General features: G+C 33.8%; 1 protein-coding gene and 1 non-coding gene across 13 annotated transcripts; both read right to left on the bottom strand.

Annotated features, from left to right (window-relative positions):
* Positions 1-47154: 47154 nt before the first annotated feature.
* Positions 47155-125273, bottom strand: Rbm26 (RNA binding motif protein 26). 12 transcript variants are annotated; one of them, XM_076872670.2, is made up of 24 exons: positions 124742-125273; positions 102883-103001; positions 101190-101326; positions 97810-97898; positions 96971-97188; positions 94870-95130; positions 93857-94096; positions 93276-93446; positions 92767-92922; positions 88346-88457; positions 87130-87289; positions 84215-84379; positions 83600-83731; positions 82469-82540; positions 76045-76170; positions 75524-75598; positions 74042-74209; positions 72535-72639; positions 69166-69366; positions 66328-66414; positions 57806-57919; positions 54896-56094; positions 54201-54259; positions 47155-50301 (listed from the first exon to the last, which is right to left on the bottom strand). In XM_076872670.2, exons 1-22 carry the CDS (start codon positions 124810-124812, stop codon positions 56005-56007), a joined length of 3069 nt encoding a protein of 1022 aa, XP_076728785.1. In that variant the 5' UTR covers positions 124813-125273; the 3' UTR covers positions 47155-50301; positions 54201-54259; positions 54896-56004. The 12 variants fall into 12 exon arrangements, with proteins under 12 accessions (XP_076728785.1, XP_076728787.1, XP_076728786.1 ...); XM_076872672.2 differs by having other exon boundaries at positions 47155-50298; XM_076872671.2 differs by having other exon boundaries at positions 54201-54256.
* Positions 49375-49477, bottom strand: LOC143411892 (U6 spliceosomal RNA). The gene has a single exon (XR_013092905.1). It is a non-coding gene; the product is annotated as a U6 spliceosomal RNA (small nuclear RNA).
* Positions 125274-144179: the final 18906 nt, after the last annotated feature.

The following is a 144179-nucleotide window of genomic DNA, read 5'->3' as shown; positions in this document are numbered from 1 at the left end:
TCTGAAAATGAGCCCTCTTTGGGGACCTCAGAAGCACCAAACCTTAGGAAACTCTGCAGAGAGAAGCAAGACAGACTGAAGAAGCTAGCCAATATTTCACTCCATTCCTATGAGGAAGGCTGCAAAGGAAACATGTTTACACATAAGTCAATACATCCAGAACATTCTTCAGCCTTCTAGGTAGGCTTCATGTGGGGTTACAAGACGAAAGAATGCATTGCAGCAGTCTAATTATTTACCAAATAAAACAGCAGTCAGCCAGAAAGTGAACGTACGGTTCCAGTGGTGTTGCATAGTCTCTCTGGCAGCTGCATTGTGCAATATCAATCACATTCCTTTATAATTTTAATTTTTAAATGGGGCAATAAATTAACATGGTATAAAAATATCATCATGTTTAACATTTTCTATTTGTTCTGACATTTTTATTATTCCAAACATAAAGCAGTTTATATGTAAATTGCCGTATGTTCTTAAGTTAAACCAATAGACTTCGGTCTGTGAAAAAGTCATCGTTTTGTTGTAAATGTGTATAACAACCCATTGCACAAACAGTTCCAAGAAAAAGAGGGGAAAGTGACACATGAAAGTAACAAGCAAACATTGTCCCCAGTGCAATTGGGTCATGAATTATATTTTGTGATTGCCTTTGATTATGTTCTCATAATGAACATGTTCTCCATTTTAAATGAAGGACATTAGGTAGTGAAACATTATTCTTTATTAGAAAATTTAGAGATTAAACACAGGCCATGTGTTAGTCAGCTTTCCATTACTGTAAAAGTATCTGAAATAATCAGCTTAGAAGGAGAAAAAGTTTTATATTTGGTTCAGAGTTTTGGGGGTTTCAATCCTTGATTGGCTGGTACGATTACTTTTAGATCCATGATAAGGCAGCACTTGGTGGTGGCAGCACCTGACAAATCCATTCACCTCACAGCTGGAATGTGACAGAGAAAAGGAAGGGGCTTGTTATGATTTAAATACGAGGTGTCTCCCCAGTCCACTGATATGGATTAACTGGGTGATAACTGTAGTTAGGGAGGGTGTGGATAGAAGAAGTAGGTTACTGGGAGCATGTCTTTGGGGTGTATATTGTCTCTAACAAGCAAAATTCTCTCTCTCTCTCTCTCTCTTTCCTCCCATCCCCACTCTCTCCCTCTGCTTCCATGTGCCATGTCCTGAGCTGGTTTCCTCTGCCACATCATGCCACCATGATGTTCTTCCTCACCTTGGGCCCAGAGCTATGGAGTCAGCCATCTATGGACTGAGACTTCTGAATCCATGAACCAAAATAAACTGTTCCTCCTTTAAGATGTTCTTGTTGGGTCTTTCGGTCACAGTGATGAAAAGCTGACTAAAAGAGGAATGGAGTTCCAATATCTCCTTCAATGGCATACCCCATCCTATGATGAGAAGACCTCCCACTAGGTTCCACTCTTAAAGGATCCATCACTTCCCAATGGACCACAGACTGGGAACCAAGTCTTTTAACATGTGAGCTCTTTAGAGACCCTTACGCAAACCATACCAGGTCACGCGGGTCCTGGTGGCAGAGAATATGTCTTTCATTATGTGACTCAGCTCCAAAATACACTTATGCCTACACACACACACACACACACACACACACACACACACGTACAGTACAAGCAAGTACCTATGTATTTCCCATAGTTCATGTTCAAAGAAATTTTCTGAAAGATGAAATCAACTCAAATTTATTTTCCTCAGCAAAGCTGTGATGATAGTTTTGTTCCTAAACAAATTAAGTCATTTAATTGTCTACTTATTATATACTTTATTCCATGACTCAGCATTCTAAACTATATTTAAACAAATTGAATAGAGCAATAGAACAAATTGCATAACATTAAATTTTTATGTATTTAAGAGATCTGTGGGAAAGTTCCTATAAGCAAGAAGACAGAGAAAGCAGTGGAAATAAAGAAACAATTGTATGATCCCAGGAGGAGGCCACTTTTGAGATCATTCATTCATCTATTCATTCATTCATTCATTCAATACTTTCATCTCCTATATCAGACGCCTCTCCTTGACATTGGTGATATGAAGGTGAACAAGACCAACAATATCCCTGCTATCATAGAACTTACATTCTATGTTTACAGTGAAGAAAGTAAATTTATCAAATAGTGGTATAATGTCCATGAAAGGCTAGGAAGAAAAGAGCAAAGCAATGTGAGGCAGGGTATGGAATAATCTGGTTTACACTCTTACAATATCAAGCTGCTGTGTGGAAAATAAATGACGGGAAAGGACCTATGGAAGCAGGATTAGTTAGGATGCAATTGTCTCACACAAGAGGAGAAATAAAGACAGATTGAGTTAGAGTGTTGCTCATCAAAGTGATAAGAAGGGGTTATGTGTGGAATCTGTTTTGAAGGTAAAGGAATCAACATTTGCTAATGAATTGGATGTGGAGTGTGAGAGAAAGAAAGATGTCAAGGATGGGGACTGAAAAATTTTGGATGGAATTGGAAACATTTACAGAAGAAGGGGTTATGTGTGGAATCTGTTTTGAAGGTAAAGGAATCAACATTTGCTAATGAATTGGATGTGGAGTGTGAGAGAAAGAAAGATGTCAAGGTTTGGGGACTGAAAAATTTTGGATAGAATTGGAATCATTTACAGAACTGAGGAACACTGAGGGCGAAACAGGTATGGGGGATGGACTCCATAGTTTCACTGAGCATGTGGAATTTCAGAAGTCTGTTAAACAACTGAGTGAAGATATGAAGGAGGTAGTTGAATATGCAAAGTAGAAATTAAGAGGAAATTTCAAGCTGAGGAAACAAATGCTGGTGTCATGAGCACATCAGTTGTATTAAAGCATCAGGAATGGATGTATCAACTAAGAAATCAATGTCCAAAATAAGGAAAAATATAGAAATAGAACTCTTAAACATTTTATTATGTAGCATTCAGGAAAAAGGGGAAGATCTGGGAAAGGAGTCTGAAATGGATGACCTTGAAAGGCAAATCTCTAGCAAGGCACAGCTGAATGCAGTTGGTGTTTCCAGAAGAAGAGGGTGGGGGACACAACAGGGCCGAACTCCACTGGTAAATGAGTAAGTGAGCACTCAGACTTGGTGGACTTGGCAGTGGGGAAATCCTTGCTGTTCTTGACAAAAATAGTTTCAGTGCAGGCTAAGTGTAAAACCCCAATGTGAGAAGATTTGAGAACTAATGAGAGAAGAAAAGTGAAAAAAGCAAACATAGGCAACCCCAGGAACTTTTCTTTAAAAGAAAGGTGAGAGATGGAAAGATGGTTATAAGGGGTATCAAGATTCAAGGCAGGGGCTACAGGTGTAGCTCCGTTGGTAGAATGCTTGTCTAGCATGCATAAGGCCCTGGGTTCAATCCCCAGAACCACCAAAATAAATAAAAAAGATTCAAGGCAGCCATTTTTAAAATGGAAGATATTATACTACAATATATATTTATAGAAATACTCCAACAATTGGAGGGTGGAAATGATGACATTGTAGTCCTCAGGTAGGCAAAAATTTCTTTGATTTAGGGCCCTAGGTGGAGTTGGTTTAAGTTAAAAAAAGGGATAATTCACCCAGTGCAACAAGAGAGAATACAGGGTACTTGGTTTGCATACAAGTTGGTAGATTTGGTCAAAGGAGAAAACAGAAATTCCTTTCTTATAGTTTTGACTTGTCCTGAGATAAAAGAAATGAGGTTGTTAGTTGAGCATGAGTAGGAAAAAGAGTGTTAGTGTTAAAGGAAAATAGAATGAGTGCAAAATAATCATCTAGAAAAATGAAATCTGTGAATAAGAATGGTATCCAGGAAGAGAAGTGATAGAGATTGGGAATGAAACAGACTGTGACACCAAAAAGAGAGCCCCATAGAGAAGATGAGTGAGGCATAGGGAAGCTACCTGAAAACCAGATCAAGAAGCAGGGAAAACCAGATCAATGCTCAAATCCATTAAGTAGCTGCCTAAGGAGAGAAATTTAACTCTGCTTCCTTGAAAAGTACTTAAAATATCACTGTTGAATCCTGCAGATGTGCTAAGATGAAGACTCAACAGAATGTCTTTCAACAGAAGACGTATCCATCTAGGAGGTCCCACAAATGAACAATGAAGTTGTGAATGGAGATAATAAAGAAACATTAGCAAAGAAATAATGAAAGGATACTTCTCAGAATGAAAAACAAGTCTTCAGATGGAAAGGGCCAACAAGAATCCAGCACAGTAAATGAAAAGGACCCATGTTCTAAGGAATAAATAATTTCAAATTCAAATTTTATGCCCAGCCAAATTTTCAATTGACTTTGAGGTTGAAACAAAAATACTTTCAGCCATACAACTTCCTAAATCATTTATTTCCCATGCACTCTTTCTTATAAATTATTGATATATATATAGATACCTCAACTTATGGTAGAGTCACAACCCAATAAACACATAATAAGTTGAAAATATTATGCCAAAAATGCATTTAACTGAGCATTTTACTGATGTACCTAATGGACTATCCTAACATTAGCAATGTAGTAAATTGCAGTGAATTGGTTGTTTACTCCTGTGATCCTGTGGCCAACTGGGAACTGTAGTATCATAACACATTGCTAGTTCAGGAAAAAAAATCAAAATTCAAAATAGTTTTTCCTGAATGTATTACACTTTTACACCATCATAAAGTTTAAAATTAGAAAGCTCTACCATTTTATTTTTTTCTTTTTGTGTGTATGTGTATATAATTTTATTTTTTTTTAATTTTTTAACTACACAATAGCAGTGGAAAGCATTACAATTCTTATTACATATATAGGGCACAATTTTTCATATCTCTGTATATAAAATATGTTCACGCCAATTTATGCCATTATACATTTCCTTATTTTTTTTTTTTTGCATTACAATTCTTTTTTTTTTTCTAAACTGAGAAAAAGTAAATCAAGAAAGAGGAAGTCATGGGATCCAGGACTCAGGAGATCAAACACAGAAGAACAAAAAAGAATTACAGGGTGATAATGAAGGGAGGATGCCAGATAATAGCATTAACCAGTGTAGAGTGATCCACAGAGTGGAGTAGGTAGATGAAAGACACCAAGAAGAATGTCAAGGGTGAAGCAAGAAGGTGAAGACCCACCAGATGATCAGATAGATACATTTGATCACTTGAAAAATTGCAATGAGGTATTGTTCACGAGATTAGGAAAAATTTATGAAAACAACAGAAAGCTTAACCAAAAGAAAAACATTGGAATTTTTTAATACCAAGAAAATAACTTCTATTGGAAAGGACATTTAATTGTAGTACCCTGTTTTGGTTATCAATTTAAAAAATATTTTACATTGTCTGAATAACGGAAACACAAAAAGAGTCTCAATAAAAGTTATGACATCAAAAGGCCTTTCTGGAAACTCCTATAGCATAGATCTTGGTGGTTCCAATAAAGCATGAGCTTTTGTAAATAAGGCTCCTAAAGATCTTGAGTCTGGATGTCTGTCAAACCTTCCACACCAGCCTTTACTCTCTTTCTCTCAAAGTACTGTATCCTTTGCCTTTAAATAAAAGCCTTATGTGACTTGGGGAGACTGGTGATTTGAAACATGGTCTGACATTCCACTGGGAACTTCCTGTGCAAAAGTACAGGTCAAGATGGCCCAGCTGCTATGGTGACACTGGTGGAAGAAACTCTATGCAAAGGCTCAGAAGCCTTGAGTTCAGATACCAACTCTCAGGAACAGAGAATTCTGAGCAAAACAAGATGACACTGTTTCACCAGTTCTGCATCCTTCATATTGCTTCTTTGCTGAAACTTTCCCACAAATAACCTTTTGATAAAACCTATATAATAAACATGCTGAGCTAACTCTGTGTCATTAACCCCTCATCAGGGGATGATGAACCACCTGGCCCCACTTTTTTCTCCATGTGTGTCTATTTGTCTTCATTCCCCATCTCCCCTCAACTGGTATCTAAATATCAGATGTGCAAGTCATGGCATGACTGGAAAAAAAATTAGGGCATAACTATATTGAAGCATAATGACAAAACTATTGATCTGGGAAAAGAGAGGATTTAAGAGAACTACATCCTTATCTACCATGATGGCAATTCAGTAGGTATTTCCCATATTGACAAATAAATTGCAAGTTGATTAAATAAAGTTAAACAAATAGCCATAGAAGCATCTTATCTAGAAATACAGAGGTGAATACCACAAGAACCAACTGAAAAACTAGAAGATAAATGTCTCTGGGTACCAGGACAGAAGTGTAGGGAAGAACAGGGAAGAGATTAGTCATTCATTGTATAGCTTTACAAAATGCTTGATGTTTTAAATTATGTGTGTTATTTTGATATAAGTAGAAAATCACTTTTAGGAATTAATTTTCTTTTCCAACCATCCCACTCCTTCCTCCTTTCCTTAAATGCTAAATACCCACAAACATCAGACAGGAAGGCAATGATCAAAGTGGTTATTTCTATAGCAATCTCCCACTATTTGTTGAGTTAGAAGGAGATTACCAGCACTTTTTAGATTTGTGTCACTTATGAGATTCTGAAATTTATCTCTTTTCTTTCATAAGATGGAATTTGGGACATAAAATTTCTGTATTCCCAGTAAGTTGCCTACATCACCAGGCTCTAAAATATAATAACAACTTCTATGACATTAAATCAATCTGTTAAAGAAAAAACTGAGATTTTAACAAAAGCAATATTGTAATATAACCAAAAAATTCATTAAACACCAACTTACAGAATTCCAAAGGAATTTCCTTTTATGAATCAGTATCACCTAAAAGAGAAGCCTTTTCTTCATGGGTGGGGGTCCGACAATATTATGAAATAAGGTAAAGAATAAAGCAATAGATACTTCATCCAGAATATCCTTTTCTTAAATCTAAAAACATAAAATGCCTTTTGTGTCTTAGAATTAATCAAAGCAACCTACATTTAGATGCTGGAAAACACTTGACAGTTCTTCTCATAAAGATAAAGATCCACCCTTATACTTGAAACTTATGGGGGCGTTGTTTTGCTTTTTTGTTCAGGATGCTAAACAGCACTGAAAATTGATAACAAATCAAGTCAGCTTAATTTACAGTCTCAAAGTTAACTGACATTACATTAAACAGATGATCAACCATCAAAATTACTACAGCAGTGTTTATTTTCCAGATCATATTTTGTAGTCTTTGAAATGTCAAATACGCACTCCCACTGAGAGGCAAATGTGGATCTACAGATGCAAGGTTGTCATTAACATGGAGAAGACTGAAAGCAAATTTTACAAGGATTCATTACAAATTTAATCCTTCCTAAAATTCTGATTAAACAGGGGACTGACAGTTTGCTTGATTCTGGGGGATTTGGGTTATTGATTATTGACATAAGAACTGCAGCTTCTGAATGTTTGAGCAAATGAAATTTGGGGTTTAAAAGTTTGTGGCTTCCAAATACAGAAATTCATTTCTCATGTGCTTTATTCAAATCAGTGTTGTTTACTCACTTTGGACCCAATACAGGCTGGGAACTGTCACCTAAAACACTGTATTCCTTTTTATTAAAGAGCAAAAAGCCACAATCATTATTAATGAGTCTAACTGCCCCTTGAAAATATAGACGTTTTGCAATAATGATGGAAAAATGTTATCACAGACGTGATGCCAGTTACTTATCCAAAACACTTAAATTTGCCTTTGCTTTCTTGTGTAGCCACCCCCAATCTCTTCCCAGACTGCCTCAGCCATGCCCAGAGTGTATGTTCAGCCATGACACACAACAAACAACTGTGGCAAATACCCCTCAATCCCCCTTATCCTGCTCCCCATCACAAAACATTGAGAAATTATTGTGATCAGTGGCTCTCATTCCTTCACAGTCCTTACACTATGTGTGGGGACAACAGCACAGATTTCTCTCTTCGAGGGGCTCTTAGTTCACATATGGAAACAGCAGCCAAGCAGGTAACACATGAGGACAGCAAGAGAAATACACCCAAGGGAGCTGCAGAGAGAAGGAAGGTGCTCAGGCTGTTCCACCTGAGGCAGCATTTGAGCAAAGCCTTGAAGACTGGGGAGCAAGAGTCAGCAGAGGCCAAGGGCAACTTTCCAGTCCAATGTCTAGAAGGGCAGTGCTTTTGAGAACCTATAAATATGTTTTATGTCACTGAGGCGGGAATGCATTAGCAGGGAATGTAAGGATACAAAGACAAATCTGGGGGCTATATTATTAAGGGTCTCATATGCCACACTGAGGAACTTGGGGTTTTATCTGTGTGTAACAGAAAACCATGAAGAGTGTTTTGAGGGTTGGGGAAGCTTGGAATTGAACCCGGGTCTTGTGTACACTATGCACGTGCTCTGCCACTAAGGGACACCCCTAGCTCCTCAGAATTTTTAAGTAAAAGAATATAGTATTAGAAGTTTTGAACTTAATCTATTTCTTGATGTTTTACCACATACTCACCTCAAACTCTGGAAAAGCTCTTTATTGTATTTTAGAGTTTATGGGGGTATTCACCAACCAACACAAATTCCTCTCTTGGCCTTAGATCAAAGGCCCATAAAAGGAGAGAATACCTTTATTCTATGTGTTTTATACCCCCTCTAATTCCTCCTAGCCCTAAGCAAGGGGCCTTAAGTGCATACTAAATCTATTTCTAGAATTTCCTAAAGTAATCTGTAGCTTTCAGTTCTCAACAAATAATGTTAACCAAAGAAAATGTTCAGAAGCCCCTCTGCTTTCTTCTACATATTGCTTCCTTTTTTAGGGCAGATGTCTCCTAATGAAAATTTTCAATATGTTTGGATCTTTAGTCCTTTCACTATCTGATCAGCAGTTACACAGAGTGAGGCAATGCCTCCTCTCCTTTGCATTCATGTTGCAGACACTTGACCTTGGGCACATCATAAGCTTGTAAAGATAATTTTCTTGCATCTCTATGAAAAGAGATCTTTTAAAGAAACATAGTAAGAGCTCAAAAAATATTTCCTGACTGCCTGTGAACACCTCCTGATATTCCTAAACAGACCAGGGGAGCAACAGCTTCAAAGAGGGCCACCTTCTGGTACCCACCTGAGCCACAGCACAAGAAATCAATGAGCATTAAAATCAGCCTTAGCTACACTATAGTTGGAGATGGTGCTTTGAAGAGCCTGGTCCTACAGTGTCAAGCCAACAGATGTACTTTATTCAGAAATCTCGGTAGAGAGCCCCAGGTTAAATGTTGCTACTGAGTCTCAGAAGAGGCCAGAAAGCCACTGGCCTGAGGGCAGGGCACACCACAGTGACAGCTTGGGTTTCTCATATTGTAGAAAAGCAGTAGAATGAGAAGCCCACACCTACCCTTGCAACCCCTCCGTCAGCCAACCCATGTTAACAACAACCCAGGGAGGGTATCATGTTGATGGAGGTGCCATGGTTAACATCAACACCTACCGCAAGGCCACACAGTTACTCAGCAGGGATTGCTTCTTAAATTTCCCTTTGCAATTTTTAACACTTTTCAGTTAGTTTCTATTTTAATGAAGGCTAGATAAGGAATGTAACAACTTTCTAAAGTATTATAATGTTTGTCTTATCCCATCCCATCTTCACGTAGTCTTTACAATGAATCATATTTTCACCACTCTGGAGATGAGGATAAGAGATTCTGAGACGGTAAGGAACTTGCTCATCTCATAGCTTTTAAGCCACAAAACCAGAGCCAATCCTAGATGTCTCCTGTTCCCTTGGCCAAAGCTCTTTCCTCTGTGCTGAGACAAGACAGTGGAGCTGGTGAGAACTCAGGGATGACTGGAGATTTCCTTCTGGAGACTGCTCCAGGTATATGAGGATGGGGGAAGACAGACAAAGAGAAAGAGAACAAGGGAATGAGAGGGAGAGAGAAGGGGAAAGGAGCAAAGGGAAGAGGAAGGAAGGAGAATTTAGCTTCCTAGTTTCCACCTCTCCAAGCAAATCTTATGATTTATCTGCACAAAATTCTGAGCTTATTTTATAAGTAGAATGTCTGGATTCATTCAAAGGAGCTATAGTTTACAAATGTGTTGGAGATTCATCTTGTGATTTTAGAGTGACTTTGGCCAAACTAAGTGTTTCATGTATTGATTTCCCTCCTCCTCTGCCTTGAACATTGCCCCTTCTGATCTGGCGTCCATCAGTTCAGAGGCACTTAGGAAACTACATGCCAGCCGAGTTATTAAGGCCTAGTGTGTTGTGCCCCGGTGCCCTTGTAGAAGTGATAAGGGGCAGGAGGTGGGGTAGGATAGCAAAGAAAAGAAGCATTCAATCCACCTTTTGATCTATTTCCTACATAACTCTCAGTTTGTTCTCCTAAATCCTTGGGTATAGAAAAAAATCCACTATTCTTTTGTTATTTTCTCAGAACCCACACTGTGTCCAGAAATATTGTTTTAGGGACCATTTGACTAAGGACATACTTTGTGAAATACAGAGACTCAGACGAGCCTAACTGCTCCTTCCATAGGGAGCTTCGGAGGTCCCATCTTAGAAACATCAAAAGATAAATTGTCAACCTTTTGATTACTGAAGTATAATAATTAGATTATATAGAAATTTTCTTAACCGTGGGGATGAACAGAGCAAAATAGCTGGTAATTGGTTTCAGCCAGAGTAAATAATGTCCTTCTTTTTATTTACATTTGGTTTTCCTATAAACTGCCTACTGGGTTGTGTGGAACTCAGAGGCTAGCAAAAAACTGAATCCCCATCCATCAGTATTAATCTCACACTTTACCTTGGCTCCATCCATTTATCTTTCCGACACAAATTAGAAATTCAAGAGTTTTAACAAATGAGCCTGCAAATGTAAACTTATTAGGCCATATATTTTTACTACACACTGTGCAGTGCCCTCCACAAAGCTGTCCCTTCAGAGAGCATTTTCCTATTTTGTGTTATTGATGGCAGCTAACTAATCACATTTTTAATGTTGTCTTTGGGGAGGGCTGTTTGAGTGAATGTGCAAGCTAAACTACCCAGAATAAATCTACCTTATTAAATGCTTGAAATTATGTGTCTTTTACGATAAAGAAACTCCCGAGCATTGTTACATTTGCTAACCTTCTTTTCGCAGGAATCAAAAGACTGGGATTAATTAAAATAATACATCAAAACTGGGGTGTTGTACAGAATGTGTCTATGTGTGAGGAAAGGCCAAGAAAAATTGGTTAATTGGTCTCTTCATCCCTATTCACTCCCCTCCATCTAAATAGCTTTAAGTGTTGTTTTCGGAAACAAAACTACAATAATAACATGGGCTGGGGAGGAAGATTCACAGGCCTGTTTGCTAGACAATGGCTCCCCCTCACCCCCAGGATATTCCTTCTGGTTTACATAGAGCCTCTCTGATTAATAAAGAACTCAAAAAAAAATTGGCTCTTAGATGTAAATCTCTAAAACACAGAAAGTATAAACATATAAAGTATATTGTGATCCCAGCTTTATTTTTCATCTGAACAAAGATGTATGATTCAGATGCCTCTGAAAAATGTCATTTTTCACAAGTATCAAAAGAAAACATCTGGCAGGTAAATGTTCCCTCCGAGCCCAGGTCCTCCTTTCCTTTAGCTGGAGTGGGCCTCCCTCAATACTGTGTGCAATCATTTCATTATTCTGATGTGGTTTAATTACTGGCAGGTCCTTTATTACTGAGCTAAAGTGCTAATCTGAGCCCTGAGTGCATCTGCTTTCTACTTCTTTGTAAGTTTTGCACTCTCAGAAGCAAATGTAAACATGGCCACAATTCTGGCTTGTCACATAAATTTCAAGGATGAGGAATGATGCCTAAGCTTGAATAGAGGGAATGTGGATCATTTGGGAGCCAGTACTCCCAATGGCACAAGTAATGCAGAATTTGGAATCTGCATCAATCTGTACCCTTAAGGATACAAGTGGATATGATAGAAATTTGTCTTTAAAAAAATGCATAGAAAGTGGGAAGATATAGGAAGAATCTAATTTTTTGCAAATTATTTTCTTACTCAATTGTCCTGGTTGGGATGTCTGGCTTTTATAAAAATGGGCATTTAAATACAATAAGCACATGCTTTTTATAGAAATTAAAGTCTGAAGCATTTCAAGATCATTTAATAGATGATTTTTGCCACCAGAGTTCTTCTCTTCTACTTACCATGGAAGAGAAGCAAAACTTGATTAGTACCTAACTAAAGTGTAATGGCTGATAAATTGTTCTTAATGTTTCAAAACTAGACAACTATGATAAGGTTGCCTAGAATTTATTTCTTTACTGCACAAATATACTCATTTTTCTCACTGAGTCACAGGAATCAACAATTTAAGAATGTACTGGCTCTCTTTAAGTGTATTTCTTATTTATGTAGGATTAACTGTTAGATCTAGCAAACATTCAACAAAAGAGGAGAGATGAATTAAGAAAGTCCTGGGTGATAGAGGCAGAATTCACCTTTTGCATCGGAATTTGGTATGAAAACTGAAAGAATGTGTTTATTTAGTCACTCGGCAAACATTGATTGAGCATCTACTAAAAGCCAGGCCCCGTGTCAAATTCTACAAACACAAAGATAACAAGCCTCGCCCTCTAGGAGTTACAGGAGAAAACATTTTGACAAGCAGGTAATAAAACATGGTAAGCACTGATGTGGAAACAAACCAATAATTTGGGAGCTTAAATAATCACTGTAAGAAGTGTTCTTCTCTCTCAAAATTTTACCTATTAACAATGCTTTAAATATAATTATATTTGCTTTCATTGCATTCTTTGGGAAAAAAGAAAATCCATCTGCTGTTAATGTTAATGAGATCAATATTCACATTTTAAATAGACTCTTACATTCAATTTAAAACAAGCAAAATTCAAAATCATAGAGCACTTTCGAAAAAGTTCAGTAAAAACAGAATTAAATAAATATTAATTTCAAATAGCCCATCCTAGGAGATATTTACTCTTAAGGAGAATACTACATTTAATCCTTTATTTAAATAAAGAAACTTGTAGTCAATACAATATCCATATTTACTTATAGCGTATTCCTGGATTTTCATATATTAGATTTGAATAGCAAAACCTTAGTGATAGGTCCCTAAGCAAAATGAATTGTCTTTGTAGGCCCTGATTGCATGTGCTAGCATGATTAGAACAAAAGCCATTAAAAGCACTAATCCCTCTTGCCCTTGGGATCTGGTGCAACCTTTCATGGATCTGATCCCTGCTTAATCTGTCATCCTGGCTCCTGAGTAACTTCATGGAACAGAAACACTGAGCACAAACAGCCCCCTCTAGTTGTGTGGAACATATAATGTGAGCCTATAAATCAATAATTTTCTTATGTCCCTAGATTTGGGCTTCTTGTTACAGCAGCATAGCTTAACCTTCCATCAGCCACAGTACAATGTTGTCTAGAGCAATATTTCCTTGCTCTAGACACACTTGAGCATTCAAATATCATCTTCACAATCTAATTTTAATTCATTTAATTTATTTAAAATAAGTGTATTGATTTTTGAATGAAACCACACAACACATTTCCAATAAGTAGAAAATAACTGCAAAGCTATAACTCTTAGCACAAGGTGTTTCTTTATATACACATTATTTATTATACCACCAGTATTGATCTAATGCAATTTTAGAAATACAAGCACAAAAAAGAAAGGCCTGGGTTTTGAAGTCCAATAAAATTCAGTTTGAGTTTCAGCTGTATCACCTAATTTATGTCCTCATGTAAGTTACCTAAACTCTTTGAACTTCAAATATCTGTTTTATATAATGGAAAACTATTACATAAAAAGAATTTGATTATTAAATGATAAATGGATATGAAATGCCTGGCACATATTTTTAAGTGCATAATTCTGTGGATTTTAGTATCCTGACACACTTTTAATGTTCAGAGATATTAGATGTTGTTATTATTGATGCCAAAGTATCACTAGATTGTGAGCTCCCTAAGGTATTTTGTGTATTCATCTGTGAATACCTGTATCTTCCAGTGTGGTCCTTTGTACAACAGAAGTGAAGTAAATGCTCATTTAAATATTCTGCATTATCAAAAGTTTCTCATCTTATCTGTAGAGTTTATTTCCACCCCAGTTGCATATAATCAACCAGTTTGTTGGTTGTCGTGGTTCTGCTATAAATCCACTGTGACTAGACTTTGGTCTGCTTCCAACTCATAGCCTAATCTTTACAAACTGCTGTCTTTTTCTTCAAAACAAAAGGATTACATATCTTTTCTTTTAGCTTGAAAATTTACTAATAATTAGCTGAATCTCAAATTTGAAGGTTTGATGAATGTAATTAGAAGAAAACTCCAGGTTTTGTTCTCAGAAACCACAAGATCATACAGTGTGAATTATAGCTCACTTTTTGTGAATACATTAGGAAACTATTTTGAGGTGTTTAAGCACTGAAAAATCTAAAATCAAGCCAACATGGTTTCAACCTTGAATCCACAATGGACAAGTTACTAAACCTCTTTAGTCCTTTGTTTGCTCATCTGTAACATGACCTTGTTAATGGCAGTCTCTACTTAGGGTTGTCACAAGGCTAAATGAGAGAATAAACAGAGCTTAGGTGGGTTTAGAAGAGGCCCTGGCATACAAGAAGAACTTAATATAATAAGTAGAAATGTTAGCTATTATTTCTATTTTGTACATCTAATAATTGTGATTATAAACATGTACATTCTAAGTATAAAGATTCATATTTTGAATTACTATAAACATTCAAAAAACTAAAGAGAAATCTTTAGGCATTCTATAAGTACCTCTTTTTACATTTTATTATTTCAATTCAATTTTTTGACTACCCAGGATAAGCAAAATTTTGCTGTGGTTAAAAAAAAAGAAAAAAAAGAAAGTCCAACAAAAGTTTTGTATTAGGACTTACATGCTGCTTTTGTTAAAAACACTGACCTTTCACTTGATCCTGCAGACATCCAATGGGTAACTAAAAGCAGGTGGAAAAACTCTCTACCTCTGCCTTTATTTTATATCTGTCACTTTTTTACTTTAAACTTTGGGGCAGATTCCTGCTCAACTCTGTACATAGACATCTAAAGCTGATAATTTTTTCCCTTCAAGCTAAAGGCATGAACACAAGAGTAATTAAGATGTTTTCATGATTGACAGGGACATCTTAATCAACAGATTGTCAACAACCAGCACTTACATGTCCTGTCACAGACCACAGGAACCTAGAAGTCTCCCATCATTTCCCTAAACTTAAAGAAACTTGAACTTAGATTTCCATTTTTCCTCTTCTTCTGAGTCTTTCTCCCCTGCAGTTAATTGAGGTTCTAGGGACAGTGAGCCTTGCTGGCAGATTGTTCCATGATGAAACTGCCACCCAACCCAAAATAGGACCAGTTTGCACTACAACAGTAAATGAGGTTGCTCTGCAGATGAAGAACAATCATCTCATGATGGGGAATCAAATTGCCCCTCAAGCAATAGCAACTTTCCCAGAGCCAGCAGAAGTGACAAGAACCAGATATGAGATAATGATCAACCAGACCAGAGCCTGACCAAGATGCCCACCTTGCAAGCTATTCAGAGTCCCAGGCATCCTGGCCTTTGTTCCCCTTTCTATAAAACACCAAAGTTCTTGTCAAACCCTAGAAGAGAGATCTTAGGTCACTATACCTCTCTAATTTTTGTGGTAGACCTTTTCCTACTTTGGCCACTCTTCATACCTTCCATTGGCTGTTGGGGCAAGTAGTCATAGTTGGTCCATTGGGACCCCCAGACCCAGGGCTTTTGCCCTAACTTTAGTAACAATTTCTCACTCTCCCAGGTCTGTTGTGGGTTCAGATAACAGACAGCAGGGCAGTTGATCTCCACATGCTGGCTCCTCCCTCACTTGCTTCAGTTTCAGGGAACCTCCAGGTGACGTGTCCATAGTCAATCACCATGGGAAGAAGAAGATAGAGTATTGAATCATCACTACTATGTAGTATTTCACTCAGTCACCATGGCCAAAGCATATTGCAAAGCATGCCCCTCTTAGGGCCCACAAGTGGGGAAAGCAGCCCACTCATCTGCTAGAAGAGGAGGGAACTAGACACTGAGGAGAAAAAGCAATGATTGACCCAATAGTAAATTATCGTAATAATCACTCATGCAGGGACTGGGTCTTTCAAGTTATAATTTTTCAAAACTCTTAATAAGAAGCTTTCATCAGGGAACTAGAAATGTAGCTCAATGGTGAAGTATTTGCCTTAGCATGCAAGAGGCCTTGGATTTGATCCTCAGAACCGCAAAAAAAAAAAAAAAAAAATGCAAAAAAAGCTGTCATTGCATTGCAAATCAATAGAACACACATACAAAAAACCTTAGTAGGTGCTAAATTTCTTAAGAGAAGAATCCTACAAATATATATATATATATATATATATATTTTTTTTTTAATTTAGTCGTACAAGATCATGGCATTTGCAGGGAAATGGATGGCATTAGAGCAGATTATGCTAAGTGAAGTTAGCCAATCCCTAAAATACAAATGCCGAATGTCTTCTCTGATAAAAAGGGGGTGACTCAAAATAGAGTAGGGAGGAAGAGCATGAGAGGAAGATTACCACTAAATAGGGAAGAGAGGTGGGAGGGAATGGGAGAGAGAAGGGGAATTGCACGGAAGATAGAAGGAGATCGTTATACAAAATACATGTATGATGATGTGAGGTGGAGAAAAAAAAAGAGAAATATGTCACATTAGATTGGGTAGACAGAGGTGATGGGAGGGGAGGGGAGGAGAAGGGGGGATAGGAAAGGCAGTAGAATAAAATAGACACTAGTATTGCTGTATGTATATACATGGCTGTATAACCAATGTGATCCTGCAACCTGTACATTTGGAAAAATTAGAAATTATACCCCATTTGATTCAAATGTATGATATGTCAAGATCATTGTATTGTCATGAGCAAATAATAATTTAAAAAAGATGAATGTAGAAACAAAAAAAAATTAGTTGTAGATGGACAGAATGCCTTTATTTTATTTGCTTATTTATATGTGGTGCTAAGAATCAAACCCAGTGCTTCACACATGCTAGGCAAGTGCTCTGTCACTTGTCTAAAGCCCCAGACTCAAAAACATTTTTAATTTACCCACAATTTCAGGGATTTATAGTGGCTTCTTCCCCTCATCTCTACAGCTCTCTTCCTTCCATCCTACATCTCTGTTCCCAGAAAATTTTTTTAAAAAGAAACTAATCAATGTGGGATTTAAACTCTAATTGATACGATCATATGGCTTATTTTAGGCAGTGGAACAACCCAATAGGAAATCGCCTTCCCCACAGGAAATAGGTGTCTCTATTTTACTGATTCCTTCCAACTTTCCTCCCTTTTCTTGAAAAATAAAAACTCTCCTTAATTTTCCTACTGCTTAAGCTACTTTATAGCTTGTTTCTTCTTTTGCCTTCAAACTATTGGAATGAATTCCAACCCCTGAGTCTTTTGGATCATTTTCTCCTCCTTCCATGTGACTTTCATATCTCATCTCTAAATCTGTACCTCCCATCTCACTGACCCCCGCTACAGACACACTGAATTATTTGAATTTCTTACTTCACATATCAAAACTGCATATTATTATTCACATATTATAATCCCCCCAAGCCAATTATGTTCCATAGCTTAGTTAATATTTTGCCCGCATTTAAAACACCAATGAATTTTGAAATCTTCTTTTCTCCTAGGCCCAAATTTTATCTGACTTCAAGTTCTTTTAATTATTTTTATGAAATGTTCCTTTTGTGTGTTCTTTTTTTCAAATTTTCATCACTATCATGTTTGGTGTTATGTTTAGAACCTCACACCTGGACCATTGACACTATCTTCTAACTGGACTCCCTTTCTCTAGGTTTTTCTGCATCTTACAGTTTCAGCATGCCACCTGTATAATCATCCTAAAATACAACTTTTATTGTGTTAGTCTGTTACAGCTTGCCACTAGGACCATACAGCATCAACACAAATTCCTTTTACTCATTAGAACTTTTATCTTTTGCATGAACTTCCTCCTAGATAAAACCAGGTTTTAGTCATTGATTTTAAGAAAGATCATCTGCTTTCTCTTTCTCTTTTTCCCCATCCATTGCCTCTACCTGGTACATGGCCTCTGGTCTTATTTTAGATAAATCCCATCTGCCATTTGCAGCCTCTTATCAGTACCTCCAAAATCCTCAGAGCCATGCCTGGCTCTGTAAATACAATAATATTTGTGTGTAAGTACTCACAAAACAGGGTTCCACAAAAATGACATTCCTGTTTGGGTTATTTTTTATGGTTGTTTTGTTTGGATGCTTGTTGTTGTTTTTGTGGTACTAGGGATTGAACCCTGGGGTACCCTACTACTGAACTACATTCCCAGATCTTTTATTATTTTGAAATTGGGTCTTGCTAAGTTACTGATGCTGGCCTTAATCTTGCAATCCTCCTGTCTCAGCCTCCCAAGTCATTGGGAGACAGGAATGTGGCACTGAACCTGGCCCAGATGTATTTTTACAGAACTGTTGAAACTAAATTTCAGAGCTTTTAGGGGCCACATGTACTCTTTACTTCCTTTAGCACTTGAGCTTGAAAACCCCACTCTGTGACATAGCTTGCTGATAACATAGTTTGTCTCATAATCGTTACCTATATTTTTTTTAACAAATATGTTTTGTTTATTTTTTCAACTAACTTGTAAATTTCCTAAGGTCAGCAAAATGTTACATACAATTAAAAATTTAAATAGGGAAGGAAGAGTGGAAAACACTTTGTAAGTATAATTAGCCACAGAATTTTGAAAGTCATGTGTCTTTTCCCCCAAGTCCTGCCAGCACCAAGAGCAGGAAGATATCTTCAAGCAACTCAGGTACAGAAATGATTTTATTCACTGGAGAAAATTTATAAACATTTTTTGTCCTCTTTTTCCCCACTTCCACCAAATGGACAGCTTTTATTTTCATATTAATTGATGGGATTCCTTCAGTTTTTTACCTCAACTTAATTTGAATAGTCAAACAAAAAAACTCTATATGCAAAAGCATGCATTTGAAAGATCTTCAAGTCCTAAATAAAAGAAGTAGTTGAAATAGGTAGGTTCAATAGAGAAAAATGAGGAATGATGGTTTCAAAGAAAAAAATACCAAACTCAGTAGAGGACACAAAAAAGAATTTCAGTTGTTTATAATGGTTTGGAGATGGGAGAGGAAAAATGCCAGTATATTTTGAGAAAAGAGAAGGAATAGGAACATAGAAGTGATTGATTGAATGAATAAATGAAATACTATTATTGGGTGTTGACTGCCAGCCAAAATTTTATGCACCTTACATCACAGGAACTATGTGAGGCTGGTACAGTTGTTCTTATCTGAAAGACAGGAATCAAAGTTCATGGAATGTACCTGAGGTTACACAGCTTGTAAACAATAGCATCAGGATTCAAACTCCAATCTGAGTGTAAAATCTGTATCCTTGGAACTAGCCTAACTAAGCTTAACAGAATACAATAAAAATAGAATTCTTGGTAGATGAAAATTGGTATCATGCTTTTTTTTTTTTTTTGTAACTTTATTCAATGAGAAATAGAACAATTCTAACAATGTCACGAGACAGAGTGGAATTATTCTAATGTGAAATGAACAAGAGGGATGAGTGTCAGGCTGAGAACTGCAAGACCGTGGTAGAATTTTCAATCTGAGTCCTGACTTGAGATGATACCACAAAGGCAGGAAATGCTAGCTAGGAAAATGCTAGCTAGCATGAGCAACACTGGAGAGGGCCGTGGCCAAAGTTGATGTTGTAGGGCAGCTCAGTCTTTTGGGATGATGATTCTACAATATAATTTAAAATCCATACAGTGTCTAGGCCATGTAACACAGGAACCTCGCCTCCAAAACCTAACTCAGAGGACTACGAAGGGTAGGGGTAGCTAGGAAGGAAGCTTGAATGAACAAAATAAAGACAAGTGCATTTACTTATAAAAGAATAAAAGGAAGGACTGGGAAATGTTGCTCAGTGGTAGAGCTTTTGCCTAGCATCCATAAGCACTGCTTAAGGGGAGGAAAACTTTGGAAAAGAATCAAAAACTAGTAATAATATAAATGGTTGGGGAAATACTAGGTAAACTATGGAACAGTATATAATACCATTAAAATATAAATATGATTGCTTAGAAAAGGATTTAAAAATTGGTCAAATGCAAAAGTAATACATTATATGATAATTGTTTGAAGGGATAGCTATGCTTAACCTGATTTGAACATTACACTATGCATACATGGATCAAAACATCATATAGTACACTATAAATAAGCACAATTTTATGTATTAATTAAAATTAAGAAAATCTTTAAAATTTTCAAAGTAATACATTAATCCTGAAAACACAATAGTAATACTACTAGTTTTGAGCAAATTCTGATCTAAAAAACGTGTGCTAACTAATTTAGAGCTACTCTGTGAGGTATCCTTATCATCATCTTTATGTAGAAGAGAAATTTGATGGAGCTCACAGCACAGATGCCCAAGGTCACACAGCTACTACTACAGACATTAGGCAGGACTTGAACCCATAGACTCCTGCTCAAAACCCCAAATTATTAGCTTCAGTGGTGATGCTACAGCCATGATTATAAAATCCATACATAACCAATACAACAATGAAATGTATGTGAATAAGAATAAGAAATCTTCCCGAAGAGGAATTACCACAATTTGTAAGTGTAATGAAAGTAGTCTAGAATATTAATTAATTTTGTTCTTACTCTATATAAGGCTCTGTACTAAGAGTTTTATTAAGTAATTCTCTGATAATGGTTTCATTCAATCCTTGGAGTGGGTTGTGAGGTTTTTTTCTAGATTTTTGGTTAGAGACACAAAGATAATTAATATTTACCCAACCACTATTATTCATATGTAAAAATTGAAATTTGTACTATAGGCTCATAGAGACCATCATTCACAAACTAAGAACTTTAAATGACATAAAAGTAGTGAAGCATAAACACCATATAGTGGTAGTAAAATTATTCCCCTGGATGTTGAAAAACAAAAAATATTCAACTCTTAAATTCATCACATATGTTTTAAAGTAGTAAGAAATTCATTCCATAATCTAACCTCTGTGGACTAAAATGGGATGAAACATTTTAAGAGACTTGTGGACACTCAAATTTTCAAGTTAGATTTAGTTCCTCAGCATCTTAGTGGGTTGTAACAAAAAGATACATTGTTTTCTTTAGGATATGCACTTAGAAAATGAAACTTAAGTATATACTTGCTACATATTTGCGTGTATACACATTCACATATTTTCCCATTAATCCACTTCATATGACCTACTAAAAACAAATCCCAAAGGAATAAGGCAATAAATGATGCCACTTCCAACTTTTGCAAACCACAGACTGTCACTGTAATGTCACATTTCATTTTAACCCAATTTCAAGATTATCACCCTCAATTCTCAAAGGTGATTTAAGCCATATTCATCCTTAAAAGGTTTCAACTTTAGTTAATGCCAACTTGGTTGATGCTTGAACATCACATACCTAAAATATTAGAAATGAATTAATGCAGCAGAGCAGCCAAAGGTATTGTTTTAAACAAAAGACATTTTCTTGTGTGACTTCTAAAAACTAACTTTTGTTTATAGACATGCTACATTATTGCGGTAATGGGCATCAAGAAAGTACCAAGCTAATGCCTTTAAAAATAAAATAGTTTAGGTGTCTTTATAACAAACACTGGCCTGGGTTGTGCATATTACACATACAAATTTTCAAAACATTCATATTACATACTATTTAAACAGAGCTTCTGTGATGGAGTATTGTAAGCAACAAAATTTTATCCATTGTTTCTAATACTATTTCAAATGGAATCATTTGAAACCTTGATTAAAAATGTATACCAGTATGTCAGGTCAGGTATTAAGGAATAGGAATATGCGTTTTATGACCCATTATGCAATTTTTGTTATTTAAGAAAGAGAAGGTAAGAAACAAAATAGCTCATAGGTTTTAATATGACATAAAGCTTGCCACAACACCCATCCTTAAATTTCTTCTACCAAAAGGTTATATAAAGAAATAAAATTATGAAAAAAAAAATGCAAGAGCATATGGAGGCATACGCCAGCATTATGAAAATCAATTTAAGAAGTGCAACTACAGTTGTCTTTCCTGGGTTTTTAATTATGTGTTTGTTTGCCATGGTGGCCTAATTTAGTCCAGAAGATGAGCCAACATTAAAAGCTGGTAGGAGAGGTAAGTAATCCCCAGGGTGGGCTGCTTGTGCTCAAGAGTTTAAAAGCTACATAGACAGAGGCAGGAGCCAAGGCACATTTGAGAAGGGGGTCCACATGACAAACAGTGAAGGGCGAGCAAATCAAATTTTTCACAATTAGTTGAACAACAACAGTGACAGGTTTAGCGCTTAGCATTTTCATTTGTGTGCTCAAATTTGGTTATCTGTCCTCTTTTATGCAAATGCGATGTGACAGGAGAAGCTGGGAGCACTGGAGCAGGCCAATCACTCACAACAGGGGCTAGGGCTGCTCGGCTGAGAGGCTTGGATTAAATGGACTGAATGCTGATGGATAAATGACATGAGCCGCGCTGAAAGCCTCATGAACTGATTTAAAACTTCTAAGGGAGGATGCTAAGAATATAATTATGCTTTATGCTCCAGCCTAAACTGTCAAAAATAAAAAGATAAAAGAAGAATATAAATTGTACCAAATGAATATTATCAGCATTCATAATTTAGCCAAACCCAATATGTTTATCCTACATTGGAAAATAGATAAGATTGCAAAGCCGTGTCCTTATACCACAGGCCTTAGAACCAAAAGAAAGTTTAAACATTTACAAGCAAGCACAATAGAAAGGAATTCAAGTCACCACAGGCCTCTTTTTAAAGGGTGCCATCTCCAATAAGACAGACATCCCCTCTGCAAAGTTGGCACAGCCAGTTCATTGTCAAAAGTATGTTTACTCCACTGTATTAAGAAGCCTCTATAACAAGAAACAGGTACAAAGGAGTGGCTCCTTTGATCACAGAGTCTTGAAACACAATCACCAGTACCTAAGATACCAGAGGGACCATTTCTATGAATTTGCCCCCTGTTCCACCCACCTCTAACATTCTGTAATTGAATCAAATGCAAAGGGTCAAAACATGCTGGACCCTGTTATCTTGTTTGCTTCACCTAGGTCTTATGATTCTATTATTGCAACAATTTCTTAATAGAATGCTTTACAGTGCTAGATTTCTTACTGGAGTCTCCTTCTGAAAACAGATATCTAAACTATTCTCAGTTCTTTTCAATATGACTTTACAATTTCTTTGTTATCACTATGTATGCACATATGCATGTGGCTTTCTGAGAAAACATCAGTGATATTAGACAAAAAGAAAAGGCCCATATATAAATATAAATATATATATACATACATATATATATATATACATATATATACACAACACACACACACACATATATAAATTCATATACATAAAAGAGAGAATATAATCTTAAATTCGTTTTAGTAAAGGCAGGATACCAAACAGTACAATACAATAGGAGGAGAGGCAGAAAGCAAAGGTGGTAGCAAAGGCAAACCATGCACTTTGAATTATTGTGTTGTAGCCATATTCAATAAAATAAAGACATTAATGTTAAGATAATTTTCCCAGTAGTTGATGCTATTAGTTAATAGAATTTTTCTCATTCTATAAGATCGTTGACAAGATTTTCTAATGTAGACTATCTCTTAAAATTCATAATTGTTTACCACAATATTAACCACTATAGAGACTGTCATAAAATTCAAAAAATACTTATTAGTGTAAATATGTATATAAAGAAAAAGAAAAATATAAATTCCCAATGAAAGATATTTGACCTTAATGTGCTAATATGTAAGAAATAATCAAACTCATCCTTACCAGACTAGAATATTATAAATGTGTACTACTAAACCATTCTTGTTTTATAGAAATATACATGTATGTGTGTGCGTGTTATATACACCCATTTATACAAAAAAGTGCACAAACCATAAGTGTGAACACTGTTGAAAGTTTATAATGTAAACCAACCTGTGTAACCATTATCCTTATGAAGAAATGGAGTGTGACCAACACCACACAAGTCTGTGACAGGCCCCTTCCCAGGAACTGAGCCCTCCAATTGTAAGCATCATTCCAAGTTTCATCACAGCAGTATGGCTCTGCCTGATTTTTTAAGATTCATACCAGTTGACTCACAAAATCTATATTCTATTGTCTGAATTGTTTTGGAGAGGCGTGTCTGATTTCTTTACTCAATAATACTGAGCCTTTATCTATATTGTTGCATAAGTAGTAGTTTCTTCTTTTTCATTGCATGATAGTTCATAGTGTGTACAGAATGTTCTACCATTGATGTACACTTAGGTTTCTTTCAGTTTGGGACTCTTACAAATGCTGTTACAAATATTCTTGTACATTTCCTTTGCTGCAAATATATTTTCATATCTATGGAATATTTATATACCTATGAGTGGCATTTCTGAGTCTTTGGATATATATTTTTTAATGCAAATTTTAGTGAACATGATCAGTAGATCCTTCTTAACAGTCTTCTAAAGTGAACAAATTGCTTTTTATATAGTAAAGGAGTATCACTATTCCCTATAAATTTACCTTTTAGGATACAAAAGAAAGAAAGAAAAGAAACCAGCAAGGAAAAAATGGCCAAAATTAAATATATATACTACACACATAACTGTAAGCAAAAAAAAAAAAAAAAAACTGGTTAAATTGAAAATTTATGTATCCTAGCCCTGCCCCATCGTATATGAAAAGAAAGAAGTGGAGGTTTTAACTGTGGACTCTGATGTAACCTGCTGAAGGAGTTCATTAATTGTACTGGAAAATAATCACTTTATTTAATGACTTCTTAAAAAGTGTGTCAGACTAACACTAGATACATCCACCCACAAATCCTAACCTTATTTGGCAGACACAGCACTCACGCTATATCACTCAAAATATGAGATACATTTTTATTCAGGATATGAGTCATGTTTTTATTCCTCTAACACATCTGGGGTGTTTGTTTGTTTGTTTTTGTGTGTGTGAGTGTGTGTGTCTGTGTTTAGGACAGAAGACTGATTAAGCTTCTAGTTTGTAACTGTGATTTTCCCGTGAAATAAATGGACAGATACTTGGATGGTCCAGGCTGTTCTATAAGCTAATCATTGCCCTCTGACTCATCTGCTGCCAAATAGATATACACCGTTTTAGAAGAAAATTCAGCTGCAACTCTTTATCTATAGACATGCCAACACATAGAACTCAAAGTATGAGCAACAAAACTCTCTGAGCGATGTCCAGGTCTATGCCAAAGAGATTTGCAATTAAGTCCACCCCACTCCTTCCTTCCATTCCTTTTCCTTCCTCCCTCCTTCCCTCCCTCCCTTCCTTCCTTCCTTCCATTCCTTTTCCTTCCTCCCTCCTTCCCCCCCCCTCCCTTCCTTCCTTCCTTCCCTCTTTCTTTCTTTTTTGAAAATTTACCAGTTTTATTATCCTGAATTTGAGAAAAGCAAATATAAAAACAGTTGTTAGAGCAAACAATATCTGTCATACCTATCTAAACACACACATACACACACACAAAAAAAAATACACAGCATTGCCAAATAGCACAGCATTGAAACAACATTTTTTAAAAAGTAAAGACTCCTTTCAAAAATTATCTAAGAATATATCCAAAAGCACTGAAGTTAACAGATTATTAGAGCGACAAAAGGAAACATACACTAATCTGGGAAGAGAATAATCTAGTCCTTTTACAGAAAAAGGACCTAAATTCTAATTATATTCCTTTTTTTACATTATTCATATAATAATTTGGAGTTATAGAATTTATTAATGTTTTTTATATGTATATATTTAGTCATATGTGGAAATACAAAGGTACAGTACATAATAACTATAAAGTTTGGGGATATTGTTTCAAAGCACAATTAATATGTCAAACAAAACAATTTATGTATTATTATAGTATTACTTTCTTAATAGGCTATGATAACTTTTTAATAAGCAAATTAGGATTATATCCATTATCATGTGTCCATATTCATATTGGTAGTTTCATTTAATATAATTAACCACTTAATATCAGTCAGTACAAATAAAAACTGCATAAGTCTATTTTTATGAAATGCTAGAATAGATGAAACTAATACATGGAGACAAAATCAGAGCAGTGACTGCTCCTGGTCCCCAATATGTTTTAAGAGCTCACGGGAAAAAAGGGTTAGCTGTGGATCTCTTCCCTCCAAAAAGGTCCCAGTTCTGAGAATTTTCCTACTTCTCCCCAGAAATCCACGTGTTATACACAAGAAGGGTTTTTTGTTTTCTCATTTTTTTTCCTTTCATTATTTCATCACACACATTAATTAGCAGTGTTTCAAATGACTAGCACACAGTCGCCTTGTCACTCAGTGGCTTCCATATGACCTTTCTTCTAGTGACAGGCTCCTCATGCTACTTTTACTCTCGCAGGCCCCTCTCATGGCACCTTCCTGTCTTCTCCAGCATAAAATTTCTTTTTTTTAAATTTTTTTATTTGTATTTTTTAGTCATACACGACAGTAGAATACATTTTGACATACATACATGGAGTATAACTTCTCATTCTTGTGGTTGTACATGATATGGAGTTTCGATGGTCATGTATTCATGTTATGTCTGATTCATTCTGTCTTTCCTATTCCCATCCCCTCTCCCTTCCCTTCATTCCCCTTTGTCTAATCCACTGAGCTTCTATTCTTCCCTCTCCAACCCCTTGTTGTGGGTTAGCATTCACATATCAGAGAAAATATTTGGCCTTTAGTTTTTTGGGAATGGCTTATTTCACTTAGCATGATAATCTCCAGTTCCATTCATTTACAGCAAATGCCATAATTTCATTCTTCTTTATGTCTGAGTAATATTCTTTGTGTATATATACTACATTTTCTTTATCCATTTATCTGTTGAAGGGTACCTAGCTGGTTCCATAGTTTAGCTATTGTGAATTGAGCTGCTATAAACATTGATGTGGCCAAGTCACTATAGTATGCTGATCTTAAGTCCTTTGGGTACATCCAGCATGAGATTTTTGTTTCAATCTCTATATCCCTGGAGAAGCTAGGTCCTCTCCTGAAAGACTCCTGACTTCTGGACCCCTTTCCAAAGCCTCACATGAATTCCAAAATGGGCCCTCCAGCACCCCTGTTTCAGCCAGTACACCCTCCTTCTCTCCCTCTGATATTCCACTTTTGGTCAGCATAGTTCAGTCACTTTCCTTCAAAATTCTCCCCTGAGGTCAACATCCTGGGACATATAAGTTTCCATTTGAAAAGTCTCATCTCCTGTCCCAGGCAGTCAACTCACATTTCCAGACTCACATCATGTCACCACAGTTTCTCAAACAAATATCAGAATAATCATTAACACTGATACTTTCATTTTCTAGACTCCAACTTAACCAAAATAACCATCCAAAATATAAATAAACTGTAGGTAGACATTCTGTTTTCAGTAGTGTCAAAATGTTTAAATTATCTCTCAAGAACACATTTTTATTCATTATTGAACCCTCAGCTCAGCTGTCACCTCCTCTGAGGAATCTGCAGCAAACTCCTTGAGACAAGTTAGTCATTTCATTTTCTGGGTTTCACAAAGCATGGTAGCATTTAACAGGTTGTATTATAATTACCTGCCCACACGTCTTCCTTCCCCACTGGCCATGAACTCCACAAGAGCAAGGACTATAACTTACTCACCTTTCAATCCCCTATTTCAATTCAATTCAGCAAATATTCAACACTCAGCACTGTGTTAATTTTAAAGTTACCACTTAGTAAATATTTCATGATAGAATGAAAGTACCAAAGAAGATAAATTTACATTATCTGAAGATACTTCCAGGGACACCGAGCTCTGGGGCCCCTTCTATTCAGTGAAGTCTGTCTCTGTTCTACTCATTTAAATAAAACTTGCTTTCTATGCTTGCTTCAGCATTTCTCGGATGTTCAATTTTCACATAGAGATATAGGACTTGGCTCTGATTCTTATCCCAGATATCATATTTGAATGTCCCATCAAGACTGTTGCTGAGGCAAGCTCCTTCACAAAACACACCCCACATCTTTCTGAGGTGCATCTTTCTCTTTCTTTCTGAAGGACAATAATGAGTACCTGTCAGCTAATTAAATGCAATTAGTGCAAGCCACTATTTACAAGACACAGGTGAGAGGATTCGCAGCCTAGGCAGTTCCAAATCACCTGTCCTGGTGGGTCAGACATGTTGAGTTCCGCCAACGCTGTTTCTCACTGTCCTATCCAGGCTCGGAGTACATTTGGTGTGAGAACATAGTGTCTCTAAACCAGGTCTGCCTTTGGATTCATGGAGACTTATAGATCAATGAGCAACCATAAATTAAAATTTAAATGAGACATGGATACAAATACCTTTTAGTTAATGTGACTTTTAAAAAGGGGTTCAATTAGATAACAGATGAAAATAAAGATGCCTTTAAAATTACTAACTCACAAGTTTTTCTCTGTGGTCAGATAATTTAATAGAGTGTTGGTTTCTATAAACTGTCTTGAATATAATATCCATTGTTTCCAGGATTTTTCTTCAACAAGGAAAAGATGGCTAGTACTGTTAACTACACTTGTCTGATATCTTGTTTTTTATAGTTAAAAATGAGTAAATTAGATTTAACATCAAGGGAATTACGTATATGTTAGAGACATCTGATTAATTTACAAAGTTAAAGTGCTAAAACATCAACTGCTAAGTATAAAATCAAGTACCTTAACTTCTTAAATTCCACAAGATAATATATTTAAACATTAAATGTGTTTTCATAAATTGGTAAATGGAAAAAGATTTGAGATTGTTTTGTGTCTATGTCTTCACTAAAACAAGGTTAAAACAAGAGTTAAGATTCTATCAGGTATAATTTATATACAAAGAGTATAAGAGGTTTCAGTTGGGATTCAATTAAAGTACTGCAAAAACAAAGTATTCTATATTATTAAAGTGGAGTAATTTGTCTAAATTTAGACATTTCATAAGGATTGTTTCAGAATGTGATTTTAAAAAGGGTCAACAGCTAGGAAAGAGACACAAGAAGGTTCAAAGTAAGGAAATATATTTTAATATGAAAAGTAGAAGAAAAAATAAACGTTTCTGGATGAGAAAGTCTTTTATGTGATAAAGTAAAAAGTTGTAGAAAATCAAGGAAGTTACAGAAGGTTTGTTGAGGGAAAATTTCAATAAGTGTGTGTGTGACTAAATTGGTTATTTATAATTAGCATAATTGGTTAAAGTTATTCAAGATTTTTCCCTAATGTTGAATATTAATGTACTGATTAAAAAAATCTTAATTCTCTATGGGTTAAAGTAACAAAGATTTCTTAAAATATTAACCTGCTCTTATCTATCAAGATAATCTCTTGTGTCTGTTAAGTTTTATTCTTTAGAGAAGCTAGTCTTGAAGAAATTAGGGTTTGTACAACTCTGGTTAAACAACAACTTTTATTTTAGAGTGTTACACTACATTACTGAGTCTGAATTTTTCTTTAAAAGCTAAACTTGGTAAATATAAAAACATCAGTGTAATTGTAGTGCTACTACTGGCTTCTTGGTATAATAAATATATTCATATCTTCAAAGTATACAAGTCTTTAAAGTATAAGATTTAGAAGAACATTTTACCAAGCTAGTGTTCTATAAACTAAGGTTTAAAGTAAAGGTTTGGGATTATATTTATTGGTTCATAGCTATTATAAAAACTCAATATGTTTTTATTCTTGTTAATTTTGTATTTTCCTTGTAAACTTTAACGGCTGTATTTCAGAAGTACAACTTCTAATATAATAGCTGAGTTAATTTAAGATAATAGGCCATCATCTGTAGGACAGAGAAGATGTAAGGCTAAATGCCAGTACTAATACAGACCCCAATTAAATAGAGGGGGTAAGTAAATGTAATGTTGTAGACATTGAAGTTAAAACCCAGTACTCTTACTTTAAGACTGGTGAAACTGGCTTGCTGGATGTTTAAGACGAAAGCTTAGAGACTAAAGTTAAGGAAGTAAAGGGCCAAGAAGAAAATAGCCAATATTTGGCTCTTTCTCTCTGAGTCAGCTTGAACCCAGGGAACAAGGGAACTTTTCTAAGGGTTCTGTGACTCTGGGGCACAAGACCTTCCAATCAGGGGGGTCACTGAAATCCTGTACTGCAGAAAGCCAACCAATGAATATTTTACAAAAAAGGAGGAGATATTGGATATTGGAGAAGGGAGATATCTCTGATGCTTCAAAGGGAAGCCACATGGTCAAGGAGATGCTGGCTCACCCTGGCAGATGACACTAAAGGAGCTAAGAGACTGCTCTCAAGTTTCCAAAAGTGACCGCCCTGAAGGAACTCAGCAACTCTTAACAATAGATAGGTACAAGGTCAATTGTTATAAAAGCAATATATATATATATATATATATATATATATATATATATATATATATATATATATATATAAAATCTGGACTTTTAAAAGAAAAAGAGAAAAAGACAATGATTCTTTTAATGTAACTTAAGATACACACTTGTGTTAGGCCCACCAAGATAAGTAAGATTGGAGGCTACAAAAGAGAGATTTCTAGATGAGAGTGCCAGATAACTATCAGAAGAGACTATCAGAGTCAGAAGGGTTTTGTTTTTGTTTTTGTTTTTTATTTTAGTCAATTTAAGGCCTACAAATCTTCCTAACCTCCTACACACATAGACTTGATCTTTGCTTGCTAGTATGATCTAGTCCTATGTGACAAAAATAAAGAGATCTTTACTAAACATAGAGGTTATGCCAATAAAAAGATTTTTACAAAAATCAGATGACATTAGATATCTTAACTACATCTTATGGGGACATCTGTGACATTATAAAGACTAAATGATAGGTTTACATTTCTGATAACTCTGGCAATGTAACTAATAGCCTTAAAGGTTTACAGTCCCAAATCCAGGCCACATCCTCCTGACCTTATTATGGATACAACTTCTTAGCTCTTGCACTTCCTGGTGAGAGATTACTGATATTACTGATATTCATTGATATGTTTCAGATGCTGTAACATTTATTTTAAATAATCTTATTCCGGTATTTGTGTCTTTTTGTTTCTCTCATAGAAGCACTCACATCTCAAATGACTTTACAATCTGTTCTTTTCAAACCAGACTTTTGCCAAGACCCCTTGTCTGACCCATAACATTTCTAAGAGAGAAACCCAAACTGCTTGCCCCACATGGCCCCCTCTCAGCTCAAAACAGCAAGAACAGTAATCATAATCATCCATTTGCTCCTACAGCAGTAAGGATTTCCTTTGGGGTGGGGGTGGGGGGGTGGGGGGGTGAGGGGGTGAGGTGGGGGGAGAGGGGCTGAAGCATGGTGGGAAGGGACAAAAGAGCAGTCAGGTAGGTAATGAATGTTTTGTTCGGGAAGATAGGGCCGATTGAAGAAGACATTAAATGCTAATAACCTCCAGAGCCCTTCCCTCTCTTCTTCTACCCTTTTGTCAAGATTACCTGCCTCCAGGGAATCTTCCCCTCTGCAAGCGGTTGTTAATAAATGAACACCTCCTGGGCTGCTCCCTTCCTACCTGTACCCCTGGGTGACTTTATTCCTGCCCTTGGATCACTCCATTTTTGTCCCACCTTTTGGTCACTAGTCACATAGGCAGAATGGGGGAGGAGAGAGCATGAGAACAAAGGGAATCTAAAATGTACAAAAGGGGCAGGACACCTCCACTTCTTTGGACACCCAGTTTTGGGGCCCCTTCTCTTCAGAGAAGTCTATCTCTATTCTATCTTTTAAATAACATTTGCTTTCTACATTTTCAAAAAAAAAAAAAAAAAAAAAAAAGTCAATACTTCCAAAAAAGTTTTGGAAAAAACTCCCCTTTTCATTCCTACTTCCAAAATCCATACTTAGATCAGGAAACTTCCAAGATTTTTTTCCAGTTTATTTTATGTTTGTAAATTTAAAAGATAAATAATTTGAATTAGATAACACAGCACAAGTGACCTTAGAGGTAATCTAGTCTAGGGAGACAGACAATATATGGCACATGTAGCCTCCTCTCTACCTCCTGCCCCCATACCAGACAGCACTAGCTGATCATGGTGTTCTTTCTCATTTAGCCCCACCTCAGCTTTAGAATCCTCAGCACTCAACAGGCTGCTTTCAGGAGTTGCTGATAAAGATGAATTCTGCTTGCCAACCTTGATCTGTTTTTTTCTCTTTTATTGCAGATAAGCAAGGTAAGATTCTGAGTGTTTTAATGACCTTGCTTAGGTGACAGAGCTAATTAGTACCAGACTGAGAAACTGATATAACTCCATTTTTGAAAATAAATAAATAACAGCAGCTTCTAAGGAAGGGGGCATGACCCTTGTCCTTGGAAAAGCCCACAGAGCACACCTAGGCACATCAGCACCCTGCTGAGTTGTTGTCTGCAAATAACAGGAGAGATCTGTAGTGCCAGGTGTCCCGACTCTGTTAGGCTAGGTGAGGACCCATAGCAACCCCCTAGCAACCACCAATCAGCATGGGACAAGGAAAATACCTGGGATGCCAGATGACCCCCCAGTAGTTTACGATGGTTGGTAAAATGTTGGGGAACCATGTAGTTCAGCACATACACCCCTCTTGGCTTAAACCAATCAGTTCAAAGACGTCCCCCTCTTGCACTAACCAATCACCCCTACCCAACTTGTTCTCTCCAGTGAATGTGCTAATCAATGTTAAGAGTTGTTGTTTGATTTTCCTTCCCGGTATGGAATGATTTGCTGTGTGATGTTGTGATGCATAGAGTATCCCCCCAAAACCTATAAAATCTCACTGAACAAAGGACCGAGGCTCACTCCCTGGGACCGCTGCTACGACGGGAACAGTTGTGAGTCCAGGCTGGAGCTTGCAATAAAGACTCTTGTGTGATTGCCTCGGATTCGGCTCCTGGGGGTCTATTGGGGTCCCACAAATCTGGCATTACAAGATCACCTAAGATTCCTTCCACCAGAAAACACTTTAATTTTATAGCTGGCTAATAAGAATGAATACTTTAGGGAAAACACTAGTTTTGTTCATTATATGTATTTATGTTTTTTGTTCATTATGTGAATTTATACATAAATGAATGTTGTTATTATATGTAAACATATACTTTACTATATTTATATTGTAAATATATTTATATAAACATACATATAATAAAAATCATGCTTTATATGAAGTATTCATTCCTTTTAACCAGCTATAGGTTATTATAGATGTATCCCTGTGTAATATATTTTTTGTGTTATATAATATATACATATGTATTTTTAAGTCAAAGTGACATACTTCTGAAAGTGTGTCATAAAAAATAGTAAATTACAGAAAAAAAAAAAAACAGCCTGAAAATAGACAAAAGAAGACAAGCAAAGACCTTGGACATGGAATCACACAAAGTTTAGCCATTTGAGGATAAGAAATAAAATGAACTATTAGCGAATAACAATGACAGACTTTGAGAAAAGATGTCTGATTTCTGTGGACCAAATAAAAACAGTTACCACTGACTTCTGGTTTCTGTTTGGGCTAGTTGTGTTCATTTATATCACTGCGTGGTTTACAAGGGTTTACATGGTTTACAAAAATATGAAAACTAAGCACTGGCTCTTGTAACTTATATCTTTCATTTAGCTTCGTAGCATAACCAAGTCATGTCTAAAAAAAATAAGTCATGGTAATTAGAATATAAGCAAGACTTGTTTTCTATATTATTTTTGTAACTTGGCTATTGACTAATTTTTATAAATTTTCACTGTATAGGTTAAAATCATATTCCTCCACTGAAGCAGCACTGCCACCACACCAGTACAAAAGAAACAGGGAGGATTTCAGAATATAATGGTGGAGTTTTTTAGACTGCTCAAATGCTATGGATAGTTATCTCTATCATTCACAATGTTGATGTATAAAAGAATATCTGTAAAAGAAAACAAAAGTTATATTAAGAAGTAAGTGTAAGCTACTGTTTTCCTTTTCAGACCATGAGCTTAAAATTCTCCAAAGAGATGGACTTGTTTCTTCCAGCTGGGGTATGAGAAAGAAACAGAAAAAGTTGAAATAAATTAAAGTCTCAGATTTCTTAGCCTCCTTTTCTTTGAGAAGAGAAACTGAAAGATATTCTCAAAGAATCAACACCCAGGATACCTCATTACCAGAAATAGACAGGCAAATGAGAAAAAGAGTAAAGAGAAAGCAACCCCACAGTCTGAAAATAGATAAAAGAAGACAAGCAAAGGCCTTGGACATGGAATCACACAAAGTTTTGCCATTTGAGGATAAAAAATAAAATGAACTATTAGCAAATAACAATAACAGACTTTGAGAAAAGATGTCTGATTTCCGTGGACCAAGAAAAAATAGTTGCCACTGACCTCTGGTTTATATTTGGGCAAGTTGTGTTCATTTGTATCACTGCATGGTTTACAAGGGTAGTAGACTCACAACAGCGGCACTGTAGATGTCCCTCTTAGGAGACAGGGGTATCAGAGCAAGGCATTAACAATCCTCTTTTGGCAACAATCCCTGAGAAAAATGATGATGGCAGCCAAAGCAGTTATTTATCTAGTATCTCTCACACCCAGTAGGTGTCTGCAAACTATATTTCCCAGACTAACTTGACAGCTAGCTTCCAATTAACTTCTGCCAATGGAAAGCACTATTGGGAGATCTTAAGGTGGGACAGGGAAGAAAGGGAGGAAAGATGCTCCTACTTCCAGCTCTTGTGTGTATCCTTCCAGCATCTTTTATCACTTTCAGAACAACCACGTTTTGTCCCCTTAGAAGTCCAGGTACCAGTTGTGAATAGGTCCCTTTTCTATGACAGTTGTCTTCTATTCTTAGATTTTGAGAAAGCAGCAACCTCCCTCAATTACTTCTAAGCTGTTATAAGTAACACTTATTATCCATTTAGGTAAAATGTTACATGAATTTATCACTGGGAGGCAAGAAAGTAACACATCTACATGCTTTGTTGTATGTGCATAAACTGAATAAAACATGCACAACAACCAATCACTGACAGACTGAAAGAAGAAATGAAATTGTTCACAGATGCTGATGCACATCTCTTATTTACACAGTGGTTTTTTAGACTAAAGAGCTACAGAGAAGAGTGTTCTTTACACAATTAATCACAATTGATTTATGTGGCAACTAATTTTTGAACCATGGTATTGGAGTGCTGGTGTTAAGTAAGGAAACTATGGTAACTAAAATTCACAAAATCACAACAGTGTAATGCAAGGACTGCCCATATTTACTTCTATTGACTCAACTATTTGGGGGTTCAAAATTTCCTTCTGAATCATAATTCATTTCTTTCAACAAATGCATCTCCAGATAGACCTGATGAATCTTTTCCTTTTTCAAACAAACTCATAATAAAGATTTTCAAGGGCTGGGGCTGTGGCTCAGTTGTAGAGTGCTTGCCTAGCATGTGTGAGGCACTGGGTTTGATTCCCAGCATCACATAAAATAAATAAATAAATTAAATAAAGGTATTGAGTCCATCTACAACTAAAAAAATTTTTTTAAAAAGATATTCAAATAAGAAGAGCAATATGTTCCCCTCTGTTTCTCTCTTTCCTTGAACCGTTTACAGCTTTGTTGGCACTCACTAAGTAAGTCATGACCATTGACTCATTTGTTTTTTAATTGTGGGCTACTCTACTCAACTGCCTTTGTTCAAGGATATACAGCCAAAGAATAGAGGTGAGTTGAGGGATCTGTAGATTGCAGTTGGTCTGGAACAAAGTTTGGATAATTATTTGCAATTCTTAACCACATCCTCCTCCAGCCCTTGTAAATATGAGAATTCATCTGGATTCCATCCTTGGCTTTTTTGCAAGCTACATGTGCTTAATGTGGAATCTCATCTATACATATAATTCCCAGATCTGTATCTGCAGCCTAGACATCTCCCCGGGCTTCAGGAAGCACACATTTACCTGAAGGATATTTCCACTTTGATATCCCAAAAGGCCATGAAAATCAACATTTCAGAAATAAATTCAACTCATCCTCTTATTCTACAAATCCTTTCCTAACCCTGATTTCAGGATATCTATTACATGTCCATCAACTTGATTGTTCATCACAAAGACCTAGCACTTTTAAAATACCCAATGTCCTCCCTGCTACCAATTCATCACAATGATTGTTAATACCTGAAAATATAATCAGTCCATACTTCCTCACTCTTTTTCTTATCCTTCTGCCATTCCATTCCCTTTCTCCTTCTAAACTTTCAACGATTTACCAATACTTCAAGATAAAGTTCAAACATTTAGCCATGCTCTGAACCTTCTTTCCAGACTCCTAATCTAGTTTCTTCTGTTTTTTAAAACACTTCACGTTCTGATCTCTTCATGCTCCTTTGCCACTCCTCTGAATAATTATTTGCATAAATTAGTATTCATGAGAAATGTTTTTCCTAAATAAGATAGTAGAAAAGAGAATGGAATAGAGCAGAAAAGGAAAATTATGGAAGAGACGGCAAAATGTTTGTCTACCCATGAGCTTCAGAAGATTAGCCAGAAAATAGGGTTGTGTTCAAAAGATAGATTCTGAACAGATGCTATCAGTTGGACCCCAGAAACAAGAAACAAAGATTCACAGAGCAGGGGATAGCTCATTAACTTCTCAGATTACAGTACAGCTTTGGTGAACAGAAAATGTAGGCTAGGAAGGAATGTAGGCACCAGAAGGACTGGGTGTACCCAGTAAAGCAGTGTTCATACTGAGGCCACTATGATTGGCCAGAAAGGCCAAAAGAAGGATCCTGATGAGATTGGAAAGAAGAATGTTAGGGGCATCCTTGAAACTAGATATTCTAGGGAATTCCCAAGTAAAACTTGGAAAAATGGTAAAAGGTAGGTGACATTCAGGACTTATGCAGATGAAGATTATGCAGCAAATTATATTCTCACTAGTTGAATAGAAAACCGAAACACTCTGATGAAAATTGTCTTGCTTCAATTGTCAAAATTAAAAATAGAAGGAAATGTTTTTCCTTGTCTTGCCTCTAGTTACAATGGAGGATTTGTCTTCAGTCCTATCTAAGGGCAATCCCACTAATTGTACTTTGAGTCTTTTCTCATCCATCTTTTTGGGTACTTTAAACTATAAATATTGTCCACTCTTCATACTGGCACACATTTCAGATGGGAGACACAAACATGATTAAGGCTGGTCTCTCTTTACCCTACCTGACTTGCAAACTACTACCCTCTCTCTCTACTACCCTTAAAAACCTTCTCAAATACAGGAAATAAAAGGGATAAAAATAGGAAAGGAAGAAGTCAAATTATCACTGTTTTCAGGTAATATAATCCTATATCTAAAAGATTAAAAAAAACTCAATCAAAAGACTGCTAAAGCCAATAAACAAATTTGGCAAAGTAGCAAGTTACAAAATCAACATACAAAAATCAAACAATAACTTTCCTATATATCAACAATGAATCTGCTGAAATAGAAATCAGGAAAATAATCCCATTCACAACAGCCTCAATACATACATACATACATATATACATACATACCTAAGAATAAATCTAACCTAGGAAGTGAAAGACCTCTACCATAAAAACTATAGAACATTAAAGAAATAAACTGAAGAATACCTCAGATGATGTAAACACTTCCCATATTCATGGATAGGCAGAATTAATATTGTTAAAATGGCTATACTACAAAAAGCAATATACAAATTCAATGCAATCCCCATCAAAATACCAATGACATTCTTCACAGAATGAGAAAATATAGTCCTAAAATTCATTCGAAAGAATAAGAGACCCAGAATAGCCAAAGCAATTTTAAGCTAAAAAAGCAATTCTGGAGGCATCACAATATCTGACTTCATATTATACTACAGAGCTATAGTAACAAAAACTGCATGGTACTGGCATAAAAACAGACATATAGACCAATGGTACAGAAAATAAGATACAGAGACAAACCCAAACAAATACAGTGATCTGATCCTTGACAAAGGTGCCAAAAACATACATTGGAGGAAAGACAGTCTTTTGAACAAATGTGCTGGGACAACTGGTTATCTATATGTAGAAGAATGAGACTAGACCCTTAGTTTCTCTCATCTGGCGCGCGCGCGCGCGCACACACACACACACACACACACACACACAATCAACTCAAAATGGATCAAAGAACTAGGAATTAGATTAGAAACTATGCAACTCCTAGAAGGATCAACACTCCAGCTTTTAGGCACGGCAATGACTTTCTTAATAGGACCCCCACAGCTCAGGAAATGATGCCAAGAATTAATAAGTGGGACAGCATCAAATTAAAAAGCTTCCACACGGCAAAGGAAACAATTAGTAATGTGAAGAAAGAACACACAGAATGGGAGAAAATCTTTGCTACCATCTCTTCTAGGATAGGATTAATATCCCAGAAGATTATTAGATAAAATATGTAAAGAGTTCAAAAACTTTACACCAAAAAATAAATAAATAGGTAAATGAACTAAAGATATTTCTTAAAAGAAGAAATACAAATGGTCAACAAATACATCAAAAAAGTGTTCAACATCATTAGCAATCAGGGAAATGCAAATCAAAACAGTTACACTGAGATTTCATCTCACACCAATCAGAATGGCAGTCATCAAAAATGCTGAAGAGAATGTGGAGAAAAAGAAACAGTTTTACACCGTTGGTGGAACTGTAAATTAGTATAACTGCCATGGAACCACCATATGACCCAGCTATACTACTTCTCCATATTTACCCTAAAGAATTAAGGGTAGGGCTATGGTTGTAGCTCAGTGGTGAGTGCTCGCCTAGCATGTGCAAGGCCCTGGGTTTGATCCTCAGCACCACATAAAAATAAAATAAAGATAAAAATAGATATTAAAAAAAAGAATTAAGGGTAATTAATTATTTAGGGTAGCTGGGGCTGAGGCTGTAGCTCAGTGGAAGAGTGCCTGCTTAGCACATGTGAGGCGGTGGGTTCAATCCTCAGCACCACATAAAAATAAATAAATTAAATAAAAGTATTGTGTCTATCTTCAACTAAAAAACTTTTTAACAAAAGAATTAAAGGCATCTTACTACAGTGACAATATGTCCATGTTTATAGCAGAACAAATCTCAATAGCCAACTATGGAACCAGCCTAGGTGTCCACCAACAGGAGAATGGATAAAGAAAATGTGGCATATATACACAATGGAGTTTTATTCAATCATAAAGAAAAATGAAATTATGGCATTTGCAGGAAAATGGATGAAATTAAATACCACCATGTTAAGCAAAATAAGTCAAACTCAGAAGGTAAGATCATATGTTTTCTCTCACAAGTGAAAGCTAGAAAGAAAATGGAAAACAAATCTAGGGGAAATCAGTAAAAAAAAGAGACCAAGGGGAGGGGAAAGGGTGGGTAAAATGCTAAAGAGTAATATTGGCCAAATTGTATTGTTATATTGTGTGCAAGTACAAATATGCACAACAAATTCCATCTATATTACAACTATAATGCACCAAAAAAAAAAAAAATGAGGGGAAAAAAATTCCCCCAAAATAAAACACCTTACCTATATTCTGTCTCTATAACCTTAACTTCTTTTGGCCCCCATAGCCATCATTTTAAAAACAAACAAGCGAGAGCTAGGGATGTGGCTCAAGCATTAGCGTGCTCGCCTGGCATGCATGCAGCCCGGGTTCGATCCTCAGCATCACGTACAAACAAAGATGTTTCTGCCGAAAACTAAAAAAAATAAATATTAAAAAAAAGCAAAACATAAGTAACAACTAAAATCAATTTCTTATCCTAAAATCTAGTGGATATTTTTGACAATTTATCTTATCTTACCTACCTTGTAACGGTTGACACTGTTTATCATTCTCATTCCAAAATCTTTTTTTTTTTGTTGACTTGGTCCTGTAAACTCCCCTTTCCTGCTCTTCCTCCTACTTCTTTGGCTGCCCCTTCTAATTTTCCTTTGCAAAATAGGCTTACATTAGATTAAACAGAGTTTCAAACTCTATACTTGATCTCCAGAGACTCTCATTCTTACCCATAGATTAAGATTTCCATACGAATACATCTCAAGCTTTATGTCTCCACACTACAGCCATACTGGCCTTCTTTCAGTGCTCCAAACACATCACATTTGATCCCTCTTTACTTTTGCACAAATTATCCATCAAGAATACACTTCCCTCATACTAAACTCTAGCTCAACTTTCATATCTCAACTGAACTTGTTATGAAAAGTCTTTCCTTACATCATTTTAGGTCATGTTAATTTGCTTTACACCCCCATTTGCCATTTTCCAGTCAGGTCTTTTTTTAGGCAGCAGGTTTGTGGGACTGTTTCATTTACTGGCCATAGTTATAGTGTAACCAGTGGAATAAATGAGTCTGCGGTAACTTCAGAAATTCTCAGGTATGCAAACTCAGTTTATTCCTTGTATATATTTGAAATTCTTACTCTCAAGACCACATTCTTTTCAGGGAGTACACTTCCTTCCAAGGCAATACTCTAGATTCTATATCTCCATTGTAACTACTTAGATGTCATTCTGGCTTTGTGTACTTTTTGATTTTTGTTTTTCTAAATTAAACTAATTTTGAGATCATTTTAAATTCACATGTGGTTATAAGATACAATAGATATCCCATGTTCCCTTTACCAAGTTCCCTCTGATGGTATTATCTTGCAAAACTGTAGCACCATTACCACATACAGAATATTGTCGGTTGCCGCAGTCTGGCTGAGCACAAAAATCACGAGCCACACAAACAGGAACAAATTTTATTTTTGAAACTCCCACCAATGCACTGTAAGCTCCCGGGAAATATATGACCCACACTCGCAGTGTTCTCCTGGACCCCCAACAGGAAATCCCTCCTCCGGAATTCCCTCCTACCGCACTTCCCCAACCAATGGGAACTCTCCAGGAGTCCCTTAGCAGGCAGAGGTGGACAGCAGGGGTCTAATATCCATATGAATGCAGATCTTAACATAATCATATCATCTCAATGGCTTGCTGGCTTCACCTTTCAACCAAAAATGCCATGCATCATACTACTTAGCTATGGCTCTTAGCAGTCAGTGGTAACAGTCAAGACAGAATACCTCCATCCTCATAAAAATCTCATTACTCTTTCATAATCATGCCTTCTTCCCTCCATTCCCTATCACCTCCATAACCCCCTAAATTATCACTTCTATAATTTTGGCATTTCAAGGATGTTATATGAACGCAATTGCATAAGAACCATTTGAAATAGGTTTTTTTCACTCATTATTATTTCTGGAGTTTCTTCCAGAGTATCAGTGGCTTGTTTATTTTTACTGAAGAGTATTATTTCATGAGTGGATAAACTGGTTTAAACATTCACCCACTAAAAGATTATCTTCAGCGTTTTACTACTATAAATAAAGCTCCAATGAACAATTGTGTATAGAAATAAGTAAATGCCCAGGAGTGCAAGTTCTGATTCATACGCCAGTTACATGTTAATAGTTTAAGAACTAGGCATACTGTTTTCCAGAATAGATGTATATTATACATTTTCACAAGCAATCTAGTTTCCCTGCATCCTTGTCAGCATTTGGTATTATCACTATTTTTCCTTTAGCCGTTCTGATGGGTGTGTAGAAGCTCTTATTGTGGTCTCAACTTCTATTTCCTAAATACTAATGATGTTGAACATCTTTTTACTTGCTTATTTTCCATTTGTATGTATTCTTTAGTGAAAGATCTCTTTATGTCTGGTATGCATGTTCTACTTAGATCGGTTGCGCTGTTTTATTTATATATTCTAGATACTAGTATTTTAACATATACTAGATATGTGGCTTGAAAATATAATCTCCAATTCTGTAACTACTTTTAAAACAGTTTCTTTAATTGAACAAAGGTTTTTCCCTAATTTTGATTAAATTCATTTTATCATGCTTTTATGAATCATGTCTTAAGAATTTGTTGCTTATTTCTAGATACCAAAGAGTTTTCTTTTCCCTAAAAGTTTTACAGTTTTAAATGATTCATTTTAATTGTTGAATAAGGTGAGACTTTGGTCTATTTTGTTTTTTGCTTAGGATGCCCAATTACTCCAGCACCATTTGTTGAAGAGGCTCTTCTTTTGGTTATTTTTGTACCCTCATCAAGTCAGCTGGAGAATGAGAAGTTATATTCCATTTGTGATGTGTCAAAATGCATTGCACTGTCATGTATAACTAATTAGTACAAATTTTTAAAAACTGAATAAAAGTCAGCTAGGAATTTATATGTTCATTTCTGGGCTCTGTGTTGTTGTATACCTGTGCATCTATTCCTCCATCAACAAACAACACACTCTGAATTATAATCTGTTTTGAAATTTAACGTATTGATCCCTCCTACTTTCTTTTGTTTTAGCTGCTATTCTAATGCTTTTGCCTTTCCACTTGTGTCTACAGAAACCCATGTGGAGTTTCCATTAGGTATTTTGTTAGACTTGTACATTTTGGGGACAAAATGTTGGGTCTTCAATCCATAACAACACATCTTTCCATTTATTTCTTTTTTAATTTCTTTCATCAGCAATTTGTAGTTTCTACAAGTCATACATGGCTCATTATATTTATACCTATATCAATTTTTTTATTATAATTTTGCCTTATGTTTATTGCTAGTACATAAAAACACAATTGATTTTAGTATGTTTATTTTTTATCTTGGAATCTTACTAAACTCATTTGCTATCTAGGATTTTGTAAACAGATGTTAGCTCTAAATAGGGAAAGTTTTAATTCTTCCTTTCCAATCTCTGTGGTTTTTCTTTTCCTTATTGCATTAGCTAGAATTTTTAGCACTATGCTAAATTAACCAGCTGAGAGCAGACATCTTTCCTTTGTTTTTAGTCTTGGGGTAAATAGTCATTCATCATTAAGCTGCAGTTTTGTGTGTTCTTTTTGAAGTTAAAGGATTTATCCGCTATTCCCATTTTTTTTCAAATCATGGATACTAAATTTTGTCCAACATTTTTTCTTTGATTGGAATGATTCTTCTTTAGCCTGTTAATATGGTGGTTGATTAAATATTAAACCAGCTTTGCACCTTTTACTGTCTCGTTTTGATTTCAGTATAAGATTCATATAATGAACTGTGTAGCATTCATTCATTCATCTTCTATTTTTTTTCTGAGATTGTATAGAATTGTTAATTTTTCTTCAAGTCTTTGGTAGAATTCTCCAGTTAAACAATCTGGATATAAACTTTTTTGTGGGGAGGGAGGGGAGTTTTTAAATTACAAATTCAATTTCCTTAATGATGCCGAGACTAACCATCTCTCACTTTTTAAAAATAACAATCAAGTATAGTCTGAGGGTGAAGAGAGGAGCCCAATAACAAAATATAATAAAAACAGCTGTGTATCTCTTCTATTGAATGCAACCTGAAAGAGAACACTAGTGCATACCAGCTGCTCTGTTTAACTGCTCAACCCCTTGTTCAGCACAGAATCTGGAAGGATATTGTGGTAGGCCATTGCTCGCTCACAAGGCAGCCCAAAGTGTACAAATTTGGAAAGTTCCCAGGTCCAACTGGCAAAAGCAGTGACAAGAAAGTTATGTTTAAGCATAAGCAAAATTCTTAGAGGACACTGAACCTTGACAATATGGTTTATACCTTTGTGTGACAAAATAACTTGTGTTGAAGTGCTCTTGTAGCTGGGAAGATAAAAAGGCAACTTGGAGCTGGGCACAGTGGTGCTTGCCTGTAAACTTAGAGCTGGGCAGTGGTGCTTGCCTGTAGTTCTAGTTTCTGAGGCAAGAAAATCACTTTAGCTCACCATTTGAGAGAGCAACAAATGAAACCCTGTCTCAAAACAAACAATAGTACCTTGGAACTCAGATTGCTGATCACCTCTCCCTTGAGTGCTTCCCCATGAACAGAAGATCCTAAAGATAAGCTCTTGAATGCACCTTTTTCTATGAAGTTTTCATGTCTCCTACTGGTCAATAAAGTTTATCAGTTGGGGAAAAAAACCCAAATTGTGCTACTTACTTCCAGTTAGCCTTCAATCTAAATAGAACCTTCACAATCTAAATAGAACCTACACAATAGAACCTCCCTCTCATCCTTGGCACCTTAGACAGCTGTTCTTTTGTAAGCACTTTAAAGTTGGAGGTTCTCTCCAGTGAACATCTTGACAAAAAGACCTCTCTAGGTTAACAAAAAATGGGTAAGTTTCTATAAAATGTTTAGTATATGTAGTTTTAATTCATTTAGATGCTATGAATATGGTTTGAGGACTGCCACAATTAATAAGCAAATAATCAAAGAATATTTTTGTCAAAAATTACCTTTTTGGTTTTTATTAAATTACTTCAGACATAACCATTGCCAAATGCCAGAAAATGACCTATCATTCCTTAGTTAACTAAATATTAAGTTGGTAAGAAAGTGTAAAATTGGCACATTACCAACTAGACTACTTTTGACAGTTTTCTAACTCCCAAACTGCCAATACTTCTTATAATTTTTAAGTATTACTTCTAGACACTTCTAATATCATTTTTCAAAAATTAGGTTTGGTAATGTCCCTGACACTACAAATATCTACCTGCATTTCCAGACACACTGAAAAACTAAATGACATCTTTGTGATAAATAAAAGCATTTTAATATCAAAAATGCTTCAAGAATACCAGATACTTAAAAGGCTTACTTTTTTGTGTGTGATCTGTACATTATCTCCCTGAAATCAGAAGTATCAGTTGATCTCATTAACTCCATGTCCTAAAATAAAAAAAAAATCCTCAAACACACTGTATACTGTAAGAATCATGGTTCTCAGAGCACTGAATATAAAATATAATACTGTGTGACACTTTAATATCAGGTTAGACTTATAAAAAGTAAATCAAACTGTGAATTGAAGAAAATGCTGTCATTATCACTGTATACCCTCAAATACTGGATTTCATATATTGTATATTATATCCAAAATGTGCCCATTCCCATTTAAATAAAAGCATTACTATCACAAGGACAGCTTGAAAAATATAGTTTGCTGGACATAATTTTCCTATCCTTGTATTTGAATACACTATCAGGTTAATTCCACATCACGTATGACCACAAGAATAAGATTCTAATTAGTATGTTATGCTCCATGTATGTATAATATATCAAAATGCACTCTACTGTCATGTATATCTAAAAAGAAGTTATAAAAAAAAGAAAAATATGGTTTGCAAGAAAATTTTCTTTCCAATAGGGTGGATTTTCTTTTCAAAACCTTTTTTAATGAAAGGAAAGAAAAAAAAAAACAAAAAAGGAAAACTAGGTGGAACAATTATCTTCCCATTATCTGATTGTCTTTTATACTCCATTTCATATTTATGTGCACCAGTATGAAGAAAACACAAATATTTTTCAGGAAAAAAAAAGCAGTTTGAAGATTAAAGTATAGAGATTTCCTGGTTATGAATCCTTAATTGGTGACCAAATTCTTATAATATGGTATTAGAAATGGGAATTACAATCCTGATACTCCCACTATTTTATCTTAATAAAGATATGCCATACCTTCAACATAGACTACTCCAAAAACATTTTCTTAAAAATAAAAAGTCATAAAAAATTATTTAAAAATATGTAGTTCCAAGAAAGGACTGCTGTGGTTCACAAAACCCTGGAGACTATATGTTGTGTAAAACATCAGTAACAGTTTCAATACTATATCACAGCTTAATTATTTTACTAATAAGCATAATATGATTTGCCATAATATAAACATAAATTCAATTGAGTTCTAAAATGTGCAAACAAACTCAACTTATGCTATTTTCAAAGTTAAATTATAAGTACCTACCTAGATATTTGCATGTATTATCAGCTTTGTAAATGATGAAATGCAAAATTTATCAAAAGTTTTAAAAATCAGTATGTTCTGACTAAGCAATTCTGAGGATGTATCACAAATAATCAAAGGTACAGATTTTCAAGGATATATTCATACATTCAAGGAATGGAAAGGCCTATCTACCCAAACTAAGAATTGATTCATTACATGATTCATCTACAAATGATGGACTCTTAAAGATGGTATTAACTCTGCAATAGGCTACAAAATAAACTGTATAGTCACATTTTAAAAACGTCTATTGGTCATTTATAGATGAAAGGCTATTATACTACATCTTGGCCTTTTAACATTTCTAGCTTCTCTACAATGACACATACTACATATGATCTTTAAAAAGAACTAAAAAGGACAAGTTTGTTCTTTGTGAAAAAAATATATTTGGGTTTAAATGAAGGCTAACACAATCTTCAAATACTCTAAAGGCATGAATATATACACATACATCTGCAAATATATGTGTATATATAAAATGACTATACTGTTAAAATAATTTTACCAAGATTAACAAAAGTTCTCCATTTCACAACCGTTATCTCTTTAGATTTTTTTATTGAAACAGTGAGATGAAAATGCATTTTTGCAGAGTTTTTATAAAATCCATTTGATAAAATTAAATATGAAATGAACACGCTAAATGCTGGGAAAGTAGGCCAAATCAGATCACAAGGGAAAAAGCTTCAGGTGAAAATTCAGTTAGAGAAATTTGAAAGCTTTCAATGGCCTTGGGGATTGATACTTCACTTTTAGAAATCCATGGAATTCCTCCTTTGACATCATAATAGTATTTCTATACTTATTACTCCTAAATTGTTGGCCACAAATGAATAGAGAAAACTTCCACCAGTGAAGAGGAAGAAACTAGAGAGGAAAAGGGTAATGAAAATTTATGTATGCATATGTGAGAGGAGTTATTATGCTATCAACACATCAGAACCAAAAGTAAATTAAAAAAACAAGAATGAGGGGTGAAGAGGCAAGAGAAAATGTGGAGCTATTTCTTTGTACAGACAATTTTCAGAATTCTCAACTGTTAATGCCCATTGGGTACATATCTTTCTAGTTCATAATAATATAGCTGATGCAAGATGTAGGACAATTCTAAACGTTAACAACTGTTTTTAGTAAGACTATTTTATTTTAAAATTTTTGAAATATAAAAATAATAAACATTATGGATATTTAACAAACAAAACATAATTCAACTATAAATAATAAAAATGTTGACAACCCCACATAAACCATGTAATACTATAAACATTCTAAGCATACAAGAGTAGTTTCTAGTTCAAGTTTTGCCTTTTTAAGTTCAAGTTTTATTATCACTTTAAAAATAAACAAAAAGCTGCTACAGCTTAACCAATTACTTTCGCTCCACTCAAAGAGCAGGGAATATTTTTCCCCATGCCAACACACATTCATGAAATGGGATACTTATGGGCACAGGTATTAAACACTGGAACAATCCAGTCTTCAGACAAGAAAAAACTCCTTTGGTGTTTTTAGATTCAGCAGTCCACAGAAACTAAGTTAAAACAAACCACTTGTTAAAGGAAATCTTGTGCCAGACAATATGTTCTGAAGTAGTACCACTCAAAACAAGTTCAGGATTCTGAGAATCAAAAGTAAACATATATGAATGCTTTGCTGATACTTAACAATAGTATCTTAAGAACATTCTCTAAGGTGCTGGAATAAAATTTGGGGACAAAACAAAAACTCTACACATCAATGCAAAACTTGTACAATGTAATAATACATCTCTTATAACTCATCAAGTATTCTGCAAATAGTCAAGAATTACTCTGCCTACTATTGAGTGAAAGAAGGCAACTTGAAGCAGAGTAAGATTACATAATATTTTAGTACTAGAGAAGTTTTCCAATTGACGTATGAGAAAACAGCCATGCTGAATACATTTTTTAAAATTTTAGGCAAATTAATAACCTTCTTATCAAAATAATCTTTTAGGGGAAGCTGGGCACAAATAAGTGTACAGTCATTCTGTGCCATTTCCTTAAATTATGAGGTGTTTCAAATAGGCTGGGCTCTTTACTTGACTCAGCGTGAACCATTTTTATAATTATGCTGCTAGATTAGAATAAATCATAAGCAATCATAGATTAAAGCCTAGCAAAGTCTAGACAACAGGTTCAAAATGATTAATGAAAGGTTTTGTAGCACCAACGACTTTTTCCTAAGACACTTGAGGGGCCTGTATCACTTTAAAGTATTATCTTGTAAACAAGACCAAAAATATTCAGTTGATCTGTACTTTGAGCATAAATATTTATAAACTCTATTAAAAAAACAAATATAGCATGACTAGAGTGGCTAATAGTGTAAAATCTAAGTATATTGAAAAATATAAAGATATATAAAAGGCTTCCATAATGCAATCATGCAGAGGTAAACCACTTCATTCATTACATAAAAGTGATTCTGTACAGTTATCTACACATAGCTCCATGAGAATCCTATTTAAGAAAATTAAAAAAATGAGAACCTATCTTTAATCAACATATGAGGATTTAAATACATAACTGACCAACTGGATTTCACAGCAATTTTCAAAAAACACAATGATCTTAATGAGAATCAAATCATCTTGACTTTTGATTCCCACTGGCATATTCAATTTGCTTTAATTTAAAAGCAAAGGGAAAAACCATGACAAAGTTGAAGGTGGTAGTAGATGGTCCACATCCATTAAAAAAACAAAACTTAAGAGCAAGTAGGGTCTCTTCAGAAGATGTTCTTTGGGTTCTAATCTAGCAGCTGAACTACTACTTTAGGGGCAGAGAGTCCTTCCTTAAAAATCAAAAGTACCAAACTAATCTGGGAAAATGTTTTTGAATTCCCGGTAGCTAGCTATCTGCTAGTTTGTAAATGCGAATGCCCCCGGCCCCCTCAAAAAAGTCAAGTTTAAGAAAACAAATGCCTCGTTAATAACCATCAGAAGACTTTTCACAATATGACTTTTCCCTTAACCATGCCTGTGTAACCAATGTGGATCAAAATAGATAATATTATGTGTTTATTACATTCTTTTCATTTTTTATGAAGACAATCACGATGCATATTCAAGGGGAAAATAATGTAGAATAGTCAGCTTTGCACACAAAAAAAGTATGTCTGGATGAACTTAAAAAAAATGGTGAATAGAATCAGTGTAACCTGACTTCTCTAATAAAGACTTGAGTGCGCAAATGCCTAAGAATCTATGAAGGAATACTGAGAAAATTTTTTAAAAAGAATATTGAGTGTACATGAGATTTAATCATAGTCTTGGTAATTCTAAGCCATTGTTTATAAATAATTTGTACACACATTTTTTAAAATATGGAATGCTTCACGAATTTATTATCCTTGAGCATGGGCCATGCTAATCTTCTCTGTATCATTCCAATTTTAGTATATGTGCTACTGAACCAAGCACTATACACTTTTTAAAGCAGCTGAAACTATATAGTCTTTAACAATGTTAGACACATTATACTATATCCCCTTGCTCATCTTTGATCATCTTTTGATGTTTGATTACAAGTGAAGAAAACAGGAAAAGCTGTGTAAATTGGACATTTAATAGATCTCTTTGAATATTCACAGATCATCATTTATTACTCAAAAAGAAAATTATTCTCCTTGTTGATTTTGAAGAGCTAAGAATTAAAAAAAAATATTTGGGTAAGTGGTGCTGGCAATGAAGTATATTCATTAAGAAATGGGCAAGCATTACAGTGTGTAAAAATATCTCATTTGTTCAAAATTATTTTAAGTGACTATTGTAATCTCAGAAATATATCTTAAAACCAAGAAAAAATTAAAACCAAACTATGCTTAACTTTTTAATTCATTTTCTTCATTATAAATTGTTCATGCTAATGAACACACACAGTATCATGGCTTTATAGATTTCCCAGACACAATTCTCAATTTGGCTGAGGTTGAATGTACTCATATTAGGAAACTAAGAGGCCTTGCCTTGTTCCTTCTTTAAGGTGTTTAAAAAAATAGTGGCTATAATGTAAGGGGAAAAAACCTTTATGAATAAGGTCACACAGAACACACATTCAGATACTTCTGGACTCAGGTGTACTGTAAAGATAAAATGCTAATTATAGTACATGTAAACATCTATTCAATTGATAAAGGGCAACAAAATGATAGGATGATATTATCATTAACAGTCGTCTCCGGACAGGAACAGGTCTTGCTCTTGTAGTCACAAAACTAAATTCAGGCAATGATGATCTCTCTCTGCTGAAAAAAGAGAAAACTATTAAAAAAAAACTTTGCAAGAAGCAAATAATTCTAAAAATTGAGTCACACCATAAATTGATCTCCAACTTTTCTAAACATTAAAATAATCTTTTTGAGAAAGGAATCATAATCAAAGTTGCAGACAAATTACACAAACAACTAGCTTTGGACTAAAGTGATTTTAACAAAACTTCTCTGCATCATGCTTCTTTGAAACATCAAGCTTCCAAAACTCACAGCACTATAACATGGTTCTGACTGAAATTTTCAGTTAGGAAATCTAGATCCTTATCAGGTTATATATTCATAGAGGTGTGGGTAGGCAGAGAAAAATTTAAAAAATATGAACTCCAAGGTATTTTAAATAAAAATAAAAATTTTCTTAAAAGTAATTGCAAGGTATAACTAATTTCCTTAAATTCCATTCAATTACCATTTCATTCTTTAAACACTCTGTATTACAGATATAAATTCTATACTAAGTACTAAGGTCAAAAAGAAATGCACCAAAATGAGACAGTGTCTGGTATACCAAGAAAGACTAACTTTGGATGATGAGAAGAAAAATGAATGGATGAAATAAAGAAACAGGAAGGGAGAGACTTAGGAAGGAGTAAATATAAAAATGGGATGTGAAATTAAAAGTGCTTTCAATTAATTAAGTAATGAGCACAAAATACTAACAAAGTGCAAGATATTAGGTGTTTTTCTACTAAAGAAGTATGTTTTCATTTGAAATTACTGACAATGGGAGTAATGTTCACCAAAATTTCTTTCTTCCTAGGACTTTTAGGTAGCTATCTTAGAAGACTGTTTCATTTGATAAGTATATAATGTCAAAAAGAAAAAAATAGAACTATTCTTTTCTAAAAATCGTATACATACCTTAGAACTAGCCAGTTCAAGATGTTAACAAAAATAAGTTTCTAATACATGGGAAAAAGAAATTTTCCTTCTGCCTTACAAATATTTTACAGTGGTGATTTAATTCTACATTAAATTTCCATTTTTAATTTATAGGATTTTAGAAGTTCTGAAAGAAAGCTCAAAAAAGTGAACTAATTTAACAATCATATAGGACATCTGTTTTAAAAGGCTAGCAAACTTTTTATAAAAGGGGGAGAGGCTCATAAATACTTAGGCAAATTCTAGGAGAACTAAATCTAATTTTCTATAATTAGTCTGTATTATGTGTAAGGGGAAAAAAGAAAATATTGGATGGATAAAATCTGTATGATACTCTGATACAATCATTAATATTTCAACATACCAAACAAGCAACTGCTTTTAAAAAAAAAAAAAAAAAAAAACCTTTATGCCCAATAGTTAGTGTTCCAAATAAGACTGGAAATACAGTGCCCCAAAACCAGTTTTAGTAACAAGATGTTTTCTTCTATTAAGTTCAGCTATACTTGTTATAAGTAATCAGCTAAAACAGTGAAGCCTTGTCTTTACACTACAGGTTGTTACATTGGATTATAAGAATATTCTCCATTCCTGCATCATAGTTTCATTAAATGTATGGGCATCAATTAAATACTTAATTTTTAAAATGTTACAATTATCCAATAACACTTAAAACAACAACTGCTTAGAGACATAAAATACTGAAATATGTAAAATGACAACTCAACCATCCCTTGAGGTAATCCTAATCAATCTTTTAACCAGTAACATATAATTTTCCTGTTTTTACTTATAAGCAGATAACCTACATTGCCCTTAATCCTTTCCCATCCCCAACTCTGCCTGCAACAAACAGCTCATATATGTACAGTAAAGCAAAAAACTTGTTAGTTGAATTATAGAATTTCAAAATGTTTCTACTTTTAGGTAGCATATTGTAAAAAAAAGAAAGTAAACTGAAATGAATAGAGGATTTAAATCCATATTTGCATATGAAGAGACTTTTAGCATTACAGGCAGATATTTTTATTTTTAAACCTTGAGTTTAGAAACAAAAGGAAAAGTTATAATAGGGAAATGGAAGTTGCTAGTGAATAGAGAAGTTAATTTTTACTTATTAGTAGGTTGAATGGAATTTGGGAAGTCTACATATAAAACTGTACCAAGAGACATTATATGCATTATCAAAACGACATCTAAGTTGTTTCCACTGATAAGATGATAGAAACAACAGCAACAACAGACATAAAGAATTGATTTATATATATTAAATTGTTTTGGAACACTAAAATAGCACCAAAGAAACTACACGTTTGAAAGGGATCTTAGAGATCATCTAGTCCAACCCTTTATTTTACAGACAAGGAAACAACTCTGGATAAGGTAAGAGACTTGTCTAAGGCCACAGTTAGTTGCAGAGCTGAGACCAAAAACTGTTATCTCTTAACACTTGTCCAGTTTTCTATACTAGGTCACCTTTGGATATAAAAAATTAGTGGGATGGACTAGATTGGTGATTCTCAGTATTTGCAATCACATTCTCTAATAGAAACTCAAAGGCTATATTACCTCTGAAATTATAACATTTAACACTCCCAAATATTAATGCCTTACTAATTATTGTGGAAATTTCACTAAGACTGTAAGTATAAACCCTCTAAAGAGAAGTTTAACTGTATCCACTGTTTAGCAAAATGGTCTCAGTGACTGAAAAGACCATCAAAAGAAATTTTTGTAAAATTGATAAGAATTAACAAGGGAGGTAATTGTCACCCCATTACTGGAGATTTAAATATGCATTCATTCACTATATTATCCAACAAACATTTGAGTGCCCACATGAGCCAGGCTTTATGATAAGCAGTAGAGATAAAAAGATGAATAAGACATGGTCCCCTTCCTAGAGGAGCTTGTAACATATAAACCAGATAAATTATATTACAACATAAGTATTGTAACAAAGATATGAACAAAGTGCTGCATTAAAAGGGAGGGTAAAAGTATGAACTTCCTGATGACAAATAAATATATTAATTTTGTGCAGTATCTCTGAGACAAGAACTACCACATTTACTATAAACACAATCTCATGACTTATCAATAATTAGGAAAGAAGTAGTAATGTAGTTTAAATTTTTTTTTTGAGGGGGGGGGGCTGGCACAGGTGGGGACGCCTGTAATCACAGTTACTCATGAGGTTGAGGCAGAAGGATCCCAAGTTTAAGGCCAGTTTCAGCAACTTAGTTTGGCCTTCAGCAACTTAGAGCTAGTCTCCAAAACAAAACAAAACAAAACAACAACAACAACAAAAAAGGTAGGGGGTGGGGTTGGGAGGAATCTGGGGATATAGCTCAGTGGTGAAGCACTCCTGGGTTCAATCCCCAGTACCAAAAACAAAACACAAAAAGTTGGCACTGAATCAGAATGCTTATATTCAAATCTAGTCCTTCCACTCATGAGCCATGACTTTGGGTAAATCACTCCATTTCTATTAGCCTAAGTTTCCTTATCTGTAAAATGGGAATTAATGACTACTTAAAATTAATGAATACTTTAAATAAAAGAACATGTAAAAAGTACAACACAGAGAATGAGTATTTAGAAACATACCCATAAAAATCCATAATAAGTAATATTTATAATTAAAACCATACTAATGTCTATGAAAGTATAATTTCTGAACCTAATGAATGTTGGTAATATTTAATCCTCATACTGTCAGATCAAACTGAAACATACTTGTCTTCTGATTCATTTAAAGCAACATGGTTAAAACACTTAAAATTCTAGGTTACTAGGAAATTTAGGCTAGGTGTTTCTGGTTAGCTGTTTATGGGCTGAAATAAACAAAGCAGGTAATTTCAGGTACATTATAAGGGAATTTTACAGTAATTTTTGAAACATTGGGCGAAAATTTACTAATCAAATTATAAAGCCAAAAATCAGCATGGAGATTTAACTGGCCTTCGAAAGATTTACTTTCTTTATAATACCTGTTTGGTGTAAAGAGAAGAAACGTGAGCCTCTGCCAATTTGGCACCTTTCACGACTACTAAAAAGAAAAGAAAAGAAACTTACCTAATGAATCAGAATAGCACATAGTCAACATACAAAAGACTACATAAAAGTATATCATAGATATAAGTAAAGTTTTTGGTAAAGTATTTTTGACAACTAAAATCTGAGTGTGTAATTTTAAATATAAGCAACTGCAAATCAAAACATTCCTACAAAATAGTATTACCATCAAGAAAGTACAACTTCAACCCAAAGTGTATGGGGAAGTTTTAAAAAAAAAAAAAAAAAAAAAAAAAAAAACAGCATCCATAAATAACTTCACTGGCAGCAGACTATGGTAGTGGTGGAATTAGGTTTTGATTATAAGGTCTCCAATATGAAAGAAAGTGATTTTTTTAAATGTGATTTTTAATATTATCTCTATAATCTCAAGAGAGGCAGAAACACTTGTCATTGAAATGATGGATTTTAAAAATAAATATAATAATCTCCTACCCCCTCATTCTACAAAGAATATATTTATTTTCTGAAAACTCCTATATCAACTTTCAATAATCATGTTCACTTGTCAGAGAAATCCACTTAAAAATCACAATATTGTTGCAAATTTCAAAGATTTTTATACAAGTATAGGAAATGCACACTTAAAGTATCAGACTGGAACACTTACCAAACAGTGTTTTCCTAAAGTAGTATCTATAGTACATTTCTTTATTCATACATCTTCAAATGGTCAAGTTTTCTTTCATACATCCAAAATGTAAAATGATGCTTTCTTATTCACCAAATGTTAGCTCTACTTGAAGTCTGGCTCCAAACTAATCAGCCTGCTTTTAAATTTTAAGACATCTGTTGAAAATTTATAGGATGAAACCAAACTGAAGTGGTAGAATTTTAAACATTGGATTGTACATTATTGTAAAGGTATCATTAATCATTAAGAATAAGTGATTATAGCTTCTTTTGTGATAATTGGGGGGAAGGGTAGATCACCATCTGGAATGGTCTATTTATTTTAATTTTTTATTTTCTTTTTTTTCCTTTGTTCTTTTTCTTTCTTTTCTTTTTTCTTTCATTTTTTCTTTTTTTTTTTTTTTAAATCAAGGAACATTGTCTTGGACTTTTTTTTCTTTTTGTCACTTTTTTCTTTTCTTTTCTTTTTAAGAGACCATTCCACTTTATTTTTAACATCCAGATGCATAAGGACTCATATGTAAAGCAGTCATACACCATTATCATTAAAACCCATGTGATAAAATACATACACAAGTCCAACAAAAGGCTAATACATAGTAAAGCCTAAGCATACTACTATGTAATATTATGAATACATAACTTGGAGACTTTAGTTAGAGTACTATGTTATCTATTCATTTTGAAAACATTCATTAAGATTTTAAATGCAAATTCATTCCTTATTTGGAGTAAAACAAAATCCTCTAAATTATAACAAGTATTGGGTCATATTTTTTCAGACCTATTCATTAAATTACAAAGAACCCAAAGAATTCTGTAATGTTCAGTAGAAGTATGTAATAAAAACATTGCATATGTTCTAGTGTGATGTCTTTAGCAATTGTTTACTGAAATAAAATGCAAACATCAATCTTTCAAAATACAGGATCAGAAGGTAGTTTTCTTCTCTTTTGTCTATTTGTGAAATCCATCTTCATCACATTTTACCAAAAAATTGTTTTTACAAATATGTAAAAGTACATTAGATAATACTAATGAAACACAGGTAGAGTTCTAGCATATGCCGATCAATGATCAGTCAAATCATCTTCTCCAAGAACGAGATTCATTGTCCTCTTCTTCTTCATCATCATCTTGAAGTAATGAGTCATCCACCAAAGACTCTTCCTGAAACTTTAGGTTAAAATGTATTTAGGAATTTACCCAACAAAAAAAAAAAAAAGAAAAGAAAAAAAAAGAAAAAAAAAAAAGGTGACACTTTTAAACACTGATCTCTCTGAGTCGAATACAATAGGTATTTTTAAAGCTAGAACATTAAAGAAACAAAAGTAACCATTATCCACTCAATTATTTCTATTTTGTTGCTTGCCAAGAAACAAGCATCAAAGCAAAACCAAATTAAGACTTTGTATATGCCATTTCTCCTGCATCTAACAAATTAAACCACCATCTGTACCTTCAAAATACTACTTAATACTTCTTTAAAAAAAGAAAACATTAGGCTTTTGATTCTAACTCTGAACACTAAATTAACTAATGGCTTGTAAAAATTTGACTAAATTATCTATTTCTTTTCTGCTATATGTAACAAACATTTTATAGCATTCTTTTCTTTTCCCCAATCCCTTCATAAAAGTTTCTCAGACTGCTGTTCCAGACTTTTCAAAATACCTAATACCAGGAGCTCTCCTGCTTTTCTCCCCATTCAATTCAAACTCATGGAAGGACAAAGGTATAATCTAAAACATAAAATGACAAATCATGTATATGAGTTTCAAAGTATACATTTTATTCTTTCATTTGACTATGGATATGTATAACAGCCTTGAAATGCTCTTCTAACAAAATGAAGTGCCATTATGAAAATCTAACAAAGGTAAAAAAAAGAATCATTTAGTCTCCTCACCTTACCTTTATTTCTTAACCTCTTACTTTCCCCTACAGTTTCCTTTATGACTAGGCAAAACAGAGTTGTTTACTTTTAAAATTTTTGGTTTCAAAGTGTTCTCTCACTTCACTGTTTAAGATGCCCACACCTTTCAGTCATCATATTAATCACTATTACCCAAGAAAAATGCACTTTTCCATACCTATTCTGAAGTTTGTGGTTCTGCCTAAAATGCGTTTCTCACTATATTTCCAGCTCCAGAATCTGGTTATGGAAAGCTATGTTATCACTCAGGGTCCAGCTCCACTGTCAATACCACCCTTGAATATTCTTTTGGACAGAAACAATCTCTCCTCCCTTAGGGTTTTCACAGCACGTTGTTCAAATCTTTATTCAGCATATCAGACTGCCTATTATTGTAATTAGTTTCTCATGTATCTTCCACCACCCTCCTTTCCAGATTATAAGCTCCTTGATAGGGACCGTGTCTTATTCATTCTTGTGCCTATCACAGAATCTAGCATATAGTAGGCATTCACTAATGAACTAAAATGATATGAATTACAAGAAAGCTGAAACATTAATACAGCAATTGAATAGAATAGATATCCTAAAACTTAAAATATTACAAATTTCCTGTGGATAAAAACTAATGAATAATTATTGTCTTCTAAGAGTAAATGAAAACTAAGTGTATGTGTGTGTACACACATAGATATTTAAATATATGTGTGCACACATATACATAAATTTAAAATATGACTTTCATATATTCTCTCTTTGGATTAGTAATCAATAATCCTTGTCATGAATCCAGAAAATTTAAAGTCATCTGCATTTTTCTGATATCCCCTGTCTGGAATATGGCTCAAGAACAAAAGCTTTGTGATGAGATCACGGCCATTAAAAAAAAAAAAAAAAAAAAAAAAAAATCACACTTTTATATATATACTATGAACAATAAAGGGCAAAAACAAGTGGAAAAGAAAAACATACTTCCTCTTCATCAGGTTCAACATCTTCTGTTTCCACAGCTGAAATATTAGTTATTGGTTTATTCCATGCCAATTTTAGATCCTGCCCTTTAAAACGAGCTCCATGAACTGCAGCCTAAAAAATTAAGAACATTGGTATATAAAACATTAATAATTTCTGAAAAAGATAAATTTTGTAGTGCCTAATATTTAAATCAAAATAGCCAAATTCAACTGTAGACGACTATCTACTCATTTGCTTTTTTGGTTTTACTATTTGCAATTTACTTTTTATGGTTATTTATTTCTAAAAATCACCAGACTTGTGATTCAATAAACTTTACAAAATAATACAACAATAATTTTTCATAACTGAGTAAAGCTATTTTACTACTGACCAATATTTGACCAGAAGAAATATATTTACAATACAATAATAGCTACTATATAAAACAACAATCCCAAGGCACTTCAATTTCAAATTCTTGGCGGCAGTTTCTGAATCAGTGTCTAAATTAGAATTAATAGGCTAAGTGAATTTTATTGCATTTCAATTGTTAATTTAAAAATGACATGTATAGTAACTACAAATACAAGAAAAAATTTGCATGTATATTATCAAATTACATTAAATAATCACGACTACCATAAAAATGTTTGATGTATAACTGATATAAATATAAATATCTCAATAAATGAAGTGAAAACCCTGAGCTGATCTACTGGAAAGAACAGTATTTCCTACAAAGCTTTTAGAACTGAATATTATAAAATTTGAACTAAGGAAATAGTCAAGACTAAGTACTTGCTACATTAAGTGACTGGTCTGGAAACAGGACATTCAAATTAAAGTAACATGAATGCACATAAATCAATGTTAGCAGCATATTGAAATAACTCACAGTCACAAGATTTATAGTACAACCTCAAAAGTACAGCATAATGTGAAATGTAGAAACAATTACATGTTCTGTGACTTGTGAACAGAGTTGTGTAATATTAAAGTCCCCAGGTATAAATTTTAAATCTGCACATATAAATTTATGATAAATTTAAAAGATTTTGTGCCTATTAAAATCCAGCTGCAAGTTTTTTAGTTAATGGCCTCATAAAAATGTTACAGAATTAGAATTTTTTTAAAAGTTACACAGTGCAAATAACTTCTGATTTAAGATAAAATTACATTTCCTAATCCCAATGCAAATACAGTCAATCTATATAAAGATGACATTTCTTTGAAATAAACTACCAAAGTACCAAGCTAAAGTCAGAAAAGATTTTTTAAAAATCTAAAGCAATTATTTCTTTTCTTTTTGGTGGTGCTGGGGATTGAACCCAGGGCCTTCTGTATGTGAGACTAGCACTCTACCAACTGAGCTATATCCCCAGCCCCCTAAAGCAATCATTTCTACAGACTTTTAAAAAAGATATGCTATAAAATTTTCTAGGTCCTAAGTTTCACAGATGAATTCTAATAAACTTTTAAGAAACATCTACCTAAATCTAAGAGCACAAAAAAAGATGGAAACTTTCCAATTACTTTTATAAAGACCGGTAATACAGATTCCTGACAAAAATAATGCTTCTCCTAAAATTTGCAATCCAATCCTACTTTTAAAACTTGATTTAAAAAGGGAAGAGCAAGAGCCACCTATAATCCCAGAGTATGAGGCAGGAAGATCACTAGTTTAAAGCCAGACTCAGCAAAAGTGAAGGGCTAAGCAACTCAGTGAGACCCTGTTTCTAAATAAAATACAAAACAGGGCTGGGATGTGGCTCAGTGGCTGAGGTTCCCTGAGTACAATCCTTAATACCTCCCTAAGAAAAGGGGGGGAAAAGGTAGAAGGAGGAGGAGAAAGGAAGAGAGAAGAGCAGATTTTAATGATTTAGCAAAGAAAAATAAAAATGAGATTTATACCAGAAATGGTTAGTTCAATGTTAGGGAGCAATACAAATGGAAGGGAGGGGGACCTTCATAGCTTAATAAATAAAAAAGGCATGGTAAAAATCCATTTCTGATCAAAAACCTCTACAGCTTTTAATAAAACATGCAAAGTTTATATTCTATCTTAAGATAAAAATCCAGCATCATTGGGCTGGGGATGTGGCTCAAGCGGTAGCGCGCTCGCCTGGCATGCACGCGACACTGGGTTCAATCCTCAGCACCACATACAAATAAAGATGTTGTGTCTGCCGAAAACTAAAAAATAAATATTAAAAAAATTCTCTCTCTCTTAAAAAAAAAAATCCAGCATCACACATAGTACTAAAAATAACAAAGCATTTTCATTCATTTCATGACGAAATATTACTGATACTAATGCTTTTAACATTTTTCTGAAGGTACTAACAACAAATACTAAAAAGGATTAACTGTAGGGATCAAGACAAAACTATTTGAAAAACCAAAAATATCAAAAGATAATTTATTAAGATGGTATTTATACAGCTAATGAGAGATGAACAATCTTCCCATATACAAAACAGCAATAAAAAGATGTATTAATGGTAGAAAATTTTACAAATAATATGCACTATACACTGTCTCTCCCCTCCCATATATATACATAGAAAAATCTAACTTATGGGATGGTGGTATAGTTCAGTGGTAGTACATTTGCCTAGAATGTGTCTGGCCCTGAATTTGCTCTCTAAGCACCATTATAGTAATTTATGAGCTGATTTCCTAACACAGTCCCACCTTACGGTGGTTTTACTTTCCAAAGTTTCAGTCAAACTTGATCCAAAAATATTAATGGAAAATTCCTGATAATAAACAATTTATTGCCATTCAGAGTACTATGATGAAATCTCAATTCTACATGGAAAGTGAATTATACCTTTGTCCACAAAGCATCCACACTATATACACTACTTGCTCCAAGAAAAATCACATTTACATAACTTGTATTATTTCTAATTACTATTGTAAATCTCCTACAGTAGCTATCTCATGTTTGGGGGGGGCGGAGTACAGTATAAATAAGGTTTGGCACTGTCTGAAGTCTCAGGAATCTACAAGGGAAGGAAGACATTGATAGGTATGCTTTGATAAAAGAGGGACAAACATAAAGAATACACAAAAATCAATTATGAGAAATCAGCAGACCACTCAGCAAAATAATAGGCAAATGGCATTAAGTTAACAGAAATAGAAATAAATAGCACTTAAGCATGTGAAAACAGCTCAACTTCAATCATAGAAGGAAAGTGAATCTAAACTGAAATGAAAACTGGGCATGGTATCATAACCTTGTAGTCTCAGGTTCTCAAGAGGAAGAAGCAGGACAATCCAATATTTGAGGCCAGCCTATACAACACAGTGAGACACTGTCTTTATTCAAAACAAAACAAAAAACAAACTGAATGAGTACCCATTTTACAAGATAAAACTGTTTGATACCTTGCTGTATCAAGAATGAAGACAAAACTACATAACCATGATTTTCTGTTTTGTCTTTGACAAGTGGTAAAATCATTATGTAATATACATACTATGGCAAGAGCATTAAAAGTTAATGTATGCATATATGTATGTACACACGTGTACGTATAATATGTATATTTTTTTATTCCCAGTTTTGATCACTGAAAAGGATTAGTGACTATAACATACTTAGCATCCCTAGTACTCAGACTGTGGTTTCTTTGTTTAATTAAAAAAAGAAAAGTTCCTTAGAAAAATAATAAATTCCATGCCTGAAGAAAAAAAGTATAAAGTGAGCCAAGAATACCTTTTTAAAATTAGAAAACAAGGACACTATTTAGACCACTAGAATCCTGTCAAAAAGATTCAAGAACCAATTTATACAGTTTATTGGGCAAAAATGGGACAATTTGAACATTAATAACTGAGAACAATGGATCAGTAACCATGGAATGCTTAAAAATTATTATTAAAACATCAAGGAAAGTTAAGCTCTCATTGGATATTTGTTATTTAAGAAATAACATATTTAAGCATTATATTCTATTTTTTTTTTTTACAGTTCTATTATTGAGACGTACACATTGAAATATAAACAGATGAAATGACACAGCTCCAATATAGGGAGGGAAATGTTGTTGTAGTGAATGAGATGTAAGATTGGCTGTAGTGGATAATTGCTGAAGCTCAATGATGAGCCTGTGGGAACTCATTTTACAATTCTAATTTCTATACTATGACCTACTAAAAAAAGTGTCTTCAAGCTAAAGCATTTTATTCATAGGCTTGCCTCCAGTCCTTTCACTATTTATTCATACACACATTCATTTGAGGCTTATTGCAATGTAGAAAGGAAAGCAAGCATACACACAACAGAAAGGCTGAACATCTGACAAAAGAGAAAGAAAAAACTATGAAAAGTAGTTATGAGTTCCAAGTCTTACATGGAAAAAGTTTCTGGAAAACAATTTTTTGAATGAAATTTTAAAAAAAGGTAGATTAAAAAAAGGTAGATTATGCAAAATTAGACAAGTTTGTTTACCTTCTCAATTCTCAAGTCCTTTAGATTGTGGTTCCATATGCATTATACAAAATGAGCCTTTCTCAAGCTTATCTGACAAGAAAATTCTTTGTTATAGGAGACTGTGCTAAAGCAGAGTTCTATGGAAACTGGCAAAAACTGTTCTAAGATATAGGTGCTTAGGGGCAGGAGTTACTTTAAATGACTACGATGAATTCCATCCCGTCAACTCTGGAACTCAAGGCACATAGCCACTTTCTCCAAAGCTTCAAACCTAATGTTAATTAATTCTGCAAGCACAGTGCCCTTCATATACCATTAATAATTGTTAAGACAATAAAAGCACACATGAAAAATACTCTATATAATTTCATTTCTTATCTACTAACATTGTTCTTGCTATAAATTTACCATTTACTTAATAAATTTCATCAACTTCTGACTATTGATACTGTATTCTCTACAAATCCAATTCTGTACTTCTAATTTTAGAAGTTCTACAGAATAAGAGTTTTGATAACATTTACTCCATCTTGCCTTTATCTTGTTCCACTGATTTGCCAATCACTCCTCATATTAAAAAAAAAAAAAGCACAATAATACAATAATGGCTAATAGAGATTTTACTATATATCAGATCCTAACTTACAGGTTTTGAATCAGTAAAATCTTACAACTATTGCAAGTTGAGGGATGGGTGTCAAAATATGTGTGTAGAACAAGGTTCTTTCTTTTTGATATGAAAAACTATACTAAGTTTCATGGGCTTCATCTTTGGGACTGATTCTTCTAAGACAGTAACTGAACCTTCCCTTCACCATCTCATTTTGAAAACAAGAACCTAGTGTCCTAAAAAACATACTGGTAAAATTGAGAGTATGAAAAATAACATTCTATCTAATCAGTCATGTGATGAGTCTACTTTTTTCTAAATTCTATTTCGGTACTTATTCATCTTGAATACACTGGCACAGTGATAAGTAGAAAGTAAAATAAAAAATAATAGTAATCACTTTCTTACTAACCAGAATCGAAGTGTAATAACTACCTAAACTTAAAATTTAAAGTATTCTGCTTATATTCTTTAAAATACTTCAATTTTTTTCCTGGGGAAAATTTTTCTCTTCAGGTATGCCTGAATGACTCAATTATATTATACCTGTACTTTCACCTAGAACTATTATGTACCTATTGGCTTATTGAAAAACAAAGAAAAATTCATTTGCTCATCAACAACAATGGTCCAGAAAATAAGAAAAGAATATCAGTTAGAAATAAACACTAGCAAAAGCTGACAATTTTCTTTTCTTGGAAAGGTCTATCTTTCATATTGAATTTACATCTGCTTATATTTTTGGTATTAGAATTTCTTACATATATGATGGCAATAGTACATAACAATCTTTTTTAATTTTTTAACATTCTTCCTGGCAAAAAAAAAAAAAAAAAAAAAAATGGCACCCCCTACCTCAAAAGCACTAATTTTCAAATTCCTAACCACTTTTGTTCCCTAATATCAAGAAATTTCAAAATTACTTTTCTCATCTGTACTTTGCTTATATATGATCAGCTTCAACCTTTTTATTCTTTTCAAAGAGTGTTATAAATTTTTAAGAAACTTTTTGGCTTAAGAAATGTTTATGGTTTCACAACTTTTATAACTTAATACCAAATATTTATCATAGCAATGGGAGTTATTTCTTCCAGCCTATTAAAAAATCCAACTAAAATGGTATTTACACTGAACAGGTAACACTCTCTAGACATACGTAACTAAAACTTACTTATTCTGTTACTTATTAAAATTTCATATAATTTAGTCCTTACGTCTTTCTTATATATTAATTCTTGGCTTTTAAATTGTTATTCAGTTTGGAAAATAAAAATATATAAAAATACCCCAATGATTCAAATGTATGAATTGCCAAAATCATTGTAATGTTATATGTAGCTAATAAAAAAAAAAAACGAATTAAATTTAAATAAATAAATAAATAATAAGCATCTAAGGTAGAAAAGGCGATATCCAAGAAAGGAGTATGTCAATAGGGCTTACCAAGAGCAAAACTTCCAGAAATTATTTTAAAAGGTTTTTAGTTTTTTTCTTATCCATGAAAATATTCAGTGATTAGTACATATATATATATATATTTTATTTGTGCATTCTAATTATACATAATAATAGGATTCATTAATGTCATATTCATACATACACACATACATAACAACTTTTTCATGTTTCATTCCATAATACCTTCCCTTTCTTTACCCCCTTGCCTTCCTCTGATCTACTTGCTCTCCTTTACTGATCTCCCTTTTAAATTATTATTATTTGTTCTACTCTACTGATCTCCCTTTATCATCATCATCATCATCATCATCATTATTATTTTGACTATCAGGATTCATTGTGGTATTTTTATACAGGTTCTTACTAAATCTATAAACTTGGTAATATCATTTTTAACCTCTTGTCCAATAACAATTATCATTGTTTTTATAATATTGCTATTTCCTAGAAAATAAGAAAAACATAAAGAAATGTTACTCAAACAACCTATCAATGGACTTAAAATTGTCACCAAAACTGACTTTGAAAGGGAAGCTTATTACATGGCTTATACATACCAATATCTTTCAGAGAAAACTTGATTAAAGTTCTACATTTTTCAACAAAACATAAATTTGAAAGAAAATTTTAAACTCTCACAATTATAAATAAATGGCTTTTTACTTGGACAAAAGGTCTTTACATGATATAAGACTCAAAACTACATTTTTAAGTGTTAGGTGTAACTTAGTGGTAGAGTGTGTGCTTAGCATAGATGACAGACAGGTCAATCCACAGTACCACAAAACCAAAAACAAAACCTACCTGAGAGTTCCCTAGATTTTAAAGGATAAAAACTCAAGGATCAGGGATGCCTATTCTATGAAATAATACCCTAACTTAACCACCCCTACACACCCCTCCAGAAATTAGATTATTCTAGGGTTCCAGTGAATACATTTCTAAGACTTAGCAGACTCACAATCTTAACACTTGCTATAATGCCCAGAGAGTAACTCCTACCAGGTTAACCCTCAGTGATGTTCCATTGTGCTGACAGGGGATACAAACAGAATAAAACAAGTTAGAAGGTTTTTCAAAACTGATTATTTAGATCACCATCAACCTAAAACTTTTAAAAGGCATCTTACAGATAACTGTCTGGAAAACTATCTTGTGTTTTCAGTAATGCCAAAGACAAAATAGTTACGTTGTCTTCCACATAAAGAATATACAGGGCTAAAAAGGCTATTATGAATCTCCTACAGGTGAAGATAACTTCTGGTCAGTCTCTGAAAAGACCACTCAACATTAACAACTATACTAAGAGTACTCTAAAAACTAGAGCTACATATCATATCTTGAGCAAAAAGAAGTACTAGTCTATTTGGGGATATGCTAAGCTAGAGGCACTTTAGAATTCAGCCTGCTGGAAACTAGGAAGCAACAGATGAGAGATAAGTACGAAGGGAAGACATGGACTGGGCTTGTGGTTCAGTGATGGAGTACTTGCCTAGCACACACAAGGCACTGGGTTCGACAAATAAAGGTATTGTGTCCATCTATAACTAAAAATTAAATTAAAAAAAAAAGAAGAAGGGAAGACATCAGGATTATATTCTCTGGGCTTCTATCTTAACCCTTACAACTCATTCTGTCAAAGCAGACTTTGTTCTGGGAGAGTTAAGGAAGTATAATAATGGAAAGTAGGGTAGGATCTGTATCCTTAAAAAATATTTGAAAAGATTTCATGATGTCTAAAAAAATATAACTTAACATTCAACTTGGTGACTATTATACACTCGTTCACTCTCTCTACATATATGTATGCATGTACGTGTATGTATATATCTTCTAATTGTATAACGCTACATGCAGACTTGCCTAACTGCTTTAGGACATTTCTTATAGCATGAGTTCCACTTCAAATATGCTACCTATTGCCAAACATATTTATTCATTAAATTTAAACATTCATTATATTAAACCTTAAAAATTATTAATCAATTAAATCTAAATTTTTGATAAATTACTTTTAATACTTACTGCTTCTGCTTCTGCTCTTGTCTTGAATGTAATTACTGCATGAAGTGAAGAGTCATCAATCTGACAATCTTCAATTTCACCATATTGCTTTAAATTAAAAAGAAAAAAGTATTTTCACCAAATAAATATTCTGGAGCATCCACAATTCCAATGACATTAAAAACATATATATCACCCAGAATACATAACAATTCATACTGGTTAATAGAAAAGAATGGTGAATAATTTATTTTAGTACTTGGTATTATAAGATAAAGGGTAGCCCTATCTTCCAATCTCACTTCCAATTCCACACTTTCCAGAATTTGTGAACAGACTTGAGGGATATTATTCTTTAAATGAAGTAACAATGGTCAAAGTCTGAGTTCCCTAACTGACCTTCCTCTTATACTTACTACTCCAAGCCCAGAACATGCTATATTTGTTCTTAAAACAGCATACTGGATAATCAAAATACTATGATTTTTTTGTATCAATCCCAATAAATGGGGGTAAAAAAGATTCAGAGAATTTAAGTAATCTTCTGAAAGTAATTAAGTCAAATACTAAGATGCGAATCCTGGTCTTCTGATTAGAAAGTTTAACACTCCAACTAACCATGTTTTCACTTACTATACATTCTGTTATCCCACACCCTCTTACAAGACATTTAAAAGTTAAGCACACTATATTCTGCCTATTTTTCGTTTGTGGAATTTTTTTTACCATATATAGGAGTAACTTTTATTATATAAAATTTAGGTTCCTTATATATTAAGTTCTCACCCCTAACTAAAACTATAATCATAATTTCATTAATCATACACGTGTGTGCACGTGTGTGTACGCGTGCACACATATACACACACACACAAATTCTGTAGAGCATAAGAGAATGAACAGTAGAGCTACTCAGAAACCAGTTCTACTAGTTACTGTGTAAACCTGAACAAGTTACTTCATCTCTTCATGTTTCATCTTCCTCATCTCAAAAATGAGCATAACAAAGGGTGATTCAAATAACTCCTAATATAATGAATTGTTTTTTAAAGCATACAGAATAATACATGCTATAAAATAAATGCTCTAAGTTTTAGCAATGATTTTTATCTCCATTATTACTGGTCTCAGCAGATAAATTAAAGAAAGTAGTCTGTTAGTCAAAATCAAAATGTGCAATATAGCCAATGGTCCTTTGATTAATATTGGCTTTTTTTCTTCTTCTGATATATCTCATGTGTTTCAGTTACACAAGTTATGATGGAAAAGTTCAACTTTAGACCTGTATTTCTATGTAAGATTGGTAATTTGTAATGTGAAATATCACTAACTTTTGAGTAGAATTCAAGTCTCTCCAAGGATATGAAAAAAATTCCATTTAGGGATTTTGAATATTTCTCAAAGCAAAATCATCTTAGTCTCAGCAAAACACAATCATAATAAACTGAAATTGCTTGTTTGGATTATTTTAGCATATTCATTGCTAGTTTCCTAATTAGCTATATAACTATATGCAAGACACTTAAGTTATCTGGATCTCATTTCCCTTGTGGAAGGTATGAAAGTGATGTACATAGCCAGGAAAAATGTGGTTATATTATCTCCAAATTCCTTTCTAGTTCTCTGATTCCTTTCCTTATCCCTTTGACTCCATCAAGCACAGGACTTTCCAGACTCCTCATCCTTAAATATTAATCATCCCAGTTATTTCTTAAACATACACCATTTCTTTTATGTCCTGACAAAATATGTTAGTTGCTTCAAGGCAGGAACATGACTATCAATACTTAAATCTAAATTTTCAAAAGGTTAAAAAAAAAATCATAGTATAACTATATGCAAGTTGACCTATCCTTCAATATCTAAGCTTCAGTTCTACTACCTGATTGTCTTTTTTCAATATTTTTTAAAATTTATCTTTATGTGGTGCTCAGGATCGAACCCAGTGCCTTGTTGTGCTAGTCAAGTGTTCTACCACTGAGCCACAACCCCAACCCCCTGATTAACTTTACATTATTTTCCATTATATGCCAGTACTTACAGTGTTTAATAAATTGCCTGAATCTATATTATGTTCACACTTTAAGTGGTTTATATTAATCAATACATATAAAATCCTTGAGGATAAGCACTGGTTACTCTATAATGTTTAGTAAAACTGATATTTAGTAAATAATTATTGGGATACCACTAAGAATCACAACATTTAAGATTAAGAAGCACAAAGGTGGGTAAAATCTCCATTCTACACATGAGACTAATGAATTCCAGAAAGTTTAAGTTAAATAAAGGATTAGCAGGGACTAGAATCTCCTTTTCCTTTCTTTTAATTTATCTATTACCATTGTATAAAACTCTTTTAAGTAACTAAGGAAATTTAAGATCATATCAAAATTTTGCCTCTTTCAGTTCTTACTAGTTTGATCAAGAATACAATATTAACAAAGAAAATTCCATTCAGAAAAAAATTTGCTATGGCTCATGTAACGTGTTAAATTTTCCTTGTAAGTAAATATCAAAACTAAATTACAGGGCCTGGTGCGGCAGAACATGAAGAATAAACAAACAAAACAAACTATAGGATGTCTTTGTCTGAAACAACAAAGTTTAAATCATTCATTTCATAACACCTGAAGTCCTCCTAATGTAAGAATTTTAACATTCCTTCAAGATAATTTAAAAATACTAGAGTTCCCATTTTATAAATAATTAACAAAAGTATTAGGGATTTAATCAAATCCTTGTTCAGACCAACTCGTTTAAATTAGTCATGTCATTTTCATAATTTTTTATTTAATTTTATCGATTATCTACAATGATGATTATCAGTAACTGTTCTCTTGGGTAGTAAAATAGTACCGCAAAATGAGGAAGAAGATCTTCTCTATCACTCTCTGTAAATGCTGAAATCTCCAATGCTCTAGGACGATGATCCACCACAGCATGACCAGGCACTCCTCGTCCACGACCTCGACCCCTGCCTCGGCCATGAGTGGCACCTCGACCTCTTGAATGAATTCCTCTACCCCGACCAGATGAAAGAATCCCTCGTTTCGCAGCCTACAAGAGATCAGACGCTCAGGTTAAACAACGCAGTCAGAAAACACTGAATATGTTTTATCTAAAATGTCTGGGATCGAAAACATTTCAGATTTCAGAGTTTATCAAATTTTGAGATATTTGCATAGACTAACACAAATCCAAAACTTTCCATTTTGGAGCATTTGGGGTTTCAGATTAGAAACACTCAACCTGCCTTAACATAAGCCAAGTGTTATACTCTGGCAGATGAGCCAAACTTTTATGTAGCTTGACATCATATTCAAATAATGTCCTATTAAAAGGATCATATAATTTAAATTAGGGTTTTAAATTGAAACTTTTAGGGTAGCAAGTGAATTTAGATAACAAAATTATATTAAAGGTTCTGAAATTACTAAATGTGCCTCTTTTTACTAAATTCTTGCTAAACTGTCACGATATGGTACAAAAAGATCAGCAATTTGCGATTTCTTAAATGGCATACAGTGTTGAAGATTACTTCAAAAGTCAGGTTAATACACAGACATATAATATCCACATACACAAAAAATACATTTTCAATATAACATTCTATTTCTTAACCTGTTGTCTCAATGGGTCAATTACTAACGGATCAGTTAGGTATAGTTATCTCAAAATCATAATTTTGATCACTTATTACTAACATCATTATAGGGCCAAGGTATTATACTAATTAATATTCTACCATAACACTCTGTATGAGTAGTGTATTATTTCTTCATTCCAGAAATATTTACCAACCACTTGCACTATGCAAGTCCTTATCCTCAACAAGCTCAAAACTTAAGAGGAATGAAGAGACATCAAACAACTAAGTTATCTAGTTATATTAATGAAAAGTGACTTAAAAAGTGATGAAGTACTTTAAATATTTGAACAGAACTTTAAAGATCTGCAGTGAGCAACCACCTATGATGAAGTTTCTTGAAGGTGATTTTTAATTCCCTGCTTTACCCTCAGCACCTTCAACAGTAGCTGGCAGATTGATTCATTGAACAAATATTAAGTACAAAGAAAAAAAATGCAAGTGCGACACAGGAGTTTCAATACAAGAAAAGGCACCAAAGCTGAAAGGAACCCTGTTTTCCAAATAGATAAAATTCAGTGCAGCTGCATCCAGGGATCAGGATCAGCTGAATTAGTGATCAGGTTAAGGAGTTTTATTTTTATCTCAGACCATAAAAATCTATTAAGAATTTAAGCAGTAAAATAGAGTAATGTAATCAATTCAGCATTAAAAATGAAATTATAGCTAGATTTTAGGAATATAGTAGAACAAAGAATGAGCTGGGAAATCAGTATGTCACTATAGTAGTATCAGCAAGGAAGAGAGAGAAGAATAAACATTTAAATATGGAAGTAAAACTGGATAATTAAATGGATATGGACATTGAAGGAAAGGGAGGAATCAATAAAGACTCCTATACTTCTAATTTGGGTAACTGTATAAATGGGGTTTAGGAGCAAGAGAAGCACAATTCTGAATTTACTGATGAGGATATTAGACATTCAAGTGGAAATGACAAGCAGGCACAACTGTCAAACCTCTATTAGTGTAAATATTTTAGTTTCTTCATCTCAAGGCAGTTAATCTTAACATTAGCCAAAATAATCACCTAAAATCCAAATAATAATGTTAAGTGATATAAGTCATGCATAGAAAGACAAATATAGTATAATTTCATTTATATATAGAATCTAAAAAAACCCCAAACTCATAAAAGCAGAACCATGGTTAACCAAAGCCTGTAGTGGCATGGAGAATGGGGAGATGTTGATCAAAGAGTACAAAGTTTCAGTTAGACAGGAAGAAGTTGTTTTGAGTATCTTGCACAGCATGGTGACTATAATTGATGATAATGTATTATATACTTCTAAGAACAGATTTTAAAGGTTCTATTTTCCTAAAAAAAGTATGTGAGGTGATAGATGTTACAGCAATATCCTAAAGTATGCTCCAAGGAATACATCTCAAGATGCTCCTTGAAAAATAAATTTGAGTAAACATGAATTTTTAATTGTATTTCAAGATTCACAAATTAAAAGCCTCTAAGAAACCATATAGTCAGGTTAATACATTCATGCCACCAACACTAGCATGAACGGGGACAACACAATTTCTATAACATATAATATTTTTAACATAAAACTTATTTAAAATTATCCTGGGTAGGACATGATCAAGTCCCTAGAGAATGCAAATGTCTGCATGTTTAAAACAATCCTATAGTTTCCTCTAACTCTTGACAAAATACGGCTTTTAAGACAACTCTGGTAGCTGCTGTAAGTCTTTAATACCTACACAGTAGTACTCAATAGATTTCTACTACACTGAAACAAATATAAAAACAAAAGTGACGACATTGCCAAGAAACTGAAAACAGCATTATACTCAGATTAATCAAAATAACCTAAAACAAGAAAAATTTAAACTGTCAAATGATGAAAATAAACCTGTAAACAACATATTAATGACTCTTTCCATACATTAGAATGTAATTCTAGTTTTTAAACATTTCTGGGGAAAATATTAAAACTTATTATGTCATATAATTGCGATCAATTTTGCTAGGGGTTTTTCAAAACAAACCATATAATTGGGCTGAGGATGTAGCTCAGTGGTAGAGTGCTTGTCCAGCATGTGCAAGGCCCTGGGTTTAATCCCCAGTAGCCCCCACTCCAAAAAATAACCCTATGTAACTTTATTACAAGAAAGTGGTTTATTTTCTCTTTTAAAACATCCACAGCACCATCTATAGGCAAAACTTAAGCAAGCATGTTTTTCAGTACAGTTCTACCACTAGAAGTAGGACCTTTAGAGCAAGTTAATATGCCTATATAGAAAAGAATATCTCCACAAGAATGTCTGAAAAGCCTTTAATAGTTCTTAGTCCTAGGGAAAAAGAAAGACCAAAAAGAAATAAAATTCACTAGAAATGAAGAAATCTGAGCATATAGGTAGAACCACTGCCTCACCTCATTAAATAACATTTTTCTATAATAGTTTTGAAAAAACCTGTTGTCCTCTTTCCTCTCCATTTTAATATACCAAAACATATGGCAGTCAATAATTGTTGACTAGATGAAGGACATATTATTTTCAGTTAACCACTACAACTACAACTGCTTATTTTAAGTATACTGTGTAGCTGTGATAAAACATACTTCCAGCTGTAATTCTGTATACTTTCTCCTAAGTTCAGTGACTTCTTCCCCAGCTTGCATCTTCTTATATAAATCCAATTCTGTGTCAAGTAATTCTTTCTGCATCTAAAAAAAAATAAATATTTTAGTTAATAATAACTAATATCCTGCATGTATACTAAACTTAAAAAAAAAAACAATGAACTTCTACATATTTTCCATTTAATCCATACATTTCTTTCCTATCTCTATTACTAATAATACTCCAGACCAAGCCATGGACCACATCTGGTTAAAAATACTGCAAGGGTTTCCTCACTTGTTGCTAATTCTACAAATTTCCCTACAATTAACTTTCTGTACTACAGCCAGAGTGAGATTTCTATGGATTGATATGTAGTATTTTCAGAAAGTAACTGTGAAAAGAAAACAAAAAAAAAAGTCAAGGTGCTAATAAACAATATATAGTATGCTTTTATGTAGGTAAGAATACACACACAAACACACACGTTTGGGTGTTTTAGACAAAAACACATACATGTAGGGGTAGAGGTGTGTGTGTATTTTATGTGTTAGAAGAATAAACCAGAAACGAATGATACTGCTAGGAATGAGTCTTCTATGTGTACCTTTCTATGCAGTTTGGCTTCTGAACAATGTCACTCGTTTACTTGTTAAAAAATAATACTAAATCAACAAGAATAGGGCCAGGGAGAGGGGATCCAAAACTAAATAAAATCAGAAATAAACCTGTCAAATTCACAACACAGTATATACAAGGAAGAAAAGTAAACTAGACCATACTTCTAATGCTACCCTGAGTAGAATACATAGATTCTGCAAAGAAAGCAAACATATTCAAAATTTTATATTACTTTAGTTAGTTGTTAGAAGCATTATTGTTGTAACAATTTTGGAACTGTTTTGAAAGTATTACAGATTCAGAATTGTCAATAAACAATAAATTAGTATAATAAAACCAAGTCATCACTACAGAAATAGGGGATAAAATATAGAAAATGAAAAAGGGAACCATGTGGTGTTGGATTAGAAATACCAGTATGATGATTGTAGACATATATATACTACACACATACCAAATATAAATACTTTAATCAAATCTTGCTCACTGAATTTTCCCTTTTCCAATCAATCCATTCAGTATGGTACTGATAGAATGTTACTTCTGTCATTAACCTTTTATATCACCAACTACTTATAATATAAAACTCAATCTCCTTAGTCAATCAATCAAGTAAATATATTATTTTGTCCTCAAGCTAACTTTTCCATAATTATTTTCCTAATTACTGACTTTCCAACTAAAATGCCAAAGGATTCAAAAGATCAGTTGAGTTTACTTATTTGTATTTATTTACTTATTATTGGTGGGGTGGGAGAGAATGTTACATATAATGATCAGATAGATTCTGAACAACGGACAGTACCTAAAAATAAAACAGAATCTTGATATGTTTAATGTTTTTTAATAAAACAGTAATATGAATAGTACATACAAATTAAATACCTGAGTCTTGGTTTTTATACTTTTTGGAAGACAACGTCCAGGAGAAGTAGCTTTCACCTCATCTTTCAACTTGGTAATATTTTTTGTCAAAACCTCTAAAGTCTTCATTATTTCTGCTTTATCTTCAGACTTCATTGCTTTATTTTTCTCTAACTTTGAAATTAACATCTGGCAAATTTTTAAACAGAAAAATCTTAGAATATTTGCTCCTACTACTATTTGTAAACAAATGCAGCAAAGTAAATATAAAAATAAATACTACTATTATTAATTTAGTATTCATGACTAAGCTAACAACTACCAAGTATCTAAAGAATGATTTGGTGATGTTAACTGTATCTCCATTCAAGTCTTACTACTGGTTTACCTTGTAAAGAAATTTATTACTGTTTGGCTCTCTTAAAACATATGTTCAAAGCATACAACCAAAAAAAAATTTAATTCAAATCCCGGAAAAGTTTTCAACTTGAAATAGTATAAATTTCATTTTCTCATTCATTTGTTATTATGCTTCTTCAAATATTCTCACTCTAAATATAGTCAGAGAGCTGGGGTGGGGGGGCAGAAAATGTATTTTATGGCCCCTTTCATATAATGAAAAACTAGGTACAACGTACAATTACTTTTATTTGCCATAGGGAACAATAATCAGTTACCCTGAGAATGATATCCTTAACATGCAAAGAAAATAAGAAGATAAGCAAAATAACATGGGGTGAAAGAAACCGCATAGTATTGCAAGTTCTATGAGTTAAGATGGCTTTAGTTTTTAATGTAAAGCACTGTGATTTCTCTTTATAAGGTATACTCAAACTTAAATTAGTAAAGACATACATTTCTAATTAAAATGTGGTTTATATATTTTCAAATGTCCTATAGCAACCTACACATAATCAAGAACTGACACTAAATACATGCTACAAATCAGAGAAAAACTGCCCCCCAAAATGAGCAAAATGAATTCAATAACATTTAATCTAATACATCCAAAATGGTAAATTTCGGTAAAAATTGAGACATCATCAAATTTTTTTCTTCTACATCTTTGAAATTTGGTGTGTATTCTACACTTAAATTACACTCAATTGTTAGATGTGGCTACGGCACAACAAAACACAGGACTAAGAGATCCCAAGCCAGTAAAAAGAGGTACAAATCAACACTGAAATAAAGCTTTCATTTCATTAACTTTTGATCAACCTACTGTGCAGTAACACAGATGAATGAATACTATATTGTTTTAACTTCATGTTGATAACCATAGTTCTGTTTAACCCACACCCATCTTTCAATGTCTATTCTTCATCCTCAACACAAAATATTAATAATATTAATGGGACAAAATCATTACAGTTATTTCATTTTTATCATTAACAATTATAATCTGTTTCTCAGGACTAGTTAAATAGTATTAAGATAAAATTCACAAAAAACCATAACATTTGTAAATACATTTTACCAAATCTAACTTTAGCATTTTACCTTCTGTGTTTCAATGTGCTTTTCTAAAATTTCTTGTTTCCTTTTCCTTACGTCCTGCTGCAGTTTCAGTGCCTCCTAGAGTCAGGTATCAAAGATATCATTAGAATATTATTAATGTGATAAAATAATTCGAGGAGAAAAGTGTTTATAATTGTAAAAGATTGGCAACAAAAATTATACGCAAAATTTGGCTATGTAAAACTTCTATGTGCAAATTTCAAAGGTTGTAGCTTAGCGGTAGAGTGCTCGCCTAGCATGCGCAGGGCCCTGTATTCGATCCTCAGCACCACATATAAATAAATGAATGGAATGAAGGTATTGTGTCCAACTATGACTAAAAATAAATAAATAAATATTTTAAAAAAAGATCAATCAGGAACCTTCTATTAAGAGACAATTTAATATTCACTGCCACACTATAGAACACAGAAGTTCAGCCACAGCCAACATACATCTTTTAATATTATTTTGTGACACTTTTCTTATATGCAAATTTTGTTCACTATACTAGATGTACTTACCTGTTTTTTTTTCTGTGCTTCATTATTATCAACTGCAGGGGTGGAAACAAGTAAGGCTTTTTGTGCAGCCTTCAAAGCAGCTGGATTATACACCGTTTTTGTTAGGCCAGTAGATGTAGACAATACCTACCGATACAAATTCAATTTCTTAAAAAAAAAGTATAAATCTTTAATAATTTCCTAGGTTCTACCCTCTATGAAACTGAGCTTTAATTTCTAATAAAATGTAGCAAAATTAAAACTAGATGCATTATATACTTATAATAACTAAATCACATTTGATGATCTAAAAGGAGGAGTATGAATGAAGAATAAGCCCTAAATAAAAATATTTTCAAATTACCAAATACTTCTAGGGAGTGGGGAGAGCAAAGACAAACATACAAAAATATCAAATGAAGAACAATTACTGCCATTACCACATTGCTCAGAAAATACTAATTGCAGAATACATTAACTACTATCTATAGTGACTAAAGCAAAAATAACACAAAAGCATGGCACAGGAAAAAAACCTTATGTTGTTACAATTTAACACAATCATTTGCAATTTGCAGCTCTGAAATAAATGTATTCATTCTCCATTTCTTTGCTAGCAATATTCTCTCTGCTTAAACTTATTCTCTTTAAACACAATTTAGGTTCAGCATAACACAATCAAGACTTTCAAAAAGTCCTGATCATTTCTCTTTATATGAAATTTTATACCTCCAGCTATCAGGTTAAAAATACTACAAGCTACTTTTACCTAGCATTGGACTCAGTAAAAATTACTTGATAATATGTTGATGTGTCTTTCTTCTAGTCTATATTATAAAGGCCTTGAAACAAATATCATGTCTTTCTCCTCTTTGTCCCTGTAGTACCTAAGTCTTACTCACCAATTCATGAATGGTGAGGCCGACCACGGCTAAGATGAGACACCTTTTTGGGCCTTAGTGCACTCATTTATAAAATGAAAAGATTCAATTTGATCGTATCTAAAGTCTTTACAAATCTCAAAATTTTCTCCTTGAAGAGGAATTTTTTTTCTTGGTATATTGCTATATCTTCTAGATACAGACATTATCACAACAGTGCCAAGGCACATGGTAAATACTCAAAAAACATTTTTGCACCCAACTAAACTGACATAGGTCAAAGAGCACAACCTTTTCCACAACAGGGTTAATTCAAAATAATAAGAGTGTTTAGGCTACATTTTTCTTTCTTTCAAAAGCAAAACAGTTAAAAGTTCCCTGGGGTGGTTCTAAGGAAAGAGCCTAGGGATCTCCTCAGGTAGATCTACAACTGCTACAAAAAATAAACATAAAACCAAGTGTAGGAACACTGTAATTTTCCAGAGGAAAAAATATTGCTTATTTTAAAGTCTTAAAGGAATTCATGACCTAAAAAAGATTAAGCCATATACTCAAAGGGAAGAGTATCACTGAGAAAAATCATCCTACTTTTTAGCTACCAAAACATTAACACGTGGGTATATCAGAGGAGTAGCAGCAAACTGGAGACCATTTTCTAATCTTTTATCATAATGATTAGAAACTCATCACTATTCTAAGTGTATAAGAAAGTCTAATAAGCCTCTCAAATAAAAATGAAATATAATTACTCTAACTCTATATAGCATAATTTTTGTCAATTAAAGTTCTTAATGTTTGATATACCAAAATCTGATCGGTAATTTTCTTCAATCATTAAAACTAATACTCAGATGTTACAAAAGAATATAAAACAGATTTGACCTCTTTAGTTTGTAGTCTAACTTTGATGACCATTCTCTATAACTCTGGAGAAAAATTTCTTCCCTGCTATCTTACCACACCAAACAATGCCAAACTCCCTGATTATACAAAGAAGAGACAATAACTTTGTAAGGGGAGAAACATAATATGCTGAAAACAGGGTCTAATCAAGTATATCTTTCTTTCTTTATGAAGAATACATAACAAGTTGAAAAGTTGTGACCAAAGATTTCTAAGTAAATTGGAAACATTGAATATCATAACCTCATTTGCTAGGGTCAAATGTTCACCTCATGCCAAAACCAGTGAGAAACCTCAAAGCAAGGAAATCCATGTAATAAATTTTATCTAGCATTTCTTTAACTTCAGTGAACAGGAAATACTTCTTTTCAAAGTGTCCTTACCATATGATATCAGACTAAAGAGTGTTGCTTCAAAGTGAATAAAAGTATCTGACAAGAACCAGAAGACTACAAATAAGAAGATTCCTTTAAAAAAACTGTAAAGTGCAACCCAATAGCAGAGGTATTGAAAGGTAAAAAATGTGGCATAGAAATAATGAATTATGATTATAAACACGGTTCCCTAACTGAATCTATTTGAATCTAGAGTTTAGATAGTAAGATATCTATATTTTCAAAAGATAAAATCATAAACAATGGCCTTTCCAAACAACCACACTGTTATGGTTTAGATATAAAGTATTAAGTATGCCCTAAAAGCTCATGTGTGAGACATATAGAAGTGAAATAATTGGGTTACGAGACCCTTAACTCAATCAGTGTGTTAATCCCAATAACTATTAACTGGGTGGTAACTACAAGTAAGTAGGCTGGATCACTGGGGGTGTCCTTTGGAGTATATATTTTGTCCTTGGAGAGTGGAGCTCTCTCTGCTTCCTGGATGCCATGTTCCCAGATGGTTTCCTCAGATACTCTTCTTTAATATTTTTAAAGTTATTTTTAATTGACAAACACTGAATACATATATTGTGTACATTTAAAAAAATATGTATCTTGTAAAGTGGCTCAACTGAGCTAATTGCATTGCCTTACATATTTTGTAGTAAGAACACTTAAAATCTAATTCTCAGCAATTTTAATATAATACAGTTAACTACAATCACTATGTTATACTAATCTTTTGAACTTACTCATCCTGACATTTTATATCCTTTGACCAACATCTCCCCAACTCCCAACTCCAAAGTAAATCACCACCCTTTTTGAGTTCAACTATTTTATATCCCATATATCAAAAGGATTAAAAGAAGCAAAAGGCTTAACAATTTTACAAGAAAGTACTTTAATATCAAAGAAAAAATGTTTATAGTCAATAGTCGATTTTTGCTACAATAGCTTATTTCCCAGAAAGTTCAGCAAATATTTCCAAATAAACCATATTTTCCTGTAAGAAAAAATAATCCAGAAAAAATATCCTAAAAAGGATGATGCACTAAAAAATTAAAATTAAAAATGGCCAGTAACGGTTATGAAAGGAAAAAAAACAACAAAACATAAATCTCCCTAATCTTTTCACTTAAAGTAGGAAAACTATATTAAAAATAATCAAATTTAAAAATCAAAGGGTCACCAGGCACAGTGGAGCACACCTGTAATCCCAGAGGCTCAGGAGGCTGAGGCAGGAGGATCACAAGTTCAAAGACAGCCTCAGCAATTTAGCAAGGCACTTAGCAACTCAGCAAGACCCTGTCTCTAAAAAAAAAAAAAACATTTAAAAAGGGATGGGGATGTGGCTCCATGGTTAGGCACACCTGGGTTCAATCCCCAGCACAAAAAATAAATGAATGAATGAATGAATAAATAAATCGAAGGGTCATGAAAACAACTGAGTTTTATAGGTAGGCATACAGAATAAAACTTTTTCACCATCACATATAATGCCAGTTACTAAATCAACAGCTAAACTCTTGCAATGTTCTTTCAATTATACTATACAATTTTCCTTGATACTAATGTTAATGTATCACAATACAAAGGGATCAAAACTTACTTTTTGACTAAAAAATATACTACTAAACTTGGTATCATAAATTTAATATCTAAAACTTTAATTTGAACACTTTAAGTTTAAAGAAAAAAAAACTAACAAGGATGGTATAAACACCCACCAACCTTTATTCTTCATAAGTCTCTGTAGACTAAGCAGAAACACTCAAACATCACTTCAATGATCAAATCTACTCAAATAATACTTAATACCAATTGCAATATCTTTATCAATTAGGTTTAAGTTTCCTCTCTCCCAGCCTTCTCACAAAAATGTAATCTTAGAATAAATAACAATTACTAAAGGATTAATGGTTATCATTTACAAGAAAGTTGTAAAAGTTTCATTTATATATTCATTCACTTTAACAATGACAGAGGATATTGTACAGATACTAGCTTTGAACTTTCTCCTGATTTCAGTTTAGGAAAAAGAAATTAAAACCTTTTAAATAATATTCGATGATGGGAAACATTCTTCTCATCTTCCTAAGATTCTCTGGATCTTTGCCCTCTAAGGATTCTGAACCAAAACCCTCTATTGGGCAGAACAGAAACAACCAAGAATACGTAAAAATAAAATGTTATTCTGTAAATACATTCACTGAAGATGACTATATATGTTACATTCTTTTAAGTAACTGTTTTCCTTAAGATTTTTGTTATTAATAATTTTTTCCACAAATAGCCTATTCTCAATAGTGTTTTTTTTTTTTTTACAAATTCAATTAGTGGTTACTATATTAGTATAATATATATTAATATATACTCTCAAACCCAAATTTTATTCTTCTGCTAAATGAAAGACCTTAAAAAAATAAAGAAAACCACATCAAAGCACAATACTAAAATTTTGTGAAAGCTTAGTATAAACTTCAATTCCACAGAGTCTAAATCTTGATATAAACAAATCCTGAATACAACTGGGCATTTAAATATCTCCAGAATTGCTCATCAATAAACAAGTATAGCAGATCTTACAGTGTGTTCTTTTCAATTCCTAATATACTTATTATCAAGCAGGATAAATCTAATCAAAGTAAACATTAATAGCATAGACTAAAATACACAAAAATGGAGAGGAGATACACCACATGGTGGTTTCATGGAAAATGTTAGAAGAGATTTTTAATCTCTAAAGAACGAATAGAACTTAATTAGAAAGGGGGAAATGTAATCCAGAAAAATTACCACCAAAAAGGGGACGGGGGAGCAGGGAGGCAGAAAAGGGCAAGGTAAGTAGAAAAGTATTCCCCAGTGTAGAAAGGAAACCCTAGAGCAAAACAGAACCACAATAACTGAAATATGGATGAGCTGTAAATCAAGTAAAGTAATTTTGCTGAGAAATTCAAAGTTTCTATAATGAATTAACATTAAGTCTGACAATAGAATGGTGACACATGTAAATAAAGAAGGGAAATTTCAAGATGCCAGCTCAGACACTACCATTAGAGGTCAGGGACTCTGTAGAGAAGAGAAAAAGAAATGAACTACAAATACGATTACATGAGTTTTGAGGAGTTTAGACTACACAGTTTAGAAAATGAAAGTATCACCTAAGTAGGGAGTAGGAGAAGTTAATTTATATGGGAAATAGTTCATTTTAGGCATGTTATACCTGAAATAACAGTGAGATGCCCAAGAGGAAGGTCTGATGTATAGAATGATATTCAGATTTAAGTTTAACAAAGTAAATGAGGGAAATAGTGTACTTAAGAATAAGTGATGACAGCAGGTTAGCTATCTCACTGGATGTTTTGTTTACCTTACTGGATATTTTTATTTACCTTCGATGTGAATTTCCTTTGTAATCTTCAGAATGGAAAGAGCCATGGACTAGAAATAGGAGACACAAATTCTAGTCTGGCTCAGCAACTAGATCAAACTATACAACCATTGTGCCTTGGTCTACTGGGGACTTAGGACTATTCAATTCTAATATGAGATTTCACATACCTCAAATAAAATAAGACCAGGGCATTCACTCACACCTAAACAGAAAAAAATATATATCTACAGCAGACAGATCCATAAATGGTCTTAACATAATCTGCATTTAACTCCTCATTCAAAAAAAAAAAGAACTAATGTATTGCTTGCAAGGCTATATCAATAGCTGTTCGTAATAAACTTTAAAAAATTACAATTATGCCATCCCTCATCCCTTCCTGTTTACAAAATAGTTTTACAATAAATGATTTTATTTAATCCTCAGGAAACCCGGTGAGCAAGACGAATATTACCATCACCATTTTACCAATGAGTAAAAAGATTGAGAAAGGTTAAGAGCACTGCCCAACATCATGCAGTTAGTAAGTAAAGAGCCAGGGTTCAAACTCAGGTAAAATTCCTAGTTCATGGCTCTTACTATAAGGCTGCCAGAGTTTAACTAAAATGTATCGTGTCTCTAAAGAAAATAAATATAAAGAAAAAACTAACAAAAAGAATGGAGCAGATGGAAATAGAAAGGCAAGTATTAAAATGCTGATGCAAAAAGTAAAAAAACAGTAGGCTAATACTTTTCATTTTCAGCAAATGGAAAGCAAAAAGGTAGGAATAAAAGATACAGATACTATTAAGAAGCAGTTTGGAACTATGAAAAAATTAAAAATTAAGATGCCACCTGAAAACATTTACAAAGCCAAGACAAACACATCATGCTATTCTTCTTACCTTTTCAGTTGCTGAAACAGATGGCTTTGATACAAAACCCAACCTGTCCTTCACAGATAACTTAGTTACATTCTAAAAAAATTAAAATGGACATATTCAGTGTTTCCCCAAACATATATAAGTCTGTTGGGATCTTGAACATTCTGGTTCTAATACATACTGAGTCTATGAGTATACAGATACTAATCATAGAAACTAAGGCCTATTTAAAGGGGGGGGCGGTGGAGGGAAAAATATGTGTAGAAAAACAAAAGTAAACAGTATACAATATTAATCATGAAAAATTATGATGTAAAATAATGAGGTCTGAACCAGGTGGTTACTGAAGTCCCTTCCACTGATAGGGTTCCCTATGTTAACAAGTAGAAAGCACATTTTAAATTAGATTTGGATAATGAAAACGTATGCCTGCTTCTAAAGCTTAAAAACGTGTGTCCCATACTTAGCTAAAAGATGTCATCTATTAGCTAAGTAGGATACCACATCCTAACTCTATTTATATAGCAAATCCTGAAACATGGAGAAAAAGGAAAGCTAAGTTTCATAGACTGAGAATACAGAAACAAGAAAATTCCACTTAAGGAAGTGGCAAGGAAATGATATACGGAGAAGAGCATCCCAAAGTCAGGATTAAGTGATGCAAAGTTTTGAGTGACCTGCTTTAGTATGTCAAACAGTATATCAAGCGTACTTAACCTGAGGTATTAAAAGCCTTCCCTTCCCAAAAGTTTTCAGTTCAATACAATTATCTCTGGAACAGGATTCTAATTAAGTAAAAAGATGATGGAAAAAATAAGATTAAGTGTACTAAATTTCACTCTTCAGGCAGTTTTGCAGAAATATATCCTTCACAAAGTGAAAAAGAAATCTTTCTAATCAACAAGTGTTAAATAAAGAGAAGAATTTAAGATACAAATACCAAATAGAAAAATAAAGACAGTGAAAATGTTATGGTAAAAACTTATAGGTGGGATTCTAATCCATAAAGATCACATTTCTGTGTAAAACATATATAGTAACTATAATGCAAGTCACCAAGGGAAACTAATTTACTAGTTAATCTAATATTATAATATAAATCTATTATTTATTAATAAATTATCTATTTGATAGATAAGACCTTCCATTTACCTGAGGAAGGTCTGAACTAGCACTCTGGGCTTCTGCTGGTTCAACAGTAGTTGAAGGTACCGGGCCCAGTCGCTCTTTAACTGACTGCTTCACAACAGGCAAAATGGGCTGCTGGACTAAAGGTGGCATTACCTCAGAAGGAGAAAAAAAAAATTTAAACAAGCTGATTAGTTCAGGAGCTTGGAAAGTAAAACTTTGTTATAAAACTGTACTAGATTATCCATGCATAATAAGTTTTAAAAATGTAGCTTATAATCAAAACTCAAATGCCTTTCAATTTTCTTTATGCATGCACATTTTTTTTTCCATGAAATGACTTATAAACTACAGAAAGAAAATTTATGGAATACATATATAGCTACAATTTACTTAGTGCCGCCTATCTGCCAGGACTGTTCCATCTCGTTCTCTAAACTAGGAATTAACTTCACAATTAAATGAGAGAATAGGCTAGAGTGATTAAGTAACTTTCTTTAGTCTATATAGTTAACAGCAGTAAATTCAGGATCTCAACTCAAGTCCCCCCTGATCCATACATATACCTCTGTTCTTAGACAATATGCTAAGAACTCTTGGAAAAAAAGCATTCAGTTTCACACAAATCTCTCTGGTTACCTTTGGAGAAGTAGTTTGTAACTGCTGGGTGCTTCCTTCTCTGTGCCAATAAACCTTAATAAAGCGATTATTTAAAACTGCTTCTGTACTCGATATTGCTTTCTTTGCTTCTTCATATGTTGCAAATTGGATAAGGGCACCTTCAGGATCACCATTATATGCGACCTATGATTTAAAATATTAAGAAAAGTGAATTTCTAAAGGAATCTGTTTCTTCATACAGCAAAATTCCTCAAGATGTCATACACTCTTCCTTCCAAGTAAGATGCCCATTTTTGTTTACCTTATATCTAAAGTATGACCATAGTCTACTTTTATTTCAGGAGAAATAGTAAATAGCCAAGGATTGTTAGTGCATTAAAAGAGACTCTTGTTTACCAGCAAAGCTGACTGCACAAATATTATATACAGACCTTTAAACTATTTCTTTTTACCTCAAATTTTAATACAGACCAAGAGAAAAAATTTCTGTACATCAATGAATGTAATGGCAAAGACTACTTTGGAAGGGGTGATTTCCAACTAAATATCACAGAAAAAAAATCTGTACAATATTTCAAATCTGTAATTTTCACAATATTTCTAAGATCAGAAGAAAATAAAAAGACCTATATAACAGCACCATCAATCACATTTGACACATAGGAAACAGATTCAAAGAATGTTTCTAGAGATAGACTCATATAACTAATAAAAAAAAAAAAAATCCAAGATTTTCACTCCCAATTTCCTATTCTTGCGTAATAGCAGTGTTTTCGAAAGTGTGGTATATAAGCCACAGGTAACAGCAGTAAAGGATCGAGATTAATAGCATGGTCTGAATCTCATTGCCTGGCTCAAATCCTGACTTGACTCTCACATAAGAGCAAGGAAGTCACTTAATCTTTCTGTGCCTCAGTGTCCTCTTCTATAAATAAGAATAACAATACCCACTTATTAGTGTTGTTTTAAGAATACAGCAATAACACATAAAAAGAGAATACATATTCAATAAATATTAGCTAAAACTATAAAAATAATTTTAGGTGGCATTTTAATAATTATAACATTTATTAGAATAACATCAATTTTTATTATGATAACAAGGGTACTTTTAATGATTTTGCAAAACATGTATTTTGTAAATCATAATAATGCAAGTACTATGAAGACACAGGAAAGGACCCAACAAAAATAAGATATTAACCTCATTAGTAATTACATAAATGCAAACAGAAACAATAGGGAGATACCATGTTTTGCTTTGAAACAATTTTTAAATTAATATTACCAGTGTAGTTAATTTTGTATATTTCAAAATTATCTGTTAAATGCATTCAACCACAGAAGTTTGTATGAAAAAAGGAATATTATGAAAACTTTTTTATGTCTAGATATAAATGTGGTAGAGTAAACTGAACTGCCATAAAAAGATACTGAGATATTCCACATAAGTAAATAACTGTAAATAACTACAGTGTAATATACATACTAAGGACCCATAAACATTTTTAAAATTTTTGCATGTACATAGCAATAAGTATATAAAAACAATCTAGAACAGCCAATGATAAATTATAACAATTATATTATTTTATATGGGTAGAGAAATGTGTGGAAAATATCAAGTTGAAAAGAAAACATTTCCTTAAAATTCTCCATTCATTTCTACTGCTCTACTCTAAACATGCATTTTTCCCCTCTATTACTTTTATACCTGTGCTTTATAAAAGAAAAGTTTCTAAAGATCAACTCAGAATGAGCTATATCCTCTAAAATTTATTTTATTAGATTATAAAACAATTAATTTAGTTGAAAAGTAGGCATAAGGGGGAAAACAACACTTTCAACATGTCACATAATTTAAATAATACTTAAAAATCTCCCAAGTTTTATATACCCAAGGACAAATTTTAAGTGACATCAAACAAAACTATATTGTTGTTTTTCTTAAAGAATGTTCAAAAGTGGTAGAGAAAAGTAAATGTTTAAATTAGTTACAAATCATATGACATTGGTTCCCTAAATTAACTGTTAAGTGCATCCAATCACAGAAATTACAGAAATATATTTGACTGCTCAAATGATTTTGCTGAAATGATTCTGACAATATGATCTTGAAAAACTCAGGAACTGAAAACTACTATATTGTATTTTACTAGAGTGATTATTTAACTTTGTGTCATTCTTTATTAGATAAAATATTTATACTAATATCATCAATCAAAACTCTTGCCCTCCAGCAAGGAAGGAGACTGAGGAACTTAACTCAGTGAGGCCGTATCTCAAAATAAAAAGTCCAAAAGGGCAGGAGATATAACTCAGTGTATAAATCAACAATTTATCAATCAATCAATCATTTTTTTCTTTTTCCCTAAAAGGTAGTTTCATTTCATGTCTGCCATGGTATGGATATGGGATGAGTGTGTCCCTTTAAGCATTCATGTGTTAGAAGCCTATATTCTTAGTGTAATGATGTTGGGACATAGTGTAAACCTTTTAAACCTTTAAGAAGTGGGGCCTTATGGGAGTTCTTTAGGTTATCAGGGGAACAGCACTTAGAAGGGTTAAGGAATTTGTTTAGATCTCTGAGCTCTCACAATAGCAAGCAGGACTGCATCACTTCATGTTTTGAGATGTAATCACTTTTTCTCACATGTATTCCCATTTCGTAATACCATCCACCCTTAGGTCCTCATTAGAGGACAAGCCAATGGCACTACCTGATCTTTTGGCCCCCAAAACTAAGAGCTAAATATGCTTCTTTTGTTAGCCTGCATCAGGTATTTCACTACAGTAACTGAAAACAGACTATCACAATGCCCCAACTTTAGAATATTAACAAATTTCCATAATATTGCTTTATAAAAGTGGTTTTCTTATTAAGGTCCCTAAATAATTAAGCAGGGACAAGAGAATCATTTTATAGCTCTTACCTGTAAGTTAACCAATGTTCCAAATCGACTAAAATGTTCATTAAGTTTGCTGATATTATTTAATTCTGGAGGAACTTTTCTAAGTTCAAGTTTGGTATTTTCATTTCCAAACTGAACCTTCTTCTGGAAGCCTGGGCTGTTTGTTCTATTAAAATTTGGCCTATAAACAAAAATCAAGTTGATCAACACATTTATAAATCCCGAGCCCTATCAAGTACAAAAGAATAAAGTTTTAAATATAAAACAAAAGTCCAAATTTTCCCCCAAAACTGAAAATACTGAAAATTAATAAAAACTGAAGTAATTATCTTCCAAAAAGCTCCTAAATTAATAGTGTTATCATCTTTCATGGTTCTGCTCTTGTAACACTGGTTACTTTTTCAAACTTCTGATCTGCTCTTATTTAACATTTAACTCATACCCCAATTTAGTCAGTTTTCACAGATAACTTTTGTTCCATTTCTGCTAAAGCTAGTTTACTGAAATGTATCCTATTTAAAAACTTCAGTTAAATTTTAAATTTGGTTATTGGTACAAATAATGACCACCTCAACCTCTTTCCAGGTTTGTTTTTTTAATGTACACACAATACACTTGACATTTGAAAAGGGGACAAAAGTGTGACCCAGAGTGTACTGTTGGCCTTAAATCACAGAAATAATCACAAAGCCAGAACTAGAAACTATGTATTTTTAAATATTAAAGCTCAAAAGCATGGTCCTCATCTCAGTTCATAAATGAAAATTTATAAATACTCATGACACCCTCCCCAACATTCTGATTCCTTATACCTTTCTCTGAACCTTTCCTACCTCTTCAATCCGGTAACAACTCTTTCTAGCTCTTAAAGAGAAATGGCCTATATGCTAAGATCTTCCCAGACCTAATCCATGCCTTTTTTTCCTAATGATATGGTATTCATGATCACCCTTCATATAGCTAGTATTAAAAAATATGTCAAGTAAAGAGTAATCTCTTTTGGAGGAAGGGGAAGTAGATAGAAGAAAAAGCAATGTGGTTCTTAGCCACTATACTGCTTTTACAAGAAAATGCCTTTCTACTACCAAACAATGAACTTTAAAATTTCTAGAAAAAAACCTTAAATTTTATTTGGGGATTTGCTTATAGAACAGAAAAAATGTAACATATTGTGATACAGTAATAATCCCAAAAATCTGTGTACAATATAATTCTCCAATTTTTCCTGTCAGCTTACTTATCAAACCAAGTCTTCTTTGTAGGAACTCCAGGCTCTCCAGAACCTATGGTTCTTTTCCTTGATTCTGAATCCACTACTATCCTCATACTGCTTTTATTAGGAGGCTTTTCTGTGTTAAAACAAAAGAAAATGAAAGAAAGTATAGATTAATATTTCAGTTTTTTATAGCTACTTCCTTAAATTTATATTTTAAAAGTTCTGGCTTTTTGTCTGTGTCTGTGTGTGTGCACGCGCATGCGCACATACACGAGAACATAATCAATAATTCTCAAAAGCCAAATAAAAATGTGATTTGTAAGCTACTTTTTTCCCTAAATGTTTTTATTACTGTCGTATAGTATACATAATAGTGGGGTGAGGTTCATTTTGGAATAATTATGTATGTATGTAATATAATTTGCTCCATTTCAGTCCCTAGTGCTTCCTCTTTCCCTCCTCTCACCTTCCTCTATTCCCCTTCTCTACTCTACTAGTCTGTAGGCCACTTCATTAAGGGTAAAACCCATGTCATCACTCCCATCTGCCATCACTTTCACAATTCCATATAAAAATATACAAATAAATCACCTTGAAGCAGAAATTCAGTTTTAAAGTCAAATGCACAATCTAAGATTTTAATTTACCACTGACTGAATGACCTTTAGCAGAGTTGTGAATGAACTGAGCTGCCTACCTAAAGAGGAACATTAATATAATGAAAGTTGTCCCCACTTAAAAAGGAAAATAAATTTGAGACTGAAATATAGTGCAAAAGAGCTATAAATATCAGCTATTTTCAATATTTTACACATTTCCTGCTAAAAGAGCCTTGGAACAAAACTGCCTTACTTTCTTCTAGTCTGTTCAAAGTGGATTTTTTGCTTCTATATTTTTCTGGCTGTCAACTAATCTATACAGAAGGAGGCCCAAAATCAATACTCTAGAGCCCAACTGTTTCTCTTTTTATCTTCTTCTACCTTTCTCATGGCACTGGCACTTCTCATCAACAGATAAACACTTAACACCACACCTCAAATTATTCCATTTTTACAAACAAAATCCTATAAAACAAATCTCCCCTTCAGCTACTTTCTCTTCTCTCTCTGTTAGTCCCTCCATATCTCATTCCCAGCCATTTCCTAAGAGAATTCTACTCTTGGCTAACTTTATTTCCTTACTACCTACTTTTCTCACTCACTCACTAATCCTCTGAATGTTGACAGTTGCTTCCATTATTGCACTTAACTTGCTCATACTAAGATCAATGATGTCATAACTTGTTGCTTGGTCTATGAATACTTTTCAGTCTTCCTCTTACTTGACTTTTAAGGAGCACTTGCTGTTGTTGATCACCTTCCTCTCCTTAGATATTATCCTCACTGTATTTTCAGAAATTCCTACCCACTGCTTTTATCTTGTACCCTTTGGGCTTCATTTTCTTCAGTCCCTTATGTATCTTCCCCTATTTATTTGGTCTTTCTCCTCTCACTCTATGCAGTCTCTAGGACATCTTGTATCCATTACCATGGCTTCATTCATCTTTTTCAATGATTCTTGGGAGTAGGCTGTGTACGTGCGGCTGGCATGGGGATAGTTATCAGAAGCACAAAAAAGGGTTTTAGAACTTATATTCAGCCAAACTTGCAAACTTTGTTACAGCTTCTTTGATCTTCCCTTACCTTCACACTGTTACTAATATGACAGAAGAAAAGATTAAAAGCCAATGTATTACATATTTGTGACTTCAAACATCTTTTATCTTCTAGTGAGCTATTTCTCATGGACCTCATACTAACAAATCCTACCTCCTACTGGATATTTCTACTCAAATAACTGATGGGCACAATAATTAAGCTTCCAAAACTAAATTTATCTTCCTACCAAATCCATTCTTCTCAGTGAATGATATTATCATTTGCCTAATTATCCAGGGCAGAAATCTGGTACCTAATTTTATCCTTTCCATTTGTTCTGTGTTATACCCCACACACAAGTCAGCAAGTTGTAAATGTCAATTCTATTAAACCTATTTTAGCAATTCCCACTGTTATTACCCTAACCCAGATACTATCACCTCTACTACAGAATTCTTTAAATGCCTCAACTGGCCTCTTGACTCCATCCATATCTCTTTCTTCCTATTCCAAAAACAAATTCTTTCAGTTTCTCAAAAATATCATATAAACAGTGCACATTCTTTATCTATTTCTTTACTCTAGTTGATTTATCTTCCATCTCCACAGAACATCAGGTGGAAATCTCTGACTTGCATTAATGATGGTCATAGTGCAAGCAGCAGTTTCTGCACCCACTAGAACATTGCCATGACCAATTCCGCAGTGAGATTTTTAGTCTTATTCCTGTTTCCTATCTCCAGCTCACTGGCCCTTTTGGACAATCTTTGAGCTCTCCAATATTGTTTTTTCACTTGAATATGTTCTATATCTGAAAACTCACTAAAGGAGATGGTAGTGTTTTCCTTCCAGTAACTGAGATGGGTTTGTGCCAATTCACCTTTATTCTCTCACTCAGATTCCCTTTTCATTAATATCTACTTAAAAGAAGGGTGTTAAAAACAAAATTGGTACATAGTCAGTAAATGTGTATAATCCAGAACAGTACATTTGAAACCTAAATAGGAGAAAGATGAGAACATATGAATGAAAGAGAATACTGAAAAAAGACATGAAAACAGAAGTACAGGCAAGCCTCAATTTAAATGGGCTACAAAGTCAGTTGTTTGGTACATTAATATCAATGTTATTAATGTAGAATATATCCATAAATTAGCTAACAAAAATAGTGCACAATGTAAAGAAGAGTACTAAAATAATCACTATGACTTACAATGTTTCTATGAGAAAAGGCATTCAAGTTTCAAAGTAATGATGCCAGACTGCAAGACATTTACCTCTCCATCACTTCCTGTAACTTATAACTATATGCATTAAGAGTTGAAATTAACAAGAAAGAAATAGTTGAAATTATCATTAACTCCAAATTCTACATAGTAAAAATTATATGCAAGTGTTTTAATGGCTCTTCCTTCTTTCAATCACAATTAGAAATCAGTCTGTCATTGAAATGGGTCTAATATATACCAATCTATAGTGGCATATATTTATGCCATTCCAAATCAACAAGGTAAGAAAGACAAGACTTGAAGTATCAAGAGGGCAGGGAATATTAATGTGAAGAAAAAAAAGTAAGTGTTAAATAGTGACCTAAGGAAGGAAAGGGGATTTCTATAAACTAGTCAGACAGTAGAGGCATGCAGAGGATGGGTAAATATCACAAATAGCTACGATTTTAAATGTCTACTTTTCAATTATAACAATTTACATATTACTACACAGAAACTATCTTTAAAATCTTTTTTTCTACTGTTGTTAATGGTAATGGTAATTATTGTAATGCCTTCAGGTGAATTTTAAAGACAGATGTGAGAATATAGGCATATATATTAAATATCCTCTAATCTCAAAGAGAATATAAATTTGGATTAAAATATTCCTCACACTCCCATCACAAGAGGTTCTTCAAATTTAAGAAAGATGCTCAGAATCTGATTGATAGCTGCCAATGCACAAATAAAAAGCACAAAGTATAAGTAACCACAGTTTTATTAAACCACATTAGGCAATGATTGTTACTTAGGTTGAACTTTTATTCACAACCAATGAGCTTTGATTTTGTTTAGTCTGGCTAAGTAAGACAGAAGAAAAGCCTGGAATACACTTGAGGTTTTAAAGTTAATTTCAGGTAAACAGTCTCTATTACTTCTGGTAACTCCTTGGTTTTCCTGTATCGAATGTTATCGGTAGCAAATGTTTTTCTTTCAAATTAGTGTGAACTCTGTCCTTCCTCTAAACTTACTTAACAATTTATACCTCTAGTTTAGCACTTTTCTTGCTGCCCTGGCCTGTGATGGTATCAGTCTAATTTTTAGAAAGTTTATCTAAACGTTTTTAAAAATGAGTCACTTCCTAACACAATTCCTGCTGCTTAAAAATACCATAAGCAAACCTATACAGGATTTTAACATTTCAAAAGTGAACAAAAATAAAAATATACATCAGCACAAGTTTGTAAAAATAATTTCATTATCTAAGCGAGGACAGAATTAAGGAATTAAAGCATTACTGTCAGGAATTTAAATGAACCAATTAAGACTACAAATTGAGTAAAACATAAAAAACTCCCCCCCCAAAAAAGCTACCTGAGAAAAACATACTTTTGGGAAATTTCCCTCTTTAACAGAATAAAGGCCCCTATGATACAGATACAAAAGTACACATTACCTTTTTTCTCACGTGAGACCAAAGGATTCAGGCAACAAAATCACCATCCCTAACTCAACCCAAATAAGTGCAGGAGTAATTGTTCTTTATAAATGATTTCCCACTTTGATATCATTAAAAACAGAAAAGATTCAGTACCTCTTGGTGGTAAATCCATATCCCCTGATGTTAGTCCTATCAAGTTAGGCCTTTGTGCATGCACTCTGTGTCTATACATAGGTCTGGAAGTGTTTGTTATGCTTGGGGCTTCAGGATTGTAGCCATCTGTGTCATATGTATCTGGTAATACAAAAACTGTAATTAAAAAACAATTATAAAACTCCATGTGGTAATTTTTAAAATACTGATAATAGAAAAAGTAACTCAGATAACATTACTAACATAAAACTTAACTAACATGTTTTATATTATTAAAATGAAGTTTTATAGAAAGTGCTACTAAGAAGAAAACTAACAATTTTCTTAATAATTATAACTAAGGGATTATTTGATATATATTCACGAAGACTATATTGTATCCTATTTTATTTTAGTAAGAAAAACTGTCCTGAGACAGATTGAACTTTCTAGAGATTTTTAAATTCCTCATCTAAAAACTCTGCTTTAAAACTATATTACACTATGAAAATAGAGGGCCAAAACTGCACCTGCAGTAAAAAGAGAGGGTGGAGCAGGAGGAGGTTGGTGATGAATGCCAGTTGTTACTACAGTAGGAACAGAACTGGTTGCAGAGTTTGGGGGAGCATCCATGCCAGATGGCTGCAAAGGAGGAAGTGGAGGTGGTGGTCCTGTCAAAACCAAAGAATAAGAAATATCATCTGGAAGCAAACAAATAAAATAAATTATTATATATCCAAACAAGATATTCTCATTTATCAAACTGCAATCTTCTACAAACACCAAAATCTTACAACTAGTTTTCTATGGCACATCATCCTTTTAATGTATTCCAAAGAGGTTTGCTTTAAACTATAAAGGACTAAAGGCAGATGGGATATATCAGTGACATACATAATTCACAAGGTCATTCCAAACCACAAAAAAGTGTTTGGCATAGGATGCAACATGTAGGTATATTCCAAATAAGAATATATTGCTTAGTTTCTATTAGGCACCTATGGACATTCTTTAGATGCTTTTAACAAAAGCAAGTATCAAACTATTGACTTTATAAAAAGAGTATAAACAAACAGATAATAAACACAGACAAACAAACATATCTTCTGACCTGTTACAGGTGGGAGACTGGGTGGTAATGGACCTGGAGGTGGCACTGGGGGTCTGAGATTCACAGGCGGGGGTGTAAGAATTGGTGGAGGTGGGGGGAGTCCAGGAGGAGGTGGTCCTTCAACAACAGGAGGCTGTGCTGGGAAAGGCAACATGCCAGGAAGATTGACATCTTCTACAACTACTGGGTCACTTCCATGATCAAAAGGGCACATGTCTCCTCTCATACAAAAACCCTTTTCTGTGAGGAAAGTTAAAAAGAAATTGAAAAACACTGGAAATATAAATTGTCTCTAAATTAAGAAAACTAAAATACTTACAAGGTGACTGTTTTAAATATTGGGCAAAAATGTAATTAATTAACCACTTCACATGAATAATCTGCACTTTTCCAGTAATATAATCAAGTGAAAATACATCTAACATACACACTTAAAAAAAAAAAAAAATCACCAGAATTAAAATAAGTATACCCAGTCAGCAAATAACATAAAACTGATATATAATTTCTAGTGTGTTTTTCTTATTAAAAACATACTCTTCATTTAAATCTCTTGTTTAAAACTAAAAGAATAGTGTGACTATGGTTTTAGCCCTACTCGTAAAATTTTTTACACCAAATCCGTATAAGTCTTCAATTCTCATAAGTCTCACATGTCAAGATCCTTTTTACATTCCAACAATCACTCATATGTGAAGAAGTCAGTTTTGCCAAAAATGTTTTAGTAGCCAATTTCTTTAAAAATAACTCAGTAGATATTTATTCTTATTTAGTAAACTTGAACAATATATTAAGAATTACATACAAATAAATACTATTTTTAAGCTGATACAAAGTTATCAGAGGTGACTATCAAAATACAGTAATATTAGGGAACTTAAGAGATGATAAAAACTGATTTCTGACTATTTCTACTACCAGAAATTAAGTGTCTGAATAACTATACAACTGAAAGAAGTTAGGAAGCTGAAGTATTAATTTAATACTTTATGAAACAGTTGAAAAACACTTACCATCATAGTCTCTACACCTTTTCTTTGGCATTGGTGGTCTTACAAAAGAGTTATGGTCCACCTGGTCTTCATGAAATTCAGACCAACTTTCAGTAGTGTTATTACCATGATGAGTGGGTGCAATTACGGTAATGGTGCTGCTCAAAGTAGGTACAGGATAGTGGCCAGAAGAGATATTGGGTACCGAAGACACTGGAGTATAATTATTTTCTAATGGATCTGCTCTATCCAGGTCGTATTTAGGTTTTACTAGATCCCTTTCTGCAAACAAAATATAAATGACTTATAAAACTACACCCTATTAAAAAAAAAAAAAAACTGTACAAGATATAAGAAATATTTTTGCTAAACATAGAGAAAGTTTAAATTTTGCACAATCCTAGTTTTATTTTAAAAACTATTCAATTAATACACACTGTTCCAAGGTAAGTTATTTCAGTATGAACTAAACTATAAAACTACATGAAGATGCTGTATTTAATGAGTTTTTCCTATGCATTTTGCTTATAGAAAAAAGCAAATTTGTTATTTTCTTCATTGCAATCCTAATATGTATAATTGCTGCCTACAAAACAAAGTATTTAATAAAAAGTATGGCTATTTTTCCTGTGATAAATATTTTCTTATTATCCACCTAAAGATATGGCTTTTTTATAGTGAACACAATATTTTATAAAATAATAGAGCCAGAGATGATAGTATACACCTATAATCCCAATGAGTCTGGAGGCTGAGACAGGAGGATCACAAGTTCAAGACTAGCATCAGCAACTTACGGAGACTATGAGCAACTTAGTGAGACCCTGTCTCAAAATAAAAAGGAAAATGGGCTGGGAATGTGGCTCAATGTTAAGTGCCCCTGGGTTAAATTCCTGGTAGCAAAAGAGGGAAAACAAAGGAGTTCATATTAAATATAAAGAAAACTAGGCTGTATATGATTCCAAGCAAGAGAAAATACATTAAAGAGGGTAAATGGCAAAATGTGTGAAGAACCTAGTATACCTACTCACAGAAGAAAAGGCTATAAGAAAAGAATAAACAAGTTCAGGGCTCAAACAAAGCACATTAACAGTATTAAAAGTAACAAAAATCTAAGTTTGAGTTAAAGTATTTTATTCAAAGATGTTTTACTCAGATATCTCTTTCAATAGTATATACTGGGGGCAGGGAGGGGGATCACAAGTTGGAAATGACAGGTTCTTGCAAATATACACATCTGAAATAAAACTTTTAAACTATTTATTATAGTTCTGAGGTATAACTGATAAATAAAAATCTAAATGTAAAGTACACAATGTAAAAAGTTGTGATTCATGTATATACCTCTGAAACCACCACCATAATCAAACTAAATATACTCATTACCTCCAAAATACACTCATATTCCCTGGTAATCTGTAATCCATTCTTCCCTACTTCATCTTAGGCAATAATTGATTTGCTTTTTGTCATCAAAGCTTGTATTTTCTAAAATACATATATACACATGCACACACCATATATGTATATATACTTACCTGTATTCTTTCACTCAACATAACTACTTTGAGATTGATCTACTTTGTTAAATGTAGCAATAGTTTTTTTTTTTTCCTCCCTTTTTATCCATGTTATGGTACAACTATGTGTTTATCCAACTACTCATAGACATTGGGGTTGTTTCTAGTTTTGGCTATTAGAAATGAAGCTGCCATGAACATCTATATGCACATCTGTGTGAACATATGCTTTCATTTCTTTTAGGTAAATATCTAAGAGTGGAATGCGTGGGTCCTTTATTAGATGCACATTTAACATTTTAAGACTCTGCCAAAATGTTTTCCAAATATCCACTTAAGTAGTTTATATTCAAAGAATAAATACAGTCTTTTGTAGATATCCTGCTAAATGTACAGTGATAATTATGGTTTTAACTTTCATGGAATAAACTTTTAAAGTAATCTGTTTTAAAATATACACTTAGACCACAGAATACATCATAACAGACAAAAATAAAGATAAAATTGGCAAAATGTTGAACAATTTTTAAAAACCCATAATGTGAATTTTTTTCACAGTAAAAAAATGCTAACCAAAAAATATATAAACTTGTATTATTTACCCCTGCTTCGTGTTCTGCTTCTGCTTCTAGTCCTGCTTCTATCTCTATCTCTGTCGCGAAGCCTTTCTTTACTCCAACTCCGACTTCGACTCCTGCTGTAACTGCGACTTCGCCCTCGTCTTCTGTTGTACCGGTCTCTGTATGAATCTCTTCGAGGAGGGTTTCGATCATAATCTCTTTTGCGAGAACGATCATCTTTTTTCCTCTCATCACGACTTCTAGAGATATATGATCACTTTTATGTAAATAAAGCTAAAGTGGACAGGGTAGAAATCTCTAAATGCAAAAAGTTGCATTTAATTCTTGTAACATCATTATTTTTTATCTCACCATCAGAATACAAGTATGGGAACTACCAGAAAACTTTTAAGTACTCTAAAAATGTTTTAAAAGGAAAAAATTTTTAACAGCATAACCTTAATCTTATACACATCTACATCTACACAATTAATCATCTGTACATAAAGGCATCTATACCTGTCTTTACATTACATACAGTACAAATAGTCTTATACATATAATCAGGCATGTACTACATGTATATACTAACACTGCTGAAACCATAAGGGAAAAATTAATTTAATTACATTAAAGCAAAAAGTAGTTGGATTCCCCTGCAATCTGAAGTTAGAAATAAAAATAATAAACAACAACTAATAAATGTCAAATATTATTCTCAATCTTTCCAAGCTATACAAATATGATGTAGATTTTCTTGGTAGAGAAAAACCTAGTTATACTTTCCAGGATAGCCCTTATGTAAAGATAATCAAAGACTATACATTCTTATAAAAGACAATCTCAAAGTCTAAACATTGAGTATGATTTAATGAAATCACCTATTTTCTCTGTATCGGGAACTTGACTGGGGAGGACTGTGATTTAGCCTTCTGGAAAACTTCTTCTCTCGCTCTTCTTCTTTTGTAATCTGATATTTTTTTAAAAAGTACAAATTTAGCAACAATTATTCACTGCGATATTACTATTTCAATAATTTATATTTAAATTAATTTAAATAATATAGGAGCAATATTTTCCTCTCATCATGACTTCTACAGAGATATATGATCATTTTTATGTTAAAAAAAGCTAAAATGGATAGATATGCAAACAATATGCAGATATGCAAACAAAATAAATTTTACTATTAAATAAAATCATTTAACCATAATGGAGTCTGCTCAAATTTAAAGTATAGAGTAAAAAAATTCATGTTTATCTTAAATAATAGTGGTAAGAAAACAAATATTTAATTGTCCTCATTTTAATATAATTAACAGAAAAACACTTTACAATTTCTTTCAAAAATCTAACATACATATATGCTATGTTTTGGTTTCATAGATTTAGTCTTATACCAAACACATCAAACAATATAATAGAATGCATAAAAACTAACCAAGAAAAAAGAAAATATTTGAGGACTGGGAATGGGTGCAAGGCCCTGGTTCAGCCCTAACACAGGAAAAATAAAAGGAGGGGAATGGTGAAGAGAATACTTGAGAAAAATATTCATAGAGCTAAATAGTTTCTCACTGCATCCTGTCAACTATATAAGGAAACATTTCCTTGATCAGTGCTACTTTTTCCAGATTGTACAGCCCAGAACACTAGTTTCACAGGATATTAATGTATAATAAGAAAAAAAGGAATTAATACTGAACATAGTTTCTACAAATGTGTCAGGGCTTAAAATTACTCATTTGCATGAAGAACCCTATTCTGATTCAAGTAATCAATGGGCAGGGTACACATATCCCAGTTAATACCACCTTTTTCAGTATTCCTTTGGATAAAAACGTCTATCAAAAGTGTACCATTTGAATAAATTAAATGGAAATTCTACCAATAGACTAAACTAGGTGAATATTTTATAATGCTTTCAACAGTTTACTTCTTCATCAAGTACTTTTCTCTTCCCACCTACTCCAACTCCCCTCTCAACCCAGACAAAAAAACTGCGAACTAATACAACCGTCCTGGTGCACTTTTCCTTTCTATTTGCCTCAATTGTTCTCTTGCAAGTAATTTAAGTTGGCAGCTATATTCCACAGCACACATGCTCAATTGAAAATTTTTAATACACCACAGCATTTTAAACCCAAACTGCCACCTGGAATTATGACAGTTCTAAAAGATCAGGGATAAATATTCTCCACAACTGGCCAAGTAAAAAGTATTACTGCATCAATAGACTTAAGACTAAGCTTTATTGCTAACTTGCTTTGGAAAAAGACTATTTCTTAAACCAAGGGCCCATTATTTACTCAAGTTTTTTTAGAGACAGCAAAAATCTGAAACCAATCCAAACTTGTATCAATGAAAAAAGCTTAAATTATTATATATATATTTATGTGGCACAAGAAATTGCCAACAAAATATGTAGGTCTTTTCCTAATATATCCCACACAATGGTAGGTATGAAAATGCTCAGTTACAAAATTACAATTCTTGTCTTCCCCTGCACATAGAATTGACTGGGATGTTTGTGTGTAGGTGTAACTATATATAAAACTATACATACATGTAAATAGCTTCTGTATGTACACATGTATATAAATATATTCAGAAAGACAAAAATACACTTGAGAATTATTACATAATATATGTACATATTATTACATAATAAACTATATTGCTCATATCATCTAGGAAAAGAATAGGAAAAAATACTAAAAATCACAACCATAATTCCCTTGTGTTTGACTACCTTAAAAATAGTTCCTTACTGGGCTGAGTTGTGGCTCAGTGGCAGAGCACTCACCCACACATGTGAGGAACTGGGTTGAATCCTCAGCATCACATATAAATGCATAACTAAAATAAAGGTACTGTGTTCATCTACAACTTAAAAAAAAAAAATTTAAATAGTTCCTTACTAAACAAATGAAGGATAGAAGCAAACAAGTCTATTGTCATTCTAATTGTTTTCATAGGACACAAATGATGAGACTCCATGTTTTTAAGATATTGTGCACAGAAGAGTTAAAAGCAGGTCTAGACTGCTATTTTCAGGAGGGCCTGCTTATAAGACTGGTCCTTGGCTGGTGTTATGCTTTGGATCTGCAATGTTCCTCAAAAGTTCATGAGTTGAAGGGCCTGGTTCCCAATGTAGCAAACATTCAGAGGTTAAGACTTTCAGAAAGTGATGGGATCATAAGAGCTCTAACCTCTTCAGTGGATTAATCCACTGTTGGCCTCATGATTTCAACTGGACTGTTAAGAGATGGTAAAAACTATAGGAGATGGGAACTAACTGAAGGGAGTAGATCCTTGGGGGCATGTGCTTAAGGACCATATTTTGCCCCCAGTTCCTTCCTCCAGTTGTCTCTACTTTGGTCAGTATCTTTCCTTTGCCACATCCTTCCACCATTATGTTCTGCCTTGCCTCAGATCCAAAGCAATGGAGCCAAATTAATAATGGATTGACACCTCTTAAACTGTTAGCCAAAATAAATCTTTCGTCCTCTCAGTTGTTGTTCTCAAATATTTTGATCCAGAAATAAAAAGCTGACTAATATAACTGGCTTCTCCAACCCTTGATTTTGTTAGGGTTTCCACCATTCACTGATTAAGAATGACTCACTGGCCAGGTACATGTAATCCCAATGGCTCAGGAGGTTGAGGCAGGAGAATCACAAGTTCAAAGCCAGACTCACGCAGCAACTTAGCAAGACCCTGTCTCCAAAATAAGCAGCTTAGCAAGACCCTGTCATCTCCAAAATTAAATGGTTCCTGGAATTAGTGGTCAATTAGTGGTTTAAAAAAAAAAAAGGCTAAGTCTATTTGTGGTAACAATATGATTTACACCCAGTACCTACTTTCCTTTTGGGAGTATAGAATCTTGGTACATATTAGGTAGAGGGTGCCTACCACAAATAAAAGCCCTGGGAACAGAGTCTCTAACCAGCTTCCCTGATTCACTTGCATCATCACAACTCATTGTAGGGGAATTAACATATCCCATGTGACTTTAAGGACTGTGGAAACTTTAGTCTATATTCCACCAGATTTCACCTAATACACCTTTTCCTTTTACAGATTTTTGATTTGTATTCTGTTAAGTCACAGCCAAAAGTATGACTGCATGCTGAGTCCTATGGGTGCTCCTGGTAATATCACCAAACAGAGGTGGATCTTGAGGACTAGTAACACAAAGATACAGAAAAGAAAACTATTGTGCTTAAAGGACCTGTAAAGGGATAACACAAATTCTTACCTCTTCTTTTTTTATATCTTTTTCTTGGTGCTGAAAAAACTCTACCTTCAGGCTTCCTGATGATGGCTGCTCTGGAGGAGGTAGATAACTTTTTGTATTCACAGCATCAAAAAGTTTTTCCACAAATATCTGTGTCTCTAAAAATAAATAAATAAATAAATAAATAAGCCAGATTAAAAGACATGACAAAAATTTTGCACTCTTTCACATCAGACCTCCAATATGATGTAATATATCTTGACTTATATAAATCTAGAAATTATACTAAAACCAACAGCTTCCCAATCATTATATACTAGCCATGGTAATAATGATTTGTTTAATCTGTTTTCAAGGTAGGAGAGACTGGAATGGCTAGAGCTTCTGGGCCAATCACTTCCCAGTCATGAATAGTCTATTTGATATAGCCCACCCACTATGTAACACAAACACTATTATTATCTAGATATTGACAAAATGTAAAAGTTGAAAAGCAACATAGCTAGAAAAGAATCAAAGTGGTTTCCTAAATGATACTAGTTTTGAATAAACATTTAGTCATTTTCTTAATCTTTTAACCTATGTCAGAAAAAACATAGACATGCAATGAGCATATTCCTATAATCCCAGAAGCTCAGGAGGCTGAGGCAAGAGGATCACAAGCTCAAAGCAAGTTTCAGCAAATAGCAAGATCCTGTCTCTAAATAAAATATAAAAAAGGATTGAGGAGAAAACTTGGAATGGAACCACCATTTGACCCCATTATCCCACTCCTCAGCATATACCCAAAGTTAGCATACTATAGTGACAAGGCCACATCAATGTTAATAGCAGCTCAATTCACAACAGCTAAGCTATGGAACCAACCTAGGAGTCCTTCAACAGATGAATGGATAAATAAAATGTGGTACATATACACAATGGAATATTACTCAGCCATAAAGAAAAATGAAATTATGGCATTTGCCGGTAAATGGGTGGAAATGGAGAATACCATGCTAACTGAAATAAACCAGTTCCAAAAAACCAAAGGCCGAATGTTCTCTGTGATATGTGGATGATGACTCACAATTGGGCAGAGTAGGGTGGAGGTTCACTGGATTGGGGGAAATGGGAACAGAAAAGATAACCCAATGAATCAGACATAACTTTACTACATTCATTTTTTAATAAATAACCAGCGTTAACTCCACATCATGCACAATCACAAGAACGGGAATTATACTCCATGTATGTTGACGTCAAAATTCATTCTGCTGTCATGTATAACTCAAAGAATTAAAAATTGTTCTATTTATTTTTTAATTCATTTTTTAGTTGTAGTTGGACACAATACTTTTATTTTTATTTACTGTATGTGGTGCTGAAGATCGAACCCAGGGCCTCACACACGATAGGCGAGCACTCCACCACTGAGCCACAACCCCAGCCCCCAAAATTGTTCTATATTTAAAAGGGATGGATAAGGATAGGTCTCAGTGGTTAATTGCTCCTGGGTTCAATCCCTAGTATAAGAAAAAAAAAAAAAGAATGAGCATATTAATGAGGAAGTTTCCATTTTAAAGCTATGGATATAATCAGAAACAACACTATTTAACTGTTACAATTACAACCTATCTCATACTAAATTCCTTTAATGCTCTATGAATAATCTTACTATAAATAATTTATTAAAACAATAACAAAATACTAATTTTAAAACCAAAGGTCTTACCTTTTTGAAGAAATACATCCAGCTGATCAATACATAATGCCTTTAACTCTTTTTCACTTTTGTCTTTCTTTACCAAAGCCAGAACATATTTTGCTAGGGCTGATGGATCTGCATCACAGCTAAAAAAAAAAAAAAAAAAGAATGTTGAGGGTCTGGGGTTGTGTCTCAGTGGTAGAGTGCTCATCTAGCATGTGTGAGTCGCTGGGTTCAATCCTCAGCACCACATGAAAAAATAAAGGTACTGTGTCCATCTACAACTAAGAAAAAAAAATTCTAAAAAAAAAAAGAATGTTGAAGAAAATTTAGCTATAAATAACAGCACATCCTATAAATTTTAGGTACAAACTGACTTATAAGATATTACAGTTGTAAATTAATGTGTAAAAATACTGCCTCATACAAGGCACTGAAGAAATATGTTCTCCTTACATATCATAAATTCTATTATTCATACAAGAAATAATACACATAAAAAATGACAAAGTTTTCATATCTTAGAGAAATCAGTTTGTTAAAAGGGTAGAGAAGAACTTTATACAGTTTGTTACCATTTGTTGGGGAGGGGGAGAAATCAGGTATTTAGATTGCTTACGTTTCAATAATACATATGAATCAAAGGATAGAAGGATTAAAAAAAACAACTAATAACTATGGTTATTTGTGTCAGGGGAGTGATGGTGAGATCCAAGAGCAGAAAAGACAGGAAGGAAAGTTTCTGATGAGTGAATCATGTTCAAGATTTAACCCTAAATTTCACTGTCCGAAGTCTACACTTACAACCACTACACTAGACTGCTTCTTACAAAAAGTTGCCCAGAAACCAGACCTCCAATTTTCACATCTAATTGGTTTATTTCAGTTAGCATGATATTTTCCATTTCCACGCAAATGCCATAATTTCATTTTTTTTATGGCTGAGTAATATTCTATTGTGTATATGTACCACATTTTATTTAACAATTCATCTGTTGAAGGACACCTACCTCCTCCTTTTATTCTCCCCTTTTCAGTTTAATTTTCAAAGCCTGTTATTTAAAACAGTCTCTAACCAATTTCTCAATCTCCTATATCTTTCCTTTTACCATCCTTCTAACTCATGGGCTTGGTGAAATCCCAACCTAGAACTGCCACCATGCCCAGCTGGCTAACTACTTTTTAAAATTTGTTAAGAATTCAAAACATAAACTAGAATCAATGTTTATAATTTCATATCTAAAACCAAAACAACTTGCACTTGGGAGGCAATTTTTTTCAAGTTATATATGTCATTCCATCATTATTTCTGTATTCTGAAAATAAAGAAAAGGTATGTACTTGGCAAATTTGAGCAGAAAATAAACTGAACCATAAAAATTTTAATGATATACCAAAATGTTTTGATTAGGAATAGAAAGGCTAAAGATGTCCTACTTTTGTCTTAATTAGAAGTACCAATACTACATTATCTGAACACCTAGTAATGATAATCTGCTATGAAAAGCTAATGAAAGCATTTAAATTTACCTAATCAAAAGAAAATCATACTCAGATAGTAAGGGGTTATTAAAAAAAATAGTCTCCATGGCAAGCAAGACTGTTAAGGAGATATTTTGCTATACTAGTTGCCACTGCTACTAACAGGTTTGTGATGTGAATGACACAAAATGTATCAGAGCTAGATTATTTCCCCCATTGAAAGTGGGACTAAAATCTTCTTACAAACCATAAGAAAGAGGGCAGGGAAAATCAATTTTTGAAAATGTGACATACTTCCTTCCTATTTAGGAAACCGGTTCTATTTTCCCTGTGTACTTTTTAACCACCCCTGCAAAACAATCAAAAATCTGCCATTAAAGAATGATTCTGACCAAACTGCTTTAACTCTCATCACCTGTTGGGGGTACAGGTGGAAGAAGAAGAGTAAAGAAAACAAAAATTTTAAAAAAGAAAATCAGAAACTACAAAATAAGGAAGGCAGGACACCTTACTTACCAACCACATTGGTAGAAAGCAGGTAAAGGGGGAATACCTTAACTATTTAGTGAAAAATATATTAAAATATGATTAAAGTGTGAAACAGTAAGGGGGAAACATAATTCATAATGATGCAATAAAACAGAGAGAGAAAATAGTGCGGCTCTCCCATGTAGAAGAGTGCTATGGCTTGAAGTTCTAGGTCCCACCTTTTATATTTTTTAAAAAAACAGATTCTTAGAAAATGCTCAAGATGGTAAATAGATGTTATTATTAGATGGCTTATGAGGGATTCTCAGCCTAGAGAATAGAAATGTCAGAGAGAACTCAGTAATCCTGCAAATAACTGATGGGCTATCACAAGGAAGAAGAATTACATTTATTCAAATGTTCTCCATGGGATATAATTACAAAGAGTAAATAAAAACAACAGATTTTTGTCTTAAAATAGATGGACTTAAAAAAAAAAAAAAAAGGCCTCCCCAAAGCAAAATAAACTGCCTAAAAGTTCAATAAACTACCTGAAAGAGAATTCTTCATTATTAGAATGATTTCAAGTATAGACTGAAAAATCCCTGGCAGATAAGCACTGGACTAGATAGTAAATGCCCCACAAACCTGAAAGAGCATAATCATTAGATTTAATTTTGTTCACAAGATATCATGCAAACATATGAAACATCCCTTCTCATTACCAATCTACCTAGCTATATGTATGTGAAAAATAAAATATATCTTTAAAAAATTACACTATAAATCACATACCATAAAAGATGTTTTAATGAAAATTCAAAAACTAATTTTTTTTTAACTCTTAGAATCTGGGCCTATCATGGATCATTTTAATCTTCATTAAATTTGAATAAAATAAAATAACTTATTATGTTTGGCTTGGTGGTTATCTTCCAATATTGCATTCAATACTCAAATACTTAATATATACTCAGTATGGCAGACATTATTCTAGATACTGAGGACATAACTTTGAAAAGAATAAAGTACCTATCCCCACAGAATTTATATTGGGGTTGAGAGGACACACATATACATACACATATTTATGTAAATAATATGTACTGTCATATAGATAAGTGCTCTATAGAAAACTAATTCAGGGCAAGATAATGCATAGAGGAGGAGGAAAAACTAGAGAGAAGAAAGGAGAGAGGGAAGCAGGGAGGGAGGAAATGAGTGAAGAATTACAATCTTAGATGAGATCATCCAGGACTGACTCTTGACAAATTGTTTTAAATAGAGATCTGAATCTAGGCAGGGATTGCAATGAAGTACAACAAGATGTTTTATGGGAACAGTCCAGACCCAGTGAACCCAAGAGAAAGAGAGTCTGAGGCAAAAGCCTATTTGACATAATACAAGGAAAGAGATTCCAGTGAAATGGAGCAAAATGAGCGTTCACCAACATTTAAATTTCGAATCTTTCATCTCTCCAAGGATTTCAAATTAATTGCTTCAGTGAACTTTGACAAATTAAACATCCAGATCACCTTAAAACCACTCACATAATGATTTAAAGGCATAAAAATAAAACTTTATCAATCTTTGAATATGCCATGTGAAGAATACAACAGATAAGAATGCCATCTTTATTTTGGAGGTTCACCTTCTTGCATAATTTTAATAAGCATAGGGGTGACTATCTAAGAGGGTTATTTTTCTTCCAGCTATATATGAGGAAGTATACAAACTAAATAAATTTGATAAGTCAAAGTAATACAGAATATCAAATGCTATAATAAAATCTCCCCCAAAGAACTGGATTTTCTTAATATTGTTTAAATAACATGAATCAAAGTGCCCCTAGAAATAAGGGTTGCAATTTTTCCTAACATACTCATCATATAATTGTTTTAGTTTATGATTTCGGATTTTTCAAAACAGTAATGAAACAAAGAAAACTAACACTCCACAATAATATTTCAGGAGTTTGTTTTGCTCAAGTTTCTTGGAGGCTTTAGAAATTCAGTGGAAGATAACTGATAGAATTTAAGCCCAGCTTCCATTTTCAGTAATCTTGAAAAGAAGGAGCTGGAGGTGGTAGTGGGAATTAAAAATTAAATTTAAATATGTTAACTCAGTAACTGAAGAACACGGATATACACCCACATCTGTTCCTACCAATTTTTCATTTTATATTCGTGAAGAATACCTAATTTGCATCAGTCATAATTCTTTATTCTGTACTTATGATTACTTTTAAAAACCCAAATTTCAAGCAACAAATGATACACACACTGAAATTTTTAATTGCTGTAGTTTATTGTGCAGTTTCATATAATCCAAGTAAGGCAAAACAGATTGATTGTGGTTAACTGTTAAAGTACATGTTATTCGTTAAGAATTATTATATGCTCAGTTCATTCTGCAAAATAAACTTAACACCAAAACATATTGAAACATGTTCTGAACATAAGAATCCCACAATCCACTTAATTTCCTCCCACCTTTCTTTACAAGAGGGGATCTCCAATGTTTTCTCAGATTCCCTTTACGTAAAAATTAGAACTCCAAAGAGCTTTTAGGGCTATAGCTATCAATATTTATTATATCAATAATGAAAGTGAGAAAGTTTTTAATTCCTTTAAACTAACAACCAATTACAACTTAGCATGAATATTACTTTCTTGAAGTCATCAAAGGAAGTATTGCTACAAATAAATGAAAAATCCAAAAGCATCACCAGCTTTAGGCATAGCTGTATCTAGGAGGTCAAGCGATATTACCAGGATACTACTTTGCTTTCCCTTTAGAGCATTTCATTTTTAGACCACAGAGAAGCAACAATGGACCCACAGCTATGTTATTCTCATAGCTAGAGAAAGGAACCTATCATTCTCTCCCTCAGGGTCTGTACTAGCCCATACTGAAAATGACTCAACCTCCCAGTCTGGGTCATATCCCCTCCGCAAAGTCAGGGATAAATAGAATTCCAAGACTGACCACCTCACTTAAACTAGATACTGTACTTTTTACAGGGGTCGAGGGAAATCTTATATTTTATAAAACAAAAGATTTTTTACAAGAATTATAATATTTCACATTTTGTTCAAATACCTTTAAATGTCCTGTTAATAGAAGGCAGACCAATACTTTTGCATTCCATCTGTTGTGACACTGTTTGGAAGTACATGAAGAAAATCTGGTCCTACACAGATTTATAGTTTAAAAAAAAAAAAGAAAGAAAGAAAAATGGAAACCTCACGGATGACGTGAAAGTGTTTTAGGGAAACCCTAGGAGTCCTCACACCACACACAAGAATCACTGCTTTAAAAGTTATTAAGACATTTGTCTAATTCCAAGACAAATTAATATCTTCACAATCTCAAAGACCCAATAATCAGATCACAAAATCAAAGTAAAAGTTTGTACTGTTCAGTGCAAAGAGCAGTAACCCAAATAGCAAATTAAGCACACATACTCGTGGGCATAACATCATACCTCTCTTAACTCTCTTTTTTGGGGGGACTAAACCTAGGGGCATTTAAGCAGAGTCACAGCCCCAGCCTTTTTTTTTTTTTTTTTAATATATTTTATTTAGAGACAGGGTCTCGCTGAGTTACTGAGGCTAGCTTTGAACTGGCGATCCTCCTGCCTCAGCATCCTGAGCTGCTGGGATTACAGACATGTGCCATGATGCCCAGCAAAAAACTCTTGAGAAAAATGGAATGGCAATATGGAAACACAACAAAATTCCACATTTAGATATTTGTTGGTATTTTTTATTCTAATTCATAGTTGAAGAAGTATTTGAGTTTTCTGGGAAAAGTATGGTTTCCAATAGTCATCATTTTATTTACATTCTACCTAGTTACAAAATAGATCTCAGGTAATCCATCCCTTCTGTTATTAAAAGATGACATAAAAGGCTAGTAATATTTTCTTTCATGACCAAGCAAAGGCAGAATTTTCCAAGAGAAGGAGTACCAAGGACTACAAATATAAACTATCATTCTATTGTATAAACTAGGCCAAGTCAGTTAAACCATTAACATCTATTTCTTAAATATTTAAAAATAAAACAACATACTGGCTAATGTTGTGTGGTAGGCTACACCTAATACACATTCACTTCTAAGTCTTTTTTAATATTGCCAACAAAATTTTTTAATACTGATAATGATGCTAAATATTTTCCTATAAAAAGAGTAATTATAGACCTTTTTTGATTCAGAAATCTCAGGACTAAGAAATTAATCTTTAGTTTCTTCATCTGAGGAAACAGCCGTTTTGTCAAATGAGAAATAACTGTAAATGTGTTCAAAGAAGGCTTTTTTTTTCTTTTTCTTTTTTTTTTTTTTACTGGGGATTGAACCTGGGGGCACTTTACCACTGAGCTACATACCCAGTCCTATCTTTTATTTTGAGACCGGGTCTAGCTAAGTTGCTCAGGGCTTCACTAAAATTGTTGAGGCTAGCCTTGAACTTGAGATCCTCCAGCCTCAACCTTCCAAGTCTCTGTGATTACAAGTATGCACCACCATGCCCAGCAAGAAGACATTAACCAGGTAAACATCATAACACAGGTTCAAGAATTACTGAAGAATAAATTACAATAAAAATTTGAAAGTTATAAAATGTCTACTTACTTCTAAGATATGCTTTATTTTAAATTCTGGGTGCATTTTAAGTAATATATTTGCTTTTGAGCTCACGCACTAAGCCATATTGTTGGCCTTTCTTTGAAGAAGTCTGGTATTGTTTAAGAAGAAAAGAAAAATTGGACTGAATCCCAAAATACCTGGGGTTTTTAAATTTCTAATCTGGCATTAATTCTACTTATTCACTAAGTATATAATCCTGGGTTAGCATTTTACTTCTCCAGGCTTCAGTTTACATATTTTTAAAATAAAAACACTAAACTACAGCATTTGAAAAAGTGGGTCATTTCAAGGAGTAAAATGTTAAGCTTTCCCCATCAATGTACCTTTTCTGCTCTTCCCATCCCTAATAACTTTTAGCTAATTGAACTTTAAAATTCAGTATACTGTTAGAATCTTCAGGGGCAAAAGAAATTTTTCCCTTTATGTCTTTTTTCAAGAACCATAGGATATGCAAACAAATTTCAAAGCTCTGGGAAGGATACATAACAACTAAATTCTACTAAATAGAAACATTTTGTATATTTCCCCTAAATTGAAAACCTAAAGATCTATACATATTTCTACCACTGCTAAATTGTAACTGTTTTATGTTTGTCTGTTTCCCCTCAAGGGGATTCTAGGTAACTATATCTGCCTTTTTTCCTAGAACCAACCACAATGTATTGAGAAGTATCTACTAATTACCAACATTACACAAAAGGTCATATAGAAGTAGAGGCATAGCAACCAAAACTCAGAAAAAGCATGTCTTAATTAATGTCACAATTAGGACAAATGTATAAGTGTACTAATGAATTCATAAATTTGTCACAGAGACAAAAATGTAAATAAAAATGCCTCTAACATTTTGACAAGTTGTCTTTTCTTCCTATATCCTGACTGCTCAGACTTAACCTCCTGGGAACATTTAGCACACATTTTCCAAGATTACCTCCTTCTCTCTTGCTAAGTACCTAGACTAAGTACCACCTACGAAGTCCAAGTTTAGTTATTTCACAATTCACTCCTAAACTAGAATGATCAACTGCTTGCTAAAATTGTCTCCATAATACAAGTTAAAATTAAATTATCTACACACCATAAGCAACATTCTTGAAAAAATATCTGATCCGGTTGCTCCTACTTTAATCTTCTCCAATTTTCCAAAATATCCAAATTCCAGCATGGCAGTAAAACCTCCTCTTAATCTGAAATCAATAAAGGCTATGTGGATTCAGAAGCCTCTTCTTAGTCCTAATGAATACAGGTGGTTCCTCAAAACCTCATGTATCCTCACAGAACTTAACTTTTATTTCAATTTGACCTATTTAATCTCATCAGAGGCACCCAAAAGTTAACAAAATTCAACCTGAAAAATATCAAACAGACACACACACACACAAACACACACACACACACCACTATTTACTGTTATATAAAGCAGTTTTCAAAATCAGATCTACTTCTTCCAATCAATATGCTATTATGGAATTAAACTATTTAAAATGGTAACTTAAGTACTTGAGATCATGAAAGAACATAATATAAGCATTAAAAGTTCAGTTTTCCATTGCTAAATCAAATGCCTGAGATAATCAACTACAAACAGTTTTGTTTTAGCGCAATTTTAGAGGTTTGGGCCTATGGCAGCACATCATGTTGGAAGCTGGAAGCAGAACAAAAGTATTAATTTCATGGCTAGGAAGTGAACAAGAGTGAGGAAGTGGATGGGGTTCCACTATCTCCTTCAAGAAAACACAGCACCTTCAATGACCTAAAAATCTACCAGGAGGACCTCCCAATAACACTAAGTCTGAGGACCACAGCTTTAACACACGGCCTTTTGGGGAACATTCTAGATTCAAAGTATAGCAGTCATGCTGACGATTTTATATATTCCCCAAAAAGTCATAAGTGATAGCAGGCCATAAAGTACCTGTTATCTTTTAAACTCATACAAGGAACAACAAATAAATGATCTCCTGAACTGCATATTAATGTTTATGTGAAATTTACAGTCACACAAAATTATATTTACAACAACTGACTTCATTTAAATTTCATAATTTTTATATCAACTTTTAAACTTCCAATAAGCAATGGAAAATAAATAACTGAAGAATGTATGTATAGCAATAGAGAGTATAGGATATCAGAATTCAAAAAACTACAAAAAACTCAAAAATAGTCTAGAATTTATGACGATACATTCATTACAATATGTCCAGTCACTTTTTAAAAATGGTTCCTTAAAACCATGGGGAGGGGTTAAAAATGCAATACAGGACATAACTAAGTAAGTTTATCTGGACTAATAGGTTTAAAGAAATAAGAAAATACCTGGCCAAGCTTCCAAACATCCATTTCCCCCTCTTTTTGTGGTGCTTAGGGTTGAGCCCAGGGCACTCTACCACTAAGTTACACATCCCCAATCTTTTTTATTTTTTATTTTGAGACAGGTCTAGTTAAGTTGCCCAGGTTGGGTTGAACTTGTGATCCTCCTGTCTCAGCCTCCCAAACAGCTGTAATTATAGGCCTGAGCCATCTCACCCAGCCAAACATCCAGTTCTTAATCCTAAAAAACTCTCCAACAATAACATTAGATGATTTCTGGCAATCGATGCCTACTAATGAGAACGAAGTGTATATACACATGGAAAAATACACAGAGGAAGATGTATATTTATAGAGTCAAAAAATAGGAAAACAACCTAAATGACAGGAACAAAATAGTTATACAAAGTGTAGTATGTCCACACAATGACACTAAATTTCAGGCATTTTAAACATAAAAACTACATGTTATACTAAAAGTCCAAAGGAAAAGACATTTCAAACCCTTCTGCTATATTTGTTATCTTTTCACACTGTGAAAATTAATTTAAGAGGCTAGCATCTGCTATAACTTGGATGTCACCACCATTAACTCATTGTATCCCCATCATGAGGTAGAACCAGGCAAGGTCTTCAGGAAGTAATCAGAATTAGATGAAGTCATGAGAGTAGAGCTCTCATGATTGCATTTAATGAGCCTATTCGGACTTGCTATGTGCTGCTCCATACCAACTGCCTTGAAACTTTAGACAGTACTCATCAGAAAGAAGAAGAAAGAAGGCTCTCACCAGATATGGTCCCTCAACCTGAGGCTTTCCAGTCTCTGGAACTGTGAGAAATAAGTTTATTTTCTTTATAAATTACCCAATTTGTGTTACTGAGTTGCAGTAACAGAAATGGACTAAGATTGGTCACAGTTCATACTGTAAATACAACACTATTCAAACAAATTGCATTATGTTCACTAAATGTAACACTATGGAGACACTGGAAAGAATAGGATTCTACTTAATAATATACCCTTATGGCAGGATATGCAGTGTTACCTGGAATATTAGTTGCAGTAGCATGGGCATAATATGAGCTAATAAATTTTTTTAAATTATCTACTTACATAAATATGTAATAAGTGTGTGTTAAGTTTTACATGTTTATAAGTATATGTGAGAATAAGAAAGGGGACATAAGACTCACTTTTAGTTTATATTTTTATACTATTTTAATTAAAGTAAGCATGTATTATTATCAAGTAAAAGATTTAACAAGAAACTGTGTTAATCTGAACTAAAAATAGTATTGACATTATTATAATAATTATACATTACTCTAACAATGAAATACTACTCAACAATAAAATGAAACAAAGTATCTGCAATAGTATAAACCTTTTAAACATTATTTTTTAAAGAAATCTTACACAAAAGAATACATACTCAATGATTCCATATGTAAGAAGTTCTAAAACAGGCAATACTAATATATAGTGGCAAAAAAATCAGAACAGTGTTTTCAGGCAATACTAATACATAATGGCAAAAAAAAATCAGAATAGTGCTTTCTTCTAGTGACAGGTGTGGTCACAAGAAGGAGAATCATGAAAACTTTTCAGGGTGATGTCAATGTTCTTTACCTTGATGGGTGGGAGACTGGGTTACAGCAATGGATGCATTTGTTGAATTCATTAAATGGTACACTTAATATCTATCTGTATATTTGATTGTACATAAACTCTAAAATTTAAAAAGAAAACTAAACCAATACTGAACTGTAATGATATACATCTTTGTATGTCTACAATTTACTTTTAAATGAATCAAAGAGGACATGCACTGATGTCTACAATTTACTTTTAAATGAATCAAAGAGGACACAGTGACATGTACACTAAAATGTTAATGGCAGAATCTAAGCAATGGGTGTACTGTAAGATTCAAAACATGTTTCTTATATATTTGACTTCTCATATACTATAATCCTGTGGGGGAGAGGGTTAAGCAAAAATAGGCAGAAAATTCTGAAAATGAGTATTATTAACAGGGAACTAATCTTACAGGGAATTATAAATCCCCCCAAAATAAAAGTGTGGTATAATAGACACAGATCAATAACACATATAGAAAGTTAGAAAAAACCCAAATGTACATAAAAATTTATTATAGAATTAAGGTAGTCTCCCAAATCATTAGGAAACACATATATTATGCAGTTAATTGTATAAGGATAAATTTGTACACATGTGAATAAAATCAAGAGTGCTGGATCCATACTTCCTACATGCCTCTTTTAAATATATTTCAGGTGGGTAGAAGACTGAGGTATTAAAAATAAGAGCACTGTCAGGGGTGATGGTGCATGACTGTAATCCCAGCACCTTGGGAGGCTGAGGCAGGAGAATGACAAGTTCAAAGCCAGCCTCAGCAACTCAACTAGGCCCTAAATAATTTAAGATTGCAAAACAAAAAATAAAAAAGGGTTGGGAATGTGGCTCAGTGGTTAAGCACTCCTGTGTTCAATTCTCAGTATCAAAAAAATTTAAAGACTATAAAGCACATGGATGATACCACTAGGACTCTCTGAAAGACTGTATTTAATCTCTGGCTCAGTATGTGTGTAGTATGCCTATCATTTATTAAAGTTCATTCACTGTGATAAATCAATCGGTACATGGGCAACCTGGTAAGCACTATTAATGATAGCTATCAATACATTACCACCATCATCAATATCCTCATCTCAGAATAGGAAAGATTTTGTATAGCTTATAAACAAATCCAGACTCCATGAAATAACTCCACTCTCTATATTAAAACAATTTCCAAACCAGGCATGGTAGTACATACTAAATTTTAGTCCCGGCTACTTGAGAAACAAGAACAGAAAAGTTGCCTCAGCCCAGGAGTTTGAGGCCAGCCTGGGCAACAGAGTGAGACTTCATCTCCAAAAGGAAAGAAAGAAAAATTACTGTAAGCAGAATCAACATAAATGTCAATATGGGGAAGAGAAGTTGCAATCCATATAGTAATTTCTCTAATATATGAAAATCCCTACAAATAAAAATTTTAGGAAAGCAACAATGTAACAGAAGAAAATAGAGTATGAGGAACTGACATGAAAAAAACATACAGATAGATGAAGCAATTAAAAATGTCTCCCAACATAATTCATAAAACAAATGCACATTAAAACTACAGTAGACTTTCCACTTCTGGATAGATGCAGAAAAATCAAAAGATACCATTCCTCTCATCCTAACTACAAAAACAAGTCACTTAAGATGGGAAACTACAATATTTTTTAAAGCCTCAAGAGCCGAGAGGACACACACATACACCTAACAAATGAACTAAACTCTAGAAAGCGACAAACCTTGCATCAGAGAAAAGAAAATCCCAAACCACGTTTTTTTCATTCCTGATAAAAAGTCAAGAAAAATCTGCCACACATGGAGGTATCAACCAAACTTTAAATTATTTTTAAGTCACATACATATTGGCTATTAAGATAGACCAGAATCCCCACATCCCTAAGTCATAATCACTACATCTACAACCACTCATCAGCACTTACCAACAAAAACTTCTGCAGTAGTTCTAGGAGTAGTAAAGAAGAACCACAAGAGATCACCTAAGAACATAGTTTTGAGATCTATAGGACAATATCAAAGAATCTACCACACAAGTAACTGAAATCTCAGAAAAAGAGGAAAGAAAAATGAGGCAGAAAAAAAGTTTGAAGACATATGACCAAGAACTAATGAAAACTGATTAAGGACACCAAAACAGATCCAAATTAGCAAACCCAGAAAGAAAACACACACACACACACACACACACTCCTGAGCCACCACAGTCAAACTGCTGACAAATAAAACGAACTAAATCTTAAAAGCAGCCAAAGGGGGAAAAATAGACACATTACACAGATGAACAAGGTTTAAATGACAAGTCTGCTTCTCACCAAAAACAGAAGACAGAGGCAATGGACAATGTTAAAAAAACAGCTGAGAAGTGAAAAACTGGTGACCAAGGTTCCCCCATAAGAGGGAAATAAGACAATAAACTAAACATAGAATAAATAGATTAAAAAAGAAACAAAATTAAAAATGTGAAAGAGAAAAAGGAAACAACAAAAAACCTAACAACATTCTTTAGAATGAAGAAAATTGACAAACTATTAGAAAAACTGAACAAGAAAATAAAAGAACAAAATTATCAACAAAAAAAGTAAAACACAGTAAATCCTATAGTCATTAAATGAATGACTACAATGTAAGCAACTTCGTTAATAGTTTTAACTGCTAACAGGAGAATTCTTGAAAATGACACATAAAGACACAGAATACCTATTAAAGACTGATTTTGTGTAATCAACCAACCTTCCCAAAACCAAAACTTCAGTCCTAGATGGCTTCACTGGTGAAGAACACAAATAACTAAGAAAATAATAATAATAATTGTAAAATTTTTCAGAAAAATAGGACAGAATGATTCTCCATTTTTTTTTAGTATTAGCAAATCAAATCCAGCAAAATTTTTTTTAAAACTAATACTCCATGATCAGGAGGCTTTATCAGAGTAAATGCAAGGCTAGATTAACATCTAAAAGTCAACCCATGTAAATATACCACTCTAACAGATAAAAGGGAAAAAACACAATATGCTCATTTTAACAGATGTAAAAAAAAAAAAAAATTTAACAAATTCAATACCTTTACATGACAAAAACAGCAGTTAAAAGAGAATTTCCTCAATCTGGAATAACTCCACTCTCTATATTAAAACAATTTCCAAACCAGGCATGGTAGTACATACTAAATTTTAGTCCCAGCTAAAATGTGCCAGGGAGGAAAAAAAAAAGATTTGTAAGACCTCGACACAGAAAAGGATAAAATTTGCCCGTATATTGGTAAAACTTCTCAGAAAGAATCATAAGTAACAGATCTCAAACATCCCACTACTTACACAAACCAAAGACACTAAATATAATCCTAAATTAAAAATAAGCTTCTAGCCGGGCGCAGTGACACATGCCTGTAATCCCAGCAGTTTGGGAGGCTGAGGTTGGAGGTTCACAAGTTCAAAGTGAAGTGCTAAGCAACTCAGTGAGACCCTGTCTCTAAATAAAATACAAAATAGGGCTGGGGGCAGGCATTGTAGCTCAGTGGTAGAGCGCTTGCCTAGCAAGTGTGAGGCACTAGGTTTGATCCTAAACACCACATAAAAATAAATGAATAAAATAAAGGTCCATGCATCTAAAAAAATAAACATAAATAAATAAATGGTTTCGTACCTATCTGCAACTAAAAAAAGAAAAAGAAAGAAAAATACATCTGGGGATGTGGTTCAGTGGTCAAGTGCCCCTGAGTTCAATCCTCAGTACCCCCACAAAAAAAAGGCATTTAACAGTTTGTAAAGTAAAAGGCATTTTCTTACATAAATAAGGTAGTAAGAGAGTAATAAACCTAGTAGGAAGGGTTTACTGTATCTTGTTTGTTTTATTCATTCCCTTTTCTTGGGGATAAAGAAAGTATTATGAAGAAAAAAAATATTCCTGGGAGTCATTTTGTTCAAGCTTGAGTTATGCCATTCTCAGTATGTTCACATCACACATGAAAATATCTTACTTTCTACTTTAATGATAATAGTATCACTGTCTCTTGATTTATACATATAAAATGATTTTGAGAAGTACTATAAAAATGCTGAAACAAAAAAAATGCTAAATTTAAATTTAATTAGTCAGGAACTCACAGTGAAAAGTCAAATAAGAATGTAGCAGTAAAATGTGGTCATAAGATTCAACTTGTCAAAAGTTAAGGGGATGAATGGGTAATAAAAAGCATTTTGGCCAATAATTAATTGCAAAATATTAACTCTTCTACCAACTATAAAATTTATCAGATTAACATTACTGAAAGCAACTCTTTTTTGTGCAGCTCTATGAAAGCAGCAATCCTGAACACTGTACCATGTAATAATACTTTACTGAGTAGATATTAATATTCTTCAATGTCTCCCCCCGCCCCCACAAAAACTAAGTTACCTGAATAACTTTAAGCTTAAACATTTTCTCCTCTTGAAGGTACTATGAAGTAAAAATAGAGAAATAGGTCCACAGATTATTTAATCTGCAAACTGCTCATATAAGTATTTCTCTGAAGCAAAATTCAACGTGACAGAGAATGGAAGTTGAGTTCCATCAAGAGTAAAAATGATTACATGAGAAGAAAAAAAAAGTAGGAATATAAATAGAAAGATAATTTAAGCAGATCATTAGATTCTGTAAGCCAAGCTAAAAAGAATGCAATTTATTATCTAGAAATGCTGAAAATCTGGATTAAGCAAAAGGATATTAAAAAGGTTGGAGCCAGATGCTGTGATATATGCCCAAAATCCAAGCAACTTGGGAAGCTGAGATAGGAGGATCACAAGTTCTAGGCCAGCCTCAGCAAGCTGGCGAGACTGTCTACAAAAAAAAAAAAAAACTGTGGAATGCAGTTCAATGATAAAACATCCCTGGGTTAAACCCTTCTACCAAAATAAATAAAATAAAAAAGGTTGGGTATCCACGTCAAAAGAACTGGAAGGGAGAAAGACCAAAGACAGGAAGATTTTGTTAGGAAACAAATTGTGCTGGTAGAGATAAGGAATATGAGCTTCCTATTAAGCAATGTCACTAAGAATTGTTAAAAGAATGAGATAGGACCTGATGATTAAGTAGGGGGACAAGAAATGGAGGGAAGAGATGCCAAAATGTAAAATTTCAAGCCTGGATAATCTGCAGAAATGAAATGAAATGAAGTGAACCTAGAGAATGTTTCTTTTCAGAAATGTAACTGAATGTTCAGGTGACAGATGCAGGCAATTGGAAATAAGAGCTTAAAGTTTTGAGAAGTAGTTTAGTAAACATTTATGTGAAAAATAAATGCCCATAGTAGAAGTTCTCACGTTGAGTCCATTAACAAGCTCTGAAATTTGAAGAAAATGTTTTAAGTATATTCATGCTCAGGAAGGGAGTCTTTAATCATTCTTTGGATCTTAAGCACCAATGGCAGATTATTAAACAGAAACCATCTATAGCAATTATCTTAGTCCATCTGGCTGCAATAATAAAATATTCCAGACACGGTAATGTTTAATGAACACAGACTTTTTAGCTCCCTGTTCTGGATGCTGTGAAGTCAAAAATAAGGGCATTAGAAGGCTTGGCAATTCTGATCCCAAGGCAGAGCCTAGAAGAAAGGAACACACTGTTCCTCACAGAATGGCAGAGAAGCAAAAGGGGGTTGTAAAGGCATTAATCCTACCCATGAAGACAATCTTTATGGCCTAATCACCTCTTAAAAAGTCCTAATTTAGCTGGGCAGGGTGGCACACACCTGTAATCCCAGCAGCTCGGGAGCCTGAGGCAGGAGAATCACAAGTTCAAAGCTAGCCTCAGCAGCTTAGCAAGACCCTACGAAACTCAGTGAGACCATGTCTCTAAATAAAACATTAAAAAAGGCTGGGGATGTGGCTCAATGAAACACTTCTGGGTTTATTTTCTGACACCTCCCCCCCAAAAAAAAGTCCCACATGTTTATGTGTTATATGAACCATTAAAATTTGAACATGAGTTTTGGAGGGGACACAACATTCAAACCACAGCAGAAATGAGTAAGACATCATGAGTAAAAATGATTACATGAGAAGAAAAAAAATCAATGTAATAACTTTGAAAAATACAATTCAGAGTCAAGAAAAGGAATTAAAGTCCATAAGACTAATTTAAAAGAAAGAGAGCCAAAGTATCAGGGTTCCAAGCAAATAGGAAGTTAAATACGAAGTTAAAAAGGCACCATCAAAGGGCTGCAGGTATACCTCAGACACAAAACCCTACATTCAATACTCAGTACCTCAAATCATCATTAATATTGTCTGATGTTACACACATAGGTCAAAGAATATAAAAACTTCAGTCTTTTTTTGTAGTTGTAGATAGATGGCATGCCTTTTTATTTGTTTATTTTTATGTGGTACTGAGGATTAAACCCAGTGCCTCACATGTGTAAGGCAAGCACTCTGCCACTGAGCTACCACCCTAACCCCTAAAACTTTAGTCTTTACATTTGTTAAACATAAATTCATTGATAACACTGAGGTAAGCAGTTTTGGATGAATATGCATAGTAAGAAATTATATTACAAGGGATTAAGAAATAGGGCAAATAAGCAAAAAGTATTGGATTTCACAATTTAACAGTGAAAGGAAAATGAAGCCAGCAAAAAGGTGACTAGAAGAAAAATACAATTTTATTTTTGCTACTACTCTTGTTGAGTCTTTCTTCCTTATGGAATAGAAAACTGACTCACTTTGCCAAAAGGAGCAGGCAGAAAGGGAAAGATACAAAGAGGTCAACATGATCAAAATTTCAGAAGGAAAAAGATCATTTTGCAAACTCCAAAGAACACTTATTCCTCTAAGTTAGGACCAAAATAAACTTTAATGTGGTGAGAAAGGTATACTTGATAATAACAATTGTGGATAATGAGAAAACACCACAAAAATTCCAAGGAAGTTTCATGATTAATCTCCGCTAAGGATCAATAACCACTATGCTTTAGAATTTTGCCTTCTTCAATAAAGTTACTAGGAAAATATAAAAGTAAAAAAGTACATATAGAAATTGAAAAAAAAAACACTATTGTGTAGTAGTGAATTAAGAATAGTCATGGCTCTAGAGTTAAAAAGCTTGAGTTCAAACCACTGTGAAGAAGTATCAACTATGCTTCAGTGCCTCAGTGTCATCTTCTGCAAAACATAGGTAACAATGTCTAATAAAACCTAGAATACAAAACATTTAAAAATGCATGCAAATGTCAAGATGGTAGTGGCAGCAGTATTAGGAGAGACAATACAAACAATAACAATAGTAGTGAAACCTATTAGTGTTTAATCAACCAGTATGTAAGAAAGAGGGAAAAGCTAGGTTCTTTAATGTGTCTCACTAAATCCTTGCAATTACAGACAGAAACCAGTATAATTCTCCCTATTATATTCAAAAAGAAAGGACAAGTTAATTTGCCTAGCACTCAGCTAATAAATGGCAAAAGTGAAATCTGAATATTGATCTATGTAGACAAAAGGCTTCTTCTCTTTCCACTACACAATTCTACCTCCACAGCATCTCACAAAAGCAAAAGAGGAGGTATTCTATTCTTCCCAACTAAACTCCAGAATCTGAGCACAACATTAAATCTATTCTGCTGTTTTCTGAAAAACTGAAGAATCTGATTACTACATCTTGAGGTGTATTTAAAAAAAAAGTCTATAATATTATTAAAATGTGGACATTTAGTGATTTTAAGCCTATAAAAAAAACTTTTAAAATAGAGCAGAAAACTTTTTATATTTAAAAAACAAACAAAAAAGAACAAAAGAGTTTAATTTTTTGTCCAAGGACTTCACATGAATGTTAGAGGACAGACCAGCATCCAGGTTTACATTATTATTAACAAGTATGACTAAGCAAATGCTTGAGACAACAAATGACATTTTAATATCTACATTTTCAATAATTTAAAAAACAAACTTAAAACACTGATCCAACTACAGAACTCATAACCAAATAAAATACAGACTTACGAACTTTTATTTCATGCTAAAAATGCAACCAGGCATTCACCCAACCTCATTTCCATCAATCTGAAAACTCATCTGCCCTAAAACCTTTTATTGGCTTCCCTCTATCCTTCAATAACATCCAAAATTCTTAACATGACTCAACAAAGTACTATGTGATCTGGCTCCTCTCTCTGGAACTCTCTACTACTATTCTTCTTTTGCTTTTTTCGATTTCTTTGAATCCCGCCAAGACACCTTTTTTCTCTTTTTAGGACCTCTGTACAATCTGTTCTCCCAAACCTTGAGAATGGCATGCTTTCATAGATCTCTGTTTCCATTCTTTTACCCTAGCAAACTGCTCTTCATCCTTCCAAGTTGAGATCAAATGTTAGCATGATAGCAAGGCCTTTCCTTACCTCCCCATGTATTTTCACATCATTTATATATTTTGACTTAAAAAAACCCAAAATTTTGTAATTTTTTGTTCAACATCTGTCTTCCCTTCCAAATGGTAAATGATATGAAGACAGTCATTTTGTGTCTTGTTTCCTAATATTTCCCCAATATCTGGCACACCGATGAACACTTGAGTAATAGGTCAAGTGCTCAATTAAAATTTGCAGAATTAATCATTTAAAATCTGTGATAAATGCAAAACCATAAAATACTAATATAAGTCGCTTAAAAGTTCTATATAAATCTCAAGTTGTATCTTATCCTTGGTTTTTCCTAGGCTCTTCTCTCAAACAGGTGTAGTTTTTCAATTACAATGTTAAACTGAAGCCAAAAAAAAAAACCCCATTGGATAACAAACTAAAGTTAGAAACCACTTGTCTTAAAAAGAATTAGGATAAGTTAAGTCATCATCTAAAAGAAATGGAACTAAAGAGAGAGCAACACAAGTAGTTGCAAATAATCTCTTTCAGGTTAATGAAAAAAAGGGAAACTGACAGTACAGCTGATTTGAAACTGAATACTCAGTTGTTCAAATTTAAAAACTGAATGTTTACAAAAAAAATGGAAGTTATGCCAACCCAAAACATTTTCCAAAATTTTCTTTTAACTTCTTATCAAGTGCTAAGCACGTATCAGGCAGTGTTCTATGATTTTCTTTATATATATTATTCTCCCCATTCTACAGATGAGGAAACAAGGGCATTAACTTATTGAATATGATATACCTGCTAGTTAAGTGGCAGAGGTACAAGCCATTAGGCCCTAGAGTTCTTCCCTCTCAACTCCTATGCTGTGCTCTTTTCATTCCACTGCAATAGAACTACTTTATTTTTTTATCTTTGTTGATTTGGGGTTTTCTTGGGGTCCTGGGGATTAAACCTAGGGCCTTGAACACATTAAGAACATGGTCTATCACTAGGCTGTATATTCCAGCCCCCTGAAATAAAACTGCATTATTCCACTCAAATGAAACTACTTTGCCAGGATTACCAATGACCTCCACCTTGCCAGATCTAAGGGCCACTTATCTGCCTCTATCTTTTTTCATCCATTCTGCAGTTTTCTATCAAGTTAATGATTCTCTTCTGTCACACATTTGTTCTTTTTTTAGTTAACATACAGCCCAGTTTTTCTACTTCAGTTCTAGGCCTCCCCTCTTCCCTAAGCACGCTTCCTAGGACATCTCCCACAATATTAATGACTTTATATATCACCTGCATGACTACAAATTTCTCTAGTCCTGACCTGAGTTCTAGAATCATATATCCAACTTCCTAATTGACATCTCATCTAGGTGTATAATACCTCATACTTAATAATCAAAGCCAATCACTTTTCCCTCCTCCCCCAACCTGTTCTCTTTCAGCCTACTATCACCCATCCAGTTGCTTAGACTAACTTCTTTGGCATCATCCTTGATTTCCCTTTTCCTCATCTCCCATAGCCAATCTATCAGCACATTCTATTAGATCTACTTAAGAAATATATTTGGTTCTTTCTGTCTCCACTATCTAATGCAAACAACCACATCTCCGTCAGAATAGATTCCTTCATCTCATTCTTTCCCCCTTAATCTCCTTTAAACAAAGCAGGCAGAGTTAAATCAGTCCTTGCCTGCTTTATATCTTCTAATATCTTTGTATTACACTTTAAATAAAATCCTCATTCCTCATCACGGACTAAAAAATTCTATATGACTTGGCCCTGCTACTTCTCCAACTTCATGTCTTTCCACTTCCCCATCACAAGATACCTTACAGCCACAATGGCCTTTCTCTTCCTTGGAACACAACAGGATCACGTCTGCTACTGGGCCTTTGCATCTGCTCTCCATTCTGCAAAGAATGGTCCTTGCTCAGACTTTCACACAGATGGTTCCTTCCCCTCTTTAAATGTTGCTAAAATGTGACCTATTCAAAGGCCTTCTGTCTGACCATCCTATGTGAAGTAGCCCCAATTCTAATGACTCTTTTACATGATCCTCTATTATTACAATGGTCATAACACTATTGGTACTATCAATATCTGAAATGGACCTATTCACTTGTTTATTACATCCTGTAGCTTTGAAACTTAAAAGCTCTGTTCCCAAAGCCTCTCACAGTTCATAACAGGAGCTTAATAAGTGTCTTAAATAAATGAATTTCCCCTTTGTATTTTAATTTGCTGACTGTAAACCAACCAAATCCGATAAAGCACTCAGTCCATGATTTATTTTGTATTAACAGGTAAGTGTTTGAAACACTCCTTAAAATTTCCAACAGAAACTCTAAACTCACCCGTAAGCCCAGGCCACTTAAAACTAATATTCCAGATGGACGGAGACTGAATTTTCTCCCACCTCTCCAAGTGAACAAACGTGTAGGCGGGAAAAGGGAATTTTACTGGGAATCCTAGCACCTGTTACATCTTCAATCAGTTAAAGAAGTGGTGCAAATGAGCCAGACAGCACATGGGAGACGTGGCCTTTCTTTTAGTGATTATATTTAGGTGAAACATGAGGTATTTAACTACAACTGTCCTAATGTCTAATAGAGGCCATCCATTTCATTTTTTAAAAAGTGAAATAGTCTTAGGGCAGGAGATTATGCTCGAATTCACTAAAAGAAAAAGAAACGGATTTTGAGGCCCTCAGAAAACGTGTGTGCAAGGAGGTTGAGATCGGTCTACACATAACGGGAAAACGAGAGACACACCGGTTCAAAATTCAGCTCCCTGATAAAATAAAGCTCAGCTCAGGCTCTCGGCGTTATACTTGGACCTGGACGCGAGAGTGGCCGAGGAGAAAACAGCCCTGGGACCTCTGATCAACGTTTCGGCCTCCACCGCAGGCACTTTGGGGAGACACCACAGATCTAAGTGTCTGCCTATCCACCACAGCTATCCCTGCAAGGAGATATCCCCCGGATACTCACATGGGTTCGAGAGTCTTGCTGAGCCAGGACTTGAGTGCCTCGAAGTTTTCAATGATCATTTTAGAAACCATCCACAGGGGCCCCGAGGCCCGTCACACTCCTCCGCCCGCCCAGGTCGCGGCCGCTACGGCCGCCGCTGCCCCCGCCCCCTCCTCCGCGCGCCGCCCGCGCGGGCCGCGGTGGGAGGCGCCGGTGGCAGGTTCCCGCGAGCCCCGATCGGCGAACAGCTCCGCGGTGGATCGCCGCAGGCCGCGAGTCCTCGGGGTGCTAGGAGCTCCCCCTTCCCGGACCCCGGCCTGGGCTGAGGCAGCAACGGTTTGCCTGGGCCCTCCCCCTTCCCTACTCCCCAGCGAGTCTTCCCGAACCGGGAGCGCGAAACGCGTTTAGACCCGGGCTTCCTCTGAGCTTCGGGACTAGGTGCTTGTTGGCAACGCAAGAGGCAAAAGTAAAAAAAGCGAAGACGAAGGGAAGCTCAATGGGAACGATTCGGGGGGTCTTCCCGGCTCCCAGCACCCCCAAGAAGATGGCTGCCGATAAATCTCGCGAGAATTAATGAAGTCTCGCGGTGACTCCCGGAGACTGCCGGGAAGAGACGTAAATTCGGCGGAGTGCGCACTGGACAAGTAGGGTGGTTTGGTTTGTGCGTGTCTGCGTGGTTTGCGTGCCTGTTCCGTTTTACCTTGTGGCTCTCTTAAAGGCTAAAGACGAAACCTGATTACGAGATCCGAAAGGCAGAATGTGCGAGAGCTTCAGCTCACCCTCAGTGTGAGGGCTGTCGCGTGTCAACTGGAAAGAATAAGCGGGGTGGAGAGCCCTTTGAGAGCGGTCTGCTGCGCATGTTTACCTTAGTATCCTACCAAAACCTTACACTGTGTGGTGTGGACAAGATTGGAAAACACCGGCTAGCCTAAGCTAAACCACTAACTCTCCAAAGGATTAGTGTCCTCTCCAAAATTACTCGACTTACAGACAAAACCCTAATGACCTAGGAATGCCCCCAAGACAAAACTTGAAGTAACTTTGTCAGCTCTTGGATACTTTCCGAGCACCTGAAAGATAAGCGGTGGGGTATTCCTTTTAAAGTAGAGCGGATTTCTCTATCTCAAGAGAAATTACGTTGTATCAAAAAGAGAGCTTTCATATCACATCCCCAGAAAGTAAACTTCCCTTCAAGTTTGATTCCTGAGTTCTATTTATTTTATGCTCCTGTTAAGACTAAATGGAACTTTGCAAAGGGTATAAAATTCATGAACTATAATTGAAATGAAAATATTCACAAACTGAAGACACTTAATAGGCCCATAAAGTTCTGTATGGGAGACCCAGTAGTAGACTAAAGTGTCCTTATGAACTCTTGAGTTTATAATTTCCTAGAATGAAATGCCCTTAAGCATTAAGTGAAAAAATATATATGTCAAGTACAAAGCTAGATATTTATTATAAAATATAGAATCTAGACTAGAATGAAAATTAGAATCCAGCTACTGAATAACCAGGGTGTTAAGTGAAATAGATAAATGAAATAAGCCAGAAACAGAAGTACAAACATTCATGATTTTACTTACATGAGGTTTCTAGAGTTATTGTAGTGAGAGAAAAATAGAAAGGTGGTTCCCAAGAATGAGACATGAAAACGGAGGCAGGGAGAAAAGGACATCAGTTATTTTTCATTGGAGATAGCATTTCAGTTTGGGATGATAAGAGTTATTATAAAGAGGAATGGTGTTGCTGTTTGCACAACATTTTGAATATATTAAATGCCATTGGATTGTATAATTAAAATGATAAGTGTTATGTTGCATATGTTATAATAAAATTTATAATTTTAATGTTGTTGAGAGAATGAAATCTTATTTTGTTTTATAGCCTTTCCACTGTCTGCTTCACCAATATTTTCAAACTAGTCACTAACTGTTCCATAACTCTGGTTCTCCACACAAGCCTTTCAAACGTCTATCAAATACCAGAGAGTCCAAGTAAATTGATTGTTCATGTTATTTCCCACAAAGAATGCCTCCACTTCTTTTTCTAACTGCTCAAACTTTTCCCATCCTTCTCTAAGACCCATGCTACTTTCATGTTTTAAGGTCTTTTCTGGCTCTTCCTAAACAATAGCAATAGTTTATTAATCTCTGTGTTTTAAGCTGCCCTCATATCAGTTCATCTTCAATTGCCATTATCGTCATTGCCTTTAACAGCAATAATTCTAAAACTTGGCTCTAATCATGTCAAAAAAGAGAGCTTAAATTTTTCATCATCTTCCACATTGTCTTCAGGATAAACAGAATTTTTAACATCCTGTATAAAGCCTTTCCTGTATCAAACTCCTTCCTAGTTGCCTAGAAAATTCTATCAAAACCTTTCAGCCTTTTTTTCTAGTCATCCTGAACTAGTTTAAGTTCCTTGAAAGAACTGTGTTCTCTCACTGAACTGAGCCATTGCAAAATGTTCCTGTCTTTCTCATTTGAAAGATTCCTACTTACCTGTCAAAATTCAGTGCATATAGTCACCTTCAAAAATCCATCCCTAACCTTCCTGCTTTAAAGTGATAGTGCTTCTCACATCAGTCTGTGCTTGCTTCTATGAATAAAGCCCTCATTGTTTTAATAATTATCCTATTATCTGTTTCTTTTGACCATAACTTTAATCCTCTACTTCAACATCAGCCCCTGATATATAGAGTCAGTTCTTAATCACAGTAGTTTTGGGTTCCATAAACATCTGCAAATGCTGAATTAGCAAATATGGAACCATTTCTCCTAGGGGAAATGCAAGGTTAGATTCCTGTAAGCCTCTAGTCATATTTTTGTAAATTGGTCAACAAATAATCATGATTTCTGTGTTTCTGTTTAAAACATCTTATTTAATATATATTGGTGATTCATTAACTTTGAACTCATTACACTATAATTCATGCCTAATCAAAGCTATTGTAATGCATGTATTTTTCTCTGTAAGAACCATCACAGCCTTCTTGCACTTAACTAAACAGCACTCCAGAATTATACTTGCGGATCATTTTAAACAGTAAAATTATCAACAAAAAAGCACAAAATTTTGTTTTTAAATGGTAATAAAGAGACTGAGAAGAGAAACTTGTTTCCAGTATGAGAGTTAAAAAAAAAAAAAGGCAGAGGATCCCCTTGTTCAACCTTAGTGGGGAACATGAACATTGGGTGACTCAAAATTTTCACCAAATATTTCACAAATACAGAATCTGCAAATAATAAGGTTCAACTATATTTTTTGAACAACCAAAGGAAACCCTATCATTTCCATGAAATCTTTCCTGCCCACTATAGGTGATAGCAATCTCTTCAGCTAAATCCAAAGAACAGTGCTTGCTACCAGTCCCTCATTAGTCATTGTTGCTCTCTAGCATGCTGTTCCTCAAACATCAATTATTGATCCCACATTATGTCACTGGTTCATTTTCTTTGATATTTCAAAGGTGGAAAAATAGCTAATGTGATAATTGGTACTACTCAAAGAAGACAAAACAACCACCATAGACTACTTTCTCTATTCAGTAACATGAACATTTGAAATGTTCATTATTTAGTTAACCAATTATCATTTCCAACACATCATGCTCTTTGAAAGGCCTGTGAGTTTGTTCATACTATTCCTTCTGTCTGGGATGACTTTCCTTGTTTCTCAAATGCCATTTCCTCACTGATAACCTATACCAAGGTATTTTCCCCCTTTTTTCCTGGCTGTATGAGTTAAAACATTTTATTTAGCTTTCTTGTCTTTCTCAGCTCCTTAAGGACTCAGACTCGAGCTTATTCTTCTTTGTACTTCCTGCACTTAACACAATATCTGAAAAAGAAAAAAAGTTTATTGAAGGATATATGCTTCATTATAAATAGGAAGGAAACAGAGTCTGGAAAAAATATTTAGATTGGCAAGTTAATGATGTATTATCTAGCATACCTGTATCTCTATGGTTTTTTTTTTTTTTTTTTTTTTTTTTTTTTTTACCATGAGTTGTCTTATCTTTTAGCTTGATTCCAGGAGTATTTTATATGGTGTTCTTACCTCCTCCTTATTTCTTCCAGTTTTCTGTTCTAAATGATAGATATAGTATTACTCTCTGTAATGCTATTGGAATATTGTTTTAAAACTCAGCCACATGAAGCAAAATAGAGACAAGAACATTTCAGGCACGTATAATAGTTTTGTGGGATGTTCCTGAGGTAAAGAAGATCCAGAATCTTAAAGAAGGCCTGAGAGGTGGGAGGTATCAAGGTTGGGGAGGGGGACAGCTGTAGGTCAAGTTAGAGGGGGAAAAAAGATCATGTTAAGATTTTTGTACTGAATTTTATTTAAAATAGCCTCTGAAGAATTTTCAGTGTGACAAAATCAATTAAAAACATGAGCACACCACACAGAGAACTTAATTAAATTTGAAATTTTTAAAATAAAAACCTAAAGGAGGTAATTGCCTTTAATATAATAACCCAGGATTTTTATTTCCCTAGAAATAATATCAAGGTTATGTTACAAAAGAAATATATTTTCTAATCTGAGAATGCAAAGAAGAATAATGCTTGCTGGGGTAAGGTATTGTTAAACCCCTACGCAAAGAAAAGAACACCAACTCCAATTTTAAAGCAAATTAAAGCAAGCTTGTATTGGTGTACACTGGAGCTGGCCAGGACTATCTCTCCCAAAAACCCCAGCTCTCCAGGAACACAGTTTTAGAGCACAAAAAGTTGCAAAATGGGGGAGTCTTGAGAACTTACAGATAACAGGATTTTGACAAGCATAATACAAAGGCAGATAGTAGGTTAATGATCTACATGGCTTAACATTTCAAGGTAGGGAATAAATTTAGACCTCAACACCAGAATTTATGAGGCGCCACTGAGGTTTCAGAGAGCGTTGTTATCTGGTCAGGGAAAGCCAGGCATGGGTGAGTGCAAGGCACATGCAGCAATTCCAAACAAGTTTAGAAATCACAGTGATTTATAGTAAACTAGAAATTAACTTTTCATGACTTTGTGACAAGATGGCTCCCAAACTTAAGATGGAATTAGGCTGGGTTCATCAGTATGTCATAGGTAGGAGATGCTTTAGCAATTGTCATTGATACATACTGGGATCAGAAGACCTACTGTCATTTTCCCCTCATAGAACGAGAGCACTTCTGGTATCAAAGAGTTTGGGGATAATCACCAACTCCTCAGTGGGCGCTCTATTCATGTCCATAATTAATTATAATGATTCTATCTCCAGTGCGGAATTGTTGTGGAAATATTGTATGTGGATATGGCCATGATGAGTAGTAATCAAAACATAAAAAGGATAAAGATTCATATGTACATATATTGCATATTCATTACAAACACCCATTTATATATAAAATCTTGTACAAATTGCCACAAATAATGAAGTATGATAGTGTAAATCTTAGTGTGGGAGAGGCAACATAAAAACTGTCAATGAAATGATGTGATGTGTATGATCAAAGTAATTCAAAATGGAGTAAGGGGAGAGAGTATCAATGAAACAGGATTGACTACAAGTCCATTATTGGTAAAACCGGATAATGGGAGATTACACTTCTTTTAGCTTTTAAATGTATTTGAAGTTTTCCATATTAATAAAAAATATTCTTTAAAAAACTTATTAAGGCAGGGAGACCTAGAAAAACAAAAAGATCTGGGAATGCCTAACAGACTGGCTAGACCATGAGAGAGACTTCGTCTATCTTGTTTACAGCTGTCTCTAATGACTAGAGAAATTTGTAGCACTTAGTGGATTTTTTTTTTTTTAAAGAAAGAGTGAGAGAGAGTGAGAAAGAGAGAATTTTAATATTTATTTTTTAGTATTTGGCGGGCACAACATCTTCGTCTGTATGTGGTGCTGAGGATCGAACCCGGGCCGCACGCATGCCAGGCGAGCGCGCTACCGCTTGAGCCACATCCCCAGCCCTAGTGTATTCTTAATAGACATGGAACTAATGAACACTGGAGAATAAAATGTGATCCTGGAAGAGAGTCTGACATCTCAGACTGAGGGGCAAGAACTCTGGGCTTTATTCATCTATCCTACAACATATGGTATTCTATTAGCTGTTGTAAGGATAAATACTTCAAGAAAGCCACCCCCAAGAGAAAAGCGATTCACAAACTTTCATCTTGGGGGTTCCATAACAAGTAGGTATTAACATGCATATATATATATATATATATATATATATATATATATTGATCCCTACAGAGTTATTCATAAGGTCTCTATCATATTTCATTCCTGTTTATTTCAACAAATATTTATTGTATAAAGTGCCTTCAACCTGTGAGCCAAAATCAGAAGAAAAAATAAAAAGCACAAAGTATATACCCTATCCTCTCATTCTCTAATTGGAGTGGGAGAAGGAATAAATATTCATTTGAAGAAGTTTCACCTCTGCATGCTTTTTTTGGCTCCTTAAGTAGCCTTGGGACAAAACTGTCTGTACAAAAGTAATGATGTAGAACCTGTATTAGGGCTTTTGAAATTTACATCCATTCTTTTGGGGACCAGAACCTGAACAGAGAAAAACATCCAATAAAATTGGAATAGCAAATATCAGGCACAATTAAATATCCTTATGACACACTCTCTTGAGTTTTGTTTGTTCATTTGGGGGTAGTAGGGATTTACCCAGGGGCAATTTACCACTGAGCTACATCCCCAGCCCTTTTTAGTTTGTATTTTGAGATAGGGTCTTATTAAGTTGCATAGGGTCCTGTTAAGTTGCTGAGGCTGGCCTCAAACTGGCAATCCTCCTGTCAGCCTCCGGAGATGCTAGGGTTACAGGTATGCACCACCATTCCTGGCTGAGACACTATCTAAATTTTTAAAGCTGCACCAGCATTGTGTGAGTATGGAGCACTTTTAATGTTACTAGTTTGAATTGTAGTATGTATTAAGTGTAAAATATGCACCAGATTTCAAACACTTAGAAACAATAATGGCAACAATAAAGTAAAATATCTCAATTTTTATATCAATCACACAATAAAATGATAATACTTTGAATATGTTCGGTTAAATAAAATATACAATATTAATGAAATTAATTTTACCTATTTTTTGTTTGTGCCTTGGTTTTATTTTTTTAATGTGACCAATAGAAAATTTAAAACTATATGTGTGTTTCACATACATTTTTGTTAGTGTTTTTCTAAAATGTAAGAATTTGTTTCCTCTCCTTTGGTATAAAATAAAGAACTCGGTGTACAAATAGCACAATTCCTAGTTCTCTTGCTATGTACTGCTTTGGTATGTTTTAGACCCCTTCTATAAAAGTAGTGCTGAAAACACCATTGGCATTTGTTCAGTTTGGAAAGTTCAGGTATGACAAGACTCAAGTTGGGAAGAATATGTGCAAGACAACCAGCCAATACTGAAAGCAAAGAGAAGAGCACTGTCTCCCTTTTGGTGAAATACCAAATAAGGATGGATACTTACTAGCAGATGAATTATTGCATGGAGATGAACACTCACTTGTGAAGAAACCAGAGCATGAATATACAGAGAGAATTTATATTTTGAAGTATCAAACTAAACATGACAAAAGGATTTTCCTACCTGTATTTTACAGTTGGTGTTATTTTTGTTTTCAATTTCAAATGGGAAAGCCATATAATATTTTGGTGTATAAGACCTGTAAAACCTTAATCTCTTCCTATAAACAGTCCATGCTATCCTCCATTCTATTCTTTTTTTTTTTTTTTTTGCTTTATTTCTTTATAATGCGGTGCTGACGATGGAACTTAGTGCCTCACACATGCTAGACAAGTGCTCCACCACTGAGCTGCAATCTCAGCCCATCCATTCCATTCTTTATACAAGTAACCCCGTATATGTAGAACATTTACCATACCAACCACACTCTTCCCTTAACTCTTGATCCTTCAAGACTTATCTTCAAAATCACTTTCTCCAGGAAGCCTTCTCCTATGGGGCCCAAGTTGAGAGTGTTTATCCCTATTATAATGATGTCATACCAGATTATTAATATTGGTCTGTCTACCACATTAACTTCCTTGAAAGGGGAGGTACTGAGGAATAAAATTGATTAAATTATTGTTGTGTTCATTATTAATATGTAATAATAAATCCCACTAATTATAATGTATCAGTAAAATTTTTAAACTTTAGAAAAGATTAGATTCCTTGAAGGGAAAAGCTTTTTTTCCATACACAATTTTATTTCCAGAATCCAACTTGTAATACATATTACGTTTTTAAAATTGTCATTTATCACTTATTTTCTTCTGCAGTAGTAATGATGCTCATGTTATTTGTCTTTGAAGATGCCACAAAGCAGAACATTAGTCCAGAAAAGAGATTGTTTTTTTTTAAATAGCCTTCCTTTGATATTTGTCATTTTCAAAAGAACAACAACAACAACAACAAAAACTCATTTTTAAAAAGAATTACAAAGTTTTTGTTTGTTGTTGAATTGATTTATATTTTAAGGGGCTAGAAAGGTAAATGAGTTTAAAGCTTATGTATATTCATATTTCTAAGCCCCTGGTAAGTGACTATCATTAATGGCCCCCAAATCTGTTTATATTTCCCATATTCATGACTTTGAGAGGTTTCCTCCCACACTGATTCTAGACTTAGCAAAGTGATATATTTTGGCTAATCAGATTAAAGTAAATATGATGTTATAAAAATAAATGTGATACAAACAACATCTTAAAAAGTGATTGCACATTAGGGCTTGTCATCTCAGGAGCTCAATGGAGATCTACCATGTGAAGGAGTCCCAGCTAGAACCAATCTGCCAATCACCAGTCACGTGAATGAGACAAACCAAAACCCCAACTTGCCCAGCCAGCCTAAACCAAAAGAACTCCCCAGTAACTCACAGAATGGTGAGAGGTAATAAAATGTTTTTAAGTCACTAAGTCACATTAATTGATACATAGCCCAAAAAACACAAGCCGAGGTTTGTGACACAGCTTTTAATTTCACTCCATCATTAATTTAATAAATACTCAAGTTGATTTTGTTCCATAAAAAGATTCTTCTTTTGAACATGACTTAAGTAACTCACAATATCAATGGAAATGTTGAACAAGACTTCAAGTCAACAGGAACAAACACACTCCTAAGGATCATAGCAACCAAAATTTATCTATTCATGAAACTTTTCTGTAGAATTCTCTTGCATTCAAATGATTTAGTGACAATCTCCCACCCAGGGAACCTCTGCTCAAGACTCAAATTTACGGGGATAGAGAATCTAATTGACTTTGCCTGTCTCTTTGACCAAGAAAGAGGGATTTATTACAAAATGAGTTAGAAGATTATTTGGCATACTAAAAGATGTGACTTTAAAACAGTCAATATTTTAACAAGAATGAAATTGATTTTTTTCTTTAATATATTAATCCATGTTTGCACATCATTTTTCAGACAGTAAATATTAGTTTAAGTTAGAGTGGGAGCTTCAAAAGACAAGTTTAAATCAAAAAGCACACAAAAATACTCAAAACTAATGTAAGTTGCCATTGTATAGATTTACTAGGAGCTGATGAAGAAATAATGAACTTACAAGGTTTGAGGGGTTTTTCATTAACGTTCAGATTCTTTAGATTTTTATTGTGTTCTGTTTCCTTTGAGTTTCCATGACTTCTACAGTCTCCATTTACCTCTCCCTCCAAACATTTCTAATACTTAAATGACCATGTACTTATAATAACATGAATTTTTTTTTGCAAAATAGATTTTAATCTGTTTTAGGGTAAGAATTGGGTTTCCTATTTTTTATATCCTTGCACATAATTAGCAATTCACTCAATAAATATTTAAAATTTTAGATAGTGCATCAGAGATTAGGGACAAACTAGATCATTATCTTCATATTTACAGAAGACGAAATTGACAGAAGTCAAGTAGAATGACTTTTCCAAGGTCACTTCAAAAAGTGATAGAAGAAACAAGTTATCTCACTATAAGATCCAGAGCTACAATCAATTCAGGATTTGTTAATTAATAGAATGCAATTGCTATTTAATTGAAAATAGGCTGAAATAAAATGTTAAAATAAAAAGTAGCCTCACATTTAAAATATTAAAATAAAAACTAAGTGCATGACTGAAATTCCAGCTACTCCAGAGGCAAACGCAGGAGAATTGCAAGGTTGAGACCAGCCTGAGCAATTTAGCTACATCCTGTCTCAAAATAAAAAATGAAAAGTGCTGGGAGTGTTGCTCAGTGGGAGAGTGCCCCTGGGTTCAATCCCCAATGCTTCAAAAAAGAATTAAAAAAAAAAAAACTAACCTTACAAAATTAAGATCAAATCACATTACTATTTATGCATTAGTTTCTTCAATATTTTAGCTATGAAAATATGAATATATAGTAACAAAAAATTTAAGGAAATGCTTTTAATGCTGGATGCAAATGGCAAATGTATATTTTGGTAGTTACGAAAAGCAAAATACACAAAGAATTTCGTCTTTTTTTCTTTCTTTCTTTTTGTTTTGTTTCAAGACTATGCAAGTATATATTTACTGATTGACACAAATGGAAAGCAAGGATTTGCCAAGCTACTAGTGACTGAGAATACTTCCTACTCTACATCTGGCTGCTGGAGGATTTTCATGATCACTGTTTTAGTTAGCTTTTGCATCATTCCTTCTTTCTTTTTTGCATATTTTCCTATAAATTTAATGTTGCAATGGGTATTTTAAAATTGATTGATGGTCCAAAGACATTAATACAAAAAATGTTGGCCACTCTTTATACTTTGTTTTTGAAAAATGTATAAACTAAAAAGTAAAAAAAAAAAAAAAAAATTGTTATTCTGTTTTCTCATTTACTGTATGCCTTTAAAACATTTTCAACTAACTTTTAATGATTTTATTTTGTGGCAATAAAATATTAATAATATCTTTTTAAGTATATACCATACAGGATATTCATGAAATATGACAACTTATAGTTAACTCTCTTCCATTTCTTCACAATTTCAACTCCTGTGTCTATCTTGAGCAAGTCCTGGCCGGGGCCCATGGGAAGTGACTAGAAAATGAGACTTTGCACTGTGTTGGGGATCCTGGTATGAGAAATTTGTCTAGATTTTCTCTCCCCTGAACTCAGAAAGCAAGGGAAGAACAGTAATATTGGCTTCTGAACATCTTGAACCCTGTTTGGAGTTTAGTTGTAGTGATCTCTGGACAGACACCTTCCTTCAACAAAGTTAATATGTGCACTATGAGTTCCAAAGCCCAAGAAATTTACTGAGAACAATGAGCATTCCTTACTTTTGGTAGATATCTATTACCATTTAATAAATTACTCCCAAAGCTAGTGGCTTAAAGCAACAGACATTTATTATATCACAGTTTCTGTGCTTTAGGAATCTAAGAGTTGCTTAGCTGAAAGGTTCCCAACCAAGGTCTCTAGTGAAGTTAAGGTCAAGATGTCGCTGGGGTCACAGTCATTTGAAGCTTTGCCTGTGACTGGAGAATATGCTTCCCAAGAGTCATCAGTTCCAAAGCACATGGGGCCTCTTCATGGATGTTTGAGCGTCCTCATGACATGGTCATTGGCTTCCCCCAAAGCAAATAATCCAAGAGAAAGCAAGTCAGAGGTTACAAGGTTTTCATGGATTAGCCTTGAGGTATAACATTACTTCCACCACATTCTATTAACTAGAGTCTTTAGGTACAGTCCACATTTAGGAGGAAGAAAATTAGGCTTCCCTTTAGATAGAAAATGAATTAAAGAATTTGTGGACTTGTTTTAAAACCACAGCACTGCTCTTAAGGATGGGCAGGTACTAAGTCAGGGATTTCTCCCAGAAGCCTCACAGAATTGACTATGTTGGGGAGGAACCAGTGACTTTCCTCTCCTCTCTAATACATTTTTTGGTTAACATGAGACAGATTATGAGAAAAACATACTTAATTGTGTACATATACACAGGAGTAACACAAAATATGAGATTCAAAGAAGGATTAGGTAATAAAAATTTATATACATCCCACGCTACAGACAGGAATAGAGCCCTAGGGCTTCTGGAGGTGGCAATAACACAAGTTATGAAACAGAAAGAACAGGAAATACATGGTAAATAAAGGTTGTCTTGTTATGCAGGTAAAAAGTCAGTCAGGTAATAAAAATTATCTCTGAGGAAGCTTGGAAGAAGAGAATTGTTTGGGCATGATGTCAACCTCTCCTCTCTTCTGTGATCTGAGTTAATGTTCCCTGGTTAATAAGATTTCTAGGGAAGGAATCCATGAATGCTGAGTTCCTTTTAGAAGATCCTTCTTTAGGCAGATAAGGGGCACTCAGAGAGAGTCTCCATCTGAATCTAGTTATCCAAACATCCTCAGTTCAAGGCCTTATATTTTGGGATGTCATTTCCTGAATTCTTTTAACTTTTTGCCTGCCTATTACTATCTCTGGGGGTAGTACAGGTTAAAATTTAACACTTGAAATTCTAGAAAACAAATGGTAAGGATATGTGTACATGTACATAAATTTTACTGATGTAAAGAATGTGTAACCCACAATTTTCAAATGACAATAAAATATATAATATCCTTTTATATTAGCCTTGAAAGTCCGTTACTTCTACCACATTCAATTAATTAGAGTCATTAGGTGTAACTCATACTTAATGGAAGGAAAATTAGGCCTCACTGTTAGATGACTAATTGGTTTTCACAAAATGTTTTAGTTGATTTTTCTCAAAGCTTGTATCTGTAACATTTTCTGCATGACTTTATTACATCTAGGCAATCCACAAAACAATAAATCAAATTCAGCTTTGTAGCTTGTGCCAATTTCCATGGTGTCAGTGTTCCCACCACAGGTGATTCCAAGTACAATATGACTTCATTGAATGTAGATTTGGAAAGAGATGTTTACCATTCAAATACCATAGATAGATATAAATAACCTGAGTATAAATAATCATAAAATTAAGTACAATGATTAGGAAATGATGAGTTTTGGTTACTTATTAGCTTGCTTTTAATATAATTAGTGCAATTTTAGCTTATAGAAGTTAGTTTAAGGGCTGGGGCAGTAGCTCAGTGGCACAGTGCTTGCCTAGCATGTGTGAGACACTGGGTTTGAACCTTAGCACCAATAAATAAATAAATAAATAAATAAAGGCATTCTGTCCATCTACAACTACAAAAACAAATTTAAAAAGTTAGTTTAAATAAATTCTGGATGTAACAATAAGATTGCAAAATTCTTGAAAAATGACCAATAAGCTCTCACAAGCTGATAAAAACTGGCACCTGCACAATGCTAACTAGAAAGCCTTCTGCATTCTACCACGTGTGAAATTTCCAATATTTATTTATTAATTTATTTGTTGGTACCAGGGATTGGACCCAGGAGTGCTTAACCACTGAGTCATATCCCCAGTCCAACATTTTAATAATCAAATTTAAGCTCATCAGTCAACCAAGAAAATTATCTTATGTAAGAGGCTCTGATAGGTTGAGAGAGGAGTTTCAGTTAGAAGAAAAAAGACAGGGCTGGGGATATAGCTCAATTGGTAGAGTGCTTGCCTCACATGCACAAGGTCCTGGGTTCAATCCCCAGCACCAAAAAAAAAAAAAAAAAAAAAAATTGTGTGGTAGTGATGCCTGCCTTTACTGGGGCTGGGGATGTGGCTCAAGCGGTAGCGTCCTCGCATGCGTGTGGCCCAGGTTTGATCCTCAGCACCACATACAAAACAAAGATGTTGTGTCTGCCCATAACTAAAAAATAAATAAATAAATATTAAAAATAAACAAACAAGGGGAAAGTAAAATTTTATAAAAAACAAATAAAATCTGAAATAAGGAAGTTTAAGTACAACATAAAAAAAGTTAAAGGAGTAGATAATGGAAGGATGGGATGTCCATCATCGAGATACAAATCAGTGATCTGGAACATAAAAATAGAAATCTTAAAGTGAAAACAAGTAGTTGAAGTTTTGTACTGTATCATAAACCACTGTGCCACAGATTATACTATCATGACAATAAATTAAACAATATAGACATTCAGAATTATATAAATCATTACTTAACTCTGGAAATATTTTATATTCTTCCTTTCATATACACATACAGTATTTTTAATCAATGAAATATTAACATAACATATACATTTTATGGTCCCTGAAATTTAAAAGTCATAATAAATTTAAACACCAAAATCCTTCTGTCTGTATTGTGGTGTATATAGGACATTTCGCTGCACAACACACTTATGCAATACTTCTTTTAGTATTCTTCCTTGAAGTGTTAACTTCTCTCTGGGTTTACCTGCTTCTGTTACCTTCTACTTCGTTCAGGATTTAGGCACTTGTTTTCTAAGCAAATTTTTTTTTTATCCTGAAAGTTTAACAAGGGATTATGATGATGATGATGATGTGCAGAGATGATGCCAGTGCAGAGAATTAGGTTTAGTGAACAAAGATTGAATCAAATGGTCCAAATATTAAACTTTAATATTTACATTAAAATGCTAATTTTTCTTGCCAATATTAATGGCACATTAGCATAATTTAAAATTTATAGAATTATGAAAAATAGTTTTAAACTGTTCTTCCAAACATTGGCAAATTCATTTAATGGCGTGAACCATGTGCCAGTTTTGTTTCTGAATAAAAACAGATTACACGCTGATATGCTACTACAGAGCCAGTAGAGGGAGCTCCTACTTTTTTGTTGTGTTTTTTTAACTTATTGAAGAGAATTTTCTTTTAAAACCTACAGGATTCTGAAAAATAGTGTCATGATTTAAATAACAAACTATGTTAGTAGACAAAAGAATATCATACTGTTGGCTAAAATAATAAATTCATTACTATATAAAAAGATGCCAATGTTACTTTTTTGTTTAGAAATGTATTAAAATTACATCCTTTTAATTTATTTTCCTAATAGCCTTTACATCAAAAAAACTTCTTTTGACCAAGATTAGTAGCTATTGAAAGACAGACTAAACTAAAAGTAAAAGTTTGGTGCTATAAGCAGCAAAGATAAAATATGACAGATATGATAAAATATGACATATTTTGAGATAAAATATGACAAATGTGACATATTTTAAATTTAATTTTTAAAAAATTAAACTAAACACATAATTTAATGATTTTCCAGAATGTCATATAGTAGAAATCACACAATACACAGCACTGACTTCTCGTATTTAGAAGTACATGTATAGGGGCTGTGGGTGTAACTTAGTGATAGAGCATTTACCCAGCATGTTCAAGGCCTTAGGTTCAGTCCCCAGCACTGAAAAAAGTAATAAATGCTTACAGTTCCTCCATGGTTCATTTCTTTCTAACTCTATTCCTCATCTGTTGCCACTTTCTTCCTTGAAGTGCTAACTTCTCTCTGGGAAAAATACTGGAGTTTAAGTAATCCCCTGCATGATATCCTATTGTTTTCAATAATATTTAAAAATACAATGTCTGTAGTGAGAAAGAAGGCCACAAGCCAATGTAGGTAATACTTTGAGCTTTGGCAAAAGCATTTAAGTTCTAACATAACAACCAAAATATCAACAGGAGGATTTGCATAAGTGTACTATTTATAGGGATATTTATTTGTGGTAACTTCTTCAATACCTAAATCATGGAGATTCAAAGTTGCACAATCATAAATTAATCCTTTCAACACTCTGTAACATAAACCCTGGGAAAAAGATTATGAAGAGAATAGGGCACAAAGCAATGACATGGTTTTTTCCAAGGTCGTGAATTGAATCAGCGGCCAACCAAAGCTGCTGACTCCCAAAATATGACTCATTTTTTTTCCATATTTCCCTACCTTTTTTTAGTTTATCAAAATGATTGGTCTTTTTTAGCATGGGGGGGTAGATGATTGGCAGAAAATGAAAATGGCCATATGCTTGAAACTCAGTATCATCTGCCCTAGGGAAATAACAAACAAAAGAGGAAAACATAAATTCTCAAACGAGGAAGCAAGTAGGGCATAACAGAAAAATCTATGAAGAAAAAATACCAGTAGCTAAAAATAGCTGATAATGGGGTATAAATTGAGATCTGAGAACTTTCGAAGTTCTGTACAACAATAAGGACACTTAAGACTAAGTACCTTTATTTTTTTTTCTCTTTTCACACAATTTTGTACTTATGGAAAAAGTTGCAAGAAGACAAAGAATTCCAGAACAGCCTGTATCCAGTTCCCCAAATGTTAACTCTTATTACTCTCACATTCTTCTTTCTCTTCCATTGGTTCATTCTGTTTTCTGTCTCTCTGTACACACACACACACACACACACACGCACGCATGCACGCATGCACACACACACACACACACACACACATTTTCTGAGCCATCTAAGAATAGGTAGATACAATGCCACTTTCCTGCTACATACTCCAGTATATATTTCCTAAAAACAAGGACATTTTCTTATGCAGTCACAGCATAACTATCAAAATGAGAAAATAATTGTAATTTTGTGGATTAATCTCTGTGTCCTCTAGTCTGTTCCATTAAAATTACAATTTTCTTATATCAGACAAAGGTGCCAAAAACATACATTGGAGAAAAGATAGCCTCTTCAACAAATGGTGCTAGGAAAACTGGAAATCCATATGCAACAAAATGAAATTAAACCCCTTTCACCATACACAAAACTCAACTCAAAGTGGATCAAGGACCTGGGATTAAACCAAAGACCCTGCATCTAATAGAAGAAAAAGTAGGCCCTAATCGTCATCTTGTGGGATTAGGTCCCAACTTCCTTAATAAGACTCCTGTGGCACAAGAATTAAAATCAAGAATCAATAAATGGGATAGATTCAAACTAAAAAGTTTCTTCTCAGCAAAAGAAACAATCTATGAGGTGAATAGAGAGCCTACATCTTGGGAGCAAATTTTTACCCCTCACACATCAGATAGAGCACTAATCTCTAGGGTATATAAAAAAATCAAAAATCTAAACACCAAAAAACACAAACCCAATCAATAAATGGGCCAAGGACCTGAACAGACACTTCTCAGAAGAGGATATACAATCAACAAATATATGAAAAAATGTTCATCATTTCTTGCAATCAGAGAAGTGCAAATCAAAACTACTTAAGATTTCATCTCACTTCTGTCAGAGTGGCAGCTATTATGAAGACAAACAACAATAAGTGTTGGCAAGAATGTGACACATAGAGCAAAAGGTACACTTATACATTGCTGGTGGAACTGCAAATTGGTGCAGCCAATATGGAAAGCAGTATGGAGATTACTTGGAAAACTGGGAATGGAACCATTATTCGACCCAGCTATCCTTCTCCTCACTCTATAGCCAAAGGACTTAAAAACAGCATACTACAGGGACACAGCCACATCAATGTTTATAACAGCACAATTCACAATAGCTAAACTGTGGAAACAACCTAGATGCCCTTCAATAGATGAATGGATAAAAAAAATGTGACATATATACACAATGGAATATTACTCACCAATAAAAGAGAATAAAATCATGGCATTTGCAGGTAAATGGGTGGCATTGAAGAAGATAATGCTAAGTGAAATTAGCCAATCCCCAAAATAACAAATGCCGAATGTTTTCTCTGATATAAGGAGACTGATTCATAGTGGGGTAGGTAGGGGGAGCATGGGAGGAATAGATGAACTCTAGATAGGGCAGAGGGGTGGAAGGGTAAGGGAGGGGGCAGGGTGTTAGAAAGGATGGTGGAATGTGATGGGTATCACTATCCAAAGTACATGTATGAAGACATGAATTGGTGTGATACTTTATACACAGCCAGAGATATGAAAAATTGTGTTGTATATGTGTAATATGAATTGTAGTGCATTCTATTGTTATTTATTTAAAAAAAATCAATAGAAAATGAGAAAATAACATTGATACAATATTATTAGAACACAGCCTTTATTCAGATTTCATCCATTTTTCTAATAATGGCACATACAGCAAAAGAATTTTAGGGCCATGCATTAACATTTAGTTTTAATGTCTCTTTACTTTTTGATATGAAGAAAAATCTGAGGCTCACTTTGTATTTCATAAAGCTGATTTTTTAAAAGCATATATGACAATTATTTTGTAGAGCATCACTCATATTGGGGTTTTTATAATGTTTTCTCCTGATTAGGTTTATGTTTTGCACTTTTTACAGGAATAACAGAAGTGATGCTTTGTTCTTCTCAGTACCCCATATCGGAGACACATGCTGTTGATTGGTACTATTATTGGTGACATCAGTCTTGATCATATATTTGGCTAAGATGGAGGCTGTCATGACTCTCCATTTTAAATGTACTATATACTGTAATTATATAATTATAATGCCCATTATAATTTACCAGTGCCTTGCGAAAAGTTACTTTTAGCATATATAGCAATATTAGTATTCCTCATTTACACACAAGTTTGAGTATCCAATTTTTCTCCCAAGTTTTTACCCTCTGCACCAGGCATACTATTTTTGCTTGCCTAGCATATATTCTCCATTTTTCTTGCTTCAGCAAGCTGAATTTACTTTAGGAAATGAAACTTGTTTCTAAAATGTCAGGCCATGCTAAGTGTTGGCATAGTTCTAGGACTTTTATTATAGACTATTTCTTGTAACCCCTAAAACACTACATTCAATTAGATAGAGAGGCAGAATACAATTTCAAATATTTCTTTCTTTCTTTCTTTCTTTTTAACCCTTTGGTACTGGGGATTGAACCCAGAGGTGCTTTACCACTGAGTAACATAGGTCCTTCTTATTTTTTATTTTGAGACAGGATCTCACTAAGTTGCTCAGAGCCTCACTAAATTGCTGAGGCTGAATTTGAATTTGCAATCCTCCTGTCTCAGCCTCTTGAGCCACTGGGATTACAGGCATACACAACCATGCCTACTTCTAGTTTAATATTTCTAACAATTAGCTAAAGACTATAATTAGCCTGAGGGATATTAATGGGGTAGGGATACAAATATTCTCAAAGTAACTTATAGTGATGTTGCACCACTTGATGACAATACTAAAAATCATTGACCTGTACATGGAGATGGATGAATTTGATAATATATAAGATAAGTATATCTGTTAAAAATAGAAAAAAGTTGACTTAAGGAGATGATAAAATGATTTGAATGGGTTGTGGCTCACTGGCAAAGCACTTGCCTAGCATGTGTGAGGCACTGGTTTCAATTCTCAGCATTGCAACATAAATAAATAAAATAAAGGTCCATTGACAACTAAAAATATATTTTTTAAAAAAGCAAAAGCCAATGAATGTTATGACTTAGCTATAACAATTTACATCTAAAGAAGGATTTGTTTTTGTTAACCTTTTATATCATGGGCCCCTTTGGCAGTTTGATTAAGATATGGGTCCTCATTAAAAATAATATTTGGAATATACAAAATATATTTTATAAACAAAATCAATTACATTGAAAGTTATAAAATATTAT

This window comes from Callospermophilus lateralis, chromosome 12, assembly GCF_048772815.1.
Source record: "Callospermophilus lateralis isolate mCalLat2 chromosome 12, mCalLat2.hap1, whole genome shotgun sequence".
NCBI classification, from domain to species: domain Eukaryota; kingdom Metazoa; phylum Chordata; class Mammalia; order Rodentia; family Sciuridae; genus Callospermophilus; species Callospermophilus lateralis.
Note: the sequence above shows the minus strand (reverse complement) of the source record. Positions and strands in the feature narration are given on the sequence as shown.

Excerpts from the sequence above, each read along its gene's own strand:
- Rbm26 (XM_076872670.2), bottom strand. The coding sequence starts at position 124,812 with ATGGTTTCTAAAATGATCATTGAAAACTTCGAGGCACTCAAGTCCTGG. Across the intron at positions 84,380-87,129 it reads GAACATTGGTTAACTTACAG|GTCGCATATAATGGTGATCC; the intron begins GTAAGAGCTATA and ends TTTAAATCATAG. Across the intron at positions 56,095-57,805 it reads TTGAACCTGATGAAGAGGAA|TTTCAGGAAGAGTCTTTGGT; the intron begins GTATGTTTTTCT and ends TTTAACCTAAAG.